At 42.5% G+C, this 144179-nt stretch overlaps 1 protein-coding gene across 2 annotated transcripts; it reads left to right on the top strand.

The window, feature by feature from the left end:
• Nucleotides 1–50945: 50945 nt before the first annotated feature.
• LOC124612374 (nascent polypeptide-associated complex subunit alpha, muscle-specific form-like) lies at nt 50946–112164 on the top strand. Of its 2 annotated transcripts, XM_047140543.1 has the most exons (3): nt 50946–51083; nt 107405–110338; nt 110369–112164. In XM_047140543.1, the coding sequence occupies exons 2-3, from the start codon at nt 107407–107409 to the stop codon at nt 112015–112017; spliced, it is 4581 nt and encodes a 1526-aa protein (XP_046996499.1). In that variant the 5' UTR covers nt 50946–51083; nt 107405–107406; the 3' UTR covers nt 112018–112164. The 2 variants fall into 2 exon arrangements, with proteins under 2 accessions (XP_046996499.1, XP_046996498.1); XM_047140542.1 differs by having other exon boundaries at nt 107405–112164.
• The last annotated feature ends 32015 nt before the right edge of the window (nt 112165–144179 follow it).

Here is a 144179-nt window from a genome sequence, read left to right as displayed (position 1 = left end):
ACATCCACCCTCTGGCTCTGTGTTGGCGCGATCCGACGAACCTATGCGTAGACGCGGTGCGTTCACCACCTCTGGCTCTGCGTTGGCGCGATGCGACGACCCTCTGCTTGGACGCGGTACGTCCATCCTCTGGTTCTGCGTTGGCGCGATCCGTCGTCCCTCTGCATAGACGCGATACGTCCACCCTCTGGCTCTGCGTTGGCGCGATCCGACGATCCTCTGCGTAGACGGGGTGCGTTTCTGTGTAGACGTGATACGTCCAACCTCTGGCTCTGTGTTGGCGCGATCCGACGATCCTGTGCGTAGACAGGGTGCGTTTCATCCTCTTGCTCTGCGCTGTCGCGATGCGACGACCCTCTGTGTGGCCGCGGTACGTCCATCCTCTGGTTCTGCGTTGGCGCGATCCGACGACCCTCTGCGTAGACGCGGTACGTCCACCCTCTGGCTCTGTGTTGGCGCGATCCGACGATCCTCTGCGTAGACGGGGTGCGTTTCTGTGTAGACGTGATACGTCCAACCTCTGGCTCTGTGTTGGCGCGATCCGACGATCCTGTGCGTAGACAGGGTGCGTTTCATCCTCTTGCTCTGCGCTGTCGCGATGCGACGACCCTCTGCGTGGACGCGGTACGTCCATCCTCTGGTTCTGCGTTGGCGCGATCCGACGACCCTCTGCGTAGACGCGGTACGTCCACCCTCTGGCTCTGTGTTGGCGCGATCCGACGATCCTCTGCGTAGACGGGGTGCGTTTCTGTGTAGACGTGATACGTCCAACCTCTGGCTCTGTGTTGGCGCGATCCGACGATCCTGTGCGTAGACAGGGTGCGTTTCATCCTCTTGCTCTGCGCTGTCGCGATGCGACGACCCTCTGTGTGGACGCGGTACGTCCATCCTCTGGTTCTGCGTTGGCGCGATCCGACGACCCTCTGCGTAGACGCGGTACGTCCACCCTCTGGCTCTGTGTTGGCGCGATCCGACGATCCTCTGCGTAGACGGGGTGCGTTTCTGTGTAGACGTGATACGTCCAACCTCTGGCTCTGTGTTGGCGCGATCCGACGATCCTGTGCGTAGACAGGGTGCGTTTCATCCTCTTGCTCTGCGCTGTCGCGATGCGACGACCCTCTGTGTGGACGCGGTACGTCCATCCTCTGGTTCTGCGTTGGCGCGATCCGACGACCCTCTGCGTAGACGCGGTACGTCCACCCTCTGGCTCTGTGTTGGCGCGATCCGACGATCCTCTGCGTAGACGGGGTGCGTTTCTGTGTAGACGTGATACGTCCAACCTCTGGCTCTGTGTTGGCGCGATCCGACGATCCTGTGCGTAGACAGGGTGCGTTTCATCCTCTTGCTCTGCGCTGTCGCGATGCGACGACCCTCTGTGTGGACGCGGTACGTCCATCCTCTGGTTCTGCGTTGGCGCGATCCGACGACCCTCTGCGTAGACGCGGTACGTCCACCCTCTGGCTCTGTGTTGGCGTGATGCGACGACCCTCAGCGTAGACGCGGTACATCCACCCTACGGCTCTGAGTTGGCGAGATGCACCGACCCTCTGCGTAGACGCGGTACGTCCACCCTCTGCATTGGCGCGATGGGACGACCCTCCGCGTAGACGTGGTACGTCCACCCTCTGGCTCTGTGTTGGCGCGATCCGACGAACCTATACGTAGACGCGGTGCGTTCACCACCTCTGGCTCTGCGTTGGCGCGATGCGACGACCCTCTGCTTGGACGCGGTACGTCCATCCTCTGGTTCTGCGTTGGCGCGATCCGACGACGCTCTGCATAGATGCGATATGTCCACCCTCTGGCTCTGTGTTGGCGTCATGTGACGACCCTCTGCATAGATGACTACATCCACCCTCCAGCTCTGCGTTGACGCGATGCACCGACCCTCTGCGTAGACATGGTACGTCCACCCTCTGCATTGGCGCTTTGGGACGACCGTCTGCGTAGACGTGGTACGTCCACCCTCTGGCTCTGCGTTGGCGCCATCCGACGACCCTCTGCGTAGACGTGGTACGTCCACCCTCTGGCTCTGCGTTGGCGCGATGCGACGACCCTCTGCGTGGACGCGGTACGTCCATCCTCTGGTTCTGCGTTGGCGCGATCCGTCGTCCCTCTGCATAGACGCGATACGTCCACCCTCTGGCTCTGCGTTGGCGCGATCCGACGATCCTCTGCGTAGACGGGGTGCGTTTCTGTGTAGACGTGATACGTCCAACCTCTGGCTCTGTGTTGGCGCGATCCGACGATCCTGTGCGTAGACAGGGTGCGTTTCATCCTCTTGCTCTGCGCTGTCGCGATGCGACGACCCTCTGTGTGGACGCGGTACGTCCATCCTCTGGTTCTGCGTTGGCGCGATCCGACGACCCTCTGCGTAGACGCGGTACGTCCACCCTCTGGCTCTGTGTTGGCGTGATGCGACGACCCTCAGCGTAGACGCGGTACATCCACCCTACGGCTCTGAGTTGGCGAGATGCACCGACCCTCTGCGTAGACGCGGTACGTCCACCCTCTGCATTGGCGCGATGGGACGACCCTCCGCGTAGACGTGGTACGTCCACCCTCTGGCTCTGTGTTGGCGCGATCCGACGATCCTATGCATAGACGCGGTGCGTTCACCACCTCTGGCTCTGCGTTGGCGCGATGCGACGACCCTCTGCTTGGACGCGGTACGTCCATCCTCTGGTTCTGGGTTGGCGCGATCCGACGACGCTCTGCATAGATGCGGTATGTCCACCCTCTGGGTCTGTGTTGGCGTCATGCGACGACCCTCTGCGTAGATGCACTACATCCACCCCCCAGCTCTGCGTTGACGCGATGCACCGACCCTCTGCGTAGACATGGTACGTCCACCCTCTGCATTGGCGCTTTGGGACGACCCTCTGCGTAGACGTGGTACGTCCACCCTCTGGCTCTGCGTTAGCGCGATCCGTCGACCCTCTGCGTCGACGCGATACGTCCACCCTCTGGCTCTGCGTTGGCGCGATCCGTCGACCCTCTGCATAGACGCGATACGTCCACCCTCTGGCTCTGCGTTGGCGCGATCCGACGATCCTCTGCGTAGACGGGGTTCGTTTCACCCTCTTGCTCTGCGTTGGCGCGATGCGTCGACCCTCTGTGTAGTCGTGGTTCGTTCACCCTCTGGGTCTGCGTTGGCACGATGCGACGCCCCTCTGCGTAGACATGTTGCGTCCACCCTCTGTCTCTGCAGTGGCGCGATGCGACGCCCCTTTTCCTATTCCTGTACTCAATTTCTGCTGTTTCTCCACCCTTACCCAACATCTGATACCAAATTTGTTTCTCAACCTCTCGTGTCCCACTGACGAGTCCTGAGATGGACAGAAGGACTGGAAGATTGCGCATCGTTGTAGGTAGCCGTGCTTCGGTCAGGGGGTTGTGTGTGGGGCAGGGTGATGCTGCTACATTTTAGACAAGCAAAGAAGATGCACTTGGAGTGGCGATTTGAAAAATCGATCTGGAGAGTTCTTCGGAATTTCGTTGTTGTTCGAGGGGGGTCCAGTCTTTCTGAGCAATACATTTAACAGATTGCATGAAGTGTCCTGTTCTGGTATTTTGTATATCTGCTACTGATTTTCGCAGACCAGAGACAGTATATCAATGCCACCAAAAGGATCTCTTTGTGGACCATCAGCGACAAGATAGAACAGGCCTCTCTGTATCCCAATATGCAGCGGGGAGTGGGAAGAGTGATGGGTGCTAGGGGGAAGGGTAAATCTGCCTCTAAGATGGGTAATTCATAAGAGCCCATTGGGGAGGACACAGTTGCAACTGCCGCCCCTCTCTCCTGACGCATTCTTTTGAGCCGTTGTTTTTCCCCATATATGTGTAGCATTATGACCAGTCGATTACGAGCGCTGGTTTTTTTTCACGACAATTTTGATTTGTAATTAGAACAGTGAAGCATTTTCCATCAGTTGTGATAGCATTTATTGGCTTCGATTACCTGGGCTGGAGGGTGATTGTCGAGCAGGCATCTCAAGTTAAGTCTGATGTCAAACAGCGATAGATAAAATTCTCAGCTGTACGTTTACAGATATTAAACTCCTTTTTTTCTGTCCAACACTAGCATCTTGGCAGTTGAACATATTTCCCACCAAATAAATAAAGATAATACTTTCCACTACCTGTTGTATGGTATCGTCAATTTTTACGCTGTATTGCGATTTTAGTCACTCCTTGTGTAGCGCTATGCATATAGTTGTGTAAATAGGACCAGTCTTTACTTTGGTTTCCCAACAAAATAAATAAATTACACTAACCTAACCGTCCTCTCCTGCATCTGGACAGTTTCCATGTGCTGGGGGTGCACTTGGGCTTTCTGTCCAGAAGAACCAGGGTTCGAGTCGCATAAAGTGCACCGCTAACTTTAATTTCCCACCAATTTCCTTGTGGGGTGGGACGTCAGCACAGCCCTGGAATAAAGTAATTCCCGCCAATATTCGAAATTTCCGCCAAAATTTGAAGTTCCTGCCAAAATTCGAAATTCCTGCCAATAGATTAGGCGGGGAGGGGGGGGGGAGTAGGGGAGTGGTGGGGAGGGTATTGGGGCAGGGATCTGCGTGCTGGCTGAGGAAAACACATGACATCTGGGAGTCGGGTGGGGGTGGGTGGATAATTGATTGAGCAATGTAATTAATTTGCATATCAGTTTAATATAAAAAGTGTCTTAGCGTCGTCATCTCCCAACTACTCCTAGCTAGATCTGCACAACGTCTGGGAAGGCATTTACAAACTTCCTGGCAATTGTGTGAAGCAAGTGACATACATATTTGAGAATAGTCAGTCCAGAACATTTTCCAGTTAATCGAGTAGGAACAGAATTTCTTGACCCCATCATAGAATTACAACCATGAGAAGCAAATCCTATAATACTGTTTTCAGAAACACTGTACACAGAAAATTAAAGCATTAGATTAGAATAAAGTTTTTTTTACTTGTTGCACCTTCGTTTACAGTATCATGTACACCCTACTTAAAAAATTTCACAAAGATTCCAAAATTTACTTTCACTTTTATTTGTCTTTATCAAAATACCGAAAAACGTCACACGACGTTTTAACAGATCCTACGTCTGTTGACTCATCAGTGAGAACAATGGATTTTGTATGTCTCAGTTTTTCTGCAAGTTCGTTCTTATATCTCTCTCTTATTACGTTCTTCACGATCAGGGAACGTTAAGTTCAACGCAGATCTATAGCGTCAGCGATTTTAGAATCAGGAAGCAACTCTTAACTACGCCCTCCAGGTGATCTACAACACTGAAAGGAAGATTGTGTTCTGCAACGAATTCTGCCAATTTAATTTCAGAATTGTGAGTTTTATTATTTAAAGACGTACCAGCTGTAGCTGATTTCACAAATTACTTGAAATTGTCTAGTTTTGAGATGACACCACCTCCACTTTTTTGACATGATTTTCACTTTTAGAATTTTTTAACACGTCCAAATTCAGGTACAAAAGTTGCATTACTGGTTCTACATCTAGGCCTTTCTGAGTTCGATTCATCAGCACACAACCAACCTTTAAATTCAGGATTAGTTTCCCAGACTTTTCTGTATCTTTGTTTTCGTCTTTTACGTTAAACACGCTAGCTGTAGATTTCTTGGGCGTACTAGGACCACTATCACTATCTACTGTTTCCATTGAAACTCTTTCGCACTAATTAACACCTTACAAATCGCTTACTGTCCTCACCTTAGCTAACAAGCTAACTGTAAACGTTTTCACTGATGTATGAACGCCACACAGGATGCAAAGCAGTCAAAACGGTGAATTTCCCCAGAGGGAAATAACCTAAGTTGACTTATGCGGCTACAGCGCAATGAAATTGGGAAATATCACGGTAGAACAGACTTGCATGTGGCATGTGGGCTGCTCAGAATCGCATATGTGAAATAAACTGGCAAAAATTAAATAAATCATAAAAATTAAAATAGTAAAAAGATGAAATCTCAATGATAGTAAGCGTTTCAAAACACAGTACAACAGACGTGCGATCCGAAGGGTGAATCACATGTTCGTGCTCGATCTTAAGTTATCGTACATATACACTCAATATCGTACGGTTGGCAAAGCTGGAAAGAACTGACAATGAGATAACAGAAAACACACAAGAAGAAATAGCTTAATGTTTACATCAATATTACTGTCACGAGGAACAAAGAACAGTCAAACCACGCTTAACAAGCAACAAGAGTGACTCGCATAAAGAGCAATACACATTGTAATTTTGTAAATGTTGAATCGCTTAACAAGCAATATTTTGCATAATGAATCTGTTCAGAGCCTTTATTTTTTAGTCTTCGGCAACCATTTCAAAAACCACATTCTGATCTAGATAGATCTCTCCAGCTGCTATTGTCGGATTCCGGAAGAAAAGTTAGCCATTATACCACAAATGTACCTTTCATCAATTGGAGGACCTCAAGTGGTGGGTATAACGCATGAGCATATAAAGCAGTACTGTAACTGCTCGGGGATGAAGGCAGACATTGCGAAGTTCATTCGGGAGTGTAAAAGCTGTCAGAAAATCAAAATTACATAAGCTAAGACCAAACAAGCGCTATAATTAACACCCAATCCAGAGCTCATATTTGAGAGATGCAGTGTGGAAATTGTCGGTCCCCTTTCCCAATCAAATACAGGCAATCGATATACCTTGGCAAGATTTTTCGTGGAAGAAGCCATAGCCAGACAGGAAACGAGTAACATCGCGTGAATGCTAGGCGAGATCATTGTTCTGAAATACGGGATACCAACGTCATTGTTGAGTGATATAGGCATCAATTTTTGACGACTGAGTGTTAATCGTTGCGACTGACTCATCAGAGTCGAAAATACAGTCTTCACAGGGTTATAGCGTAGCGCGGTGGTTAGCGTATAAACCTCATATGTGGAAGGTCGTAGGTCCGAATCTCGCCAATTGCATTGAAATTTTTTGTGTTTCTAAATCCAGTGAAAAGACTTTGATTATTATTTTTATTCCATTAATTGGTTTAAACATTATTTTTAACTTCTAATACTTTGCTGCATCATTTTCATCATCATATTGATTTCTTTATTTGCTCATATTTTCCTTCCTTTTATTCCTTTTCATGTGGAATCTGTTTGTGTTGTCTATAATCTGCAACCAAGTGCCAACCATGAATGCTCATTGATTGGTAGTGCAGCAGCTCATGCAGCCAGTGTGAGGATAGTTTCAGGTAACTAATGACAGCGAGAAATTATAGTTTTCTCTTAGCGCTGAAACTAAAATTTTTCTGTTTTAAGTTTGCTCTTAGAGGTTAGCTTTAAATGGCGTGAACAAAGCAATCGTGATTTTTGTTCTGCCACTGATTGTTGACCGCCGTTTTCTCGGAGACATTTCACATTACGGGTTTGTGGTTAAGTTAGGACGTCAGTTTAAATTCAGGGTTACAAAATACGTCGTCTGCTGAATCTCAGTCATTGATCACTTAAAATAAGCTGTCGACAGAGCATTCCCCATTTTTGTCATACCACACAGCAGCCGCTTCCAACATCGCTATGAATAAATGTAGCAATGATGATTCTACCTATTATGTTGGAGAACTGTTCGTCAGAAATAAAAGTTATTAATTATAGAGCACAGCAATTAGTCGTCTTTTTTGGCTGGTTTTATTACGCAAATCCAGTTTCTGCTAGTGCCTAGCCATTATCAATGCACTATTTTCTAATCTCGATGGATGTTAGTTCCCTGTTGTTCGGGCGTCAGTCACAGTATTCAAAGGACTGTGGCCGATGCCCGAACAACAGAGCCCGTTCTATGCAGTATTCAAAGGACTGTGACTGACTCCCGTACAACAGAACTTGTTCTACTCGCGAATGGTGCATGGGAAAAATGATTGTTGGGAAATCCACGTATTAGCTCTAAATTATCGGTTTTTCTCGTTATGGTCATTTCTTGAGACTATGTGGGAGTAATACTTTGCCCGACTCTTCCCAGAAGACACTGTCTCCGTGATGCACAGCGCCTCTCTTGTAGCGCCTGCCACTGGAGTATGTTGAGAATCTCCGTGATGCCTCGCGCCCAATAAACGATCCCGCAACGAGACGTGTCGCTCTTCGTTGGATCTTTTCTATCTCTTCTATCAACCCAACCTGGTAAAGGTCCCAGATTGATAAGCACTATTCAGGAATCGGCCGAATAAGTGTAAGCCACTTCTTTCGTGGATGAATTGTTTGTTTTTAATAACCTCCAAATGAATCTTAGCTTAGCATTTGCTTACCCAACGATTTGTGTTATATGATGTGTGGTTATGCTACGTTAGATCGCTCCTACGTATTTTTTGACAGTCGCTGTTTCCACTATTTATCACCAATAATGTACACTACTGGCCATTAAAATTGCTACACCAAGAAGAAATGTTGATGATAAACAGATATTAATTGGACAGATATACTAGAACTGGCACGTGATTACATTTTCACGCAATTTGGGTGCATAGATCCTGAGAAATCAGTACCCAGAACAACCACCTCTGGCCGTAATAACGGCCTTGATACGTCTGGGCATTGAGTCAAACAGAGCTTAAACGGCGTGTACCGGTACAGCTGCCCATGCAGCTTCAACACGATACCACAGTTCATCAAGAGTAGTGACTGGCGTATTGTGATGAGGCAGTAGCTCGGTCACCATTGACCAGACGTTCTCAATTGGTGACAAATCTGGAGAATGTGCTGGCCAGGGCAGCAGTCAAACATTTTCTGTATCCAGAAAGGCTCGTACAGGACCTGCAACATGCGGTCGTGAATTATCCTGCTGAAATGTAGGGTTTCGCAGGGATCGAATCAAGGGTAGAGCCAAGGGTCGTAACACATCCGAAATGTAACGACCACTGTTCAAAGTGCCGTCAATGCGAAACAAGAGGTGACCGAGACGTGTAACCAATGGCACCCCATACCATCACGCCGGGTAACACGCCAATATGGCGATGACGAATACACGCTTCCAATGTGCGTTCACCGCGATGTCGCCAAACACAGATGCGACCATCATAATGCTGTAAACAGAAACTGGATTCATCCGAAAAAATGACGTTTTGCCATTCGTGCAACCAGGTTCGTCGTTGAGTAAACCATCGCAGGCGCTCCTGTCTGTGGTGCAGCGTCAAGGGTAACCGCAGCCATGGTCTCCGAGTGCTGCAAGCGTCGTCGAGCTGTTCGTGCAGATGGTTGTTGTCTTGCAAACGTCCCCATCTGTTGACTCAGGGATCTAGACGTGGCTGCACGATCCGTTACAGCCATGCGGATAAGATGCCTGTCATCTCGACTGCTAGTGATACGAGGCCGTTGGGATCCAGCCCGGCGTTCCGTATTACCCTTCTGAACCCACCGATTCCATATTCTGCTAACAGTCATTGGATCTCGACCAACACGAGCAGCAATGTCGAGGTACGACAAACCGCAGTCGCTATAGGCTACAATCCAACCTTTATCAAAGTCGGAAACGTGATGGTACGCATTTCTCCTTCTTACACGAGGCATCACAACAACGTTTCACGAGGCAACGCCAGTCAACTGCTGTTTGTGTATGAGAAATCGGTTGGAAAGTTTCCTCATGTCAGCCCGTTGTAGGTGTTGCCACCGGCGCCAACCTTGTGTGAACGCTCTGAAAAGCTAGTCATTTGCGTATCACAGCATCTTCTTCCTGTCGGTTAAATTTCGCCTCTGTAGCACGTCATCTTCGTAGTGTAGTAATTTTAATGGCCAGTAGTGTAATTGTCCAGAAACTGATTTCTTCGCCTACTTGTCCGCAATATACTACATTTATTTACGTTCGAGGTATCAAGTCGATTCCACCTACTTTCGAATGATCACACTGAATTCCATCTGATGGAATAAACGCTGTGTAAAAGTTACGTCGAACGAAGTGTCGCCTCAATCGCCATTTATCTACTGAATTTTTTAGTAATTCCAGCTAGAGGTTTCTATTTTCGGAACAGATAATTATGACGGTGAAGAATTTAATCGTGCACTCGAGAAACTCTCACAGCTTTTACATCTTCAAAATTTACGTAATATCAAATCAAAGCATTATCAATATTTTACTTAGCACTGCGACTGTGAACACAGGTGTGATGACTTAGGCTGTATGAGCGAGTAAATGAAGGGAAATGCTGTTTCCTTCCATCGGTTACGCCTGAGTGCGGGAAGTCATTCTCTCTGCTATTTTGGAGGAGTGGAGGAAACTACGATATCATCATAGCGACGATGGTTAATAAAGTTAATAAATCCATCAAGACGTCTGGGAGAGTTTTTGAGTTGAACGGACCAGATAAGTAGTTGTGATGTTGCGATCTGTCTATCTGTATATCACTTTCAATTAGAACACTCAAACAGAACATAGAACTCTAGTATAATTTAACAAAAATCACAAATAGCACTTGTATGTCCGCCCAGGTAGCAATCATGGACCGCATTTTTCTATCAATTCCACTCCGACCTTGATTGAAACAAAACATGTGTAAGTTTGTTACTTTAATTTGCTATGAAAGCGGTACTGCTTGACAATAAAAGCGGGTTAAAAGCTGTGAGCTGTCTGGGGAAGTTAATCTTGCATTACTAAGCAACTGTTTCACCAGGTATCCTGTCTAGCTTACCAAATTCCCAACCAGACGAACATTAATTATAATCTTTTAATAGTCATACGACAACCGGTGATATATATATATATATATATATATATATATAAGTGAATTTAAATAAAAAGAAATAAATCAGTTTATATTTGGAAATTTATTTTAACATTGATCATTGAAATTTCAGCATATTAAACGTGAGTTATAACTGAGCTGGTGCCTTATTTAGGACTGTGAAAATGTGAGTTTGTAATCTTACGGAACACATCAAATATGGAGCCAAGATCGGGAGACTGCATACAACACTGCATTCATAAAACAACACACAAAGAACGTTGAAACATATGCAAGAGGAAATTAACCACAACAAACCGATTCAATTTTCACCCAAAGAAATTACGTTCGTAGCACAATCCTGTCCGTCATGTAATTACCACACACTGGTATACTAAATTCATACTAACTCTCTGTGAAATCTTCGCAAAAAGAATAGCTGAGGGCTACTTTGATGATTACACCACATGCTTCACGTGGTCAACTTGGTTTACACAAAGAGTGTAACTCCACAATAATTTTGATAATTAAAATAAATTAGATCGAAAAGAAGAAAAACCTCGAACTGGTTACTGACATCTTACAATTAACCTGACGTGTCAAACAGTTATATAAGCACGTGGTACTGGTCTCGCAAAGTACACCCCACGTGGGTTGAACATAAAGAAAAGTTGCTATATTGAAAAATATTGTCAAGACGAGACGTTATAATCACACAAGCATTCGCATTAAAATTGATCTTAGTTAGAGTTACTGATCAACACGTGGTTCCACTTTACTCACAAAGTAGTGACAAAGCAACTAGCGGAAAATAATCTGAACTTCACACGAGAATTACACTGCGCTGCAATTTAAGATAACATTAGATATTTTAGAACTAAACCTGAAATAAAGGTGATTAAATTTTCAGTTAGGCTGAACTTAAGAAATCCATTATCCTATGGACTTAGCAGACACGCGCTTAGCCGGAGATCTTACCACTTCAGACGCTCGCCACGGACAGACTGACCTGCGCTCCTCTCGAGCGTGCTTCCTGAGGGTGGCTCACAAATACAAACGGAAGTGGCCAAAGGGGCAGCTTCCTATACCAACATGACAACGGACGGACAGGACCATACTGAAGATAGAAACCTCTTTGCTTTTAGAAAGCGTAGCTACCTGTTCCGACGTTGGTCCTACTGTTCTCTAGCAGACAGCCTTGTCTGCTACCCTCAAGCATGCAACTAGAAATACATTTGCTCATTCATCCTCTCACACAGAAGGGAAGGTGGATGACAGTATCTTATCATATACAGTACATAAAAGAAAGCGGATGTAGGTTCCGTATGATACTGTGTGACATGAATTACATATAAACTGTGTTTTAAAGTGTAGTAGTGTGACAGATCGTTCTTGTTTATGTGTAAAAGTAACACGTTCCACTACTCAGTCTTCTCCCAGATAGTCAGAAACGCCACAGGAAATTTAGAAGAGGAATTTATGCCGTAAATGACAACAGATTTAAGAAATCAAACATGAAAGGAATCCAACAGAGACCTTTCATAACCCCAACGCTCCGGGAAAAGACTGTGCAGGGAATTTTCTGGCCATGCTAGGACGTTCCCAAGCAGGCTTCTCACACCCTACTTAAACCAAAAGTGTAAAGAAAAGGCAAAAGGTCACCAGCTACTTGCTAAAACACAATAATTTCAACAAATCTTTAAAATCTACTAATTTCAAACAGAAAAAAAGAACACAATCTGTGACACCTATTTAAGAGATAGTGTAGACCTAATTCGGTCAGCAAGTAAAAACAATGGTTCCTGTGTCATTAATATGAAAACAATTTCTGGTTGTTACCCTTATAGAGTTCACCAGTATTTGCTCATTGCAAGAGCCAACTGATCACAGGAAAATTTATGACTGTTTATTAACAAGTATAATTTATGAAAATAGCAAAGGTGCCACAGCAATAAAAAAAAACATGAAATAACATCAGTATTATATAGCAGAACATTACAATGCACAATCCGCAAAAGCAAAAAAATGATAAGAGAAAAAACATGTTTTACAAAGTGGTTATCGCAAAAAAAATTCTATATCTTATAAAACTAATAATTTGTAGAATTAAAATAACTATGTGGCACTAATTTAATCACTCTACTATATTTCAATTAGTTAGCAAACAATGAGCACTGTGTCATTATACTGAAACTACAATAGTTATGTGATTGTTACCCTTAAGGGGTTCCTCACAATAAATATGCCCCATGCAAAGGCTAATCGATCACAGTCCAATGAGAATGAATAGCAATCTGACTGATAAACGAAGCAATGCCACTTGAATGAATTTACGAAACAAAATATCATAAATCTAATACATCACACAAGAACAAACATTGATCAATAAAACAGTACAATAGTCAACATCTAAAAAAAAAAAAACACCAATAAATAAAACACCTGCAAAATACAAGAGTCAAAGTCTAAAAAAAAAACAATAAATAGAACACCTGCAAAATACAAGAGTCAAAGTTTCTGTGACAGCAACACACGTATATGAATTAAACTAAGAACCGTATAATCACTGTTCACTGACACACTCAGTAGTTCCACTGTTCCGAGGCACAATATAAGGGGAAGGGGGGAGGGTTCGTCGCCGCAGCTGTCAGTAGGGATTTTTGTCCATCTGTTGCGTGCAATCCCGCCGTCTCTGCCCTCTCATGAAGTTTCTCTTGGTGGCCCGTGTCACGTACATCTCGATTTGGTTCCATGTTTGTGTTGTCAAATTCGTGCGGTATCCTCGATTGACACGCCAGGTTGATATTCCTGGGCAAGGATGACACTTAATGGCTCTTCTTTGTGTCACCCTTAGCGACCAGAGAACATCGAACCATGATTTACTGTCGCTTGACAGTGGGCATCCGTCAGGAAATGTTGATAGGCGTCGTTGAAGTCTGCCAACTTCTCTGGACAGTACGTGTCAAAAGGCTCCACGCCCTTTGTGTTGTTACATTCTTGGGTTATCCTCAATTGGCTCGCCGGTTTGATATTCCTGGGCAAGGATGACACTTAATAGCTCTTCTTTTGTGCCACCCTTAGCGACCAGAGAACATCGAACCATGATTTACTGTCGCTTGACAGTAGGCATCCGTCAGGAAATGTCGATAGGCGTCGTTGACGTCTGCAAGTTTCTCTGGACAGTACCTGTCAAAAGGCTCCACGCCCCTTGTGTTGTTTCACCGCGGCCGTCTCGTCATGGTCGCGTGCGTGTGGTGCGTTGCCAGCAGATGGATTTCCGCGCGATGGACCGCTCGCCCATCTCAGGTCATCGCCTCCAGGAAGGGTCGCACGGGGCGGCCGCCCATTTGCTCCAGGTGCAAGGGAAAGTGTTTGTCGCGTGCCCTTCTTTTGTTGTCGACCGCGCTGCCGAAGTGGCCCGGTTGACAGCGTGTCCTGCTGGGAAACCCGCCAGTTTACAACTAGTCCGGCTGCTCCCGCTGTCTCGTAAGAGTTTAGCCGGTTCGCTTTCACGGTCTCAACTGCATTCACAGAAATTTTTTATCATAGTTATGTGATTACACAATGTCATACATAATACCACTTAGTATTGTCTGTCACAATTTTTAAGAACAAAAGTGAGACTTAATTTTTTTTAAAATAAAAAATTATATGAATCGACAATATAAAAGTTAAATGACTTGACAATGTAAAAAAATAAAAGTGAAATGACTTGACAATGTAAAAAAATAAAAATTAAATGAACTGACAATATAATATTTAAATCCACATCACTAATGTGGTTCACTTACGTTTTAATAAATCAAATGCTACTTATTAATTCACTAAAAATGAATAGGATTATGCCTTGTGCAAGTATAGGTCAGGACAGCATAGGGTTCACATGTTATTTACACACACACACACACATGCACACCCGTTGTCTATTCTACAAACTAACTACCCATAAACATGCATTACTCAAAATTCTACTTCTATTCACTACTAGTTAATCCAACAAGCTACTTCAATGCTACTTCAACAAAGTGTTTACACCACTACAACATTGTTCTAATTCGTCCTCTTCTTGACGCTCGCGGCATATGTCTTGTCACATGATAAATATGGAGAACTTTCCTTAAACATAAACAGAACAATGGTTATTTACACGCCAAAACATTTATACCAGTTGACGCACCTGATAAGAGACTCGCAATAATACATTTATCATACTCATACATTCACACATGAAACAGTAAGAAAATTTCATCTAAAATTACGTTATCACAAGAATTAATCACCCAGATGACTCTGAGAACGGTAAAAATATCTGCATTATATAGGTTATACTACATTTTCTTACCCATTTTGCTGCGATTTCGTTCCTTCTTTAAGTTACCTTTCGCTTCCAAATCAGTTATTTCGCCTGTGGTGGTTATTCTGGACTCATTTCTCATGAATGGCAAAATTGTGGTCACCTCTATTCTGTAAAACAGTTTCATCTTAACATGTTGAACTCACAACAGACACAAAAGATCCGAATCCTCCTGTAGTTTAAATGACAAATGTTTTGCTTCATCCTTATTACCTTAAACCAAGCTTTCCTTCGGTCCCATAATCAAAATTATTTAATCTTCCTCTACCTTGAAGAGGGAAATTTCCTCAGTACAAATCATATAGGCTGCAGTGCATCCCGCACCAGCGAAAATAGTAAGCTGTAATGCTCACAGCATCAGCAAAACACATAAACGTCGCTTTTCTGGGACAAGTATTAACGCAGAATAAGTTTTCCAGGCTTTGGCTCAACATCAATCAAGACTACAGAAAGGATCCATATTTCTGTACCATTATCCATTTGCTGAAAAACTGCTCGTATTTGACTACCACAATAATATTTCAGGGCCACGTAAATTACACAAACCACAATTCTTCTTTCACTTTGAAGGGAATCAATAAACTTACGAAATCCACAGACAGCACTTTACGTACTCAGCTATAAAGAACAAAAAAGACATATATCATCAATATTAACATATCATCGCATATTGGCAAGCCAATGGTTAAACAATCGTATTATCGCATCCTGTTTTCAAGATTCCAAACTTACTCATTCCTTTCTCAGAGTTCTCCTATCTTAAAATATTCATACAGCACGCATACTATAGTAAGAGATCCTCATTTATACTGACAGATATAGAATAGTAATAGATAGATAGTAGCACTGAAAGCAGAAAATCGGAAACAAGGCTACTAACAGCTGGGGACCTGGGTTTGCCAGACCCATAATACCCACAGATCGGATATTCCCCTGAGTTTTGCATTAATTCAACACAGATCTTGCGTCTCTCAGGAGCGACTCTTCACAATTTACACACAAAAAAAAACATAAACAGCATTTCACTCGTTCACAAAGAAACCTTTTATCTTCACATTTGAACCAACCTAAATCCTAATTGCACAAGGAAAGAAAAAAATTAAAAACATCATTTCAATCAATCAAATAGAAACATCTTTATCATTATTTTTACCAACATATTATTCAAAATGCATATATCACAAATGTAAACTAATCAATTGTTTCTCTTCACCGTTCTCTCTACTCCTCACTGTCCTTTCTACTCAATGTATGGTTTTACGTTTGACACATGGTGTAGCCCTTTTGATTTCTTCGATCGAAGAGTTTCCACTTCTATGGCGTTTTCATGGGGAATCTTCCTTATCCGATACGGGCCGTTAAAGAGATTAAAAAATTTCTTGCAGACACCTGACCGTTTGTTAGACAGCTTGTGTGATCTGATAAGAACTTTTTGTCCTACATGAAACACTGTTTTTCTCATGTTTTTCTTATACGCCTTGACTCTGGCTTCTGCTGCACGCTTGATGTTGCGTAAAGCTAAGTCAACAATTGCGTTCCGGCGTAGTCTCGGGTCTAGTGATTTTGCTTGGGGGCTCCTTGTCTTTTAGCACAGTGATTGGCGGAAGCTTTGTTGACGTATTAGGCAACTCATTAATTATGTTCTGAAATCCTTTTAGGTGTATGTCCCACGATCGGTGATCACGACTGCATAATTTTCCTAATTCACGCATAATACGCTCACTGGGGTTCGAGCTGGGGTGAAAGAGAGATATATATATTGGTTTAATTCTTCTTCATCGAAGCATCCGCTGCCAGTATTGCGATCTAAATTGTGGTCCATTATCCGAGATAACCCTTTTCACGCTCCCAACTTCATGCAGAAACTGCTTTGCAAATGCAGTTGCCACTGACCTTCCTGTGGCTCGCTTCAACGGAGTCAGACACACAAACTTGGAGGTTAGCTCCACCGCTACGAAAACATATGCAAAACCTGCTTTAGATCGTATTAGTGGCCCAAATAGATCCACGGCCGCGAGGTCACAAAGTTTGCTTGGTATTATCGAGTGCAATGATGCAGCATAAGTCACTGTGACCGCCTTTGCTCGCTGACAAGGTCCGCACACTCTAAGTACACCACGAATACGCCGTAGCATGTTATTAAAATAGCATGTCTCTTTCAGTTTTCACAACATTTCTGCGCTCCGAAGTGACCATAACTCAAATGTATGTACCATATAATTTTGTTTACGAGTTCCTCCGGAATCACCAACACCCATCTGGAGTCGTCCGGGGCTCGTTTCTTGAATAGTATTCTATTGCGCACTAAGTAGTACTGGCGTATTTCTACATTCTCCTTGTCCTCCCACTTCTTCTTTATATCTTTCAATACTGCGTCCTTATCCTGTTCGTCCGCTATACTCCCGAAAGAGGTGGTAACAAAATTCTCGAACGCTACATTCTGTAAGTATAGGATGCTAAAATTATTTTCACCGAGTTCCCCTTCTTCTGTGTGAACCAAACCTATAGGAATGCGCGATAAAGCGTCAGCAATTACATTTTTCTGTCCAGGAATGTATTCTACAGTGAAGTTATATATCTGTAGGTATAGTGCCCAGCGTCCTAGTCTCCCATGCGTGATTTTTGTGCTCATAAGAAATTGGAGTGCACGATGGTCAGTGTACACCTTGGTAGTCCTCCCAAATAAGAAATACCTAAATTTTGAGAATGCCCAAACTATCGCGAGTGCTTCGAGTTCCGTCACGGAATAATTTTTTTCACATCGAGAGAGCACCCTGCTCCCAAACGAGATTGTTTTCCAAGTTGTAATATCATCATTTCCTTCCGTTTGAAACAGTACCGCACCTAATCCTGACAAGGAACTGTCCGTCATTAAACAGAATTCTTGTGTCAGGTCGGGATGCACGAGGATGGGAGCCTCTACCAATGCCTTTTTCAATTTATAAAATTCATCCTGTGCCTCTTGATCCCAGACCCACAAAACGTTCTTCCCTGTTAGTCCACATAGACGGGGTGTACCAAGTGCACTAAAATTTATAAATCGCTTATAAAAATTACACAGGCCTAAGAATGCTCGCAACTGTTTTTTATTTGTCGGCATTGCACACTCCGCTATCGCCGCAATTTTCTCCGGGTCAGGTTGTATTCCATTTGCTGAGACAATATGGCCTAAGAATTTTATATTCTCTCGTCCGAACTGTGACTTATCTAAGTTGACTGTTACACCTGCCTTCTCAAAAACATCCAGTAGTCTGTTCAGAACGTCATTATGGTCCTCCCACGACTTTTCCGCAATTAATATGTCATCCACGTAAATTGTCACTCGCTGTTTCAAATCATCAGGTAAAATGCTATTTAATCCCCTTATAAAAGCAGCTGATGAGACGTTTAGTCCGAACGGGAGACGCCGGAATTGGAAACAATTTCCGTAACACAGGAACGCTGTATATAATCTGCAAGATGGGTGTAGCACGATTTGCCAAAAACTCGAACGGAGGTCGACAGATGATAGTACCTTTACCCCGTGGAAACGTTGTAAGAGTTCCTCAAGGCTCTCAGGCTTGTCCGTTTCCGACATAATAATTGTGTTTATCTGTCTCGAGTCTAGCACCAAACGAACTGAGTTGTCGCGTTTTGGCACGACAAGCAAGGGTGAGTTGTACGAGCTTATTGCCCGCTCAATTATTCCTTGTTCTAACATCTTGTTTATTTCCTTCTCCACCTGAGCTTTATACGCCACGGGAATAGGGTATGGTCTAACAGAAAACTTCTGATGGTCACGTACTCCGAATTGGTAAGTAAAACCCTTAATCGCCCCCGGAGTCTCAGAAAATACCCGTTCATGATTCCTAAATAGGCAATACAATTTCTCCTTTTCCCTGTCCATGGTTCTGACACCCGCGATGCTCTTTCTCAGTGCATCAGCAAAAGCAACATCTTTCCCCTGCTCACCAGACGTAGAGCACGACTCACTTACATAGTTCACGAGTAGCTCCAGTCTGGGTTGCGACTCGGTTTGAGCTTGAAATTTTAGGCAACTAATTTCTGATTCGGCACGTAATATGCATTCATCAAATACTAAATTAATTGGCTGATCCCCAACTTGAACTGTCATTACTCCTCCACCCATGTCAATTACTGCGTGGTGGGTATTCATGAAGTCATTTCCTAAAATCCTTGCCACATTCAGCATTGGGAGCACAAAGAAATTGTACTCAAACTCTCTTCCCTGGCAGGTAAAATTAAGCCGAGTCTGCCTTCGGATTTCTATGCTCTTACCGTAGATTGCGCCCTTCACCTTTATTCCTCGCACTTGAAAAACGGACCAAGTCCCAGTCCCTTCGCATTTTTGAAATGCTGCCTCACTCACTATCGAGAAAGGGCTTCCAGTGTCAATGACACACTTAAAACATATTTCGTTTACTGCAACTGTCACGACTGGATTTATTCCCGAAATTTTAGCACTCGTAGTTTCTTGCAACAAGTCCTCTCTAATATCCTCCCTCTCTATATACCGTATGCACTCCTTTGCCATGTCGTTCATTTGTTCCGATTGGGCGCCTTCTGCGCTGATCGTTTGTCATTGCCGGTTTTGTTCATTTCCATTTGCTGGATTATGTCTAGGGTTAGCTGGCCGAATTTCAACATCATGAGGTGCTCCGCCTATAGTCCTATTCCCACCGTGTTCACCGTAGTATCGATTCTGGTTGCCGTAACTGTTCCGTTCACGATTCTGTCCACGTCCTCGATCATTTCCGTTGTTCCACCTGTGTTCGCGACTGTTACCCCAGTTTCTATACGGCCTGTCCCGATTATTGTTCCGTTCGCGTCGCGACGACCAGTCACGCCGTTGATTAGTACTACGGCCACGACTGCGATCGCGCTGCTGTGCCCCGTAATAACTTTGTGCCTGATTAGGCGGGCATTCTGCTGTATTATATTGCAACTCTTGGAGAAGTGTTTTAAACGTTTCCACGTCCTCTTTGCATCGTCCCGCAAGAATGACGTGCCGCAAGTGCATAGGCAATTTGGTGATGCATATCCTAATTAGTTCCGCAGGCCCGTATGGGTCGTATAAAAATTGATTTGCCTGCAGCATGTGGTCGAATAGGCGTGCAGGGCTGTCGAAACCAGACTGGTTCAAATTTGGCAGCATAATTATGCCATGTTTGACCCTATCTTGTGCCGCTTCCGACCAATAGGCGGACAGAAAGGCTTGTCGAAACTCCCGAGTGGAGTTGCAGTGACGCGCTGCTGACCTCATGCGAATCGCCGGTTCGCCTTCCAAATAGCCACACATATATTCTATCTTATGTGAACTTGCCCAGTCGGGGGGAAGACAAAACTCAAATTGCTCGAGCCATGCTCGTGGATGTATTCCTTTTTGCGAATTTCGGAATATCTCAAACTTTCTCACCGTAAGGAAATGTTTGAAATGAAATCCCCGCATTTCCTCCCGGCGAGGCCCTTGAATGTTTCTATTTTTCTCATGTCTGCCCCTCAAAATACATTCTTCCCTGTCGTCAAAATCTCCCTCGTAGCCGGAGTCCCTCTCTGCACTGTCCGCACGGTTATTTTTAGTGCTATTGGCGAGTTCGGAATCACACGCCATGCGGTTTTCCAGATGCGCCACGTGTTCTTGTAATTCGCCTGTTGCAGCTTTGTGCTGCCTGTTCACTTCGAACTGCCCCTTCTGAAATCTAAGAAGCGAACGCACTTCTTCGGTCTCTGCGGCTGCTACTGGTGTAGTATTGTTCTCGCTTTCCGTCAGCATCATGGTGCCTACAATGTCCGCTAATGCCGCAATCTTATCATGTATTTGTCTCTTGTCCTCCGCCCCAGTCTGCTTCAATTGTTCTACTTGCTGTTCCAGCGCGTGAATCGCTAGACTGTTGTCCGCTATTGTGTTGCTAACGGACGTGGGACAATGCGTTTCCGCCTCCTGGTCCCTCGAGAGTACCTGCTGGTGTTCTCTTTGGCATTCTTCTCTCAGCGCTTGGAAATTCCTAAGTAGCTGTTCTTCGCTCTCTTTAGATTTCGCATCGCGACTCCGCTTGCCCTGTTCTAAGGCTTGCAGATGATCGTCGATTTGTTCAAATGTGCGGCCTAATTCTTTCATAATATCGCTTTTTATTTCACTTGCCAAATTGTTTATTCTTTGTGAGATATCATCGGACACTCTCTGCATCGACTTGTCGACTTTATTTGTCTGCTGGATTAGTTTTTCGTCTATTTGTTCGCCTAGCTCGCGGATCGATTTTTCAGATTTCTGCGTCATTTGTTCGCCTAGCTCGCGGATCGATTTTTCAGATTTCTGCGTCATTTGTTCGCCTAGCTCTCGGATCGATTTTTCTGATTTCTGCGTCATTTGTTCGCCTAGGTCTCGGATCGATTTTTCAGATTTCTCTGCGTTTTCTTTATTTTGTTGCAATAAGGCTTTCATGAGTTCTGCCAAATCAATTTGGTTAGTTGGAGGCAAACTAATTTCTGGCTCTGCTATGAGCCCGTTCGTCTTGTTTTGCATTTCGTCTGAAGTATTCCACATTGCATTTTCGGAACCGCCCGACGCGTTAATATTGGAAATCAAATTGTCCCCTTGGTCCATGTTGCTTAAGTTGTTGGACCGCCTACTTTTAGCTTGGTTACGAGTCTGCATTAGTTCAATTTATGCCCGGTACGCAACACACTAATCAAAATAAATGTATCCCGCAAAAATTACGACAGTCACTCGAAAGATACCCAACCTAGTACGCACTTTTTCACACGCAAAACAAATTTTTATCTTTGATCGAAACAGTGGAATTTACAAGCGAGAAAAAAAACCACACACACATACAAAACACACAAATATAGAAAACAAAACAAGACAAACAACACAACGCCGCTCAACAACGCCGTGAATCTTTTGAAAGTCTACTCAGAAACAACGCAGAAGTTGTTTGAGCGCTGCAGGGGAAAAAAATTAAGATTATAACACGCTCACAATCTAACGTTTCAGAGATTCCAGAGTCTAGCGGAATCACAGAACAGGGTCGCCATGTGTAAGTTTGTTACTTTAATTTGCTATGAAAGCGGTACTGCTTGACAATAAAAGCGGGTTAAAAGCTGTGAGCTGTCTGGGGAAGTTAATCTTGCATTACTAAGCAACTGTTTCACCAGGTATCCTGTCTAGCTTACCAAATTCCCAACCAGACGAACATTAATTATAATCTTTTAATAGTCATACGACAAATGGGGATATATATATATATATATATATATATATATATATATATATATATATATATAAGTGAATTTAAATAAAAAGAAATAAATCAGTTTATATTTGGAAATTTATTTTAACATTGATCATTGAAATTTCAGCATATTAAATGTGAGTTATAACTGAGCTGATGCCTTATTTAGGACTGTGAAAATGTGAGTTTGTAATCTTACGGAACACATCAAATATGGAGCCAAGATTGGGAGACTGCATACAACACTGCATTCATAAAACAACACACAAAGAACGTTGAAACATATGCAAGAGGAAATTAACTACAACAAACCGATTCAATTTTCACCCAAAGAAATTACGTTTGTAGCACAATCCTGTCCGTCATGTAATTACCACACACTGGTATACTAAATTCATACTAACTCTCTGTGAAATCTTCGCGAAAAGAATAGCTGAGGGCTACTTTGATGATTACACCACATGATTCACGTGGTCAACTTGGTTTACACAAAGAGTGTAACTCCACAATAATTTTGATAATTAAAATAAATTAGATCGAAAAGAAGAAAAACCTCGAACTGGTTACTGACATCTTACTTTTAACCTGACGTGTCAAACAGTTATATAAGCACGTGGTACTGGTCTCGCAAAGTACACCCCACGTGGGTTGAACATAGAGAAAAGTTGCTATATTGAAAAATATTGTCAAGATGAGACGTTATAATCACACAAGCATTCGCATTTAAGATTGATCTTAGTTAGAGTTACTGATCAACACGTGGTTCCACTTTACTCACAAAGTAGTGACAAAGCAACTAGCGGAAAATAATCTGAACTTCACACGAGAATTACACTGCGCTGCAATTTAAGATAACATTAGATATTTTAGAACTAAACCTGAAATAAAGTTGATTAAATTTTCAGTTAGGCTGAACTTAAGAAATCCATTATCCTACGGACTTAGCAGACACGCGCTTAGCCGGAGATCTTACCACTTCAGATGCTCGCCACGGACAGACTGACCTGCGCTCCTCTCGAGCGTGCTTCCTGAGGGTGGCTCACAAATACAAACGGAAGTGGCCAGAGGGGCAGCTTCCTATACCGACATGACAACGGACGGACAGGACCATACTGAGGATAGAAACCTCTTTGCTTTTAGAAAGCGTAGCTACCTGTTCCGACGTTGGTCCTACTGTTCTCTAGCAGACAGCCTTGTCTGCTACCCTCAAGCATGCAACTAGAAATACATTTGCTCATTCATCCTCTCACACAGAAGGGAAGGGGGATGACAGTATCTTATCATATACAGTATATAAAAGAAAGCGGATGTAGGTTCCGTATGAGACTGTGTGACATGAATTACATATAAACTGTGTTTTAAAGTGTAGTAGTGTGACAGATCGTTCTTGTTTATGTGTAAAAGTAACACGTTCTACTACTCAGTCTCCTCCCAGATAGTCAGAAACGCCACAGTAAATTTAGAAGTGGAATTTATTCCATAAATGACAACAGATTTAAGAAATCAAACATGAAAGGAATCCAGCAGAGACCTTTCACATGTAGTAAGTTACTTCTGGAAATAGAAGAAAAATACTTCTGGCAACTAAAGACCGGTAGGATTGTCACTGATTCCAAGTTTATTAAACACACAATTTATAAAAATAAAAATCCTGTAGGGGTAAAATCGTCTTAGTCTAGCGTGTAGTCACTTCAAGTTAAATGGGAATAAATTTTGGAGCCAACAAGTCTCCCACGACGACACAGTCCCTGACGTCTTTGGCAAGGAGGCCTAGAACACCCAAGGTCCACAGCTGGTAGCTACCAGGATTGCGGAGTCAGATGTAAATGGCAACGATGTTGTGGAGGCATTCGCCTGGCCTAGGAAACTCATTCGGAGTGAACTGGTCTGGTCTGGCCCGAGCCCTGCCCTAAGTACCACTCGGCACTAGGATGCAGCCGGGCCAATTTCGATCACGTGTCTTGCGGAAGAAATAAGGCTGGTGCAGCCCGTGGCCTTGAGTGGTGCTTGGGCCACCTCCTGGTGGACAGTCGGGACGTTGCCGTCTATCTTCCGGAAAACTGTCACCTGTGTGTTAGGCATCTTCGAAGCACTGATGTGATGTTGGTTGCTGACACCACAGGCGTCGGGCCTCAGTATAACAAGTACTTCCTGAAACAGGTAACTTCCAAGGACAAAGTTCGCAACTTGACATGTAGTACAAGTCTGATAGTTCCTCTCAGAAGACCTTATCTTATGGTATATTCTGAGATGTCTTCCTGGAGGTCCACTCTACTGGAAATGGCACCATCCTCTGACGATTGCCGTAAACGGTAGTTTGCTGCCTTCTTAATGTAGACTCCAACTGTGGACTGGTCGCACCCTGAATTCACTGTGATCTCATTCTGGACTGAGTGTAGATTGACTACAGAGGCCGGCAGCAGTAGTTATATTACCTTGTCAATCCAAGTTACTGGCTGCCGCCGGCCGGGATGACAGGCTACTTGATCATTGGCCCTCAGCATTATATGTCATAAGATGGGATACTGGCGTCTGTGGAAGGCATCGTATTGTAGTTCCGTCAGCTTCAGTGACTTCATGGGCCAGCCGCGACTGCTGATTGGGCGACCAGTGAAACAATGTTGTAGAAAGGGATGTCGTCCGGCGAAGTTCGCAGTATATAACAGCTATTGTTAGCACTTAAGGTAGACGATGTATGGACATCATATATATCCAGTATGATGGGCGTAGAGGAATTATGTGTAAAGTTTAGACTGACTGTAAATTGTGCTGCGCAGAAGTATGTGTCGAGTAAGTGGATTAAGTACAGAAAAGGCTAAAATGCCCGGCTTTGAAGTATCCCCTAGAATTGCTGATGGAGCTCTGTTGTCCACTAAGGATTTTTTTGCATTTAAATTTTTTTCAAAATACAACAGCATTTCGGATATACTGTTTTTAAACCTGCTTTTATTATTTTTTTCACGAAAAATAACTACGTGGGCACATTTTTGTCTGAATCTGTTAGATTTTATTTTTATGTTACACCACACAAAAACAAGTGACAGTGTATTAGAGGTACATAAAATTGCTTACATTTTCAGTGTTTGTATATTACATCATATAACGAAAGGTATCAAATGTTTTCATCACAGAACTTATTACCTATTCACTAACTATACTTTTATCCTGTAACAAATAAGTAACGTTTTATTAGACAACTCTGGAAAACTCTGCATTCGGAGAAGCACAATTACACTTTTTCTACGTCCTTCTGCTTAGATGTGAACTGCATGCAAGCTTTTATATGTAAAACAATTATCTCTAGTATTATTTTTAATACACAATCCAGCTTGGCAAGTTTCTCGTTTAGCACCAAATGTTCCTTCTTTCTGTTGTCAATCAAAATGGATGGAGCTTGGAACTGTTGAGGGCGAGAGTTCCTGACTAGTACCACTAATTCTTCCACAACTTTCGTTACAACAGACCGTTTAGAGATGGTACAGCCAGTTATCAAGTTCTACAAGGCGTGGAAAGTGACTGTAACGAGATCAAGAACGTCACAGATACAAGTACGGGCTAGGACTTCGCCATGGCTTTTACGCTATATTTGCGTGACGTTTGATCTACCGCATCTATGCCCCATTTAGTCATGCCATCAACATTGAAAGAAACACTTGAATAAAGTACATTTTGTCCTTTTCTCACACATGTGGCACTTCCCTTCGATTGCAGTTCAAAATTACATCAGTACTTGTATCCCATTTTCTGAGCACTTTTTCCGGCTTGAGAGAAGTCAAGAAGCTGTCTGTTGTAACATTTCTACCCCTTTCGTAAGAAAGGTTCCATGAACGTAGCGTTATATGTTGTCCAAAGCTAATATCCGCGTGTGTCGTTTCATCTTCTCCCAAGCAAGGAAAACGAGACAGAACGTATCTAGCGTCTGTGAGCAGCCAATACTTTAGTTTCAGCTTCAGAAAGGCCAAGAATGCGACAGCGATCCATTACAGTTACCAGTGGAAACGTCAGCAACAACAAACAGAGGCAAAAATGCACGCAACACTGTATGACATTCATCATTTTTGGCTAACAAAGGAGCCAAATAAAACAGGTAAAACACATTTCTGTGAGAAGCTGTCAATTGACCGCCATCGGGAACCAATAGCAACTGTGTTTTATAATGGATCAAATCAGACAAATGTATTTTATACACCGAAGAAATTCGCATCTAAAAATAAAAAAATGATCAATTGACCTTCACCGGGCGTTCCAGTGTTAATAACAAAACTCGGAAAATGCTGAGGATGCAGAGATTGTTGCACTCTCCGTTCAAAAATGGAGTCATAGAACCTAATAGGTTGTACTCGTCGCCTAGATTTTATCAGAGACAACGTATCGCTAGAAGTGCTCTATGGAAGTGTGACAGACCATTCTTGTTCTCTATGTACATAGATGATTTGAAGGATAGGGTGAGCAGCAATATAGGGTGAACAGCAATTCGAGATGTTTGCTGATGATGCTGTAATATACCGGAAAGTATCATCGTTGAGTAACTGTAGGAGTACACAGGATGACTTAGAATTTATATTTTGTATGATGAATGGCAGCAGGAAAATGTAAATTAATGCGTATGAGTAGGAAAAACAATCCTGTAATGTTCTAACACCGTGTAAGAGGTACGCTTTTTGCCACAGCTAAGCCCAATTAAATAACTAGGTGTAATGTTGCAAAGCTATATGAAATGTAATAAGAATGTGAGGTCGGTTGTAAGGAAGAAAAATGGTCGGATTCGATTTATTGGATGAATTTTAGGAAAGTGTAGCTCATCTACAAAGGTGACCGCTTTCAGAACACTAGCATGGCACACTGTTTGGTACTGTTCAGGTGTTTGTAATTCACAGCAGGTCAGTTAAAGGAAGACATCGAAGCAATTCAGAGCCGTGGTGTCTGCTAGATTTGTTGTGTTACACTCCCCCTCCCCCGAGCTCAGGGGTTGTAATATGTCAGAAAGGCCGAGAAGTATGTCTTAGGAGAGAGGGGTGACTCACGCTGAAGCGTGCAGAGAAACACCGAGAAGCGTGTCATTAACTTTCTTGTATCGAAAGTACACAGCCGGCCTTTCGCTGATCCCGGTGAAGGCGCCGCACGGCGTGCCTGCGTGGGTCAGCGCCACTACCAATGCCGGAATCTGCCGCCCCGGCGTCCGATCGCTCAGCCTTGCAGACGTAGCGCCCCTACTCAATCCCAAGGGTAAGTGGCTGCCGCATGTGTTAGCTGCGCCGGTAGCCCGTGACACAGGCATGGTTGACCTACAGACAACACGCGCAGTGTACCTCCTTCCTGGTGGAATGACTGAAACTGATCGGCTGTCGGACCCCCTCCGTCTAATAGGCGCTGCTCATGCACGGTTGTTTACTTCTTTGGGAGGGTTTACTGACATCTCTAAAAAGTCAAAGGGACTGTGTCTGTGATACAATATCCACAGTCAACGTCTGTCTTCAGGAGTTCTGGGAACTGGGGTGATGCAAAACTTTTTTTGATATGTGTATTACTCACTCAACAGTTTTCCGCTCAATTTTTCGCTCTTTCGTAATGTTTGGCAGTGTTCTGTGCTTTTGGGGCATATTGCTTCCACACATAGATCAATGTAAGGGCGTTGTTCTGTGTAGCTGAGTGGGAAACAATGAAAATGAGGTGGTCGCCAGAAACGCCGATATTAAGAAACTTAGTAATGAGAGTACATTACTTGTTTATTTTAATAATGCATCATTTAGTGTCTTACACAGAATGTAACTTTGTAAATTGTTTTCATTTAAAAGTCTTCTGTGTTATTTGTATGTTTACCTACCTTTCGTGCCAGCTGGAGTGGCCGAGCGGTTCTTGGCACTTCAGTCTGGAACCGCGTGACCGCCACGGTCGCAGGTTCGAATCCTGCCTCGGGCATGGATGTGTGTGATGTCCTTAGGTTAGTTAGGTTTAAGCAGTTCTAAGTTCTAGGAGACTGATGACCCCAGATGTTAAGTCCCATAGTGCTCAGAGCCATTTGAACCATCTGAACCTAACTTTCGTAAATGATGTAACTATGAGACTATGCTGTACGAGTTTATTCTGGTTATGTGTCACTTTCTGCCATGCAAATAATGTAATTTTGTAACTTATATCCATTTAAATACATAATTTTTATATTATTTAAAAGACTTAAATTTTATTTCAGTAAATAAAATATTTAAATTACCTAATTACTAGGGGCAGGCGCGGATGGAGGTTTTCGGGATGGGAAAGGTTACCATCCAGGCTTTCGGTTTTGAGATGGTCATGATACGGAATAGTCATTTTGTGTGAAAACAATACAACTATAACAACAGCAATAATAATAATAACAATAATAAAGGAGGGGCGGCATTTTAACTTTTTCGTCTGGGGTGGCCTTAATGCTAGAGTGGGCACTGCTTCTACCGCAACAAGTTCCATGTAATTGTGTTTCAAATAAAAAGTATTTATATTACATAAATTACTGTTTGACTGTGTTTTAGAAAAGATTGTAAGGATCTGGAATTTGGAGCTAAAAAATCACAAAATTGAACCAGTAACTCTGGGAAGGAAAACAAATGGAATTAAGGTAAACTGCTTGGCTTTTGTGGATGATTTCGCAATACTTTCAGAAAACCTGACAGAAGCAGTTACTCAAATAAACATTCTGGAAAAATTTCAGCTGAAAAAACAAAATTAATGACAAACATAAAAAATGCACCAAAATACATAGAAACACAAATAGGTAAAATAGAGCTAGTAAATAAATTTAAATATCTTGGAGAAACTATACAACAGAATGGACTAGAAAAATCTGCAATAGATGTAAGAATTAACAAAATGGAATGAGCATATGGTTTGACCAAACATATTTACAACAAGAAATGTACATCTAGAAAAACAAAACTAAAACACTACGCCACAGTGGTACGACCAGAATGTTTATATGGATCTGAATGCCTAACGATGAACTATAAGATGGACAAACTAGAGGTACTGGAAAGAAGGATTATTAGAAAAATAATGGGTGCAATGACAACTGCAGATGGTTGGAAAATAATAAGTAATGAGGAGAGCTACAAAAATATAGAGAAAATATCTGAAGTAATGGCCAAACGAAGATTAACCTTTTTTGGACATCTCTACCGAATAGATGGAAACACACTAACAAAACAAATACTCCTATATTTCTGGAAGAAGAAATCGAAAATAGCATGGCTTACAGAAGTAAGAAAAGATCTTAAAAGAAACAACATCAAAGAATTAGAAATAGCCGAAAGAAACCGTTTTAAAAACAAAATACTGAATTTGGAAGGCTTTCAAAGCAGAAGAAATAAAAATCGGGAACAACATGGACAGAAGAAAGGAAGAGACTTCATGGGGAGAAAATGAGGGAATACTGGAAAAATAGGAAACAACAACAAAGGAAGCAGAGGAACTGAAGTTGTTAACGTGATCCTAGTTGGTCAATACGATTGTAAAAAAAAAAAAAAAAAAATAAAATAAATTTTTTACTTCATTTCCACGCTTCTATATCAAAGTGTCTCGACGAGGTCCCAGCTAGATATTGGAACCCTACACATGATGCCAGGTGTTCCTTGAGTAGCAGTGATGTAATGCACAACTGAAAACAAACATAATAGCGTACGGCGCTGGAGAGACACCTTGTGGCCAGCTAGTCAGAGGTAAAACTGACGTGAGCTGGAAGGTAATGCTCTATGTATCGAAGAAATTTAAATGATCTTTGCTTGTCTACGTTAGTGGCACAGCATACGAATAAATAGCAGGATCGTAGGGAATAATTTTCATTCCTTTGTTCTGTGAGCAGTATTTATAGAGAAGTCATTTTTGTGTTCCACTTCTGTAGCTAATTCGTCGGCGTGTCTAACTGATGTGCCGAGGACATGGGTTCAATTCCCGGCACTGTCAGGGATTTTTCAATGGTGGAAGACCTAGTGGTTACGTTGCCCGACAAGAATACAAACTGCAGCTCCTTAATGCATATACAAATATATTACTTTTTTATTTCCAATAAAAATGAATTAATTTTACTTAAATTTTAATAGAAGACTGTTTTTAGATAGAAACGTACAGCATAACACTTACAGTCAAGCAGCACAAAATAATAGAAATTAACTAAGAAATAGCTGTACCGAGCTGCAAATTGTTAACCACGTAACTTTTCCATTTTTAAATCCCATGTTTTGAAAATAAAACAAGACGACAACTACGCTACAGTACCGAAAAATGTCTTTTTCCTTACTTTCAGTTCTGTAAACTTTTTTTATTGTATCTTCTAAATTCACTTGATCAGCAGTTTCACGCTCAATTGCCAAAATGGCCAAACCATAAAGACGATTTTCTGCAGTCGAACGTAAAAAGTTTTCAATCAATTTTAACTTAGAGAAGCTCATTTTGCCACTTGCTACAGTTATTGGTGTCGCTAGCAATATTCTTAAAGGATTACTAAGATTTGGACTAAAATTTAACTTTGTAACTAAACTCCAGTACATTGCTTAGGCTTTCTTTTTTGCCCAAAAGTGCGGATAGTGCTAAAATTTTCTCTGCTAATTTTACACCATTTATGTCAACAGAATCGCTATCACTTAAAATACATTCTAAATGTTTACAGTGTTTTAGTAGCATTTTTTTTGACATGGCATTAATTCGTATATATTACATATGAAGCGAAAATAGTTACTATGATTACCAAGTTGTTCAGATTTATCATCTAGTTTATTAACCCTTTCACTGCTCCAGACGTAAATATATGCTAATCGTTTCAGTGCTCCAGACGTATATATACTATTTGCTATAAAAAATACTTACAGCGGTTCCCTGCTACAGTCGTAGTTACGTATAACCAGTGTTGCCAACTCTAAAAAACCCGAGTCGCTAGATTCAATATCAAAGGTCGCTAGAAAGTCGCTAAAACTGATTTTACTAGGGGTGTACCGGAAATTTCGTGCTGTGAATGGTGCAATAAGCCAGTGGGAGGGGGGGGGGGTTATAAAATATTAATAAAAATTGTCTCATACGTAATTGCTATATTGTATTTAAATGACGCATCGCTTGCAACAACATACATATAAATACGCTAACGTTTAATTAAACATGTTATCGTAATTGATGCAACACATAAATTGTTGTTCCAATCACAGTAGTCAAATATACTAGAAATATACAACCATATTTGTAACAAAAGAAAGCAAGAACTCAAATTAGGTTACAAAATATATTGATACTGGTATGTGAGCTATTCATCGGCGTCACTCAGAAGATCGAATAACTCTTCTGTTTCATGCTCTGAGAGAACTGTAGTTGATGTAGAGGGTTGAACGTCGTTCTAAAGATGATGTTGCAGTTCGACTGGTTTTGTCGCAAAAGAGTAATTTTTTTCGTTCCAATAAGCTCCAACACGTCTGACGGCATGTCAAAAGATGCTCAATCTGCATTTTGTTTCTTCAGCTGGTCTCTCAATATGATCAAAGCATTAATTGTGTTTAACGATAATCTGTTAAGTTGTTTGGTTTTTATAATGTTCATAGAACTGAATATTCTTTCCACTTCTGTATTTGAATGCGGTAGGCATAGAACAGTCATTGCTAGCTGTGAAATCAAAGAAAAAGGATTCTCCCCTGTGGCATTTTTATACTGCAAAACCTCACTCCAAAATCGAACAATGTTAGTAGTGTTATTCCACTTAATGAAGTTGATATTATGCCATTCTTGCAGCATACCATCTATGAAATCTCCACTAAAACCCAAATCTTTGGCTACATCCGCTACAGCAATATTTTTATTCACTTTTAGTGTTTCTTCAACATTCAGCATTGACATTTTTTTCAGGATCGTAACGTTGCTTAGCAGTCTTTGTTGAATTTCTTTTATGAGTTTCAGACTAAACTGAATGCATCTCTTCTTCAAATAAACTTTATTTTCTTCAGACAGACTTGACTCTAAAAAATGGCTCTGAGCACTATGGGACTTAACTTCTGAGGTCATCAGTCCCCTAGAACTTAGAACTACTTGAACCTAACTAACCTAAGGACATCACACACATCCAAGCCCGACGCAGGATTCGAACATGCGACTGTAACGGTTGCGCGGTCCCGGACTGTAGCGCCTAGAACCGCTCGGCCACCCCGGCCGGCAGACTTGACTCTGTTTCTGTTCAAACATAAAGGCAAGGTTCGGATTTGCGTACATACATTCGCTTGGAACTAGTGTTGTCAACAAATCAACAATTGGAAAAATTATGTTTTGTCTGAGTGACTGCATGAGAAATACAAGTGTATCTAGTAATTTAGTGGGGTCATTGTCTTCTCCTTCAAAAGCTTTTATTGCTATTTGTACGTTTTTTAAAACATGTTTGAGGTAAAACATGTAAAGATGATTTGAGTCGTCACAATACATCTTGTACAAAAGATCGGCAGTGTAACAATTGTCTTGAACCATCGCAAGTGAAAAATGTAGCTTCAGTTCTTCCCACTGCTCCAGAATTCTTCGTATTGCTGGTTCAATTGAGAGCCAACGTGTTGGACAGACCTTCAAAATTTTTAGTGGCTGTTTTCCACAGTTTACTGTCTCATAAACATTTTTATATTCCTCTTGTCTTTTGGGTGAAATGGAGAACCAATTGTAGGTTTCCCGCACAAGAAACTCTATGTTTCTAGGTATGGTATTCACTGAGGCGTGCGAAACTGCAAGCTGAAGAGAGTGACAAATGCAACGGATCAATACCAAATGCTTCAAACCATATTCTCTCTTGAGTTGTTCGAAAAGCCCATTGTTTATTCCAACCATTGCAGAAGCATTATCTGTGCCAATCCCTACCATATTAGCGATTGGAAGTTTGAGATCTTTCAAAGAATTCACAAGAGCAGCAGCCAGATTTCTTGCGTCAGCAGTTTCTACTACAGCAATTTTGAGAAATGCTGATCTAATGGTTTGGTTGTTTACACTACAGTACCGTATAACGATACCTAGCATTTTAGATATTGATACATCTGTGTATTCATCTATTAGTACACTGTATTTTTGGTTACCTATATCTTCAACCAATGATTGTGTAAAATAGGGAGCCAAAACTTCAGTTATAATATTAGTGCACTTTGTATGATATAATTGCATGCTTTTAGCGCCCTCATCACCGGAAAACACCTTCTTGCACAGTATTCCTAAATCATCTACAGCTAAAATAGAACAATGTTCAGCAATAAATAAAGAAAGGGTGCCTTCCGCTCTGCTTGCTATTCTAACTGTAGTTTTCGGGGCAATTTTCACAGGTAAGGTGGTTTGTGTTCTTTTTAATCAATTTTTTGATTATGCTTAATAGTTTTCGAATGCTTTCTAATATCACACAATTTTGCATAAAACTCTGTCGCACATACTTGACCTCTTGCCTTGGATAAGTCTCCAACGGCTGGTTTCAGCCACCCATTGAATTCATGTTCTGCTTCCCACGCATCCCGATATTTTTGAGCGTACTGCTTCTTCTTCTGCGGTAAATCCATTATGTAAGCCACCACAACATAAGTTTCACCAATTTATAGTCACTGAAAATACATTAAAATTCAGGCGAACTAGAGGTCATGAAACAATCTACTCACTCGGTAACTTGATATCAGTCCTATTGTTCATTGTTTAAAACGTAATGTCTGAGATACCCATACCGAATTGTTCTTGCGCTACCACTGTGCATGTGGTAATAATTTGACTGCGAGTTAACATTTCGAAAAATTAGAGGTTGCTGGACAGAAATGTATTTTATTATACTTAATATTACGTATGTTTTTCGTCAATTCAAAAAATAAAGGTAGTTCAAAAATTGAGGAATTATAAATCGACACGCTATCGACAATAACAGGCTAGGGAGTAATGAATAATGAATTGTTCTATAGTCAAGGTTTTCTTACTCTGTAATTCCTGCATTCAGGTTTACTAAATGCTGAACAATGCTACATGATCTGCTAAGAGCTTAATTTAACTTAGTAAATCTAGAACAAAGTCAGTGTAGTACCCATTCTATAGTTAAAATCTTAGTTTTGATAATGAAAATACTGGCCCAAAATAGTTTTGATTTGTACTTCAAAAGTCGTCAGTACTCCAAAAGTCGGCAGATAAGTCTCTAAATAATTTTTGTCGCTAAAAAGTTTTTTTTGTCGCTAAGACGAAGGCAAAAGTCGCCATTTCTAGCGACAAAGTCGCTAAATTGGCAACACTGCGTATAACGCCGACAATCGGGCCACCGAGTCGGAGGTAATTGTTGCGCAAGTAAGCAGTTTAATTGTTGAAATACTAGAAATACCTGAACGACTATTGAATGCTGAATTCTCTTTCTGCTGAGTTCATTCGTATCGGTATATTACCAAGTTTGTGTGCGGCCGTTTCTGCGTTACCGAATAAAATGACGCGACGCTACCGTCCGTTTACAGACGATGAGCTGCTGAGTATTCTAAACCAAAGTGACGACGAGGACATCACCAGCTGATTATGGGTGGACAGATAATGACGACGACGAGCTGGCAGATAAATCTGTCACCACAAATATAAAAAGCATTTGTGAATCAACTAACGTTGAACCAGTAAATGCAGATCCAGATTTTGATGTTATCGTCGATTCTTTCTCCTATTCTGAAGAAGAGGGATGTCGTGGAAGGAGATCGGCTGATTGTGACAATCCCTTACGCCTAACCGAGCGCCACTTTATCTCGCTAATCCCAGGAACTTCAAAGAAGAAGGCCGCCCAGATAAGGTGTATTGTATGTGCAAAACATGATAAACGAAGTGATACAAGATACATTTGTGTAAAAAGTAATGTGCCTTTATGTTTGAATTTTTGTTTCGAGAGATATCACACTAATGTAATATGTTTTGTATTTTTTTCTCCTAATAAAGTACCTTTTTTGAACAAAATAAGACTTTCTGAACAAAGATTTAAAACAAAGAAACAATACTGGATTTTGAGTCTCATTTTTATCTCAATAATAACGGTAGATTGCTACAGTCGTACATATACGCAACGGGTGAAAATAACGCGCACAGGGCGGGAGCCGCTGAGAGTAAATGGGCAGTGAAAGGGTTAAATGCGTGATCGGGAGCTAAATTTAAAAAAAAGTATCTTGTATTCTTCTTTTGGCTCTTTGATGGATTTATCTCGTGCTTCGTGTGAGAACTCCCTTTTTACTCCTACGTCGGTTCTTATGCGAATGGCACGCGGCTGCCACTTGGCTTAACGAAAGCAACTCACGTAACAATTAGTGACAACCGGGAAAATCGTGTCTCGGAGCGAATGGAACTTACGCCACCGCACGGAGTGGTGAAGATCAAACGGACGCTCTCGATCGCGCAGCAAAAGGCCGCGCAGCGAGAGGCGTCATCCTAACAATGAAAATTTAGGTAACCGACGCAACGGAAACCACCCCCATGACTACAAATTACATTTTATGTAATATAATATTTTTCTATTACTGGATATTTAACGTATTAATATATTTCGCACACTTGCAGCCAAAATGGCGCCCATAACTCTTGGTTCCCCGAACAAATATCTCGAGTTGCCTGCCCCTAGAGCGGGTCCTGGGGGGAGTACTCACGTATCGTCCTGAGACGCTCCGTTCGCTTGGAAAACGAAGACGATTTTTTTATCACGAATTTGTACATTTTATTGTTTGCTGTAATCTCTCTGTGTGATGGTCAGATTTAAATCGATGTTTATAGAAGCCCACGTAGATCCCAAGATTTCTGTGAAGTTAGAGAATTTCTCAGCTTCAGATTATCTCAGACTTATTAATATCACAAAATTCAGTTCTAGCGACTGATTTATATTTTTACAAGCTGTAAAAAGTAAGTTTTACAATATATTTTGACTGGAAGTGAAAACTGATTTTTGGTGAAGAGCTTGGTCAAATTTTCGCGTGAGAGAAAAATTTTACCATTGAGAATTTTCCGAAGTTTTTCACATACGAGGTCACTCCAAAAGAAATGTACGCTATTTTTTAAAAAATTCATCTTTTATTCTACATGTTTGAAAGTTTTGCAGTGTGTAGATGCACCCTTTAGGAACAATATTTTCATTTCTCCATATAATTTCCATCCCTCTCAACTGCCTTACGCCAGCGCCTGTATAACCGCACGGTAAAATTCTGGACCAACCTGTTGGAGCCACTGTTTGGCAGCGCGCACAAGGGAGTCATCATCTTAAAACCTTGTTCCACGAAGAGAGTCTTTCAGTTTCCCAAAGAGATGATAGTCACATGGAGCCAGGTCAGGACGGTAAGACGGGTGCTTCAGTGTTGTCCATCCGAGTTTTGTGATCGCTTCCATGGTTTTTTGACTGACATGTGGCCGTGCATTGTCGTGCAACAGCAAAACATCCTGCTTTTGCCGATGTGGTCGAATACGACTCAGTCGAGCTTGAAGTTTCTTCAGTGTCGTCACATATGCATCAGAATTTATGGTGGTTCCACTTGGCATGATGTCCTCAAGCAAGAGTCCTTCGGAATCGAAAAACACCGTAGCCATAACTTTTCCCGTAGAAGCTGTGGTTTTGAATTTCTTTTTCTTGGGTGAATTTGCATGATGCCACTCCATTGATTGCCTCTTCATCTCTGGCGAAAAATGATGGAGCCATGTTTCATCACCTGTCACAATTCTTTCAAGAAATTCATCTCCACCATTCTCGTACTGTCCCAAAAGTTCGCTACATACCGTTTTTCTTGTTTCTTTGTGAGCCACTGTCAACATCCTGGGATCCCACCTGGCACAAACCTTTTTTAACGCCAACACTTTCAGTATTCTGCAAACACTTCCTTCCACTATGCCAACATAGCGTGACAATTCGTTCACTGTGATGCGTCTGTCAGCAGTCACCAATTCGTCAACTCTCTGCACGTTGTCTGGAGAGTGTGCAGTACGAGGCGTGCCGGTGCGAGGACAGTCCTCAATATTGGCGTGCCCGCTTTCATCACGTACCCTGCTTGCCCACCGACTAACTGTACTGTGATCGACAGCAGCATCTCCATACTACTTTTTCAACCTCTTGTGGATGTTTCCCACTGTCTCGTTTTCACAGCACAGGAATTCTATGACAGCACGTTGCTTCTGACGAATGTCAAGTGTAGCAGCCATCTTGAAGACATGCTGTGACGGCCCCACTCACGGGAACAGATTGAACTAAGTTTGAAAACAAGCGGGAAGGATGTATCTACACACTGTAAAACTTTCACACGTGCAGAATGAAAATTGTACTTTTACAAAAATAGTATGTATTTCTTTTGGAGTGACCCTCGTACATACGTTTTTGCTATCTGAGGCACATTTTTGGGTCAAGTGACGGCAACATGTACTGAAAAGGCTGTGTGGCCATGGTCAAAGAAACTTTTCGCTTCCTGACGTTTCGTCCAGAGCTGCACTGGACATCTGTAGACGTACTTTTGGCAACGCTGAGACTTGCTGACTGACGAGTTGGACGTTGGAGAGTGACATAAATACTGCGTATTGTGGGCGTGGTCGAGTTCATATGTGATCAGCAGTGATATTGTTTGTCAGAGGTAAAACTTAATAACCGATTGTCGCTCGTCAAGGATAAAAACTTATCTATCGATTCTGCAGAGCCACTACCCATATGCAAGAGTCTAGAAAAATGTAGACATTATTTGATAATTAATATCTTTGCAACAAAATGACATATCGTTGCAATTTTGCGTGGTAGCGTCCCAGATCACGTAAGAAACAGATTGACCGTCCTTACGGCAGAACAGGCAACCGAAAAAATAGTTTTCCTGTCGGTCAACAGATGTCGCAGGCGACGCTACAATGCTAGCTGACCTGTCCATGTCGCGGAATTGGCAGCGCTGTATCTTCGGTGACGTGAATGACGCTGATATGCGTTCGGCTAGAGCGCTGCGCGCGAAATGCATTCGTCACACTGCTGACTGTAGATCATGATCGGCTGTGATTTTTCCCGAGTTTTCAATCTAAGAATGTAGATTAGCTACTGTAATTCTACAAGCCAAGTTTATTTCTCACAATCATACGCGAAATGAAATAAATGAAAAGTAACACACAAACATTTCTCGCGAGTTACTGTTTAAATGCAGACTGTATTGCAGTCACATAGGTTTTACACTCGCCTTCCATGCCGTCTATTTCCTCTTTGCTATACAGCTCTTCTCATACGGATTATGGTGGTAAAAAAGATCTCCACGTGCAGGTCAACACTAGAAAGTTTTCAAAATCCGCACTCCGTTATGACGCGAATTAATGCTGGACGTATTTCAGTGACAGTCATTTCAAATTTAAGTTCTTTTACTTTGCATGTAACTGATCGTAAATGATATAAGAGTGGCACAAAACGATGAATTTTGGATTGTTGTCGAAAGGGGGCTGCAAACGAGGTAATATACAAGTGAAAGCGTGTTTTTGGAGCATATTTTGGCGGTGCCAACTTTGAAGAGCCACAGATGGCAAACCATAATTATGTTAAAAATTTACTTTGTACAGTTTAAAGATAACCCGCAAATATTCGCAACAGACGTACGCTTTTATCTGCAACACAGTTATTACAGCATCTATAGTTTGCATGTTATGCTCGGTCTCTTCTATTCTCCTCCCTTCATTCCAGTATAAACGTTTGTTCACAAGTGTAAACGAATGGCAGTGAACATTTGCGAATTATCTATGAATACTCGTTTGCTGCAGTGTAAACGAGGTTTCACAGTCGTTCACTTCGTTCGCTCTAGTATATACCAGGATTTAGAGGGACCGATGACCTAGCAGTTAGATGACGGCTATTATTCATTTATTTCACTGTAGCGATTTCAGCTCTAGAGCCATTTTCAAGTACAAAGGGAAAGGTCTTGTAAGGTAATGCTTCTTAAATTGTTTACCAAATGTTACCACACTATGCTTTGCATTTTGTTATCCATATCCTATTATTATTATTATTATTCGTTACAGTCAACTTTGGACTACGCTAAGCATCAGTCATTTCTTGTGCTTTTTCTTGCGTTCTTCCCAGTACTTCTTCATTTTTTCTGAGTGGGCTTCTTTACGTTCTTGCGACCAGGTTGTTCCCGTCTTCTTTGATTGCGTTCGGTCTTTGAATCCCTGTATTTTGTTGATGGCATTCCTATATTCCATTCTGTTGTAAACTGTCTCTGGTATAATGTTCATTTCTGCAATGTCTTCTTTTACTTCTTTCAGCCAGTTAATTTGTGTCTTTCTGCTTTCCATGTATTCCAGGATTTTCTTTGCCGTTCTTTCTGGTGCCATTCTTTTGACATGCCCATAGAAACTCAGTCTTCTCTTTTTAAAGGATGTTGTCAGTTTTTCAATTTTCTCGTATAACTCTTTATTGGATCGCAATTTATAATCCTGTCCATCCTTTTTAGGTCCTAAGATCTTTCTCAGTATTTTTCTCTCTTTTATTTCCAATTTCTCCAACAGACGTTTTCTGTTCAGTGGGATGCATTCAATCGCATACAAACTTTCTGGTTTTATTACCGCATTGTAGTGCCTGAGCTTGGCATTGATGGAGATCGACTTTTTATTGTATACATTTCGGCATAGCTGGTATGCCGTTTCCATCTTTATTGCTCTTTCCTGTAGTGAAACATTTGGTAACCCTGTCGGTGTAATCCATTCCCCTAGATACTTAAATTTATGAACTCTCTTAATTATTCCATATTTAGTTTGCAATGTCTGTGTTGGGTCTGTTTTGTCCTGTATCATCAGTTCTGTCTTTTCATACGATATTTGTAGACCTGTCTTCTCAGCGATCTCATGCAGCATTTCTATCTGAATCTTTGCTGTTTCGATGTCATCTGCCAATATTGCCATGTCATCAGCAAATGCCAGACATTCAATTTTTGTTTTATTTCTTCCTAACGTTATCCCATTTTTCACTCCAGCTTCTTCCATCTTCTTTCTCCATTCCCTGACCACTTTTTCAAGGACAATGTTAAACAACAGCGGGGAGAGCCCATCCCCTTGTCTAACACCTGTTCCAATTACAAACGGCTGTGACAATCTACCCAAAAACTTCACTTGCGATTTTGTTCCCGTAAGGGTTTCCTGGATTAGACTTCTGCTTTTATCATCAATCCCAAATTCTTCTAATGTGTTAATCAGAGTTGGTCTATCAATAGAGTCATATGCTTTTTTGAAGTCTATGAATGTAATTACTAGATTTTTCGATGTGCGTGCGCGAAGTTGTATTATGGAGAGTAGACTGAATATCTGTTCACTGCATGATCTTCCTTTTCTAAACCCAGCCTGATATTCACCCAGTTCTTTCTCTACCTGATTTTCAATCCTGTTTTGTAGTGCCTTGGATAGGATCTTATAGGCCACTGATAACAATGAGATACCTCTGTAGTTATTTGCATTTGTCTTGGCACCCTTCTTATGTAACGGATGAATCAATGCTGTCTTCCATTCCTCCGGAATCTTCTCTGTATTCCAAATCTCTTCAAACAGCGCCTCGAAATTATTTATTAAGTTTTCTCCTGCGTATTTCAGTAGTTCCGCGACTAACGAATCTTTACCAGATGCTTTATTGTTTTTCAATCCTTTCAAGATCTCTTTAATTTCTTCTTTATTAGGTGGTTCAGAGTCTGGTAGCTTATTCTTAGGCTTCTCAAATGTCAAGGTTTCATCAGGTCTTTTGCAGCTTAGCAGCGTTTCAAAGTAGTTCGCTAGGTGTTGGCAATTTTGTTCCACGCTGGTGATCAGATTTCCTTTTTCATCTTTGAAGCAGAGTGTCGGTGGTTTATATCTTGTTATTGTAGTTCTGAATGTTTGAAAGAAATTGCGTGTATTATTCTTAGAAAATTCATCTTGTATTTTCTGTATTTGTTGTGTGTCATATTTCCTTCGTTCACTTTTAATGATTTTCGTCGTTTCACGTCTTTGCGTTTTGAACTGCTCCCAGTCAGTTGGCCTTTTGGTTGAGTTGTATTTCTCCCAAGTTCTGGCTCTTTTCTGTAGTGCTTTCTCACAGACCTCATTCCACCAGGGATGCTTTTTCTTTTTGGTTAGTAAAATTGTTTGTTCTGCTGCGTCTCGTATTGAGGTTGCAATTTCTTCCCATTTGTGACTTTTGATTTTATCTGTCTTTTCCTTGTAGTCGTCTAAGACTTGCTGATTGAGCATTAAGTCCTGTACTCTGTATTTGGCTATTTTTGTTTCGTCACTCTTGTGACTTCTTTCTGGTGTTAATTTCATCTTAATTTTGGTCAGATAATGGTCAGAATCAAAGTTGGCCCCTTTCACCACCTGTACATCTTGAATGTCCCTTGAATTATCATAACTTATTGCCACGTGATCAATCTGGAACTCGCCAAGTAATTTGTTCGGTGATTTCCATGTTGTTTGTTTTTTGGGATTCTTCTGGAATTTAGTTGTCATAATGTTCAATTTGAATTTCTCACAAAACTCTACTAATCTCTGGCCATTCATGTTAGTTTTAGTGTGTGCTGTAAACCTCCCTGTGCTTTTTGATAATTCGTTTCTTCCAATTTGTGCATTAAAGTCTCCTAACAGAATTGTAGTGTGTTGCTCAGGGATCTTCCCTATTGTTTCTTCCAGTTCCTCCCAAAATGTCTGCACTTTCTCTGGATTTTGTTGGTTGTCTTTATTTATTGGTGCATGGGCATTTATAAGTGTGTACTTTTTATTTTTATTTCTGAATGTTATCAATGATATTCTTGGTGATTTAGATTTAAATTCTAGTACCTTAGTAGAAAATGAGTTATGTATCACAAATGCTGTGCCATATACCCGAAGACCTTTTGTATTCTTTACTATCTGTGCTGGTTTCCCTTTATAAATCCTGTACTGGTCTGCCTGTACTGTATCCTCATCTGGGTATCTTGTTTCTTGTATAGCCAGAACTTTTAGTTTGTGTTCATCCATTAGTTTTGTCAGTTCTTTTTGTTTACCTGTTCTCAGCATTGAGTTCACGTTCAGTGTTCCTATGAACGTTTGATGTCTGTTCCTATGTTTAGCGTTAGGGATCCTAGGACCCTCCGACTGGTCTGTTGCGCAATGATGCTGGGCCCCCGGATCCGAATGCCCAGCTTCGGCGGTATTACCACCACGGGGAGGAAACTTTCTCATTGCACCTTCCATTTCTGATACTTGGTTAAAGCTGTTGTTTCCAGAGGTATACACCTCCTTCCACTAAGACTTAGTTCGCTACACTAAGAAGTTAATTCAGGCCGCTCCTCTGGAGTACAGACGCCTTTCGCAGCCGCTTCTCTGAAGTACAGACGCTGCTGATTGAAGATAACTCTTCCGCTCCAAAAGCCGTTGGGACATATAGTGTCTTCTTCCGCCTTCTGGACCGTTGGTTAATCTTCACCTCTTCCGCCAGTTCCGCCGTTCCGATGATCTTCATCTCCGCCTTCACTGCCGTTGAGGTCTTCACCGTTACCCTGGCAAGGGACCCTTACGAGGTACTATCACCCGGGCCGGGTGAACCAAGGTTTTTTAACGAGGTTGTTACTCCTCCCCCTCCTCCTTTTTCAACCGGGCTTGGGACCGGCTTTGGCGGAGTTCCATATCCTACATTGGTTTCAGTTTTCACATTGCACACAAAAATGGCTCTACAGCCAAAATTACAATAGTGAAGTGAATAAACAGTTTAAAAAAGTCCAAATCGCAGCAAAGATTTCATTTAAAAATTGTGTGATATGATTCTTGTACAGGAAGGGCTGCAACGTTATATCAGAATATAAGATCGACAAAATTTAGATAGAATCGAATGCTTAGGGCTCTTTATTAATTCTTACTCGTAACTAATTTATTGATTTACCTGAATTTAAAATCCACTCCCGTAACCTTTCTTTATCTTTGACGGGAAATCTGAAAATTTTTAGTTCAGGATTTGTCGGTCTACTCCTTCCACAGTTGATATACTCGCAGGCCCTCGGCATGACGACTCGATCCACTACCACCGGTATGACAGAAACAGCTGTACCTCACAGACGCCAAATGGAAAGCTGCATGCGTTCGGACGTTGTTGCCACATATTTCACAGAACGGAGTGCCATCTAGTGGTTGGTGCCACAAGTAAGGGTGTGACGCTGTTGCCGCCTGGTGGCTGTTCCCTGACAAGGGTTGCCTGCTAGACCAAGCGATTGGGCAATCTGTTTCTTACGTGATCTGGGGTAGCGTAATTATTGTTTTCTCATCAGATCATGGCGCGCGTTTTGCAGCAAATGACAATGCAGCAATGAACGAAGTAAGACAGTCGTTTGAGCAACGCAAGGTCTTGTTGAAGTGGTACTGGAAGTACAAAAATATGGTGGAGGTACAATGGCATTGGCGTAATGCGTACTGGTACGCATCTCAGCCGCCAAAACGTACTACAATTTATTGTATTCGGGATAAATTTGACGCTGACAGTACTATTTAGGACGTGCATAAGGAAAGGTCTGTTCGACCAAAAACATCAACAACTCCATCTTCCAGCGTTTCTGTGTTGCAACATCTTACTAGGTCACATCAAAAATTTGTGAAGCAGGGTGCACGTGAAACCGGGGAAGCCAATTAAGCGTACGACGAATTCAAGGCTGCAAAGTGAAAAGTATACATTCCAAGATCGCTGCATGCTATGAACGAGGACGATCAGTATAGAAGGATGCGAGTGGGCTGAAAGAATGCTTCGCGAGGATGAACGGATTGCAGGGATGGTAACCTGGTCTGACGAGGCGCAATACAAACTAAACGGTACTGTAAACCTCCGCAACTGCGTTTACTGGGCTCCTGAAAATCCTAATGTTCACGTAGACAAACATGTTAATTTACCGTGTGTTAATGTGTGGCGTGGTCTGTCTTTGTGCGGTTTGATTGGCCCATTCTTTTTTGAAGGTACCGTAACTGGTTAAGTGTATCTTCATAAGCCGCAAACATCGATTTTACCTGTCATCCAATAGGTATTTGGAAATGGAACATTTTATCTACAACAAAATGGCGCTCCGCCTACTACCACGGAGATGTCCAGCCTACTTGGATGAAAATCTACCTGTGCGATGGATAGGTCGAGGTGGAACTGTTGAGTACCCAACACGGCCTCGAGACCTTACACTTCTTGACTTCTATCTTTGACGGACTTTGGAAAATGGAGTTGATCGACAGAAGCCAGCTGCGCTGAACAAGCTACGAGAAACCGTCGAGGTGTCTTGTGCGGCTATCAATCCGGCAACACTGACAGCCATAGTTCGGACCTAGTAGACAGTGTCGGAAGTTCCAAGCGGCTTTTCGCGGATGATGCTGTAGTATACAGAGAAGTTACAGCATTATAAAATTGCAGCGAAATGCAGGAAGATCTGCAGCGGATAGGCACTTGGTGCAGGAAGTGGCAACTGACCCTTAACATAGACAAATGTAATGGATTGCGAATACATAGAAAGAAGGATCCTTTATTGTATGATTATACGATAGCGGAACAAACACTGGTAGCAGTTACTTCTGTGAAATATCTGGGGGTATGAGAACGGAACGATTTGAAGTGGAATGACCATATAAAATTAATTGTTGGTAAGGCGGGTGTCAGGTTGAGATTCATTGGGAGAAACCTTAGAAAATGTAGTCCATCAACAAAGGAGGTGGCTTACAAAACACTCGTTCGACCTTTACTTGAGTATTGCTCATCAGTATGGGATCCGTACCAGGTCGGGTTGACAGAGGAGATAGAGAAGATCCAAAGAAGAGCGGCGCGTTTCGTCACAGGGTTATTTGGTAAGCGTGATAGCGTTACGGAGATGTTTAGCAAAGTCAAGTGGCAGACTCTGCAAGAGAGGCGCTCCGCATCGCGGTGTAGCTTGCTGTCAGGTTTCGAGAGGGTGCGTTTCTGGATGAGGTATCGAATATATTGATTCCTCCTACTTATACCTCCCGAGGAGATCACGAATGTAAAATTAGAGAGATTCGAGCGCGCACGGAGGCTTTCCGGCAGTCGTTCTTCCCGCGAACCATACGCGACTGGAACAGGAAAGGGAGGTAATGACAGTGGCACGTAAAGTGCCCTCCGCCATACGCCGTTCGGTGGCTTCTACATATACATCTACATTTATACTCCGCAAGCCACCCAACGATGTGTGGCGGAGGGCACTTTACGTGCCACTGTCATTACCTCCCTTTCCTGTTCCAGTCGCGTATGGTTCGCGGGAAGAACGACTGTCTGAAAGCCTCCGTGCGCGCTCTAATCTTTCTAATTTTACATTCGTGATCTCCTCGGGAGGTATAAGTAGGGGGAAGCAATATATTCGATACCTCATCCAGAAACGCACCCTCTCGAAACCTGGCGAGCAATCTACACCGCGATGCGGAGCGCCTCTCTTGCAGAGTCTGCCACTTGAGTTTATTAAACATCTCCGTAACGCTATCACGGTTACCAAATAACCCTGTGACGAAACGCGCCGCTCTTCTTTGGATCTTCTCTATCTCCTCCGTCAAACCGATCTGGTACGGATCCTACACTGATGAGCAATACTCAAGTATAGGTCGAACGAGTGTTTTGTAAGCCACCTCCTTTGTTAATGGACTACATTTTCTAAGCACTCTCCCAATGAATCTCACCCTGGTACCCGCCTTACCAACAACTAATTTTATATGATCATTCCACTTCAAATCGTTCCGCACGCATACTCCCAGATATTTTACGGAAGTAACTGCTACCAGTGTTTGTTCCGCTATCATATAATCATACAATAAAGGATCCTTCTTTCTATGTATTCGCAATACATGCGGAGTATAAATGTAGATGTAGATGTAGTTCAGTGTCATCGATGTTGTTTGGCTGCTAATGGGGGTTACTTTGAACACATAAAATTACCTACCTCCCTCCGCCGCGTGCAAGAATTGAAACGGTACGTCATTTTGTTCCATTAAAACTATCAACGACTGACTACATTTTTCTGGACCACTCTCTATATCATTGAATTTCATAGCTTCTTCTTTTGTTTATATATTTCGATGGATTCTCTATGTAGTCGTGGATGATAGTTTGTCGTAGTAGATGAAATTTTGGTTTCGAAAAACTTCACTTTATGGTTTCCTGTCTGAAGTGCCTACTTTGCTACAGCCGATTTTTCTTGTTTTCCCCTAGTCAGCAAAGATTTTTAAGTACTTACAAAGTTTTATTCACACTTCTATTGGTAGTTCCAAAGCAGACCTTTCCACAAGTACGCGAAATCTTATACACAGTGATTTTTTCCACCGTGTACAAACTCTAGGGATTGATCGATGAGAGGATATGGAAAAAAAAGGTCTAATGAACTTATGTCCGGAAATACATGGTTCCATACATTGTTACAAAGACTGTGGTGTAACTCGTGCTGTACTATGCAGCCACGGTTATAGTATGTGTTGAAAATGGTTTCCATGTTCCTCAACACATGCGTGTCCACGCCGTAGCACGTTCTCACACGTTCACATCGGCCAGGCTGCATCCGGACAAAATGGTTCAAACGACTCTGAGCACTAAGGGACTTAACTTCTGAGGTCATCAGTCACCTAGAACTTAGAACTACTTAAGCCTAACTAACCTAAGGACATCACACACATCCATGCCCGAGGCAGGATTCGAACCTGCGCCGTAGCGGTCGCGCGGTTGCAGACTGTAGCGCCTAGAACGCAACCGGACAGTTTCAAAGGCAGCATGAATGCGCTGCTCCAGTGTCTCCACATCTGGAATGGGCTCTGTATACACGATACTTTTGACATGGTCCCATAACCAGAAATCGCACAGTTTGAGCTCAGGCAAATGAGCCGGTCACGCAATTGGAACCCCTCGTTCGAACCATCGACCAGGGAGGACACGATTGAGATGCGTCCGGACGTTAACGGCGAAGTGGGCTGGAGCAGCCACATAACCCTTCGAGTCATCAATGGCACTCCTTCCAGCAGTGGAGGCAAAGTTACCCGCAAGAAATTACGGTAGTTCCTGCCTGTCAGGTGACGTGGAAGGAAGACTGGTCCCAGAATTCGGTCGCCCATTATCCCGGTTCGCACATTCCGGCTGCACCGATGCTTATGATTCACTATCACCATACTATAGGAGTTCTGCATACGATCCACAGATGACTGTTATGAAAGTTGAAGATACCACTCCACGTAAAGGTGGCCTCGTCTGGGAATAGAATGGATGACACAAATCCCCGAATCGTGGTTGCCCGGTGAAGAAGCCAGTGACAAAACTGCTCCCGATGTGGAAAGTCTGTCGTTAGTAAGCTCAGCACACGCTGTAAGTGATAAGGGTAGTAATAATTGTCATGGAGAATGTTCCACGAAGTCGTCTGACTTACGCTATACTGGCGGGCCAACTGTCTGGTACTGACACGGCGGTCGCCTTCCACAGTGTTAAATCACATTTTCCTCCCAGTCTGGTGTCCGAACATTTCGGGTACATCCTTCACGATTTCGTACTTAGGAAACGACCCTGTCTCAGCCAAACAGCGAAACACTGTTGCAAACACTGATTGCTGTGATTGTTGTTCGCGGGAATACGTCTTCTGATACAACGTTGCTGCCCGCCGCCCGTAGCCATTTACCTTTCGGTAAGTAAACATCGTGTCGGCAAGCTCTCGATTCGAAAACGGAATCATTGTGTGCAACGCTGTATCACATCCACTACAAGGTGAATCAGCAAGAGAAGTGAATCGGACACAATATTACCAATTACTATAGCAGGAGAGGGCGCTAGAGCATGACGTATGAGGAACAGTACCACCATCTAGGAGGAAACCATGCATCCTGTAACTGGACTGCACGGTGCAGCACTTATTAGACTGCAGTATCCGTAACAAATTATGATTGAATAAATGGTCTCTAGCACGGAAACCATGCATTTCCAAGCGTAAGTTTATTAGACCTTTTTTGTTCCGTGTCCTCTCATCGATCAACCCCTAGAGTTTGTATAAGGTGGAAAAATTCACTCTGTGTACTCCACTTGCTGACAGAGCAGGTAGTTTGTCCTTTAAAGATCGGAGGACTTGACATATTTTTTTAATTGGTCTAAAAACCGGTCTGATGTCATGTTTCCGTAAAATCTTACCGACCTGGTCTGTTATCCTTTTGATTAAAGGGTGACAAACCGCGTTCTTCCATCACTGTGTTCTATCGTTGTTCTTTTTACTGCCGTTATTCTGTCGCAGAACCCTATTTACTTCTTTGCCTGAAAAGCCATTCTTCTCGAAAGCCTGCTTCAGATGTTCGGTGTCCAGGTTTTCCGGCGCACAAATTCTTTTGGCTCTGTCAACAAGTCTTTTAATGACACCTCTCTTTTGTTGGGAATGGTGCCTGGAGTTAGACTCAGCGTCCTGCCATGTCCAGCGCAGCTGTGGGCGAAACGTCAGGAACCGAAAAGTTTCTCCGGCCACGCTCATACAGCCAGGAAGCCGGCCGGAGTGGCCGAGCGGCTCTAGGCGCTACAGTCTGGAACCGCGCGACTGCTACGGTCGCAGGCTCGAATCCTGCCTCGGGCATGGATGTGTGTGATGTCCTTGGGTTAAGTTCGGTTTAAGTAGTTCTAAGTTCTAGGGGACTGATGATCTCAGAAGTTAAGTCCCATAGTGCTCAGAGCCATTTGAACCATACAGCCAGGAATATTCAACAGCAACTATGACATCCGGCCGAGAAAGCTTTTACTGTATGATATAATGAAGAATTTGAACAATCTCTTCATCCCTGCTAACTTTCCTTGCGACTTTCTCTCTCTCGTGTTTATAAAGGAACCAGCAAAAACATTTATTAAAAGAAAGCATTGAGAGAAATTATTTAGTTTCCGTGACGACGAAGATGGTATTTTGCTGGGTGTTTTTACGCTCATAACGTCAGTAGACAACGTAGGACCGACGTTCATTGTGAGTGCAACACAACGTTTCGTCTGTATTTGACGGGTTATACAGGGCGATCAACAGGAAATAGATGCAGTGTCGAAAATTATATTCAGTACAATGAGCGCCACTTGGATGAAATTTTTTGGTGTAATTTTGGCATAAATTACAGTTTTTTCTTAACAATCAGCATACTACTGTTCATTTGAAACACCATGCCCGTCATCTTTTATTTCGTTTTAATTTTATTCTGTCAACTAGATCGCCTCTGACTGATTTATATTTCGTGATATATTTTTATGTGTTTCAGTCTCCTGAAATGCCAAAAATGTGCAGTAGTAAAAAGGACAACATAAAACAATATTTTGGTCCAAGCCACCACAGCCAGTGAAGCAGATTATTGTTGCCCAAAAATTTATTTCTTGCAACTTGAATAGTTGTCCGTATTCGTCACAAAAAAGTACAGCATAAACATCCGAAATTTAAGTTGAATTTCATTTGTTCTCTAACTAAAGACGTGTTGTATATTTGCAGTTCTGATTCCAAATCCGAGAAGTCTGACATAGTACGCTATTTTCATTCCTTAATGTCGTATGGATTATTTTTTGAGGTAATTCATCAAGCCAAGCTAAAGCTTTCCGGGTACAAAAACGCGTAATAAGAATTATTCGTAGTGCAAACATCCTACAGAGGCCTGTATATGGAACTAGGGATATTAACTACCACTGCACAGTATATTTATTCCTTAATAAAATTTGACATTAAAATATTTATCTCTTTTTCAACCGAACAGCTCAGTTCATGGAATCAATACTACAAAAAAGAATAATCTGCACAAAGATTTGAGGTCACTTTCTTTGGTCCAAAAAGCTCTCCATTATTCAGGAACACACGTTTTCAATAACTTGTCAGCAGCCATAAAAAAGTTTAACTATCAATACAGTTCAGTTTAAGAGGAACTGAAAGGATTTATCGGTGGTCAATTCCTACGCCACTCATGAATTTCTTAGTAGAAATAACTGATCTGTGTGTGCGTTTGTTGCTACTAATAGAAAATAATGGTTCAAATGGCTCTGAGCACTATGGGACTTAACTTCTGAGGTCATCAGACCCTAGAACTTAGAACTAATTAAACCTAACTAACCTAAGGACATCACACACATCCATGCCCGAGGCAGGATTCGAACCTGCCACCGTAGCGGTCGCGCGGTTCCAGACTGTAGCGCCTAGAACCGCTCGGCCACTTCGGCCGGCAACACAAAATAACGTGAATATTTGTACACACTGACTTCTGCACAAAATCAGAGCGGTAATGCGATCATTGTAAATAAGTGTTGTAAAATGATTCTTTATTCAGTATTTATTATCTCATAAATCAAAATCTGCTTAAAATTTTTGTGACTCATTCCACATCCATGACGATCATTCCACTTGGGATCTGTGGAAGGCACATTAGCATACTCGCATTTGTTTCTCACTGTAAATATTTGTTGTGTATTATTATTCTTGTCCTTTTGACACGTTCTGCAGCCTGGAGGTTCTACTGACTATGGACCATTTGGAACGAAAAGTACATGTAACCTAATTTAGTCTCACAGCGGGCATTTTGTAGAGGAAGAAGAACCGCCAAACAGCTGCGGACCCAGTCGAAGCATCCGCCACGTGCAAATGTGTGAAGATTACTGCAGACAGTGTAAAGCACTATGAGGCACTCAGTTGTGTCGCAAAGCGGGACCGGCGTCGTTGGTGGCGGCGGTCCAGCTCTGGCGCTCTCCGGCCACCAATCAAGCGCAGGCGGACAATAGCATCTGGGCGCGCTCTATTCGCGTCTAGATTGTTGGCATCGCGGCCCACGCACCATCATAGGCGCCCGCGCTGCGCGCATGCGCACTGGGTGCGCCAGTCGCGTGCCACCCCGCTCCTCATTGTTCACGACGACGCCGAAGGACGAGCAGCCGCAACGCCGCAAGTAAGTCTCTGGCGACAGAAGGCCTCCGGCAGCTGCACACCTCGTGTGTTATTTTCGTACATCGTTTACAACGAGAGTATCTGTTCCACACCTTTCGACGCAGACTAAACACCGGCGATGGCCGAGTTTACACTTTTCCACATTCGAGAGTCTCTCCGTAGATCCGATAGATAAATTGACCACTTTCGAGATTCGACGTCGTATATCCAAATCAAACCGAGAACCATTGACACTCACCAGAGATACGCTAAAAATACGCAACGTAGAATGCTCATCCCATATTTGAATTTTTGCTCTTGGTGCAACAATTGGTCCATCTTACGCCAACCATTAGCAAAGAGATTCATCTGTCTTTGCTTAACGTCGAAGGACACCCGGTTTTGCAGTTCGGAGGTGTAGAGTTGAAGCAAACATTCACGTGTCCGCCATCGAGGCCCATCGAGTTGTGGCTGTTATTCTGAACTTAGGTACACTGTGATCACTTGGTTATGCCATAGAAATGAGTTCCGTATCATTCGTTTGCTATAAACGAGTCCATCCAGTTACAGGGGCTTTGCTTCTTTATCGCCACTTTTCCTGACTGTTATTTCGAACTATAGTCATGTTTCTGTTTCCTGCGCTACATTCTGGTTTATGTTTCCTACGACATATCGCGATGTCGGATATCTCGCAAAATTTTCTTTTCAAGATGCTTGTTGTGGAGTGGCTTTCGTTTGCAGACTGTTCAGTGTTTCGAAAAGTCATCAACATCTGCGCTCCTACACGGAGTCTCATTTGCATCCGTGTGCAGTGCCTTGCACAGGAAGTGCAGCTACTTACGTCTTGATTGTGCGTGTGTCTGCCAAGAAGTTAGTTGGATCTTTTCGAATTCGAATACGCACATCTCTACGCTACTATGAAACGTTACATTACAGACTCAGCGATCCATGAGCTTCTAAAAATAGCATCTTTGCAGTTTAAATCTAAGACTGAACAGTTTTTATGTGGCTCAAAATACTTAGGGATATCTTCGATTACGTATTTATCATCTTTAAACTGAAGAACAAATCTAGTTTCAAATTCAGTGTGGGGCGTGATACTTTTCGTCTGAATGGATGTATTCTCGAGCTATCGATAGACATCCTGCAGAAAAATTTGCAACATGTCACTCTCCTCCATCATGCTCCCTCACCAATGTTTTTCCTGTGTTAACCTGGCAGTGCACGCGCCTTGAAACGGGACGCACGAACGTCAAGCACGTAGCTGTTCTTTCAGACCCTTACAGATTACATCGATTTTTAATTACCATCAGACGACTATTATTGTTATCTTTTATATGTTACGACAAGATGGCTTCTTTTAACCAATTTTCAGACATTGTATTAATGTGAAGATTTCTCCGCGGTCTGACAGACCAGCTGAGTTTACTGCCGGGCTAACAAAGGAAGCAAGGTCATGGCTTAACATGCTGTCGAAGGAACACACGCTCGGACTGAAGAAACTGCTTGTCTTGGATACTTTAAATTTATTTTTCTGTGAGTATTCCCCCTGACTGCCTCGGATGATTATTGTCTAAACCTAGGCATCGATACACTTGAAGGACAGAATGGCTGTTTGTGTAACGTAAACTGCATTTTCACGTTTTCGAGTGAATGTATAACGCGGAAATTGAACACAGGCAAATCTTCCCATGACTAACATGTAAAGCCACACCGAAACCAATCTCGAGCTAGTCAGCCGCATTCCAATCTAGAAGTCCGCAGTGGCGAATGATCAAAGTTTGGAACACACGTACGTGGCTGTGCTAGCAAGGCAAGCCCAGTGTCAGCTGTTTCCTACCCACATTCATTCTAAGGAACCGTTTAAAAATCTATATACGGAACTCAACTATTGTTTTCGCAAGGTCTAACATATTCCCGCCCTTTTCGTTTGATTTGGGAGGTCTCTTGTTTGCAGATGAACCTATCTAAGTACAGCCGTAGATAACAGACTGTTTTGATTCTGAGACAAACTGTAATGTTGTCTTTAGCCCAAGATCTACATTTTTTAGTGGATCCCAATATTTCTCAGTGCTAATAACAGAATTTCGATGTCAGAACAGACTGAATCCTCCAAAGAACTTGAGCAGAAATTTTTTTCGGAATTGTTGATGTTGTGCAACTTGATATACATTCGTAATGGGGCAGTTCATGAGTGCATGTAAGGAGGAATGTGTTTACCGCGTAAGTATTTGTGATCTTGGAATGGTTGAGTCTTTCCCGCTCTTCGTACATTCCCCTCCTCTCTGTCTCCATCTACTGGGCGTGCACCAACCACCCGAGCTTCCTCACAATTACATTACAGTCCTTAAAACAACGTGCACTGACGTCATTTTTTTTAAAAAATCGGTCTTCTGGCTGGCTCGATGCGGCCCGCAACGAATTCCTCCGTTGTGCCAACTTCTTCATCTCTGAGTAACACTTGCACCATACGCCTTCATTTATTTGTTGGATATATTCCAGCCTCTGTCTTCCCCTGTAGTTTTTACCCTTTACAGTCCCTTCTTATACCGTGGAGTTATTTCCTGATGACTTCAAACGTGTCCTGTCGTCCTGCCCCTCCTTGTCAGTGTCTTTCATGTGTGTCCATAATTATAATACATCAGATTTTCTTGAGCTAATCATATTTTGATCAACGGTCGAAATAAAAGGTAATCATGCAAGTCGGGCAAACCTACAGCAAGAGGTTGCTGTAGCCATGAATGTGCTTGTTCCTTCGTCAGTCAGATGACGAATGCGACACGGTGTAAGGCAAGAATTCGAGCAACTACGTAAAAGATGCACCTTTACAAAAGCTACACGAACCTCCGTCGTCGCAAGCTATCTGGAGAGACCCTCACGTGAGGGAGTCTAACCGTTTAGTCATCCACTTGTCCTGAGATTCGTATCGATCAGACTGAAACTCTAAGGGCGCAAAGCTTACAGAGCTGCTAATCGAGCTTGATATCGCTTATAAGCGAAGACTTTGAACACTTTTGCACTGGAATACAGCAACCCCCTTCTCCCCCTTGAAATCCTAGATAAGGAGGAAAAACCTGTACAGAAATTATTTTTGTGTCTTGTATTGTGGTTGGTGTTTTATCACAGTTTGTTCAAATGTGTGTGAAATCTTATGGGACTTAACTGCTAAGGCCATCAGTCCCTAAGCTTACACACTACTTAACCTAAATTATCCTAAGGACAAACACACACACTCATGCCCCAGGGAGGATTCGAACCTCCGCCGACAGTTTGTTCAACGAAGATTTTTACTGATAGCGGCAAATACAATTAAGGAGTAAATGTACTGTGAAATGATTTTTTTATATTGCTCAGTGACGGCAGCAAACAGTTTCGCGTCGCTTTCGTCAGTTGTATGGCTAGAAAGAGACACGGTGGATGGCCTCACTCAAGGTCACTCAATAAAATTTTGTTGACAGATTGTCGCATTGTAATTTGTACCTATAGGTGGTAAAGAACTTGACCCGTGGTTATTTTACTGTCGCTTATAATATACTTGTGATTATTCCGGCTGAGATATGGAGAATGCTGTTATAACGAAATTAGCTGTTTGCTTAGTTTAAAATCTGAGTGTCGCAGGGCGCCAAGTTTTATACCTACTGCTAAATGCTTTAGATCGCTTTCTATGTAATTAGAAGACCACTTGCTGTGTGATCATACCAGGCGAAAACTTACTTAAGGTTTCTACAGGGTGTTTCAAAAATGACCGGTATATTTGAAACGGCAATAAAAACTAAACGAGCAGCGATAGAAATACACCGTTTGTTGCAATATGCTTGGGACAACAGTACATTTTCAGGCGGACAAACTTTCGAAATTACAGTAGTTACAATTTTCAACAACAGATGGCGCTGCAAGTGATGTGAAAGATATAGAAGACAACGCAGTCTGTGGGTGCGCCATTCTGTACGTCGTCTTTCTGCTGTAAGCGTGTGCTGTTCACAACGTGCAAGTGTGCTGTAGACAACATGGTTTATTCCTTAGAACAGAGGATTTTTCTGGTGTTGGAATTCCACCGCCTAGAACACAGTGTTGTTGCAACAAGACGAAGTTTTCAACGGAGGTTTAATGTAACCAAAGGACCGAAAAGCGATACAATAAAGGATCTGTTTGAAAAATTTCAACGGACTGGGAACGTGACGGATGAACGTGCTGGAAAGGTAGGGCGACCGCGTACGGCAACCACAGAGGGCAACGTGCAGCTAGTGCAGCAGGTGATCCAACAGCGGCCTCGGGTTTCCGTTCGCCGTGTTGCAGCTGCGGTCCAAATGACGCCAACGTCCACGTATCGTCTCATGCGCCAGAGTTTACACCTCTATCCATACAAAATTCAAACGCGGCAACCCCTCAGCGCCGCTACCATTGCTGCACGAGAGACATTCGCTAACGATACAGTGCACAGGATTGATGACGGTGATATGCATGTGGGCAGCATTTGGTTTACTGACGAAGCTTATTTTTACCTGGACGGCTTCGTCAATAAACAGAACTGGCGCATATGGGGAACCGAAAAGCCCCATGTTGCAGTCCCATCGTCCTTGCATCCTCAAAAAGTACTGGCCTGGGCCGCCATTTCGTCCAAAGGAATCATTGGCCCATTTTTCAGATCCGAAACGATTACTGCATCACGCTATCTGGACATTCTTCGTGAATTTGTGGCGGTACAAACTGCCTTAGACGACACTGCGAACACCTCGTGGTTTATGCAAGATGGTGCCCGGCCACATCGCACGGCCGACGTCTTTAATTTCCTGAATGAATATTTCGATGATCGTGTGATTGCTTTGGGCTATCCGAAACATACAGGAGGCGGCGTGGATTGGCCTCCCTATTCGCCAGACATGAACCCCTGTGACTTCTTTCTGTGGGGACACTTGAAAGACCAGGTGTACCGCCAGAATCCAGAAACAATTGAACAGCTGAAGCAGTACATCTCATCTGCATGTGAAGCCATTCCGCCAGACACGTTGTCAAAGGTTTCGGGTAATTTCATTCAGAGACTACGCCATATTATTGCTACGCATGGTGGATATGTGGAAAATATCGTACTATAAGAGTTTCCCAGACCGCAGCGCCATCTGTTGTTGAAAATTGTAACTACTGTAATTTTGAAAGTTTGTCTGCCTGAAAATGTACTGTTGTCCCAAGCATATTGCAACAAACGGTGTATTTCTATCGCTGCTCGTTTAGTTTTTATTGCCGTTTCAAATATACCGGTCATCTTTGAAACACCCTGTACATGACATGTAAAGAAAAATCAGCGATGAAAGTGATAATAATTTAACAGTGATGTACAACAACGTTGTCGTGAATTTAAATACAACGCTTTCGTTGCATGTATGTCGTGCTGAATTACCGCCACAATAAATGCAGGGTGTACACAAAGTCCGGGAACACTTAATTATTTACTGCACAAGAACTAAACATTGTACAGATGTCATACATATTGCATTTTCAAGAGAAACTCTGAAAGTTTTTTTCTTTTTTCTTTTTTTACAAACATTCGGTATGCGAACTCCGAGTGACCCGGCATACGTCAGTACGGTAATCTAATTCTTGCCATACCAGTCCCAGTCGTCGGCTGTGGCAGTCGCTTCCCGTATTCTCTCCCGGAGCTCTGCTACATCACGTGATAGAGGTGGTACATGCACCAGATCTTTAATGTGTTCCACAGAAAAAAGTCACACGGAGTGACACCTGGTGATCGCGGAGGCCATTTCATGAAACAGCTGTCCCCTTCTGTAGCACGGCCGATCCATCGATGCGGCAGCTCCGTGTTCAGGTACCCACGAACTTCACGATGAAAATGGAGTGGAGCCCCATCCTCATCAAAGATGAACGGAGAGTCCGATTGCATTTGAAACATCAGCTGTAGCAAACATTTTATGTCGAACTCCAACAACAGAAAGCTCGCTCCGCACCTGAACTCGCCATATTTGCGACTAGCCCTGACTATCGGCAAATTACCAAACTAAACTGTGGCGGTATACGTGAAGAAAACTTTCAAGTTTCTCTTCAAAATGACATACGTTTGATATCTGTACGATTTTTGGTTCTTGTGCAATAAATAATTTAAAGTGTTCCCGGACTTTATGTACACCCTGTATAAGTGAACAGACTCTATAGGCCAGAAGTAACAGGAGCATTCAAACAAAAATGTTCTTTAATTCACTCTTCAAGATACTGGAAGCTGTAGAAAGTGGATACTACACAGTCAAGGGATTTCTTACGTTTCAAGTCTTGTGCTTACATGCCATTACCAGTGGTTTGGTCTCCTGTCTGTTAGATACGAACAAAATATAGTGTCGCTCACCGTGACTTATTCAGTGGGCAGTTGTTTCTGTGTTGTAGATGATAGACATTCGGAGAGAGAGGAGGTGCACGTGCCGTTGGAATGTAATTTACCATTTGCGAGAAGCACCGTTAGTGTTTGGAGGGTGGAGGGGATCTGTTCAAATGGTTCAAATGGCTCTAAGCACTATGGGACTTAACAGCTGAGGTCATCAGTCTCCTAGAACTACTTAAACCTAACTAACATAATGACATCATTCACACCCATGCCCGAGGCAGGATTCGAACCTGCGACCGTAGCAGCAGCGCGGTTCCGGACTGAAGCGCCTAGGACCGCTCGGCCACATCGGCCGGTGGAGGGGATCTGCCCTTCACATTCCAATGCAACTGGCAGATTGCCATTAATATTACTGTGGGAAGAATCAGATTAAATATTAATAAGATAAGGCAGTTTTACGTCAATGGTAATTTTTTCTAGCATCTAACATACGGCAACAGAGTAGGACCTATTTTTGCAACCTAAGGTTAAACATAGTGTGACACAGGTGTTTGTGAGGCAACATGTATGCCAAGTTTAAACACCTTAGTACACTCACGTCGTTTATGTGAACTGGTGGTTACTTAGCAAACTGTGTCTCGAAACGTGTAGGTATATGTATACAATACTGTTTTGTCACCCACAGTAGCTGTATCATTTTTACGTTGGTATTAACGCTAGGTTCTTTGGCGTTTTCCACGTCAGGTACACATTTCAGAAACGCATAAACAAGAAAGCGTCTCTGAAACATTACTGAACTGACGTTGCATTGCAGGAATAGGAAGCTTATGGACAGTGAACTTTCCCTTTGCCCCCACTCCCGGATTTTCGATTAAGACATGAAAATCAGATTTAGAGATTCAGTGGAGGGCGTAAAGCAAAGAAGTGAATGTAATGATGCAACACGACGAGGAGAAATAAGTGGTCTAACCATTACAAACTACGGGTGCTTGAGATCGAAGAATGGAGGAAGGTTAGAACTCAACCGTTTGTTTACAGCGAACGCATAGCATTAACCGGTGGAGGAAATCGAGCGAAGAGTTCTCGAAGGTACAACCTAAAATTATCTGGGTAAACACGGAAAACCTAATTCGGGATGGGCGGACAACAATACGAACGTCACTCTTCGTTCCGCTCGCGTACGAGTCAATCACTAAATCACAGTAATTCCCCGATCGTCCAAGTGACATGCTAATATTTTAAAGGCGTTTGTAGAATATTAAACTCTTATGGTGACTTCAACGCTCGAATGGAAAGTAACTCCTCTTACTCTTCTTCGCATGTTATCACAATTCTGTGTGGATCTTGGAATTTTCAACAATTTCTCTGAATTTTCCTTCTCCAGAGCCGTTCTTCGCCATCGTGTAACTCTAAAAGTGACCCATGTTCAGACAAAATGACTTGAGATTGTTCGGCTGTTTACGTTTCCCTTACGCTTTCTGTGACAATCACCGTAGAAATAATGAAAAGTTTAATGCGGAAGATTCTTCCCATTTCATACATAGAGCGTACAGAAGGCTGACTCCCTACGTAATTTTGTACTTCATGCAGTTAAGTGTCCCCTTATGTTACCGTTGTTTTGGCACATCACACACCAAACCATAGTGTCAAAAAAAACCGTGTACAATGTATCATGCATTTTTATGTTTATGTAATTTGCAACGACGACATTGGTGTCACTTAAATCGTTGACGAGTATGGAACGTTGTTCGTATCTAATACTTTAGTAATTATAAATTTCAATGATATCCGTATGTTAAATACACCACACAGGACGATGTTGTAAAATGACGAGAATAAGAATAAGCATTTGGAAATGGCACATCACCGAAATCAGCTAGGATCATAATACAGCGAAAGTGCAAAATGAATTTTCTTTTAATAAATCTGTGGTTGTGGCACTCAATATGAAAATCTTGTTGAGATTCTACAATCTAAAAAATATTCGTCTACAGCTGTCATAACATCTGCACTGATATGCACAAATATGGAAATAAATGGAAATCAGAAGTTGATAAATTAGAATGCTCCAGCTACTTACACTTAAATGGTTCAAATGGCTCTGAGCACTATGAGACTTAACATCTGTGGTCATCAGTCCCCTAGAACTTAGAACTACTTAAACCTAACTAACCTAAGGACATCACACACATCCATTCCCGAGGCAGGATTCGAACCTGCGTCCGTAGCGGTCGCGCGGTTCCAGACTGAAGCTCCTAGAACCGCTCGGCCACATCGGCCGGCCTTACACTTAAAATTCTTTCATTATGCTGCTATCAAAGTATTGTAGAAAAGTTCATTGTCGTGAAGAAACAAGATATTAATTGTTCTTTAAATGCGAACATTTTAGGTTAGACTTTACCGTGACTATTATTGACATTAAATGAAACAACAAGTTTACTGTTACCAGTCACTGATAACGACAGGGAACAGTAAACTTGTTTCATTTAATTGTTCGTATTTTGTAATTGACGCATTATTTCATTTAGCTGGCCCGTAAGACTTGCATAATCCTTGCCAGTTTTCCTTCACCCTCCTTAACGCAATCAGTGAGAAGGGTAGTTAGGTATTTTTTAGTTAGTTACATGTTCCATAAAGCATCCGAACGATTCTTTCATCGAAATGATGTGGAACGAGTAATTTTACAGGATATGTATACGTGGCTAGTGTTAACATTAAGGAATATTTTTTTATAGATTACCAGCTTTTAAACAAAAATTCGTCCTTGGAACAGAAGGAGTTGTTCAGAATAAATGATTTTACGTTAGACTTAAAACTTGCTTTGCTACGTGTCAAAACATTTTATGTTACTGGACAAATATTCACAAATATTTGTTGTTGCATATTGAACTCCTTTCCGAGCCACTGACATTTTAATAACAGGTAATCAAGGTCATTTTTTCCTCCAGTGTTGTAGGGATGGGTATCACTGGTCGTCTCAGATTGAGGTGGATTATTATTTATGACGATTTTTATTAGCGAATATACAAACTGTAATCGTGAAGTTAAAATGGTTTACTTCTTGCTTGGGTATCTACATGACGACAGCAGGTTAACAACACGCATTACTTTTATTGCTCGCATTTGTACACTCGATACTTTCTTTCTAAAGTGATGAGTTACCCCAGAAAATCAATCTGTTAGACGATACGCCTGTTCACATTATTTTCATTCCATACCCAAGCAGACAGAACGATTTTGGTTGTTTTCTTCCACATCCGAACCAGTGGGGAGTGGAACAATTACCATATTGGGAATGCATATCTACAGGCAGGACAATATTCGAAGGAATCACTCCGGACACTCTGTGAGAGTGATTATGCCAGCAGTTTTGCCGTTATAAGTGTGTTAGACATTAAATACGAAATTGTCTTCCCATAGTTCTTATCGAAGGGATGCAGGGAGTCCAGTCGCTGTAGTTCACTTGGATGAGAATCGTCTGAAGCTGCCACTCCTGTGCAACCATTCCGAGTTTCACCTGATGTTATCGAGGTCTCGCAGAAGTGTGCTGAGGATGGCATCACCTCATGTTCATCATCAGCTGTTTCAGTCACTGGGGGCCTTCGACTATTTCCGATCCTGGACAAGTTCCAGAGAATTTCAAAAGACAGAGCGCTATTGTTACAGTGTTTCACCGCCGTGTTCGTTGGGATAAATATTTCCCTACCTCTGAAAACATTGCCTAATGTTTTATATATGTGGTTGAAATGTATGTCAGACGTCAAGGGAAAAGTCGCTTCTGTTTCGGACTGGTAGTATTTTCTTCTGTACTTGAACCTAAAGAGAAGCGCCTAAATAGCGGCAATATCGAAGTATTATTTTCATAACAACAGTGTTCATTGTTATCGGCCAGTGTGGAGTCCTCATCCAGCGGAACGATTTCATCAAAATGCGTAATGTTTTACTGAGGGTTGAAGTAAATCGGAATGAAATTCTAGGATGATGTTGCACAATTATTGGGCCTCAAATCATCACTTTCTTGAAGTCTGCCGGCAGTTTATTACAAACGCCTGTACGGCAATACAGAACCCCACTTTCACCCCTAGAAAAAGGTAAATGCAATACGGAAGTTATTCTTTTGCTTGGTGTTGTGGCGATCCAAATCAAGGTTCATCTGTAAATTATTTTTATTTCGAAAATCACTGGTAATATGCCATGTTTCACAAGTATTAATACGATTCGAACAGAAACATGAACAAATTAAACGTAATTGCCAGAGAAAGCTACTCTTACGAAAATTTGGTACACGGAAGGGATCTGTTTGTAACTTAGGAAAGCAAGAGTCCTGTGCTTCGAAAAGGATTCATAGCTGATGGGACCAAAAGAGCTACTGAACATATACAAATTTAGTTAATGTTTGTGTAATCTGAATCCCACTTGAGCAGGTATTAAGTAAAATACGATTTAACTTGTAGCGACAGCTGTCACAAATAACAACTGAGAAAGTGGCTTGTTATAGGCAGTACTATATCTTACCGATGAATGTGTCACTTACTGCAATTAATTATTGAGCCTTGCTCGTCAGTGCGATTTTGGATATAACATCTTAGGGAACCCTGTAATGCTAGGAAATATTTGCTATAGCAATAAGTAGCTACTGTTTTGAATGTTTCGTTTTATATTTTACTCTTCTTCGGCAATAGGTTTTCGATGTGAATGGAATTATGGTGTGGAATGTGCCCTGCTTAATTTTATTTTTTGTAAATAATTGGTTTTCGAACTATATAGAAACGTCGACGTGAATAGGGTGCACTGAGCAGATGAGCGACGCCAAGTAACACAGCGATTCTAAGTTACATTTTCATCCTGTTGGCAGTGCTTATTAGTGAATGGCCTTTCTTGCCATTTCGTCCGCGCAGAATGCGAACTCCACCATGAGCATTACTTCACTCTTCTCGCAGATTTCCCTGAGGTAATGCCGTGTCTGTCGCGTAATATCAGTCTGCATTGTGTTGTTGTTGGTTATAATAACATTTATTCTTTTTTTTCTTTAATTTATTCCGTGGGGACTTGTCTTTCCATACCATCAGGCTTCCCCTATCCGAACTTGCTCCGTCTATAGTGGCCTCGGCGTAGATGGGTTCTATTCGCTAGTCTCTCTTGCTTCCTTCAATTGAACTAGAAGTTAGATGTCGATGGGATCATATTCTCCATTGGTCCTTCATGACGTCGGAAAAAATACTGAAAAATTATGGTCCCCTGAATGCAGCGCTTAATTTCTAAGCTTTTAGGTGCCGGAAAGCACCTCTTTCACCACACAACGCCCCTTACCCTCTCCCTCCCCCCTCACAAACGGCCATAAAAATCAAACATTTAGAGTTTTAAAACTTGTGATGAAACTTACAATGAATAATCAGTTTTTACAAAATAATGTTCTGAAATAGAGGTTTGTGAAAGATAAATTTATTATAATCAAAACAATAAAACCACATGATTTGATATAAACTACAGGTGCCATCGTTGGCCCCCATAGCAGTGTCACTTTGCTCTCTAGTTCTGCTCCTGTTTTCAACTGCTACCAGCCAGAACGTTCAATCAGTTGCGTCATTGTAGCTGCTCGGTTAACCTAGGTGTCCACAGGGACGGAGGGTGTGGGAGGTTGGGGGGGGGGGGGAATCAGGAGGGTGTACTCGCCTCCTCTTGGAATCTCGGGCAAGCTTTTTATTCATTACGGAATTCTCACACTTTCTAGGAATGCTTATCAGCAACTCTACCGAACTGTAGATTTAGCACTGCTAGCCTGACAGGAAGTACTGTGACTTTAGCAATCACTATAGATATTGGATCTTTTTGTTTGCAACATTGTGAGATAAGAATATTTGAGAAATTAAGAGCTAATACAGGGGCTTACCTACAACCATTCTTCCCATTCGGCAGTGAACAGGGAAGTGGAGATCAGTTAGTGGTATCAGAATTGCCCTGCGCTACACACCGTCAGATCACTTGCGGAGTGTCCGCCTCCGTAGCGCAGCCGTAGCGTTACCGCCTGCCACGCAAGGGGGCCCGGGTTCGATTCCCGGCAGGGGACTGATTGTTGTGTGTCCTTCATCATCATTGATACGCAAGTCGCCGAAGTGGCGTCAACTAAAAAGACTTGCAACGCGCGGCCGAATCCCGAAGGGGATATCCCGCCAATAAACGCCATACTTTCATTTCACTTGCGGAGTAGTGATGTCAAAGTAGATGTAGACGTTCATGGGAAATTATGCCGGTCATAGGCTTCCTCGGTGAGCGGGCTGGGCAAGAGGGGCATTATTCACTACAGAATTGTCATTTCTGTGCTTTCACGAAACCTCTTCTTTAGCCAGCTATAGCGTTATGTGACTGGCTGATCGCTGTGCTATGGCAATTAACACCTTCTCTTTGTAAAATATAACACCAAACATTCGATATGGAGCTGTGTCTCTTACTCTTGTAGGTCACTCTCTGCTCTGCTTTCCATAACAATGAGCACTACGCTGTTGGGCAGATCAAAGGAAGGCCGTAAGAGCCGCTGTTGTGTGGCGTTCCGACTTCTTTTATTGCCTTTTTCGAAGTATTGTTGTCAAGAAGACTGCGAACCGTTTCCAAACTGTTGTGGAATCACAGTCTTCTTCTAACGTGATCAACAACGACTAAATTCAGAGATTCCTGGAGCACTGTTTAGTTTCACAGAATGCCATGTGCGGTACCGCGACTGCATTCCGCTGTTAATTAACGTGTGTTCTTTACGCATTACCATTTTTTCGAGGAAGATTAGTCAAAGTCTCTTTATAATTGGTTATTTCTGCTTATAACCAACAGTATTCTCACTCCTGATTATTTCCCACTCCAGACTTTACACATTCTTTATTAATAAACATTATTGCAATAGGAATAATATAGGTTTTGTAAATATTTGGCTGCTTTATCTCCTACTTATTGTCCGTTTTGTTGGATCCATGTTAAATATAATCGTAAAAGGATGTAATTTTAGATCATCAACTTCAAAAATGCGTCACATCTATAATCACATTATTTACCTCTCAAGTCAAAATCTCAACATATACTAATCGCACAGGAATGAATGTGGTATCGTTAGAAAGGTTAACTAGCTTTTGACATTTTATAACATATACCATTTTGTTTGTTTTAAAGTACTTAATAACATGATAAACTGCATAGTGTACACAGCATTGTCATCGATAATAACCGTGACCACAAACTCTATCCCTTGGAGAAAATGAAGAACAAAAAGTACACGAATATCTCATTCTTACGTCAAGTATCGTTTATACAGATGTATTGCAGTCCCCTGTAAAGAATTTTGTTCAACATTATATGCATGGAAATGTATACACAAGCATGTATCATAAATTAATGATTATTATTTCACATTGTTCGGTTCATTTTTAAAAATTCTTCCTCTTCATTACCGCAACTACCGTTATCCGAACGGCTACACTTGTTCCAAATACGAGCGTTATTTACGACTATAAAATTGTGAAAGTTTCGCGCGTGTCCCCTTTATACAATTAATGCTTATCTGATTGACACGGGAAAACGTAATACCATCTGACCAAGCATGCCTTTTCAATTGACAGGAAGACAGTTGCCTATTAAAACTGCATTTGCGATCACTATAAACGAAAAGCAAGCGGGAGGGCAAAACATTCTGACGCCAAATATCGTTTACACGAAGGTATTGTAATGCTCTGTAAAGAATTTTGTTCAGCATTGTGTGCATGGAAATGTATATACAATCACAGACCTCTCTGTTGGTAGTGCTGACACATTGGTTCACCAGTTTGGTACTCAAAAGTATGTGCCCGCTGGGTACTTCGCAGCCTAATAGAAGACCATAAAGAGCTACCAAAGACCGTCTGTGCGGAACTGCTTGCGCGTTACAAGGCTAATAGTGACAGTTTTTTGTTGTAACATCGCCACACGCGGTGAAACACGGGCTCAACGCTTCAAACCGGAAACAAAATGGCAATCCATGGAGTGGCGCCACACACCTCTTCTCCGGAGAAAAAGTTCAAAGCCGCAGTAATGTCATGTCGATGGTCTTCTGGGACTCTGAAGAGTTTTATGTCCTCCCTTGGTGCAACGATCAACTGTGTTTGTGAATTCCTAAGCGACCAAACTGCTGAGGAGGTCATCGGTCCTTAGACTTACACACTACTTAAACTAACTAACGTACGCTAAGAACAACACACACACCCATGCCCGAGGAAGGACTCTAACCTTCGGAGGGAGGGGCCGCCAGTGAACGGTGATATGTTGAAAAATAGGGTTTTGTAGCCAAAAGAGTGGAGAATACTATGATGTATAGGAATACCGAATAAAACCAACCTCCTTTCAGAATGAAAATGTGTTGTGTTACTTATTGAACGCCACTGGTTGTAGTTACAATGGTGATCAGACGTAACTCCGCCTTATGAACAAACAGGACAAGAAATTGGTGACTTCTGAGAGACATCACGCTAATCGTGTGACACCGACTCCAGCGACGTGCAAGTCGCAGAAGTGGCGTCTAATAGAAAGACTTGGACGGGGCGCCCGAAACCCAAAACGGGGTCTTCCGACCAATAATTTCATACGATCATTTTATTTAACCGCCTACAGCCTTGGTAATGATCACAATTCTTCGAGGAGCAGCGTCCAAAATTTTTTTCAGGGATGCCAGATTCAGCTGAACCATTCGTTGATGATTAGGTCCCCTTAGAACTACCATTCGCTGTTCCAAACAGGCTCGGACAGTTTCTGGGGGATTAAGATCGGGTGATTTAGCGAGGAGCGATAGGTTGGCTCAGTGCACTGGGTCAATGAGAGTGTTGGAATAAATACTCTGGGTCATGTTTGCTCTAACCGCAATTATTAGGACCAGGTCATGGAACGACAATATCCCAGAAGCATCAAAGAACCACCCCCAGCCATAAGTGAGCGCTGCTTGTTAAACGCCTCAATGGGCTACCGTGGTACTCGACGCCTCGCATCATTTGAGAAGAGGTAAAATCTCGACACGTCGGAGCGCGCTACACACCTCGAGTTTTCCATTGCCCAGCTTCTGTGTTGTTTGGCCTATCGAAGGCGTACTGCTTCATGTGCTGCTGTCAACAAGTGCCTTTTGGGAGGTACCCGACTACAAACTCACATTGCATTCACAATATTCGCTCGGAAACTGCAGGAGATGGCCCTTTATTCACTGCACTGACAGCTGCGATTCTTGTCGAATGTGAAACCGGTTACTGAAAAGGCTCGACTCCGGTTACTGAATCTCTTTACGACCACTGTTCTTGTTACTGCGATTAGTACTCCACCACTTCGAAGCACGTTGGATAATTGGGCAACTTCACACACGGTGTGGTCATCAAAACACGATCGCTCTTTTCTGCCATCGTGCTGTGTGTCCACGTCGATCGATTTCCCTGTACTGATTCCATCCCACCGACTGCCACAAACATGGGGTGATAAAAATGTAACGGCATTTTTTAAAGAATCTTTATTTAATCATCAATATCAACTCTGTCCCCTTTAATCCACCACAGATATAACATACCTGTGCGAGCGCTTTTTCCAGTCTTGGAAGCATTTCTGGGACTCACTTTTCGTTGTGGCGTTTAGCTCCTTCAGTGATTCTGTTTTTAATTTTTTTGCCAGAACATCACGAACTAGCATTGCGGTGTGACCGGGAGCATTATCGTGATGCAGTCTCCACGAGTGATTTTGACACAATTCTGATCGTTTTCTTTGGATTCCTTCACGAAAACGGCGCATCACTTCCAGGTAGTATTCATTATTAACCGTACGACCATAAGACAGGAATTCATGATGCACTATCCCATTGTAATCGAGAAAAACAATGAGAAGAACCTTCACATGTGATCGAAATTGTCGAATTTTTTTCTGTCTTGGCTGTTCAGGTATTTTCCATTGGGATGAGTGGACCTTGGTTGCGATTTCATACTCGTATACCCTTGTTCCTTCACCTCTTATAACCTTCTTTAGAAGTCCTGGATCAATGCCGACTTCATTCAGCAATTCCTGAGCGGTGTCTAGGCGACGTCCTTTTTGGTCAAAATTCAATAATTTGGGAACAAACTTTGCTGCTACAGTTTCATGCCAAAAACATCCATAAAAAAACTGCTTGGCATGAGGCAAAGGATAGGCCAACATCACAGCAATCTCTCTGATAGTGATTCGGCAATTTTCCAGCACCGTTTTCTTTGGTTCGTCCACCTTGTCGTCAGTAAGTGATGTGCTAGGCCATTCAGGGCGGCCGTCGTCTTCAACGTCTTCTCGACCCTCTTTTAAAAGTTTATACCACTGGTAAACTCTTGTCTTATTTGTAGTAGATCCTCCAAAAGACACAGTCAACGTTCCGAATATGGTGATGCACTTTATTCCATTTTTCAAGCAAATTTTTTGATCCATGTTCTTTGAAAGTAAAAATTCTCCGAGCCATCGAAAACACGTGTAACCTTTTCGACAGTCAACAATAAACTGATTATTAACAACACCGAAAAATGTACACATTACATCAGGAACATGTTTACCAAGGAGATTTTTTTTTTTTCAAAATAGGTTGTATAAACGCCTGCGAAATTAAAAACTTCCCGTTACTTTTTGATCACACCTCGTACATAACACTTCAATTCCATGACTTACGCCATCGATGGGAGTTCAGTGACCGCCTGGTACCATATCCGTACCATCTATCGCGCTCCAAATTGATCATTGTGGTTTTTTAATGGAATGACTAATACATTGTCCAGTGATTTTATATGTAACAAAGCCCACAACTTTACATTCAAGTCCAAGACTGCAATGTTATCAACATCCAACCGAATATTTTTCCTGTAACACTTTCCCTGAAACATGCTGCACATTGCGAATGTGAGGCTATAAGTAACATCATTTAACTCGCATTAGCGCAGAGGATGCAGTAGAGACATTATCGTAGTACCTCAATGTACACGAGAGGTTCACCACCATCCAGGTGGCATCTGAAAAGTCCCCAAGTCGATCAGTGTATGTCATGTAGCAGGCATCAGTGTCGTGTCTCTCTAACTACTCTACACTCGTAGAAATATTGTCTCCGGGTGGAAATAACTACGGAAAAAAATAATTCTCGCCATCATACGCATGGACCGTTGCCCGAAGCGGAAGGACTGAAATCCACGAACCTCGATAATCCTTCTATACAAATATAGTTCCGACATTATGAAGGATGCTTGACGAAATGGAGATTGAGTAGTAGGGCGCGGATATTTTGCTGCCCAGGGAAGTGATTAGAGCAACGTGCCTGTTGAGACTGCGGTTCACCGATCAGAATGAGGTGTGAGAATGACACGTTATAAGATCGGTTTCCGAAAGAGAGAGGTTTCTCCTACATCGTACGCCGTGTGTAACTAAGCTTTACCCAAGACAAGCAGGGTAAGCTCTGAGTCTCTTGCATGTACATGTAGCACGAAAGATACGTTTGGGGAAAAATATCTGACTGAAGTGTCGATTGGAAAACTGAGATACACAAAACCCCATTATATTTTATTTTTTTGGATGTAGTGCTTTACAAGTAATATTTTAGAATCATCCAGCACTGCTACTGAAGTAAATATTTGTTATTTGTTCATCACATACCACAATATTGCATACATCAGCCAATATCGCAACGAATCTCACAATGACGTGAAAAATAAAATAAAAAGTCATCGTGTGTCACTGAAACTGTCGTGAGTAGTAAAATGCGTTAGTACAGTCAACAGTAAAATAACGTGGTATAGTTAAGTAATTTTCGTACATTTCCTATATTCAGGTTCCATCCACCTGCGTTCAGTGCACTCTGCAGTCTGCACACTGAAGTTTTTATGGAATCTGAATGTGGCTATATAAGAAGATTACTTAACCATACTAATGCATTTTACTGTTGACTACACTAACGCATATTTTTTTACGCCACAGTGCCATTGTATATTGTATGTATCAAACAGGGGACCTAGAAACGACGGAGAGTCTTTGTCCCGCCGTAGCCCTCAGTGATTCACAACCACATAACAGTCCACAGCAGTCGACCCACATCACCGCTGCCCCACACCGAACCCAGGGTTATTGTTCGGTTCGGCCACCAGTGATTGTCGCACTTCAAGGAGACTACGTGTGAGCCCCCCTCTCCTCTTCCCCGTTCTTCCCCTCGCAGTCCGCTTCTGTTGCTCTCCCCTCCCCCTTCCATCCCCTTTTTCATCACCCCCCCCCCCCCTCCTGCTCTTCTCCTCAGGAAAGCTCCAAGGTTGCACACAGTCGACGCCTGGTAGAGAATAGTGGCGCTTCATTCATAGCACTCCTTCACGCCGCGAGGCGGGCAACTTCCCTAGACATTAAAACTATAGCTGTACCGCGACTCGACCCCACAATCCAGTCCTTCGCCGGAAATACTCTTACCGAGTGTACAATGCAGGCACGACCCTCGAACCTCTTTACAGCTGCAATAACCTTTTGGCTCAGCACTTATTCTCTGTGTACTGTCTCCAAGAGCTGCTATTGCAACGATGCAGGAAAGCATCTCCAGAGTTTGGTTCGTGTCTTGACAACTGTGTCGGCTAGAGCAATATTCGGAAAACCAGTACAAGGAATCGATTCCCATTCCGCCATGTGGTTTGCCACGAATGTTCTGTTTATGGGTTCTGGCCTCTGTTCTGCCCTGAGAACATGCACTATCTTTAGACTTGTGATTACCGATATAGTTGAACGCAAGAACGCCGTCGCATTGTGTGGTTCGACTAACACCGCTTCAATCGTGGTACACAAGGCACTCGCATTAAGTTTTCCGCCGTAACGTGCGTGAGCGTATTATGTGTTGACACGATTTATTATCGTTTGTGAATCAGATAGTACTCCTTATAAACTTTAATATTGTTCCTTGTAAGGAGAGAGTACAGACTTGGGTCCAGAATATTCTTCGGCCTACTTTTCGCCGTTTCTGTGTTGTATACTCAGTACCATTGTGCAGTTCTGTAACGCCCGTAACATCATAGTTCGTCACACCAACAAAACAGTACGGGGTGAATTCGATTTCATAGTGTAAGAGAACTACAGTTATGCCACCTAGTGAACAAATTTGTGACGTAGTAGGATGTCCTTGAACCGCAAGCCATCGTGAGATTTACGTGTCTAGTTGTAGAACGAATGCTGGAATGTGCTTTAGGATACTATTCATATTCTGAGCAGTGGAACGACTGATTGCTGCACATCGTCGACAACAGAGGGCCTTATTTATTTATTTAGCACATGGCGAATCCACAAAGTAAGACTGAGTACCACAGTGCTTCACTAGGCATCGTCCTCCTGTTGGAGGTGGTACGTCGTTTCCTTCGCCCAACCTTTAAAGTAACTTACCCCAGCCTGATTTTTTTTATTTAATTATTTCGGGCCTTCATACCACCTCTTCTAGTTCCTCCTTTCGCTTTCCAGTTATACCGTCATCGGCGAGCTTCATCGCTACATTTTATAAAAATATCCGGTATTATCTGTCAGTACTTTACAATTGTGTGTTCTCCTTTAGAAATTGGAGTAATAAAGAAAAAGGATACGTCCACTGATAAAATTATAATCCTTCTTCTGATTGCATTTAAGTTTCCGCTTCACAGGGAATAAATTTTAAAAAGTTCTATACCATAAAGGCAAATAATATTTTCTAAAGCGGAAAAAATTTAAAGGAAGGTAAATGTAAAATTAACTTCCCCTTGACGAGCTGAATTGTATATCTCCACTTTTTGTGAGAAACTTAGTGCAAATGATTAAAATATTTGAAGAATGATGACTGTAAATGATAACTTCGTATTCCAGCGTAAGTGTAAATCCCAATTAACACTCTTTTGTCGTTATGTTGTTAACCTAAAATGTCTTTTGCAGTTAGGTGTGCTTTACGTATGTATTGTATTTGATACTTCTCGTTATTCTTGGTTCCACATAACTGTGTAAAAGTGTGAGTTGTGTATTGTTCCTAGTTTCGGATTCTGTAGTATTTTCCATCGTTCTTTCCTTGGATAGTTATGAAAACTTTTAATTTTTGTTTCATTAAATTTGGCAGTTCCTTTCGTGAGACAGATTGTTTGTGTCATTTTCCGTCAGCTAATGCCGGTCGCTGTGGCCGAGAGATTCTAGGCGGTTCAGTCCGAAACCGCGCCGCTGCTACGGTCGCAGGTTCGACTCCTGCCTCGGGCGTGGATGCGTGTGGTGCCCTTAGGTTGGTTAGGTTTAAGTAGTTCTAAGTCTAGGGGGCTGATGACATTAGATGTTAAGTCCCATAGTGCTCAGAGCCATTTGAACCATCAGCTAATCATTACTTCCTATTGTACTGTCGAAGTTAGGCTTCGTTCTGTGGGTGCATTGGGTCATCTGCCCAGGATACAATGTTTTGCCCCCAAGCCTTTATTTGGAGCTCATGGAATTATTTGTCACGCAATATAGAGATAGGAGCGAATTCATTGGCCTTCTTTTCCCTTTTACGGTGTTTGATATTTGATACAGGAGTTTGGATTCTTGTCGGCTTCCTCGCTGCTTGCCGGATGTGTTATAAACAGGGTTCTGGTTAGTACTTTCGCAAAGAAGATAATTGAAGTCTGTCGCACTGTAGAAGCGGTCTTGTTAGTGGGCCCACTTTCCACGGATTTTTCCAGCATAGTGCCTTCATCTGCCATAGATACTTGGTAGCATTTGCGTTGTGCGTATTCAGTATAGCTATTTCCACCTTTTTTCAATTGTTCATTACTTTCACCTCTCTTGCACTTCCAAAGGTGCATTCTGATGTTTCTCATCTCGTATGTTATCAGTGACGATGATAGCATCTTCCATTGATTTATTTTTATAGTTTTCTATGGCTTTGAGCACTATGGGACTTAACATCTGAGGTCATCAGTCCCCTAGAACTTAGAACTACTTCAACCTAACTAACCTAAGGACATCACACACAGCCATGCCCGAAGCAGGATTCGAACCTGCGACCGTAGCGGTCGCGCGGTTCCAAACTGCAGCGCCTAGAACCGCATGGTCACTCCGGCCGGCTATACTTTTCTTTGATGCGCTCCATTCCGTTCCCATGCTGTGCAATGATAGCTTCATTAATACCTGCTTCCATTTCCATATGCTCTTCCAGTTCACACTTCTACTTCCAGGCCCCGACTTACCCATAGAGGGCCCTGCCCGCTCTAACGGAACAGTTACGGATCTCATTACTGCTGGTTGACTGTTTCCAATAGGAAATTGTCCAGGGCGTCTACGCTCACAATGATCAAGTGACCTGCATATGGAGCAGGTGCGGGGTTTGTTCCATACACAACGTATGCCCTGTGGTCGCATACAGCCACAAAAGAGGCTATGTGCCTTTATATTTTTACTTTTGCTATTCATTTGCCATTGAAATTGCCATGCCAAAAGTTTTCAGACCACACTAATTCCCTGATACCGTTGGTTGATCTTTTCGAGCGCCAATATGAACGGCAAATTACAGACTCTCCCAGATCGCAATCCAATACCTGTGTAAGTTACTGAAGCTGTACTGACTGATCTATCATTATGCTTCAGTTTTACGCTACCACCGGTGTTTCTGACTATTCTTTCACAATTTTCGTTATTTATTTATTTAGTACTCATACAATTCACAGCATTGTGTTAGTTTGAATAGCTATGGCTTGCTGATCAAGCAACTGCACATCATCATTCATCCATTTCCGAATACCGAGAGGCGGTAGATTTTTCGGTGTTCCTTATGGAACTAATATCAAGGTGTCTCTCCTCGAGAAAGATAACGTTACAGTTCTCTTGACACTTCCTCGAGCACAAACGACACACTGCCGTAAACATGGACTCCACACAGCAGAAGCGTTACTTTCGCACCTCATGACGTCTCAATTGTGCCAGACTTACGTGAAGATGTAAATCGATGGTACCTGGGAAAAACAGACAAAACAAAGAGTGAAAGCATCTTACATGTATGGTACTTAGTTTGTGATACTGAACATAATTTCTCAATCTAGTCAACAGCACACAATGTCAGTGTCGAAAAGTCCTTTGCATTTAATGTAAGTGACGTTAAAGTACACTTCTCCACGAAGTGTTGGATGCTGTGAGGTGTCTCACCGCAACTGCACAATGTGCCGGGAATACTTTGTTCCCATTTGTAAAGAAAGTCCTTGTACACTCCGCGATTTGTGCAGAATCTATCATCTGTCTTCCACGTTCATCGGGGAAATCAAAAACTGATTCTTTACTGCGGGTGTTTAGGTAGGTTTGCTCTGATGTTGTGCTTGCTTGATGTATATTTGTTCCCATTTAAGGTGTATATAAAAACCTTCTTCAAGGAGCTCTGCAGCAATTTTTATCGCTCGTTGAGTTTGAGCCTGTCATATGTAAACATTTGGATCATTGCCATTTGCGAAAAACGCTGAGTTATCCAGTATCTTTTTACACTCCTCTAACAAAGCTTCCTGTCTTCTTGAGTTCAGTGTACAGATATGGCTTAGTGTAGCTTTTAGAGGCCAGTACTGTAGGGTACATGCCTGCGCATTGCGGAAATGGCGGTTATCTGGAATAATATTGACTTTGCGGATACAAGCCTGGATCGATATGAATATCTGCGGATGCTCGCAATAATTATTACTTTGTGATCAGTGTTAAAGGACACTGCCCTCTTACGATTTTCACATAATTGAATTACAAGGACAATATATTAACGTTTCTCTTAAAAATATTGACACGGGACAGTGCTTATTACACTGTATGATTAACATTACTGTGAACTAACGTATGCAAGATGTGACGACAAGTTTTAAGAAGACTTCATCTGACTTTCCTGAATTGCGGACGTTTTTCAATAAAATTCATAAATTCCGTTTCAGTAATTGCCACAGGAAGTTGTAACTTATGTGTCGTGTCAAGAGCTTGATGGGGTATGTTATTTATTTTAGAATGTGGTCATATTTGGCCTCTAGTTTCTTAATCATGAAAAAACTCTACCCGAACGGGCCATGGAGGACCAACGGTACTGACCGGCCGCCGTGTCACCCTTAGCCCACAGGCATCACTGGATGCGGATATGGAGGGGTATGTGGTCAGCACACCGCTCTCCGGGTCGTATGTCAGTTTACGAGAGTGGTTTCTTAGTCGTGGAATGTAAATTACAAGGTCCACCTTCTTCGACTCCAGCAGACAAAAATTCTTTTGTTAGGGGCAAGTCTACCATCAGAGTGCCGGTGTACTGAACACGTTAAACTGTTTTATTTCGTCATCAGTGTCCTGACTGGTTTGATAGGCCCGCCACGAATTCCTTGCCTGTGCCAACCTCTTGCAATCTAGGTCCTCAATTCTTTGCTGGATGCATTCCAATCTCTCTCTTCCCGTACGGGTTTAACCCTCTACAGCTCCCTGTAGTACCAAGATTCGCTGATTCTGCGAAGAACCTCCTCATTCCTCACCTTATCAGTCCATCTAATTTTCAACATTCTTCTGTAGCAACACATCTCAAATGTTTCGATTCTCTTTTATTCCTGTTTTCCCACAGTCCATGTTTCACAACCATACAACGTTGTGCTCCAAATTTCATTCTCAGAAATTTCTTCTCCAAATTAAGATCTGTGTGTGATACTAGTAGACGTCTCTTGTCTAGGAATGCCCTTTTTGCCAGTGCTAGTCTGCTTTTGATGTCCTCCTTGTTCCGACCGTCATAGGTTATTTTGCTGCCTAGGTAGCAAAATTCCTTAACTGCATCTAATCGTTTACAAACAGTCAATATCTTCGATTCTGGATAAGTCTAGCAGTTGCGGTTCGGAGGTGGACAGTTTTCCTTTTTTTTCTTTTTTTATCGCGCAGCCTATTATCTATAGAATATGTAGGCTATTTGATTTCGCATCTCTGTTTCGCGCCTTATGCGTATGCAGCTACGACATTTCGCGTTTGGGATGGTGCGATTTGGTTAACGACGCGATGTGAATGAGGGCGTATGGGTTCTTGTTGGTTGAATAACGTCTAAGTCGATAGTTAGCCTCGTATTTCTCCAGGAAATGCGGGACTAGTGTTGTTTACACGATACATTGCAGTTAGTCTTGATAACTGTCCTCATCGGAATCGCATAATCGAAGGTATTATCTATTTGTAACGGCTTTAACCTGTTCAGTACACCGGAACTCTGACGGCAGTGTTGCCTCTGGCAAGAGAAGTTTGGTTTGCTGTGGTCAATGAAGAAAGCCCTGTGATTCACACGCCATTATTAAAAAAAGTAGAGGCCAAGCACGACCACATTTTATAATAACATACCGCGTCAAAATCTTGATACGATCTCTAAAATAAAACTATCTGTCGCAATTACTGAAACGGAATTTATGAAATTTCTTGAATAATCTCCACAATTTTGGAAAGTCAAATTAAGTCGTCTTAAAATTTGTGTCACATCTTGAGTACTGTTAAATACTAGTCATACGGTCGTTATTAAAATGCACGTTAATTCACAACAGTATTAAATCATTTAACGTGCTTTATTTGCCAGTGTAACAAGCGCTGTGCCGTGTGCTTGTAAATATAGGTAAGACAAACGTTGATAGATTCACTAATCATTTAAGTGCATGTCAAGCAATTAGGCGAAAATCGTAATATTCTAATGTCCTTTAAAACTGAACTACAAAGTAATCATTTTTGCGAACATTCGCAAATACACCCACATCGGCCTCGGATTTTATCCGCAAAATCAGTATTAAATTTGTTACATGGCGCTTTAGGAAACGTAAAGGCGTCAGAGAGGCAATTCTGCCGTTGCGGTTGATAATGGAAGCAAGACTAACGAAAAATCAAGACACATTCATAGGATTTGTCGAGCTAAAAAAGAAGGTACTGGATAACCCCGAGTTTTCCATTAATGGTAATGGTCCAGGACACTAAACAAAACATTGGTGCTAACATCGTTTACGGAGCTTCGGTCTGCACTGCAAGTAGCGATGTCTGGAACGGATAAGCGCTGGCGCTGCCAACCGACTGGTGTTGAAGCCGCGAGCATCAAAGCGCCAAGACTGCGAGTGTGTGCCAGCAGGCGGCATCTCGTGTGTTGGCTTTGGCTCCCGTCAATATATCACTACCAGCCGGCGACTCGTGTAGGAATTCGCACCCATGTTACGTTCCACATGTTATTCGCGTAGTGCTTTTGGCGCCGTAGTTATCCACACACTGCCACCGCACAATTTTAACACTGGCCGGAATCATGTCGAAGAATATTATCGGTGTACTTTAATCATCTTGAACAACATATAGATGTTAAGAAGAAGTTTTCAATGATTCTGAAAATACCGAATTCTTGGGCTCGAAAGAACCTGAAATTTTAGAGAAGTAACATTCTCAGTTTTATCTATATGCATTTCTATAAAATTGCTTAAACTCTTCCTTTTTATTCTCCAATTTTACCATTACAATGGTATCATGCATACACAGTCGGTCACTCAGATTACAACACCATGAAGGCAGGATGTTGGTATATCACTCCGCAATATTACTGTTCGGTTTATTTAAAAAAAAAAATAGACTTTCGGGACGTGCCCATTCAGCCATCTCGATAGTGGAATATCAATTATAGCGATACGAACGTAAGGATACTTTTTTTTCACCTGCTGCTGATTTTTACCGACGCACCACCTGATTGCTTGTGGTGGGTCATTTATTGGCTCTTGGCCACTATGACTGATGTATGGGACCCGAGTGGATCTGATTAGCAGTTCCAAGTGGCGCCCATATCCTGTCATAGGGTTGCTCGTGTCCCGCCACGAGGAAGTACAAGAAGTTTCAATCAAATCAGTGAAGTCATTTTATTTATACACACATCCAAAAAAGTTATACATCACCCCAGTTCCCAGAACTCCAGTAGATAAACGTTGACTGTGGATATTGCATCACAGACACAGTCCCTTTGACTGTTCAGAGATGTCACTAAACCCGCCCAAGGATGTAAACAACCATGCTTTAGCAACGACTATTAGATGGAGGGGGGCCGACAGCCGATCAGTTCCAGTCATTCCACCAGGAAGGAGGTACACGGCTCGTGTTGTCTGTAGTTCAACCATTGACATACCGCGGTTCGATTGCGTCTGCATTGTTACTTTGTGCCAGGAAGGGATCTCAACAAGGGAAGTGTCCAGAAGTCTCGGAGTGAAGAAAAGCGATGTTGTTCGAACATGGAGGAGATACAGAGAGATAGGAACTGTCGATGACATACCTCGCTCAAGCCGCCCAAGGGCTACTAATGCAGTGGATGACCGCCACCTACGGATTCTGGCTTGGAGGTACCCTGACAGCAACGCCAATCTTTTCGTGCAGCCACAGGACGTCGTGTTACGACCCAAACTGTGCGCAATAGGCTGCGTGATGCGCAACATCACTCCCGACGTCCATGGCGAGGTCCATCTTTGCAACCACGACACCAGGCAGCGCGGTACAGATGGGCTCAACATGCCGAATGGACCGCTCAGGATTGGTATCACGTTCTCTTCACCGATGAGTGTCGCATCTGCCTTCAACCAGACAATCGTCGGAGACGTGTTTGGAGGCAACCCGGTCAGGCTGAAGGCCATTCGTGTTCATGGACGACAATTCGCGCCCCCATCGTGCACATCTTGTGAATGATGTCCTTCAGGATAACGACATCGTTCGACTAGAGTGGTTAGCATGTTCTCCAGACATGAACCCTATCGAAGATGCCTATAATGTGTAACCTATGGCGCACTGTACGTATCAGGATGATACTGATCATAAAAGCTTGGGAGACAATGATTATTGCGACATACAGCACTTTTAGTTAATGCCGAATATCTGCTTGTGCATGGTACATTAGTAAGTGGTTCTCGATCATCGCACAATTTCGCTTCTTACCACGCAAATCTGTTGTTAGAATTATGTAGGAATAAAATATAAAAAACAGCGCCGGAAGCGAGATTCGAGCCACAGACCTCGCGCTTATGAAAGTAAGCGCTTCCTCGCCGGGCTGCGGAATCTTTGGTCATTAGCGACCATACGCAGTACACAGAAGCGCCAAAGAAACTGGTATAGGCATGCGTATTCAAATACAGAGATACGTTAACAGGCAGAATACGGCGCTGCGGTAGGTAACGCCTATATAAGACAACAAGTGTCTGGCGCCGTTGTTAGATCTGTTATTGCTGTTACAATAGCAGGTTATCAAGATTGAAGTGAGTTTGGACGTGGAGTTATAGTCGGCACACGAGCGATGGGACACAGCATGTCCGAAGCAGCGATGATGTGGGGATTTTCCCGTACGACCGTTTGACGAGTGTATCGTGAATATTAGGAATTCAGTAAAACATAAACTCTCCGACATCGCTACGGCCGGAAAAAGATCCTGCAAGAATGGGACCAATGACGACAGAAGGGAATCGTTCAACAACACAGAAGTGCAACCCTTCCGGTAACTGTTGCAGATTTCAATGTAGGGATATCAACAAGTGTCAGCATCACCGATATGGGCTTTCGGAACCGAAGGCCCACTCGTGTACCCTTGATGACTGCACGACACTAGGCTTTACGCTCGCCTGATGAAACATGTTGCACAGTCGAACGAGTCTCGTTTCAAATTGTATCGAGTGGATGGACGTATACGATATGGAGACAACTTCTTGAATCCGTGGACCCTGCATGTCAGCAGGGGACTGCTCAAGATGGCGGAGGCTCTGTAATGGTGTGGGGCGTGTGCGATTGGAGTGGTGTGGGGCGCTGATACGTCTAGATACGACTCTGACAGGTGACACGTACGTAAGCATGCTGTCAAAAAACCTGCATCCATTCATGTCCATTGTGCATTCCGACGGAGTTGGGCAATTCCAACAGGACAATGCGACATCCCACACATCCAGAATTGCTACTTAGTGGCTCCAGGAACAATCTTCTGAGTTTAAACACTTCCACTGGCTACCAAACCACTCAGACATGATCATTATTGAGCATATCTGGAATGTTCAGAAGAGCTCTCCACCCCCTCGTACACTCACGGATTTATGGACAGCCCGCAGGAATCATGGTGTCAATTCCCCCCAGAATTGCTTCAGACAGTAGCCGAGTCCATGCCACGTCATGTTGCGACACTCATGCTTGTTTGCGGGGGCTCTACACCATGTTAGGCAGGTGTACCTGTTTCTTTGGCTCTTCAGTTTATGTAAGCACATGTAAAATGTACAAACTCGATTTTCTGGAAAACGATTGAGAATTGCGTGTACCTATTTATATTCGTTGAAGCCCTAGTCGTGGCCTACAGATCCCGTAAATATGAATCAAATCGGTGAGGAGAAGTCCATACTTTCCCCTCGTAAGGCACCGAGCAAAGACACAGATCCTGTACGGTTTTCGGACTTCTTGCTGTAACGTACTGCGCACTACAGCTTTGGCCGCTCTTCAACCAGAAACCGCCCGCATTTGTCACTGCCCGGCTTAGGCATGTACGGTGTGTTTATTGTTGTGACGGAGGACCTGTGCACAGGGCGGAACGTGACTCAGCAGGTAGCTGGGGAGATCGCGAGCTGCGTCGCCTCGTTGTCAGCTTGGAGGGGCGCCAGCCGCTGTCACACGCTCAAAGCCCGTGTGGGCAATAAAGGCTGCGCTCTACAACACGCCCACTTTTTTACGAGCGGCTCTAAAATAACACGCGTCTCCCTGGCTCTGCTTGCTAGCTGCTTCTGGGTGTCTAGGAATACTGGCTAGTTCTCTCGAAGAGGAGAATTACACTGATATTCCAAGTAGTTTCATGCTTCGCCTATCGACTACACAAGCCACAAAATACATCTGATGGCCCTACTACGCGACACCTCATCCAGTAGTGAGATTTATTGAATGCAAATGCTGTCTCCAGCCTCACAACGGTAACTTCTAAACAAAGTATTAATCAGTTCATAAGGAAGTCTCTGCAGTATCAGAACTGTAGCTACACATTACTGAATGCATCTACTTTCGAGTGCTCACATAGTTTGAAAGAAAAGATAGATATTCAGGGTGTTCGAAAATTTATGATACAAACTTCTAGGACTTGTAGAGGGGAGTAAGTACATAATACAGGGTGTCCAAAAAAGAATGACCCGATTTTAAATAGAATTATTTATTAGGAAGAAGGGCTTAACACTAACAAATTGCATACTAAATTACTCAGAAAAGACAGAAGTTTATAAAAATCCATCATAAATCTATATGTCCTCCATTGGCTGCACGGACGACATCTAGCCGATAGCCAAATTCATTCCAAACTTAGTGTAAGGTGTCTTTTGTCACTGAAGCTGCAGCAGCTGATATTCTGGGTTTTAGTTCATCAATGTCACGAGGTAAGGGAAGAACGTAAACACATTGTTTAACATATCCCCACAGGAAGAAATCACATGGTGTTAAGTCAGGGGACCTAGGAGGCCAAGAGTGTTAAGCCTGGTCTCGCGGTCCTGTACGCTCTATCCAACGTTGAGGAAACTGCGCATGTTGTCGTGCCAGTGCAGTGGTGCTCCATTGATGAAATTGTCAGAGTCAAGTTGTGGGAATAACCAGTTCCGTAGCATTGCAAGATATGATTGTCCTGTTACGATTTCTTCCTCAAATAAGTAGGGTCCATAAGCCTTTCTTTGCGAAACAGTACAAAAAAATTCACTTTTGGTGAATCACATTCGTGTTCAATTGTTTCGTGGGGATTTTCGAGCCCCCATTTACGCACATTATGACGGTGAACCTTGCCGCTAACATGGAATGTTGCCTCATCGCTGAATATCAACCGTGACATAAAAGTGTCATTTTCCATGTCCTCTAGAATAGCATTGCTAATGTCCACTCGCTTCATTTTGTCAGTATCTCGAAGAGCTTGTACAAGTTGTAATCGGTATGATTTGAGGGCTAAACGACTCCATAACACACGCCACACTGTCCTGCACGGTAACGCAAGTTCTCGGCTGGCACGACGCGTAGACTTGCGGGGGCTCCGCTCAAATACTCGTCCGATTTGTTCCACTGTTTGTTCAGGAACGCGTGGCCGGCCAGGACTTCTGCGTTTACAGAGGCATCCTGTTTTTCAAACTGTTTGTACCACCGTCGAATGTTCTTTGGTGATGGTGGCTTAGCACGAAATCGAATATGAAACGCCCACTGAACTCCGATCACTGACTGAGTACGACTACATTCAATAACACAATACGCCTTCTGTTGGGCGGACGCCATATTGCGCGAGACTGTTTGCACGCTCCAGGTCATCTCTCAAAGCGACATCTAGCGGATTTTTTCTGAAACTCTAGACCATGCCAATTACATCTGGCGCTGTTTGTTACCTAGTGGCATTTGTCTCAATATAATTACAAGTTAAAATCGGGTCATTCTTTTTGGGACACCCTGTATTTTGACTAGGAACCCATACCCGTGCTACAGTCGTTTGAAAACATGTTTGCACCTGGGTGGTCACGGTGGGGGTAGCTTAAATCGGATTGGCTGATGTCATCTGACGTCTATCCTACCTCTCTCACCTGGTTCGTGCCTCATCGCGTGCCTTGAGACTGTTAGAGCTGGTATGGAGCATTAGAGGTGGTACGTATGTGATTATTGGTCATCCACAACATACCAGATGGTGCTCGGAGCAGCATCCACGCACGCACAAATGCTCGTATACTCGTTGACGGGTTCTCTTCGACATGATGCAGTATAGTCTCTTCCAGTTGGGATATGCGGCGTCTCGTTGAAGCGCCACAGTCACGCCGCTGAAGGTGAAGATGCCTCTTTCTTGAAGCCGTTGCATGATTTTGGCGAAATGGCTATGCGACGGATTAGGAAGTTTGACATACTTATCATTTCATATCTGGAAAAATAGTAAAGCAAAAACATATCTATCAGCTCTAGGTGTAGGGATTATTGTTTGGTGGTGGTAAGAGGGTGGTGACGAAAAATAATCGAAGATGACTGAAATTAATGTCGTATCCAAAGCCCTTTGGGATCGTTGGTGACCGTTTGGGTGACATTTCACTCTTACTGGCGGGAACGAGGGAATAGAATGAATTCAACATAAATAAATGGACAACAAGTTCCATGGAAAAATTCCTGTAGTGGTTGGTGTTAGAGCTGCACCTTTTTTAGATTGAAGTCAGCTGATAGGTATACCTGCTTAAAGGAAGTCCCTCTAACTAAGTGCTCACCTTCAGAGGATGTCATGTTTCCAAACAGAGAAGGAATTTGCATATTTCATCAAAATATAAGAGGTATTAGATATAAAGTTAGTGAACTGCTTATAGAGGTTGACACTGAAACTATTGGTATGTCGGAACCCCACTTAAATAATTCGACAATTCAGACGCTTCGTTTACCAGGATACTGATTAGCTGATTGTTCTTGAAGGAGTTCCTTGTGAGGTGGGGGAGTGGCTATGTACACAAAAAACAGTATTCCGTTTGAGTCCATAGACGTATCACAGCACTGCACTGAACGGATGTCTGAATGCTGTGCAGGGGCAGTTGAATTTAGTGAAACTAAACTTCTGCTTGTTGTTGTTTATAGGTCCCCTAACTCTGACTTCAGAGCATTTCTACTCAAGCTAGAGAGGGTTCTTCATTCACTTGTAGGAAGTACCAGAAATTAGTTATATGTGGTGACTTGAGTACAAATTTTGTATATGATGGTACAAGAAAAAGGATTTTGGTAGATCTCCTAAATTCATATGATCTGATGCAGACTGTGTTTTTTCAACTAGGGTGCAGGGGAACACTAGCACAGACATAGACAATATTTTTATTCATTCTTCATTACTAGATGGGCTTTCTGTCAGTAAAAGGGTGAATGGCCTTCTAGACCTAGATGAACAAATTTCAACACTAAAAGGCTTTTGCACGCCAACAAATGTCACATGTAATTACAAACTATGTAGTAATCCAACAGCGATATAGAGATTTTTTAACGTTGTCAAGGAACAAGAGTGGCAGGATGTTTGTAGTGCCGATAACATAGATGATAAATATAACGCTTTCCTTAACACATTTCTCATGCTCTTTGAGAGTTGCTTTCTAATACAACGTTCTAAACGGGGTACTAGCAGTATTAGAAGGCCTGGGTGGCTCACCAGTGGGATAAGGATATAATGTAAAACAAAGCGGGAATTATATCAGAATGTTATAAGTAGTCACAGTCAAGCTATAGTAGCTCATTACAAGCAGTATTATACGGTCCTTCAACATTATTAGGAAGGCAAAGAGGATGTAGTATGCAAATAGAATAGGTAATCCATAGGACAAAATTAAAACCATATGGTCAGTTGTGAAGGAAGTGTCTGGTCAGCAGCACAAGGTCGACGATATAAAAAGTCAGTTCGTAGTAAAAAATTTTTTGTTACTGATAAATCAGATATATGTAAAGTATTTAACAATCATATTCCGAGCATTGTTGATGAATTACATAAAAATTTAGTTTCTACAGTGAATCATATATCTTTCTTAGCAAATGCCTTTCTGAGATTGATGTCTGAAATACTCATCTGTGATACTGACAAGGGGGAGACTGTGTCAATAATTAAATCACTGAAGACAAAGGACTCTCATGGTTATGGAGTCCCTCGCAGAATATTAAAGTACTGTGCTGCACATGTTATCCCTTTGTAATTTTTCCTTTAGGAATGGTCAGTTTCCTGAGCGATTAAAGCACTCAGTATTAAAGCCTCTTTATAAAAAGGTAGAAAGGGATAATGTAGACAATTTTAGACCTATTGCTATGCCACCAGTGTTTGCTAAAGTTATTGAAAAGTCTGTGTATGTAAAAATAATTGATCATTTTATATCACACGATTTGCTTATAAATGTACAGTTCGGCTTAGAAGTCGTTTATCAACTGAAAATCTTATATTCTCTTTTATCTGTGAGGTACTGGACGGGTTAAACAAAAGGTTTCGAACGCTAGGCATATTTTTTTATTTAACTAAGGCGTTTGATTGTGATGGTAACAAATTATTGCTACAAAAGTTGGACCATTACGGAATATGGTGAGTAGCTCACAATTAGTTCACCTCTTACTTTAGCAACAGATAGCAGAAATCATTATTCACAATGTTGGGAATGGCTGTGATGTGGGGTCTGAGTAGGGTATGGTCAAGTGGGGGGTGCCCCAGGAATCAGTGTTGGGGCCATTCCTGTTGCCTATTTATATAAATGATATGCCCTCTAGTATTACGGATAACTCGAAAATATTTCTGTTTGCTGATGACACTAGCTTGGTAGTAAAGAATGTTGCGTGCAACATTGGCTCGGTTTCAAATAGTGGAGTGCATGACCTAAGTTCATGGCTTGTAGAAAATAAACTAACGCTAAATCACAGTAAGACTCAGTTGATACCAAAGTGAACTCGATATCCACGGTCGTAGGTGATCTGCGGGTTAACCTCACACCAATGGTGGGCATTGTACATATTGAAGACACCCTCATGAGTGAATGCTGCTTCATCCGACCTTATTACGGTGTTCATGAAGTCATCGTTGGCTTCCTGTTTTTGTTGGAACCATTCACAGAATTGCATCTGCTGATGGCGATCTGCAGAATGCAGGTGTTGTGTGAAAGCATAATGATAGGGGTCAGCCCATGCTCGTGCAGCACGTTAACGACCGTGCATTGCAAGACAAGCAGCTGCCTTGCTAGGCTACGTGTACATCACTGAGGTTTTTTGGTGTATGACCTGCAGAATAGCTTCCTCAGTAGCTGGAGTACGGCGGGCCCGTGGACGACCTCTGTCATGCAGTGGTGGAAGGAGAGAACCTGACTCCTGAAGGCGCAGCTCCAGACGACGAAACACATTTTTATCTGGATGGCATCGACGAGGATATCTAGAAGCATATTCACGAGTGGCAACACCAGCCTGGTATCAGATGCACCAAGGACCAGAAGCGTATTCACATATCCATCGTTTGTGTATGCCATACCTCTGCCACGCTGGTTTAGAGGTTTACAATGAGAAAATTCGATTCATGTATGCGTGTACATTGGAGTCTGTCACGGGCGCGGTACTCCGCTTGCAACTAGTCCCTGTCTGGTGGACAGCGCATACAGTATAAACACGCCGTCAGTCCTGCGCTCTGTTCAACCTAACGAACATTTTCCCTCTGACAGACATTTTTCTGCATGATTCATCCTGACACCGCTAATTGTGAAATGTTTGGTTCCGAATTACACTGTTTTCCTAACGGTAATAGATACAATGTTTCCACAGTCTAATCGATAGAATAATATTAATAATAATGATAATGCATTGAGATACGTACTAAACAGCATGCGGTTACCAGACTCTATGTTGAAAGGCATAATTAGTGGGATCATGGTGGCAACACACGCAAATAGCAACCGAGTTTGGACATTATTCGAAAAAATACATTGCTAGTCCTACTGGTAACGTAAGGCCCCAACGAAATGTAATGGACGTGAATGATGCAAGAATAATAGTTGGTACTACTCTATGGGACCACTGGAGGAGGGTACAAAGAAAACATGTTTCACATCTAGTAGATGAAGTGTTGCAAGTAAATTCGCGCTCATGACGTGGAAAGGACTTCTCTCAAAGCTGATCAATCTTCCATTTCTACAACTGTAATATATAAATGCAAATGTTTTCTAGAGGACCCACTGCAATGGCTGTTGACGATTAAGATGCCAGATACCGTACCAGATACCCTACCACCTGCGACTACATTTACCAAATAAAAAACATATGCCCCAACCCAAGATCTAAAGCTATATCCACTGCACCAGCTGTACAACAGCACTTACATCTGCTAACAGAGGTAGTTACAGTGGTTACAGTGTTGCCCGATTGCCACCCTTTAACTTCTTTTTTCTGTCAGATTTACCAGCTGGACGAAATTTTGCGACGGACATTTTTTTATCACTGGCATGTGAGGATTCACGCTGCGAAGCCCGAGTGCGCGAATCTCGCTTCACCCTGTGTATCAGGGAACTAAAGTAGACCCGAAAAATAAATCTTTAAACTTGGCCGTTTTAGTACGTTTTACTCCTAAGATACATCAGTTACTTATGTACCAGTACGTTTTAAAAAACGGCATAAATGGCCTGTTTCCTAGGGCCAAAATTCTAAGTGGCCGGTCTTCAAAGTGTTAATATTTCTCGTAAGAACACATCGCAGTAAGACTCACGAGCTCTAAATTACTCGAGTGCTACTTGAAAAATAGAGTTTTGTTACCCAGTACATATAAGTTTAAAAATAATTAATTCTTAACTGTTTCTATCTTCAACTTGCTACTTTTTTGTGGACAGTTTACTTCCCTGAAGTGGCTGTTACTACAGAAGTAAATTCATATTGTTATTTTCGTTGTCCTAAAAATGATTTGTTTCTCCGGCTGTCTACGTTTTCTCCCTAATGCGTGTGCTTATTTATTAAACATACAGCTTACTGATGTTTTGAAAGTCATTCTGTGGATAGTATTTTACTTAATTTCACGAAATCAAAGACATGATAAAAAATCAAAGTTTTCGCAATAATTTTGTGTTACTGCATTTTTTAGGTACAATGCGTTCGCTCAGAAACGACACGGATATGTGACTGTAGTTCTGCTGCTCCATCTCTACCGACCACAACGGCGACAACATGTTACGTTATATTGTTCTTTATTTTCTTCGTTGTCAAAGATCATGACTTTCCTGTTACTTAAGCATAATGTTAGGATTTTACTGAGACTTTCTTTATTTTGGATTTCAATGGTCAATGTACAACGAACAGACTAGTTACAAATCTAGCTGTGGCCAACAGCCGGCCGCTGTGGCCAAGCGGTTCTAGGCGCTTCAGTCCGGAACCGCGCTTCTTCTACGGTCGCAGGTTGGAATCCTGCCTCGGGCATGGATGTGTGTGATGTCCTTAGGTTAGTTAGGTTTAAGTAGTTCTAAGTCTAGGGGACTGATGACCTTAGATGTTAAGTCCCATAGTGCTTTGAACCATTTGATTTTTTGTGGCCATCATTCCTTAAAATTATCCACAGCAAGGATAGTTCTTTCGCGAAGGTGATCGTTTGCAGAAGGCTCCTGTAATCCGTTCTTAAGTATTGTTCCTTAGTTTAGGTACCCTACCAACTTGGGTTGCCGGAAGCGATTGCTGAGGCTAGAAACGATAAGGAACTGATTCCTCGAGTGTCTATTCTTCATGCCCCCCCCCCCCTTTCTCATCTCTCACGCACGCACACACGCGTGTTCTCTCCTCCCACAGGCCCTGGTGGACCTATCGGTAATGACCGATCGCCGCGCCATCCTCCGTCGATGGCGTCATTGGATGCGGTATGGAGTGGCATGGAGTCAGCACAACACTCTCCCGGCCGTTACCTGGTTTCGTGACGTGGAGCCACCATTGCTCAGCCAAGTAGCTCCTGAATAAGCATCATGAAGTTGAGTACATCCCGTTCCAGCATTCCCACCAGGAAAAAAATTCTTGGCAGTACCTGGAGTCGAACCCATGTCCTCTGCGTGGCAGTCAGCAGCTCTGACCACTCAGGAAGCCGGCGAGGATCACTGTAATGCTCAACAAAATCCATTGGATGACACTACACGATAGACCTTATGCTGACTGAAACATTTCTCTAAAAATAGTGACAGTCAATGAGTATTTTCGGGATAATATTTCACTCTGCAGCAAGTGTTTTGAAACTAACTGGCAGATTTAAATCGTCTGCCGGACATTGCCTTTCGCGGGAATTCTGTAACCGGATGAGCTGTCGAGACACAGAGGTAGTGCCGGAAGTAAAGCTGTGAGGACTGGCCGTGAGTCGTTACTGGTTTGCTCACTCATTAAGAAAGGCAAGATTCCAATTCGATCCACAGTTTGAATATTCCAAGAAGTTTCTTCTCACATACATTCTGCATAATGGCAGTGACGTCAAAATACAGGAGACCGGGGCTCACACTTAAAATTGATACTGATGCATAAGTTCGAGTATGTCCTTCACTACGTATCGTATGAAGGACCATGGCATAAAAATGTAGATCTGTTGCGCTATTCGAGAGGGACCAATTTTGATAGTCCGATGAACTAATTTAGAAAACTGTCTGTAGTCATATTTGCTGGTTTTCCGTACCAATAAGCCAAGGTGGCGGAGCATTTCAAAACTGACCTTTTAACTGATTCATGAAAGGAATTAAATTAGAAAATGAGACCCTGAAAATAGTAGATATGTTTTGTTATTTGGACAGCAAAATAACTAAGGATGGCTGAAGTGGCGAGAATTTAAAATGTTGACTGGGAACAGCAAGAAAGTTTAAGAAAAAGAGAAATTTAAATTTAGGAAGGCTTTTGTAGAGATATTTGTCTGGAGTGTAGCAGACAAGAAGAGAATAGAAGCTTTTGAAATATGGTACACGGAAGAATGCTGAAGACTATACGGGTAGATCTGGTAAATAATGAAGATTATTCGGGTAGATCTGGTAAATAATGAAGAGGAACTGAATCAAATTGGGAAGGAAAGAAATTTGTGGCACAACTTGACAAGAAGAAGAGCTCGATTGATAGAACCATTCTGAGGCATAAAGAAATCCTCAGTTTACGAATGCAGTGAAATGTGAGAGGTGAAAGTTGTACCGATCCCGGCGGAGGTTCGAGTCCTCCCTCGGGCATGGGTGTGTGTGTTTGTCCTTAGGATAATTTAAGTTAAGTAGTGTGTAAGCTTAGGGGCTGATGACCTTCGCAGTTAAGTCCCATAAGATTTCACACACATTTGAACATTGTTTTGTGAAAGTTGTACACCAAGCCTCGACTTTAATAAGCAGTTGCATTTGAATGTAGATTACAGTAGTTATGCATAGATGGAGAGACTTTCACAGAATAAAGTAGCTAGGAAAACTGCATCAAACTGGTATCTGGGGCGCAGAACACAGCAACGACAGCGAATCATGAACTAAATTGGAAACAGGTTTATTTCTAACATAAGTCCAGTATTTTGTAATGCATTTCCTCAGTAGTATTACGTAACTTCTACACACCATCACGTTAGAAATTTTTAGTCGTCCTTCATATATAATCAGGTACTGATGTCGCCAGTCGTGTGACGAACTGTCGTCAATCGTACCTAATCATATTAGTAGCCGGTGTAACTGATAAATTCCATCCAAATGCTGTGTGTTCTAAATGTTTACGTTATGTAGTAACTGAGGATGCGCTTTCAATAAAGTCTTACTTTTTTAGAAATAATCTTTTGTGGCAGTCAGAACAGTGAATTCCGAATGCATCCGGTAAACATTTACTCATGGTAAACATTCTTGTACAACAGCAAAGGACTGTAAGTATTCCTTGTCGAAAAATATGTGATTGGCCGAAATAAACAAAAAAAAAAATCACTTCATAGAACACAGAAGACTTAAATAATGGAGTAGTGGTCTGCATTGGAAAAGGTTGAGACACGGTTCGTGTGTACTGAGTCATATTTTTAGTCGCTCTTCTAAACCAATCCAGGCGACCCATTAGCCGATACTTTCAAGCTGCAACCGATTTCGTGGTCACAACTGAACTATATCAAAGTATTTGATGACATCACTATCAGCGGGTTGTCTATTAAAAAAATAAACCAGAGGAAACTTTTTACAGTGTTGAAATGCTCGAAGAGCCACGAGAGCTCCTTCAGTTCTGGCACATGTGGCGCGCTGCCAACGAACATGCTCGCCTCGTGTCGTCTGTAGGGACCAACTTTTCAAACGGAATGACGTAACCAAACCCATCTCGGACGTGAATGAGTACAGTCAGCTGTAGTGAGCCAACACTTAATCGTGAATTTAAGACAAACTGAGAGCCTTCCTTCAAGAAAGTTATTAGCTAGATCCACAGAAGTAACACAGGCGACTGTTTTTTAACGAGTGTAATTATTATCTTTTTTCTTTGAAGTTTGGGAATGTGAACTGGTTTGGAAATTTGCCTCGTTGGTTAACCTGACTGGTTAAAAGCGTATGCTGGACCAGGACATGGTCTAGGATAATTACCTTCGTGAAAAAGGTTTCGCCAGTCTCCGAGCATTCTTGTCTTCCCTACCCACAGCTGTAATACGGCAGCACCCTTACTCGTTTCATTCTAGGCGAACGGCTCAATTAATGTTGAATACCTGCAAAAGGCAAACATTTTGAGTCCCGGTTCATTCTCAGCTCGAACTGGTGAGAATGTATGTCAGAACTACGTGGATTTCTAGGCAATGAACTGTCGTGACACCCTAATTTTAAACTGAAGTAACAGTGCATTTTGATATGTAGATGTATAGTGCTCTCACTCGCAACACAAGAATATCACACAGATGGACATCGCCTCGGATAGTGTAGCCAAATTAAGTCCAAACTTTTCCGATGACGAAGAATGAAACCTTTAAAAGTTTCATTTGATATTAAGTAAAATAATTTATTGCTCGTTACGGATTTCCTTTTGTTTTCTAGTATCTTGTTTTGCGTAGTGACGTTAGCCGAGTTGTGATATGCTTGAGACATCTCTGTCGATTGTGGTTTCAACGAGTCCAGATGAAACACCAAATAGCCGTGAAATATGTGTTCAGTGCATTGGAAGATGGTATCTGTCGCACTACACACAATGCTGTAAATTTCTTTCACCCATACCATTAATGATAAAGAACTTAAATCATTAGGCCGCAACTTCATGGTTATAGATACATGTAAGTATTCAAAGAAATAGTTGTACACAATACTAATTTTTATTTAGCCCTCTATCATACATTAACGTTTGCTTAAGCTTCACTCATTTGCATCCGTAACCCTGAGTAAGGTGTTAATCAACAATGTATGCAGTCTTCATCCTCTCTCAATCTTGATCTTTTACTTTTTCTGCACTAGCCGCCAAGTGTGCTAATGATCGGCCTAAATTTTGGGTCAGCGTTGTCATTTCTGGATAGTTTTGTTTTATTAGTGTAAGACTCAACTGGTTCCTTGGCTGGACAGAACGAGGCCTTCTTCCCTTCCTGATTTTGTATCTCGGTTGTGTTAGCTGAACTGCCCAAGTTCCAAGGCTCCAGGAACTCACTTCTGTTGCTCGTCTCTTCGCTTCACTTCCTACCGAATTCACTCCTCAGCTACAACGCAGCTTTCGCACTCTTGGACGAGACAGAATATTTTCTGGGGTGGGAAAGATGCAAAACTGGGAGGAAAGATGAAGGAAAAATTACAGGCAGCTGAAATGGAGTTACCGAGGTTTCTTAAGGGCTGTAAACGGAGAAGCACGTTAGAAGTCAGAAGGTCCAAAATGAGCTGCATATACAACCGTTAACGAATTTGTACATGCAAATGATTTTGTCATGCTGCAGAATATCGAAAGCTAGCTTGGCATATAAGCCGAGTGACAGAAGTACTGCGTAGTCAGCCATGGGCGTCAGCACAGCTGGTCTTGAATAACCATTTTTTGAAAGACGCTGGATGGCTCAGCTCCTGTCCGAACAATAAGCAGCAAATTTTATTAGGCGCGATAATTATTTTTATTATAATTCATACATGGGCAAAGCGAAAGGCTCTTGACCAGACTGTGAAGAATATTTTTAGATCAATAATGCGTATATGAACAATAATAATAGCGAAAGTATAGTAGCGGGCATAATTATTAAAATAGTATCAGCTCACTTTTGTTCAACGACTTCGGAGTGAGGAGATTCCACTCCTGAATTACATTTCTACACAACCTTCAAAACGCCTATCTACGGCTATAACTTTGCTCTGGACTGAAAAGTTTTCCAGCCACAGTTGACTAGATGTGGGAATACTTGGAAGCCACTGTGTGCTCCGGTGCGTGTATCTGGTTGTTGTTCTAACAATTGGTACTTCAAATTCGTGAAGAAATTTCTTTGCGTATTATTATCTGGAGCTCTGCTCCGTACTTTTTCAATATTGGTTCTTAATATTCGTTAACGGTCGCCAGTTATTGCCTCACCCATTATAAAGTAACAGTTGGAGGAACGCCTTTTTCTCCCAGTAAACAATGCCCACACTCATTTCGGAAGATGAAATCGATGTCGCCTTTATTGTGTAGGTCCATGGCCTCTATTAACCTCTTTCATATCTGTTTCGTTTCTGAATCGCTCAGTCCATTTCTCACTCATAGTAACAAATTGGCGATTGATATCGGTTTACTTTCTTTTCAGACCATCCAGACTTGCAGGGATATTTGTTTTCGCATTTGGTGTCGGTCATCTTCCAACAAATTTGACACGCGCGTTGCGTAAAGTTTACTCACGATTAGTTATTCCTGTGAAATGAAACGTAGTCTTTCTTCTGATATGCCAGTGGTGTCATCTGTTTCATACAATTTCAACTGCCGAACGTCCAGTACTGTATTGCACACTTTCTGGCTTTTATTTTGCAGTCATCGTTGTTACGTGGATCACCTTCTAGAGATCCAATGAAGAAGTAGGCAAAAAAACTACTGAAAGCAGAAAAATTCAATTAATGATGCCTTCGTATCTAGTTAACTCATTTCGATGAAATTCGCACAATATGACTACTCTAAAAACGAAAGTTTTTCATAGATCGCTGTACCTTTCGACGTACGTTTTTTTATGCAAGATATAGAAATAAAACAAAATAAAATTTCTTTGGTTCCAACACCAACTCAGTGCCACCCAAGAACTTATCACTTTCGTCTACCTCCAAATAGTTTTTCCAACTTTGATAATAAGTTACACGCGCGGGATTAGCCGAGCGATCTGGCCGCTGCAGTCCTGGACTGAGCGGCTGGTCCCGGCGGAGGTTCGAGTCCTCCCTCGGGCATGTGTGTGTGTGTGTGTTTGTCCTTAGGATAATTTAGGTTAAGTAGTGCGTAAGCTTAGGGACTGATGACCTAAGCAGTTAAGTCCCATTCCCATAAGATTTCACTCACATTTGAATATTTTGAATAAGTTACAGCTGTCTGCCCTTTAATGGTCGCTATTGGACAAGGCTGTAAATTTTTAAATCTATTCTGTTCTTGGAGGAGAAGGATAAAAAAGAATGCGGTGATCAACCAGTTTTCGTTGAATCAGAGGAAAAATGGGAATTTCTGATGGAGAGGATCGTGAAGGTGAAAAAAGAGTATTTCAGGAAGGGAGAAGGTACAAAGTGATGCGAATCAACAAACATGAAAATTCCGTCAAAAAATCTTTGGAAAGCTTTGGGAACAAGTAATATCCTTTAGAAACTTAGGAAATGTGGTGACAGAAGAAGGAAATCATGTGGAGGAAACTAGAAGTAGGGTATCTATCTATGGGCAAATGATCTTTTGAAAAGCTGAAGAGTTTGTTAACAGCAGAAAAAGATAGAATTAAAAAACAAGTTCGCCAAATGTTTTATCTGGAGTGTGGTATTATACGGCAGCGAATCACGGACAGTCAAAATGAAACAGGAAAATTACTTAGCTATTTTTGAAATGTGATTGGAAGAAAGGTTGTTGTTGTTGTTGTGGTCTTCAGTCCTGAGACTGGTTTGATGCAGCTCTCCATGCTACTCTATCCTGTGCAGGCTTTTTCATCTCCCAGTACCTACTGCAACCTACATCCTTCTGAATCTGCTTAGTGTATTCATCTCTTGGTCTCCCTCTACGATTTTTACCCTCCACGCTGACCTCCAATACTAAATTGGTGATTCCTTGATGCCTCAGAACATGTCCTACCAACCGATCCCTTCTTCTGGTCAAGTTGTGCCACAAACTTCTCTTCTCCCCAATCCTATTCAATACTTCCTCATTAGTTATGTAATCTACCCATCTAATCTTCAGCATTCTTCTGTAGCACCACATTTCGAAAGCTTCTATTCTCTTCTTGTCCAAACTATTTATCGTCCATGTTTCACTTCCATACATGGCTACACTCCATACGAATACTTTCAGAAATGACTTCCTGACACTTAAATCAATACTAGATGTTAACAAATTTCTCTTCTTCAAAAACGCTTTCCTTGCCATTGCCAGTCTACATTTTATATCCTCTCTACTTCGACCATCATCAGTTATTTTGCTCCCCAAATAGCAAAACTCCTTTACTACTTTAAGTGCCTCATTTCCTAATCTAATTCCCTCAGCATCAACCGACTTAATTAGACTACATTCCATTATCCTTGTTTTGCTTTTGTTGATGTTCATCTTATATCCTCCTTTCAAGACACTGTCCATTCCATTCAACTGCTCTTCCAAGTCCTTTGCTGTCTCTGACAGAATTACATTGTCATCGGCGAACCTCAAAGTTTTTATTTCTTCTCCATGAATTGTAATACCTACTCCGAATTTTTCTTTTGTTTCCTTTACTGCTTGCTCAATATACAGATTGAACAACATCGGGGAGAGGCTACAACCCTGTCTTACTCCCTTCCCAACCACTGCTTCCCTTTCATGTCCCTCGACTCTTATAACTGCCATCTGGTTTCTGTACAAATTGTAAATAGCCTTTCGCTCCCTGTATTTTACCCCTGCCACCTTTAGAATTTGAAAGAGAGTATTCCAGTCAACATTGTCAAAAGCTTTCTCTAAGTCTACAAATGCTAGAAACGTAGGTTTGCCTTTCCTTAAGCTTTCTTCTAAGATAAGTCGTAAGGTCAGTATTGCCTCACGTGTTCCAGTGTTTCTAAGGAATCCAAACTGATCTTCCCCGAGGTTGGCTTCTACTAGTTTTCCCATTCGTCTGTAAAGAATTCGTGTTAGTATTTTGCAGCTGTGACTTATTAAACTGATAGTTCGGTAATTTTCACATCTGTCAACACCTGCTTTCTTTGGGATTGGAATTATTATATTCTTCTTGAAGTCTGAGAGTATTTCGCCTGTTTCATACATCTTGCTCACCAGATGGTAGAGTTTTGTCAGGACTGGCTCTCCCAAGGCCGTCAGTAGTTCCAATGGAATGTTGTCTACTCCGGGGGCCTTGTTTCGACTCAGGTCTTTCAGTGCTCTGTCAAACTCTTCACGCAGTATCATATCTCCCATTTCATCTTCATCTACATCCTCTTCCATTTCCATAATATTGTCCTCAAGTACATCGCCCTTGTATAGACGCTCCATATACTCCTTCCATCTTTCTGCCTTCCCTTCTTTGCTTAGAACTGGGTTTCCATCTGAGCTCTTGATATTCATACAAGTCGTTCACTTATCTCCAAAGGTCTCTTTAATTTTCATGTAGGCAGTATCTATCTTACCCCTAGTGAGATAGGCCTCTACATCCTTACATTTGTCCTCTAGCCATCCCTGCTTAGCCTTTTTGCACTTCCTGTCGATATCATTTTTGAGACGTTTGTATTCCTTTTTGCCTGCTTCATTTACGGCATTTTTATATTTTCTCCTTTCATCAATTAAATTCAATATTTCTTCTGTTACCCAAGGATTTCTACTAGCCCTCGTCTTTTTACCTACTTGCTCCTCTGCTGCCTTCGTTGCTTCATCCCTCAAAGCTACCCATTCTTCTTCTACTGTATTTCTTTCCCCCATTCCTGTCAATTGTTCCCTTATGCTCTCCCTGAAACTCTGTACAACCTCTGGTTCTTTCAGTTTATCCAGGTCCCATCTCCTTAAATTCCCACCTTTTTGCAGTTTCTTCAGTTTTAATCTACATGTCATAACCAATAGATTGTGGTCAGAGTCCACATTTCCCCGTGGAAATGTCTTACAATTTAAAACCTGGTTTCTAAATCTCTGTCTTACCATTATATAATGTATCTGATACCTTTTAGTATCTCCAGGGTTCTTCCATGTATACAACCTTATTTCATGATTCTTAAACCAAGTGTTAGTTATGATTATGTTGTGCTCTGTGCAAAATTCTACCAGGCGGCTTCCTCTTTCATTTCTTAGCCCCAATCCATATTCACCTACTATGTTTCCTTCTCTCCCTTTTCCTACACTCGAATTCCAGTCACCCATGACTACTAAATTTTCGTCTCCCTTCACAATCGGAATAATTTCTTTTATTTCATCATACATTTCTTCAATTTATTCGTCATCTGCAGAGCCAGTTGGCATATAAACTTGTACTACTGTAGTAGGTGTGGGCTTCGTATCTATCTTGGCCACAATAATGCGTTCACTATGCTGTTTGTAGTAGCTTACCCGCATTCCTATTTTCCTATTCGTTATTAAACCTACTCCTTCATTACCCCTATTTGATTTTGTGTTTATAACCCTGTAGTCACCTGACCAGAAGTCAAGAAAAGTATCAAAATAAAAATGAACTCTCGGAATGACGCACGCACACTATCCGGTCGAGAGTAACCTGACACCTGTATGTAATGAGGAATTGACCACAAGATGTCACAAAAGGTGAACCCGCCAGTATAAAATGAGGCAGGGAGTTTGAGTCTTCTGTTGTTAGTAGCAGCAGGATGGGTCAGCCAGTGGGTCGGCCAGATGAGGTAGGTGACTGCGAACGTGGAATAGTCATTGGAAGTCACCTGAGTAACAAATCCATGAGCGACATTTCAATCCTTCTACAACTGCCGTGCCGGCCGAAGTGGCCGTGCGGTTAAAGGCGCTGCAGTCTGGAACCGCAAGACCGCTACGGTCGCAGGTTCGAATCCTGCCTCGGGCATGGATGTTTGTGATGTCCTTAGGTTAGTTAGGTTTAACTAGGTCTAAGTTCTAAGGGACTAATGACCTCAGCAGTTGAGTCCCATAGTGCTCAGAGCCATTTGAACCATTTGAACAACTGCAGAAGTTGACTGTTGATGCGATTGTGAGGTGGAAATGCGGAAGAACAACCACAGCTAAACTAAGACCCAGCATTCCTCATTTACTGGCGTAAAAGGTCCGTCGAGCATTGCGGAGGGTGGTTGTAAAAAGAAGTGGAATAAATCACTCGTGAGTTGCAAAGCGCTACCTGCAGTCCAGGTAGCACAATGTCTGTGCGTAGCGAGCTAAGGAGAATGGGCTACAATGTTTGAGCAGCTCCTCATAAGCCACAAATTTTCCGTAGTCAATGCTAAGATACCTGAGAAGCTGCAAAAACGACGCAACTGGAAGTGGGTGACTGGTAACGAGGGATTTGGTATGATGAATCACGCTGTCTCCTGTAGAAATCCGATGGAAGGTTCCGGTTTAGCGAGAGAATGTTACTGGTCATCATGTGTAGCGCCAACAGCGAAATACGGAAGAGGTGGTGTTTTGGTATGGCGGTTGCTTTGCTTGGTTAGGGTATCTTCTCCTTATTGCGCTTAAGCCTTTGAAGGTAACAGTGCAGAGAAGTTGTAAGTATCAGGTTTATACTACACTACTGGCCATTAAATTTGCTACACCAAGAAGAAATGCAGATGATAAACGGGTATTCATTGGACAAATATATTATACTAAAACTGACATGTGATTACATTTTCACACAATTTGGGTGCATAGATCCTGAGAAATCAGTACCCAGAACAACCACTTCTGGCCGTAATAACGGCCTTGATACGCCTGGGCTTAAGTCAAACAGAGCTTGGATGGCGTGTACAGGTACAGCTGCCCATGCAGCTTCAACACGATACCACAGTTCGTCAAGAATAGTGACTGGCGTATTGTGACGAGCCAGTTGCTCGGCTACTATTGACCAGACTCTTTCAATTGGTGGGAGATCTGGAGAATGTGCTGTCCAGGGCTGCAGTCGAACATTTTCTGTATCCAGAAAGGCCCGTACAGGACCGCAACATGCGGTGGTGCATTATCCTGCTGAAATGTAGGGTTTCGCAGGGATCAAATGAAGGTTAGAGCCACGGGTCGTAACACATCTGAAATGTAGCGTCCACTGTTCAAAGTGCCGTCAATGTGAAGAGGAGGTGGCCGAGACGTGTAACCAATGGCACCTCATATCATCACGTCGGGTGATACGCCAGTATGGCGATGACGAATACACGCTTCCAGTGTGCGTTCACCGCGATGTCGCCAAACACGGATCCGACCATCATGATGCTGTAAACATAACCTGGATTCATCCGAAAAAGTGACGTTTTGCCATTCGTGCAACCAGGTTCGTTGTTGTGTACATCATCGCAGGCGCTCCTGTCTGTGATGCAGCGTCAAGGGTAACCGCAGCCATGGTCTCCGAGCTGATAGTCTATGCTGCTGCAAACGTCGTCGGACTGTTCGTGCAGATGGTTGTTGTCTTGCAAACGTCCCCATCTGTTGACTCAGGGTTCGAGACGTGGCTGCACGATCCGTTACAGCCATGCGGATGAGATGTCTGTCATCTCGACTGCTAGTGATACGAGGCCGTTGGGATCCAGCACGGCGTTCCGTATTACCCTTCTGAACCCACCGATTCCATATTCTGCTAACAGTCATTGGATCTCGACCAACGCGAGCAGCAATGTCGCGATACGATAAACCGCAACCGCGATAGGCTACAATCCGACCTTTATCGAAGTCGGAAACGTGATGGTACGCATTTCTCCGCCTTACACGAGGCATCACAACAACGTTTCACCAGGCAACGCCGGTCAACTGCTGATTGTGTATGAGAAATCGGTTGGAAACGTTCCTCATGTCAGCACCTTGTGTGAATGCCCTGAAAAGCTAATCATTTGCATATCACAACATCTTCTTCCTGTCTGTTAAATTTCGCGTCTGTAGCGCGTCGTCTTCGTGGTGTAGCAATTTTAATGGCCAGTAGTGTATAACTTTTGTCTGGTACAAACTGTTGGCATATCGGCAGACGCAGACAATTTCACTCAGGTTGCCAAGTAATCATGACTTACATAATTTCATAATCGAGAAAAGGTCCGTCACACAAATATGTCGATCGAAAATTGTAGCACTTTTGCAACCTCATTATGGGGCCGTGGAAACTCTACCTGAGGGAAGCAATGTCGATGACCTGAACAGTTTTAACGTAAACGGATTTGAAATTAAATTATCAATTACCTTGCTCGATAATTAGTTACCTCTGCATATCAACAGGAGCTCTTTCAACTGAAAGGTCGAACGCTCTCAAAACAGTCGTAAGATACTTTTTGAAAGAATGGTTTGGTTCAAATGGCTCTGAGCACTATGGGACTCAACTTCCGTGGTCATAAGTCCCCTAGAACTTAGAACTACTTAAACCTAACTAACCTAAGGACACCACACACACATCCATGCCCGAGGCAGGATTCGAACCTGCGACCGTTGCGGTCACACGGTTCCAAACTGAAGCGCGTAGAACCGCACGGCCACACCGGCCGGCTTTGAAAGAATAAACCGTCATTTGATTGTATGTTACAGGGAAGCGTGGATGGTAAAAATCTTCGAGGGAGACCAAGAGATGAATACACTAAACAGATTCAGAAGGATGTAGGTTGCAGTAGGTACTGGGAGATGAAGAATCTTGCACAGAATAGAGTAGAATGGAGAGCTGCATCAAACCAGTCTCAGGACTGAAGACCACAACAACAACATTACTGTTTCTCTTCTGTACTGTCTAGATATGCGCTTTTATGCCATTATCGCCACAGATGTAAAAGTTCTTCGATCACTAACACGTCTTAGCTGCTAAGGCAGTCCAAAGTAGAACTGCCGTAACAGATATGATATGTTAATGGTCTAAGAACTTTTGGTATTGTAATCGATTATGGCATAAGAGTTGAAATCTAGATAGCACAGAAGACAAATACGGTACTCCACAAAGGGCGGTTTATTCTTTCAAAAAATATGCGTGACTGTGGCTCAGCACCATCCAAAACTTTTTCGATGTAAGTTTGGCAGTGTGCTCAAAATGTTTAGGAAACGATCCTTGAAAGTCTTTCAAGGCCACAATGAGTTACTCAAACCTCATGTTTTCGTTAATGGCGGTGAGCTTAGGGAACAAGACTGCGTTTGTCGTAATGTGCCCCTTCTAAAACGAGATATTCTTTTTACATGCGTCTCCATCAAATGATAAAAAGGTTGTTTCTCACCTAGCAGGTGCAGTAATGTTCACATAAAATACGCCTGCACTGCATTTTCCTTCATGAATTCAACAATAGCGAGTTTTAAATAGAAAAATCTTTTCAGGCATGCCCCTTGACTTAAACAACGTACTTTGCAGTAATACACTGAAGAGCCAAAGAAACTAATACACCTGCCTAATATCGTGTAGGGCCCCCGCGAGCACGCACAAGTACCGCAATACGACGTGGCATGGACTCGACTAATGTTTAAAGTATTGCTGAAGCGAATTGACACCATGAATCCCGCAGGGCTATCCATAAATCCGTATGAGTACGAAGGGATGGAGATATCTTCTGAAGAGCACGTTGCAATGCATCCCAGATATGCTAAATAATGTTCATGTCTGGGGAGTCTGATGGCCAATGGAAGTGTTTAAATTCAGAAGGGTGTTTCTGGAGCCATTCTGTAGCAATTCTGGACGTGTGGAGTGTCGCATTGTCCTGCTGAATTGCCCAAGTCCGTCAGAATGCACAACGGACATGAATAGATGCAGGTGATCAGACGGGATGCTTAAGTACGTGTCACCTGTAAGAGCAGTATCTAGACGTATCAGGTGTCCGATATCACTCCAACTGCACACTCCTCACATCGTTACGCAGCCTTCACCAGCTTGAACAGTCCTCTGCTGACATCAGCGTCCATGGATTCATGAGGTTGTCTCCACAACCGTACACATCCATCGGCGGATACAATTCGAAACGAGTCTCGTCCGACGAGGCAACATGTTTCGAATCATCAACAGTCCATTGTCGGTGTTGACAGGCCCAGGCGAGGCGTAAAGCTTTGTGTCGTGCAGTCATCAAGGGTACACGAGTGGGCCTTCAGTCCCGGAAGCCTATATTGATGAAGTTTCGTTGAATGGTTCGCACGCTCACACTTGTTGATGGCCCAACACTGAAGTCTGCAGCAGTTAACGAAAGTGTTGCACTTCTGTCGCTTTGAACGATTCTCTTCAGTCGTTGTTGGTTCTGTTCTTGCAGTATCTTTTTCCAGCAGCAGTGATGTCGGAGATTTGATGTTTTACCGGATTCCTCACATTCGCAGTACACTCGTTAAATGGTCGCACGGGAAAATTCCCACTTCATCGCTACCTCGGTGATACTTTGTCCCATTGCTCGTGCGCCGACTATAACATCACGTTCAAACTCAGGTCTTGATAACGTGCCATTGCAGCAGCAGTAACCGATCTAACAACTGCTAAACACATATGTTTTACGTAGGCGTTGCTGACCTTAGTGCCGTATTCTGCCTGTTTATATATCTCTGTATTTGAATACACACGCCTACATCAGTTTCTTTTGTGCTTCAGTATATATGAAGTCTCCATGCCCTTGGTTTAGCTCCATGGAGAACTTCTTTTGCAACTGACACTGGAGTAATGTGTGTGGCTTCAGAAATTTTACTATTCATGTCATCAATTTCCTTCCATGCTACTTGCCTGCAAATTGAGCACGAAGTGCTTCTTGATGTACACAACAATGAACCCTCTGTGACAATCTTAGTAATTTTATGTTATTTCATAGTCAACTAAATCATTAAAAATTTTTTGCATGGTATTACAAGCTCGTTTCGTAGAAAATTTTCAGCTCCTGTCTATATATATATATAGATAGGTGTTGAAAATTTCCCCTCGGTTCCGAGAGTTCCATAACCTGTACAGAAAATTGGAATAGAGATCAACATAAACATCATTTCCGCCCTTTTTATTGCTCATGAAAACCACACATTGCATGTTGTACCACCATACAGCGAGACCTTCAGCAGTGGTGGTTGGTTGTTTGTTTGGGGAAGGAGACCAGACAGCGTGGTCATCGGTCTCATCGGATTAGGGAAGGATGGGGTAGGAAGTCGGCCGTGCCCTTTCAGAGGAACCATCCCGGCATTTGCCTGGAGTGATTTAGGGAAATCACGGAAAACCTAAATCAGGATGGCCGGACGCGGGATTGAACCGTCGTCCTCCCGAATGCGAGTCCAGTGTCTAACCACTGCGCCACCTCGCTCTCAGCAGTGGTGGTCCAGATTGTTGTACACACCGGTATGGTTGAACTACAGACAACGTGTAACTCCTTCCTGAAATGACTGAAACTGATCGGCTGTCGGACGCCTTCCGTCTAATAGGCGCTGCTCATGCATGATTGTTTACACCTTTGGGCGGGTTTAATGACGTCTCTGAACAGTCAAAGGGACTGTGTCTGTGATACATTATCCACAGTCAACGTCTATCTTCAGGAGTTCCGGGAACCGAGGCGATGCAAAATTTTTTTTGATGCATATATATTGACCTTCTCATTCCTCTTTTCTGTCATTCCATTCATTTTTAAAGGCTTGTAACGACAGATAGCTAGCCAGCCTCTTTTTGTGCAACAGTCAGTGGACCGTTGAACACCCTTCATATCATGAACATGTAGTGAAAGATAAGCAGTTCTGACACCTCGTTTCTGCCGAAGTGAAGCGAGATGTGGCGATCGAAAAGTGCCACACCGCAACACTGAATGAAATGTCGCTCTGTACGGAGTACTTCCGGAAAGGAGCGAATAAAGCCGACATAGGCCGATCCTTGGCCTGCACGCGGTCCGCACACTCGGCCCGCGTAAAGTTTGGCACACTGTGGCCCGCTCTGCTATAAAGGTCCGGTTTTTACCGATTGAGGCATGGAACCCTTAAAAGGACGAAGTTACCAGCAGATTAAGGAATAAGTCAGAAAAGAAGAGCGTGGACACTCCAGTCGTGACCTAGCAAAGAAGAAGGAGTTGCATTCTTTAAACGGTGTACTTTAAGCACTGTGTATGGTGCGTTATACACCGTAACAAAAGTCTATAACTTTTAGAGAAACATGTACATATGGTAAAACGTGTCGGAAGCGTGAAAGGCGCTGGTTGCAGTAGCTCGGACAGCGGCCCGCGCGACTCGGAGGTGAGATATAAAAAGCGGCCGTACGCGCGGGCCGCGGGGCCCGAGGCTGTGACGTCGCCGTATCTCGGCGAATCGAGCTCTGCGGGTTGCGCCACTGGTTGCGCCTGCTGCCAGCGCCGCTATTCTTGGGACGCTGACACCGGGGCTCGGGGCTGCTCGGCGCCAATAATGTCTCTCTCCTTAAACAGCTCGCGCTTAATTACGACGACCCCACACCGTGAACACTCGTCGAGGGAAACTGTCTCTCGGGTCTCGATGACGCCTCGGTGCCACTGAACTCTTATCAATGGAACCGGAAAGTCTCCGGGAACTAATATTGCGTTCCAGATGTCCCACGGTAAAAAAGTTTACAACAGGCGTGTTTACTTGGTAACTTCAGCCATCGGCAACACATATGACGAAGTATCAGAGAGAAACATTTGCTAAGGAAGCTGGTGTAATGGTTAGGCCGTTGGACTTGCCTTCGCCGCGCGGGATAAGCCGAGCGGTCTTGGGCGCTGCAGTCATGCACTGTGCGGCTGGTCCCGGCGGAGGTTCGAGTCCTCCCTCGGGCATGGGTGTGTGTGTTTGTCCTTAGGATAATTTAGATTAAGTAGTGTGTAAGCTTAGGGACTGATGATCTTAGCAGTTAAGTCCCATAAGATTTCACATACATATGAACATTTTTGGCTTGACTTCAAATCCGCACCAGATGATCTGATCCATGATGTGCTGGATCAACGCTTCTCAATGATCTTTCCTTGCTGGAATATTGTTTATTTTTTACTTCTCTCTTATGTCTAGATTATTTTGTGACCATGTATTGAGCTTCGAATTATATTCAATCCTCCATCTCGATTTGTGCGTCTGTCCATTACATTGCATTCAACGCTGGAACATTGCCAAACAGGAGTTGTCATATCATAGCCAAAATACACACATCAAAAAAGTTTTGCATCACCTCGTTTCCGAGAGTTCCGGAACCTGTACAGAAAACTGAAATAGAGATCAACATAAGTATCATTCCGCCCTTTTTATTGCTCGTAAAAACCACACATTGCATGTTGTACCACGATTCAGCGAGACCTTCAGAGGTGGTGGTCCCAGATTGCTGTACATACCGGTACCTCTAATAACCAGCAGTACGTCCTCTTGCATTGATGCATGCCTCTATTCGTCGTGGCGTACTATTCACAAGTTTATCAAGGCACTGTTGCTCCAAATTGTTCCACTCCTGAACGGCGATTCGGCGTAGATCCCTCAGATGGTTGGTGGGTCACGTCATCCATAAACAGCCCTTTTCAATCCCTCCCAGTCATGTTCGATAGGATGCATGTCTGGAGAAGATGCTGGCCACTTTAGTCGAGCGATGTCGTCTTCCTGAAAGAAGTCATTCACAAGATATGCGCGACGGGGCGCGAATTGTCGTCCATGAAGACGAATGCCTCGCCAATATACTGCCGATATGGTTGCACTATCGGTCAGAGCATGGCATTCACGTATCGTACAGCCGTTACGGCGCCTTCCATGACCACCAGCGGCGTACGTCGGCCCCACATAATGCCACCCCAAAATAGCAGGGAACCCCCACATTGCTGCACTCGCTGAACAATGTGTCAGAGGCGTGCATCCTGAGCGGGTTGCCTCCAAACATGTCGCGGACGATTGCCTGGTTGAAGGCATATGCAACACTCATCAGTGAAGGGAACGTGATACCAATCCTGAGCAGTCCATTTGGCATGTTCTTGGCTCATCTGTACCGCGCTGAATGGTGTCGTGGTTGCGATGAAGGGTCTCGCCATGGACGTCGGGAGTGAAGTTGCACATCATGCAGCCTGTTGTACACAGTTTGCGTCATAACTCGACGTCCTGTGGCTGCACGAAAAGCATTATTCAACATGGTGGCGTTGCTGTCAGCATTCCTCCGAGCCATAATCCGTAGGTAGTGGTCATCCACAGGAGTAGTAGCCCTTGGGCAGCCTGAGCGAAGCATGTCATCGACAGTTCTTGTCTCTCTGTATCTCCTCCATGTCCGAACAATATCGCTTTGGTTCACTCCGAGATGCCTGGACACTTCCCCTGTTGAGAGCTCTTCCTGGCACAAAGTAGCAACGCAGACGCGATCGAACCGTGATATTGACCGTCTAGGAGTGTTTGAACTACAGACAACACGAGCCGTGGAGCTCTTTCTTGGTGGAATGACTGGAACTGATCGGCTGTCGGACCCCTTCCGTCTAGTAGGCGCTGCGCATGCATGGTTGCTTACATCTTTGGGCGGGTTTAGTGACATCTCTGAACAGTCAGAGGGACTGTGTCTGTGATGCAATATCCACAGTCAACGTCTATCTTCAGGAGTTCTAGGAACCGCGGGGATGCAAAACTTTTTTGATATAATTCCATACTCAGGGAATGAGCGTTGGGGAGCAGATGCAGGAATCCTTCATCACTGTTCTAGACAAGGTACTAGTGGAGTTGGTTTGCCATGGCCTTCTTTTGTCATGTTACATATCAAGGGGTGTATCTGCAGGGTGAACTCGACAGCGTTTTTCCACACTACCAACATATCATTTGCCACCCCCTCCCTCCTCCACCCTCCGGCTAGTTAGTAACTTACATCATATTCCATCGATCATTTGAACGATTCTTTTATCGAAATGACGTGAAACGGGACAGTTTACGGTATATGTATACATGATTAGTGTCAACTTTAATGAACACAATATCATTTTATTCCTACTCATGAAACAACTTTTATTTTTTTATTTTTTTTACTGGGTACCAGTTTTTAAGTAGAACTTTATAGAGGGTGTGGATCTTTTACTGTAGGCATCGTTTAAGGAGAGAGTGCTCGAAATCCACTCCTAAGGGATTTAATAGTTGATGGAAGGCTTTTGGAAAATATGTCGCTATTAAGGCAGTTTTGAAACTAGAACTACGAAAATTGATATTTGGTTTCTCGGAGAGAAATTAAAAGAAAATACGTGCTTCAGCATTTTTATAAATTCAACCACGAAGAGGGCAAGATAGTAGGCGAAAGTTTTTTTGAAACGAAATCATTATTAAAGAAACAACTAAAGCATTTTTAAAGCTACATCTATAAAAAATGATACTTGACTTCTAGGTTAGAAATAAAAAACATGTGTTACACTGGTTTTGGAAATTCAACCCTCTAAGTGTGCGAAGTAGAGGATGAAAAGTTTTATGAAATGTTTTCATTATGAAAGCACTTTCGTAGGTTAATCTACGAAAATTTGTATTTGGCTTCTCTGTTAGCAATAAAACATTGTGAGTTTCACTGCTTTTGGAAATACTGTCCCTAAGGGGGTGAAATAGGGCATGGAAATTTGTAAGAAAATGTTTACATATATTAAAAAATCTCAAAGCTAAATTTATGGAAACGTATTTCACTTCTCGCTTAGATATAAAGAAATATGTGTTAGGAAGTGAAAGATTCTATGGAAATATCTTGAAAAGGACACAAAAGGCATGACGAACAAAAACTTCTTACTCCAGCTACCAGAATTGGTTTTTGGCCAGAAGTAAAATTGGAAATGACCATGCTTCTGTAGCTTCAGCTAGTGTAGGAAGCTTAGATGGTGTTGCAATTTGTGAACGACATAAAATTTCAATTGAAGAATAACAAAAAAATCTGTGCAGGCCATACAGTCTACACGAGAAAAGCAGTGGGCGCTAAGCTAATGTTAGCTAAAGATCCTACCTGCAACAATTACGTTCACCTATCACAAGGAAAGGAAACAGTACGAAGTAGATTGTCAGTTAGGTAACGTTGGCTGCAACCAAAAACAAATGATTATCGGCCAAAACATCGTCATTTCTACTGATTCATGTCTAGTGAGCTGATTGATTAACTTGCAAATGCCCACCGTTGATGTACATAAATTTTAATAGGAATTGAGAATATTCCATCACAAGGTTGAAAGGATACCCATGTATTAAAAGTTTCCTTTAATTTACGTCTATGGTCAGAAACTAGTGGCACTATGGCTGCAGTACATTAGGACTTTGTTTTTATAAAACATATCTGATGATGGTCATTATAGACCGAAACCAGTAATCTTTTAGCAAAAAGTTTCTGACCATAGACGTAAATTAAAGGAAACTTATTGTATATACGGGTCACTGTTGTATTCGCGACAATGTCGCAGCTTGTGAAACCAATGTATTAAATGTTCATTTTTAATAATATTTGAATAAGAGACTGACCGATACAAATTTCTCTTTTGCAGAAATGACGAAGAAGGCGAAGAGCAAGACAAAAAGTGATGAGGCGCCACCGAAATCGGCGCCTTCCGAGAAACAGACTACAGAGCCCGGCACAGGTCCTGGCAGTGGCCAAAAAGCAGGTGCTGCTGCGCCCCCGCAGCCGCCCACGTCAGCAGGAGCAGGGCCGGCGCCACAGCCACCAGAGGCGGCCAAGCCGAAGGACTCGCCAGCTGCAGCTGCAGCCATCCCCACACCAGCTCCACCTAACGCCAAGAGCGACGAGTCCAAAATCTCGGAGCAGCCTGAGATGGGATCCCAAGCACCTACTCAGTTGGTAGTTGTGGGCTCCCCACTAGAAAAGCCTCCTACAGATCAGTCACCTTCACAGTTGGGAGTAGTGGACTCTCCATCAAAAGAGCCTGTTACAGTTCAGGCATCTCCACAGTTGGGACTCGTGGGCTCCTCATTAGAAAAGCCTCTTAAAACACAGTCACCTCCACAGTTGGAAGTTATGGGCTCCCTACCAATAGTTCAGGCATCTCCTGAGACAGGAAACCTGGTCTCCCCACAAGAAAAGCCTCCTACAGCCCAGGCACCTCCACAGTTGGGAGTTATGGGCTCCCCACCAGAAAAGCCTCCTACTGCCGAGGAATCTCCACAGTTGGGAGTCATGGTCTCCCCACCAGGTAAGCCTCCTATAGCTCAGGCACCTCCGCGGTTGGGAGTCGTTGGTTCTCCAGCGGAAAAGCCTCCACCACCCAAGAAGGATGTTGCTTCAAACAATGAACCAAAGCCGAGTGTTCCAGTGCAAAGTGAACCTCCGAAGGAACAGCCCACAGTTCCTCAGCCTACCAGTCAGCCTTTACCACAACCACTGGTCGGTGACCCCTCCCTCAGTCCTGAACCCAGTGATAAAACGCGAGAGGTGCCCATAGAAAAATCTCAGACGGAAAAGAGCTCACAGCCTATTGCTCCACGAAAGGTACAAGATCCTGAAAGAGATCTTGCAGATAAGAATAAAAAGGTATCGTCAAATTCAGCAAAGGCAGCATCTAATGGACAGCCCTCTAAACAGCATGCAGAGAAACAGAACAAACGCCAAGTGGCTAAGGAAAGCGTCCAAACGAATTCTGTACTGAAAGGAGATCCTAATGCCAAAAAGCCGTCGGGAATAGATAACAAGCAAAGCACTCAGGACAAAGTAACAGAAAAACAAGAGTCTAGTAGTGAACCCAAAACAACGAAAGACAACACAGCAGCAAAAGCGAACGAAGTAAAAGACGAACCAAACAAAAATCAGCTTGCTGGAGCAACGTCGGAGACTCTCATTAAGCAAAATAGTGGGAACGAAGTCTCCGAAAAGGTAACGGATGCGGAGGCACCAAAACCGAAGGACTCTAACAAAAATACACCTGCCCCCGCGACAGAGAACATAAAATCGGCAGAGAAACGAGAAACATCGAAAGACCAAACAGCTGATGGAAAGACGTCAGAACAAAAATTTCCAACAGCACCAGGAAATCAGCAGAAGCCACCATCACCAAAAACCGAGCCCAATGAGAAAGTTAATAAAAATGCACCGTCAAAGAAAAGTAAACAGAAAAACGAGACGGGTGTGTCCCAGAGTGAAGGGGCTCCAAATTTGAAGGAAGTGAAGCCAGCAAGCAAAGGCGGAAAGAAGGATACCACTAAAACGGCTACCGGTGCTGAGATTTCGCCAGAAGTGAAAGAAGCACCTAATTTGTCCATAACAACGGAAAATTCGAAAAAATCTCCCTCTAACATACTCCTAGAGACTGAACTTCCAACTTTAGAAGCAGTTGCGTCTAATCACTCGGCCCAAGTCAAAGACGATGGCAGCAAAATGAATCAGCAAACTAAGATCGCAACGGATCCCAAAGACAGCAAAGAAGGTCCCAGTAAGGATGAGGCACAATCTAAATCGAGCGGCAAGAAGAAGAATCGTCAGCGGAAGAAATCGGTTTCAGAAGACGCTAAGCCGTCAGAGGCGAATGACAATAAGGGACCACAAGAGGTTGCCAAGCCCAAAAACAATGAAAAGAAAAAGCCGGCACCTGCTTCACCATCCAAGGAAAAGGAATCAAACCGCGACACTGCTTCAGCGCCTGGGGAGAAGAATCGAAAGAATGTGTCTGGTGAAAGTGCAGGTACAGGACCTAAAGTTTCACCAGAGAAGTCGCCCACGGTAGAGAAGTCTCCGGTAACTGCTGAGAAAGACTCGTCAGACAAAACACAAGTAATAAATGCTGAGTCACAACCCGAAGAACAAGAAGCTTCAAAGAAAAAGAAACGAAATCGTCATAAGAAGAAGAACAAAGTTGGAGATAATTCTACCGATGAAAACGTCGAGGGAGGAAAACAGCAAGATACGAATGTAACGGCTGTCGGCGGCGAACGCAAAGCAAAGGAGAAACAACAAACTACCGCGCCGCCAACAAATAAGTCGAAAGGTCAGCAAAAAGATTCCCAGCCGGGCCAAACAAAGGCGAGTAAGGGAACACAGCCAGTTCCTACAACGACGCAAGATGGTCAACCGTCGGATGAAACTCCAGCAAAACAAGCCTCTGGTACAACCACCCAAACAGCATCTGCTAAGAAACGGAACCGCCGCAAGAAGAAGGGGGCCTCAGGGATAGAGAAAGACGGTGATGCCAGCATACTGCCAGAGAGCAAGTCTGCAGAATCAAAAGAAACATCAGTTGCCAAACCAGAAGAACAAAAACCGAGAGTTAATATTCCATCAACGCAAACGAAAACGGACGAGACCAATAAAAAGAAAACTGATTCAAAGGCAACAACTAAGCCCGAGAAACCTCAGCAACAAGATGCTCAGTTCTCTGAGGGGACCGAAGACCAATCTGAAAATTTCGTAGAAGTTAAATCGAAGAATAAGAGAAACAAGAAAAAGAAACTAGATTCAGCAGAGGCAAAGGAGGATAGTGCTAGATCTCTCTCCTCGTCTAATAATGTGTCAAAAATTGGCCCAGAGAACATTGTAGACGCGAGCGTCAGTAGCAGTGAGGGCAACACGGGAACGGAAAATGCGGGTGGCGATTCTGTGAAAGAAGTGACGAACAAAGTGTCGCCACCGAAAATTAGCCAAGAAGCCAGAGAGCAGAAGATGCTAAATAAGAAATTGGCAGAACGAGCACAGCTTAAGATTAAGAAACAAATTGAATCTAATGCTCTGTCAGAAGTGGAGAAATCGGAGAAATACTTAGAAACCATAACAAAAAACCTCCGGGAACTGACTAAACTGCGTTCATCGAGACTGGAAGATGTCCTACAACAACCAGGCGATGAAGAATTCGATTACGAATACACACCGGTTCAGAGAAATACCTTTCTCGCAACAACGTGCCACGTTTGCAAAGAGTCAAAGCAGAGGGAGGTGATGAAGGTCTGCGAACAGTGCCACTTAATGAGCTACTGCTCTGAAGAGCATCAGAAATCTGACTGGTCAGCGCACAAAGATCTCTGTCAAGCTGTCAGCGAAATGTGCAAAGAAAGAGGCACAGATAATCTCTACGCTCCAGCTGTGGGTCTCTCCGCAGAAGAATATAGGGGATATAGAATGAACGCACTCCTCGAGTGTTCTGCTATTCTAAACCGTCAACTGGAGCCATACGAACAGGAAATTATTTTGTATCCTAATGTGTGCCATACTTGTCATTTGCCTTCTGCCGCCAATCTGCACACTTGTGAGTCGTGCAGTATGGTGAGCTACTGCTCGCCTGAACACAGGCCGCCAAACCACGACGTGTGGTGTCACGACCTACAACTGTACAAAAGTTTAATTATATACCAGAGCAGAAACGGCGTCATAAACCCACAGCTGCCAGTGTTTCTCCCCGAGAGCTTCCAGCCGCTCAGTGGTGACATGCAGTCGGATCTGCTGAAGCTTTCCGGCGGTGTGGAAGCCAGTCCCTTAGAGCGAGCAGTACTCTCCGAAATTGCCACCGGGCCGCTCACAGCTCTCTTCGCACTTCAAAAGTCGAATAAAGTCAGCGGAACTACGGAGAAGCTGGTAGTCCATTTCGTGGGCGCAGAGTGGTCGTTCGAAATGGAAAGAGCCGACAAGTGGGAGGCATTCCTGCTGCACCTAGTTCCCAGCCTGAAAGCTCTAGTCCTCGTCTTCGTCGGGCCTGAGGTGTGCAGTCTGCCACCGGAAGCGCGGGGTCTAATGCAGAAGCAGTCCACACTGTGCCCTCAGTGCCAGGAGAAATTCCGCACCGTGGAAATGGTAATCCCTCCACAGACCTTTTACCACGAGTACGTCGCTTCGCAGGACTACATCCCGCCCACCATCATCTGTGCCTACAACGCTGGACTGTACAGGCCGAATGGTCACAAGGATATAGACTCCTGGTCCGACACCGTGACAGCGCTGTTGAAAGATCCTAGTGTCCCAGTCGCGGTTACATCGTACACTGCGGAGGAAGTACTCAAGGATGCAGAAAGGCTGCAGCATCATAGGGCATTGAACTTTGTCTTGCCACCCTCGCAGAATCCGTACCGCAGTCTGAGGCCTAATAGAAACTTCGCCAGCGATGACGTCACGCCCGTCATCTTCAAGAACTACTACATAATGATAGCAACATCGCTTGCACAATGAAATCGTGTCAAGCAAGTTAAACAAACGTATTGACATTCCAGTCCATCAATCCAATGCTGTTTGTAATTACATTCATTTCTCGTTGCATTTGCCACATATAAACTTAGTATTTCCATGTTTCTGGAAAAATAAACTAGTTTGGTATCAGTCTGCTTTGTATATTATGCTCCTTTATGTCTTACACAGTAAAAGCTTGGTTAAGATTCGTATAAAGTATTAACTATTTTTCCACTTCCAGATCAATTTCCCACCCCACACTGCTTCATATACTAAAAGAACGTAGAAAACATTCCGCTTTAAGGTTTTGTATTTCTCTTAATTTTTGGCACTTACTACCAGACACTCATCGTGTACATATTCTCGAATAACGTAGCAGAATGCACACGATGCACAGATGTTTTTTTTTTATTTCAGCTTATTAGACCTTCTGGTTACTTACGACTACCAGATTGTGGAACGAGACAGACCTATGAACCAAGTGGCAGGATTAGCTATAAAGGATCACAAACACAATTTCGTCGAAGTGTTGGCTGTGTAGCACGGGATTTAGGTGGAGTGGCGTTTGGGCTGGGGGTTGTATTTTTAAATAATTTATTTACAACCATACATTATAACATGGATGCTTATGCAACACCAACAGAAATATCTTAAACACATAAAATCAGTAATAAGCAACATTCTGCCCAGGAAACATTCTTTCTTACGATGGGCACACAAAAGTAATAATAAAAAACTTGTTCTAACAGATTCATATATTCCAAATCAGTAATTTTACTCGGTCCAGGAGACATCACACGTGGGCGATAATCAAGAAATAGATATCATAAAATTAGTCCTTCACAGGGATACAAGTAGGCACTTCGAATCACGATAAGACTAGCAACGGCCACAGACAGAGATGCACTGTATCAGGATCAGCCTCCAGCTACTACCCAACTAACGTTAACAAACTAAATGACTACCTATTATACAGGGTGGTCCATTGATCGTGACCGGGCCAAACATCTCACGAAATAAGCGTCAAACGAAAAAACTACAAAGAACGAAACTTGTCTAGCTTAAGGGGGAAACCAGATGGCGCTATGATTGGTCCGCTAGATGGCGCTGCCATAGGTCAAACGGATATCAACTGCGTCTTTTTAAATAGGAACCCCCATTTTTATTACATATTCGTGTAGTACGTAAAGAAATATGAATGTTTTAATTGGACCACTTTTTTCGCTTTGTGACAGATGGCGCTGTAATAGTCACAAACATATAGCTCACAATTTTAGAATAACAGTTGGTAACAGGTACGTTTTTTAAATTAAAATACAGAACGTAGGTACGTTTGAACATTTTATTTCGGTTGTTCCAATGTGATACATGTACCTTTGTGAACTTATCATTTCTGAGAACGCATGCTGTTACAGCGTGATTACCTGTAGATACCACATTAATGCAATAAATGCTCAAAATGATGTCCGTCAACCTCAATGTATTTGACAATACATGTAACGACATTCCTCTCAACAGCGAGTAGTTCGCCTTCCGTAATGTTCGCACATGCATTGACAATGCGCTGACGCACGTTGTCAGGCGTTGTCGGTGGATCACGATAGCGAATACCCTTCAACTTTCCCCACAGAAAGAAATCCGGGGGTCAGATCCGGTAAAACGTGCAGGCCATGGTATGGTGGTTCGACAACCAATCCACCTGTCATGAAATATGCTATTCAGTATCGCTTCAACCGCACGCGACCTATGTGCCGGACATCCATCATGTTGGAAGTACATCGCCATTCTGTCATGCAGTGAAACATCTTGTAGTAACATCGGTAGAACATTACGTAGGAAATCAGCATACATTGCACCATTTAGATTGCCATCGATAAAATGGGGGCCAATTATCCTTCCTCCCATAATGCCGAACCAAAACATTAATCCGCCAAGGTCGCTGATGTTCCACTTGTCGCAGTCATCGTGGATTTTCCGTTGCCAAATAGTGCATATTATGCCGGTTTACGTTACCGCTGTTGGTGAATGACGCTTCGTCGCTAAATGGAACGCGTGCAAAAAATCTGTCATCGTCCCGTAATTTCTCTTGTGTCCAGTGGTAGAACTGTACACGACGTTCAAAGTCGTCGCCATGCAATTCCTGGTGCATAGAAATATGGTACGGGTGCAATCGATGTTGATGTAGCATTCTCAACACCGACGTTTCTGAGTTTCCCGATCCTCTCGCAATTTGTCTGCTACTGATGTGCGGATTAGCCGCGACAGCAGCTGAAACACCTACTTGGGCATCATCATTTGTTGTAGGTCGTGGTTGACGTTTCACATGTGGCCGAACACTTCCTGTTTCCTTAAATAACTTTTACTATCCGGCGAACACTTGGATGATGTCGTCCATTATACCGAGCAGCATACATTGCACACGCCCGTTGGGCATTTTGATCACAATAGCCATACATGAACACGATATCGACCTTCTCCGCAATTGGTAAACGGTCCATTTTAACACTGGTAATGTATCACGTAGCAATTACCGTCCGCACTGCGGAATGCTACGTGATGCCACGTAGTTATACGCTTGTGACTATTACAGTGCCATCTATCACAAAGCTAAAAAAGTGGTCCAACTAAAACATTTATATTTATTTACGTACTACGCGAATATGTAATAAAAATGGGGGTTCCTATTTAAAAAAAACGCAGTTGATATCCGTTTGACCTATGGCAGCGCCATCTAGCGGGCCAACCATAGCGTCATCTGGTTCCCCATTCAAGCTAGACGAGTTTCGTTCTTTGTAATTTTTTCGTTTGACGCTTATTTCGTGAGATTTTTGGCGTGGTCACTATCAATGGACCACCCTGTATAGGCAAAGGAAAGCAGCACACCTCAGAAAAATTTACAGCTGTATACAACACGAATTCTCCACTATTGCTCTAAATTCGCCACCATTCCTCGTCTCTGGCTGGGGGCTGCTGTATTCGTCTGGACACTAAGAAAAACACCATCCACTACCCAGAAGACACCGCCCACTCCCCTAGTAGACGATGGCCACGTACAGCTTGGTCAAGCGTCATTAAACTGTCGCGACTCTACAAACACGCTGCCTGGTTCCGGGCTCTCAACAAAGACGTATATAATCAACATTTTTACGTATCTCGTTGGCGCTCAACGTCCAATGTTTCTTGCTCGCTAGCTGGCTGTCAACGAATACCTCTCTCCACCACCTCTGCGGCCCCTGTGAGCTGTTGTCACAGTGATTGGCGGCTGTCGCCTGCTGCGCCCGGTACAGCAGACCGACATCTCGTGTGTTTCACCGTCCCAGGAATGTTCGGAGCGGTGCTGCTGCAGGTCACACACTACCAGACGTACCCTGTGCCTAGTCTGAGAGCCCCAGAGTACCGCTGTCGTGCCCAACTGAGCGTGTGGGTCGACAAACACGCCATGGAATTTAATTTCATGTGGTTTTCTGTCACGATTTCACCAAAACAATTACCTCGTCGATTCACATCAACTTTACAGCAAACATACTCGTTTTCAGCAGCAGATATAACAAGTTTTTAGCATTATAGTTTTGGAAGACACTGTAGATTTACTGACATGACTACTTGAAAGAAATTACTATTCTTCTTTATGAATTACAGTGGTAAATTGCTGTGAGGAATTCAGTGAAAATAAGTTGCATGTATCATATGCCATTCCAGCCGATATCGGAAAATAAAAGATCTCTTTATTTGTACTCTCGATTTCTCACTAAATTCTACTTAAAAAAGAATGCATTAAGACAATGCATCATGAGAACGATCCTGATGACCCAGCACATTGGATGAGGCCTGGATCAGAGTTACAGTAAAGACCTTTATTTATTAACTGGCAGAGGTGAACATGGATAGAAATAATCAGTGTGGAGCACCCCAATTCTCTAGGAGAGTATGCACTAGTGCGAGAGCTGCATTACCGGCCTGCCCTTTGGGTCTTGTTCCACACTTTTAAGACCACCAGCGACGCACCACTAAGGAATTACCCGAATTCGACAGACATCGGTAGATGTGATGTATATTTACAGAAAAATCTGGAAAAGCTGGATCATGTATTCCAGAGAAAGAGCTACACAAATTGAGCAAGTCAATGACCTTCTCGATGCTATATGTCTAATTCTTGACATAGGGATGAAGTAATTCATGGTTCAAACATATGTATAAGGGCGGCATAGCCAGAGTCTTCATGATTTTGTAGTTTTGATTCTTGTTTTTAATGGAGACTTAATATGTACCATAATATAGTATACTAAACCTCTCGGCTTTTTGCAAGATCAATGTGTAGCATTCATAGGGGGGAGCCCCCCCATATGCTACGCATAATGTACATGCAGTAGCGCGGTGCAGCTGGTGTGTACAGCTGATAACATCTCCATGTAAAACTCAATGTATTCTGCGCAGCCAGCCACCCATGGGTAATAAGTCGGTCAGTGCAAGTCATACTGTTATGTAAAAAGTAGTAGTGGAGTAATGGAAGTTCTGGCCCATGAGTATATCAGTATTTCATCTGATACCTTTCAGGATGCTATATGTCTAATTCTTGACATAGGGATGAAGTAATTCATGCTTCAAACATATGTATAAGGGTGGTATAGCCAGAGTCTTCTTGATTTTCTAATTTTGACTCTTGCTTTTAATGGGGACTTAATATGTTGCATAATATAGTATACTAAGCCTCTCTTTATGCAAGTATTTTTTCGGCTTGGCAATGGTTGATAGAGCTGCTGGATGTCCTGATGAAGGTTATCATGCCAAATTCTGTCCAACTGGTACGTTAGATCATCAAAATCCTGAACTGATTGGAGGGCCCTGTCCATAATGCTGCGAACGTTCTCAATTGGGGAGAGACCTGGCTACCTTGCTGGCCAAGGAAGGTTTTGGGAAGCACAAAGACAAGCAGTAAAAATTCTCACCATGTGCGGGCATGCTTTATTTTGCTGAAATGTGAGCCCAAGAAGGCTTGCTGTGAAGGGCAATGATATGGTGTGTACACTATCGTCAAAGTGCCGCTTTGCCTTAAGGGTGTCGCAGATTACAACCAAAGGAGTCCTGCGTGGGAAAGAAATGGCATCTCAGATCATCACTCCTGGTTGTCGAGCTATATGAGGGGCGAAAGGCAGACTGGTATCCCACCACTGTCCAGGGTATCTCCAGACACGTCTTTGGCCTGGGATCTCATTGACTGGAGTAGAATTGTCTTCAGTGATAAGTTTCACTTTGAACTGAGCCCCAATGTTCAGCGAAGATTTCTCTGGAGATGCCCCAGAAATCGGTGGGATAGCAATCCGAATTTCTAGTGTTTGTCTTTGTGTTTGCCAAACCCCACCTTGGACAGCAAGGTAGCCGAATCTCTCCCCAACTGAGAAAGTACGTAGCGTTATGAGCAGGGACCTCCTGCCAGCTTGGTATTTTGAAGATCTAACGCTCCAATTGGACAGAATTTGGAGTGATATCCCTCAAGAAGACATCCAATAACTCTGTCAACCAATGCAAGGTCGAATAACTGCTTGCTTAAGGGCCAGAGGAGGATCAATGCGTTTTTGCTTTGATGAGTTTGTGAAGCTCTTTCTTTTGAATAAATCATCCAATTTTTCTGAAATATTAATCATTCGTTTGTTTGTACATGTAAGAAGCATATCACATCTATCGATTTTCGTTCCATTCAGAAAATTCCTTCAAGATGCGTTGGTTTTATTTTTTATTTATTTCTTAGAACGTAAGGGTAACAATTATTGAACCACATGGAAAAAAAACATAAATTAGGAACAAACTACTTCGTGCACACACTTTATTCAACATGTGACGTCACTATAGATATTTGGATTTAGGTTATGCCATGTTCGATAAGCCTGCCGTATTGGCGGTGATGTGGCGCAGACGAATAGCGAAATTATACATGACCTGCTGAAGAGTCAGAACATCGATGCTGTCGATGACCTCCTGAATGGCTGTTTTCAACTCAGCAATGGTCTTGGGATTATTGCTGCACACTTTGTCTTTAATATAGCCCCACGAAAAGGAGTCTCATGTGTTCTGATCCGAAGAATATGGCGGGAAATCGAGGCCCATGCCAGTGGCCTCTGGGTACCCCAGAGCCAGAATGCAGTTCCCAAAGTGCTCCTCCTTGACATCAAACACTGTCCTGCTTCGATGGGGTAGAACTCCGTCTTGCATGAAACACATGTTGTCGAAATTAGGACACTTTGGATAACGGGGATGAAATCGTCTTCCAAGACCTTCAGGGTATTCACCGTGCCCTCAAAGAATATCGCACCAATTATTCCATGACCGACCACTGCACACCTCACAGTCACCCATTGAGCGTGAAGACATTTCTCGATCGTGAAATGCGGATTCTCAGTCCCCAAATGCAGCAATTTTGCTTATTTATGAACCAATCCAAATGAAAGTGGGCTTCATTGTTAAACCAAACCATGCTTGCGCATACTAATTCCCATTATCCCCGTGCCCAACCGTTTAGTTTGAACGTCCTAACGCAAACCGTTCAGAAGTTATGGCGATTTCATTTCATGTACTACCGTTATTGTAATCCTGTACATACTACACAGTGATTTTAGTGCTAAGACACTCCAGGAACTTATACCAAGTGTCCTTTTAATTTGTGGTAATTCTTCAACTGTTCATATTACAGAACATTTGTAACAGTTTTGCTTTCAGGAAATTATGCTTAACAGCGTTGTACAGTGTGGCAGCCAGTCAAGTAATATTTTAGGGAACTGGTTTAAAAAATTTATTTCTAAGGCCCAGTGAAAATTTTACAAGTTTTCTCCCAGAGCATCTTCGGCTGTGCCTATGTGACACAAATTGCCTGGCTTTCAGAACCAAGTCATTTCTGTACAGCTAAAGCTGCTTACAATAGACGCATTGGTCCTCTGCTGAAGCTGCTAGCAAATTCACGTCACTGGTTTTAGCCAACAGCGAACATGAGATACGGGTCATGGGTATGGACTCTGGAGGATTCTGCAGTGCCGAACACAGTTTCTTCACTCTCTTCTGATCCAGACTTTGGCTAGAACAGACATCTTTCTTGGGAGGCAGAGCCCTCGGCTCTCCACCTAATGACTGGTCACCAACATAACGTGACAGGAACCGCCCACTTATTTAGTTGTTCGTCCTCCTAGACTGGCCTACACCTGGTATCTGAATTAAATTCAATTTATTTTACCTAGTTTTCTGTTCTGTCATTTAACAGCAGCCCTGGATTCCCACTAACAACTCCTGACTGCTCGACCTCCTATATATTGTCGCCATAAGCAGAATCCAACAACCTTTTCCCCCTCTCCCTGCCCATGTACAGCTTGTTGGTCCTGCTTTGGACCAACATGCAATACGGCAGCGATTCTATGTGGCATGGATTCGACGAGTCCTTGGTAAGTTTCCTGAGATATGCGACATCAGATGTCTACACACAGATCACGAATTCCAGCGCCATTCACAATTTACGTCGATTTCAGATCAGACGAATTTGATGACCAAGACATCAACGTGAGTTCACTATCACGCTTTTCAAACCACTGTAGCACGAATCTGATCTTGTTACACAGACAGTTAATCTGCTCCAAGATGCTATTGCAGTCAGGGAAGACATCAAACATAAATGGATGCAGATGGTTGCAATGGCGTGTACACTGTCCACAGCTGTCATAGTATCTTGGACTACCACAGTCTAATGGAGGTCCAAGTGAATGTTGCCCCGAAGCATTATACTTCTCCTACTAGTTTGTGTTCATGGTGCAGTGAATGTTTTGAGAAGCTGTTCGCCTGGATGATGGCGTATCCAGACACGACCATCTACCTGATGAAACATCTGACCAGATAACACGCCTCCAATGACTCATGATCCAATCTCGATTAGCCTGTGCCCCGGCAATCATAATAGGCAACATCGTTGTATCCAGAAGGGAACACTGATAGGTCATCTGCTATGCAACTCTGTGTTCAACAATGTGAGCTGAACGACGTGCTCCGAGAAACTTGTGCCTGCAGTAGCATTGTTATGTAACGTCTGTTCTGTTTTACAGAGAGGGCAAAATCTGACCTCCACATTCTGTGATGAAGAGCGGACACTGTTGCGTGCTAGTCGGTTCACTGTCCCTCACCCGTTTTCCATTGATGTTCACTACAGTAGTATACGAACAGTCTACCAGCTTCTCCGTTTCCGTGGCACTACATCCCAGAAATTTGGACAGAAACGATTGGGAAGTCATTGAAAGTGGAATCTGAATATAGGTTTCCATCTTGACTGACACTGATCAAGGACACCTAAGGTTAATTACAGCTAACTTTGTTTCTATCCCTGTAGTAAATTCCTCCACAAAAAAGGGCTATACTGCAACTGCAACTAATAATTCATTTCTAACCCCAGTTCTTTCACGGAGCAGATGAGAATACAAAAATTAATGTTATTGCTTTTATGGTCAAATTATAGTATTAAAACATCCACAACAACCGGTTTGAGTAATAAGGTAAAAGAACACAATTACATAATCATAAAAATTGATTAAGACACGCTGTTCAGAAAGACTGCACTGGACGAACTATGGGAAGAAGTGTGTCATGGTCTCTCTTTGTGTGATGTTCATCTCCATGATGGCAGTAGTTGTAAGATGGACAATGTTGGATCCAAGTCATGTGCCACTAAATTCAATGAGGGCTATAAAACAGTTACAGAAAACAGAGAAACAGAATATGGGCTATAAAAAGCAGCAGACCCAGTCACATCTGTATCAAATGGTCTTCAATGTGTAACATAGTAGCTTAGTCTCATTGCCTATCACTGACAATGGCTAGTCCTCATTGTGGCTATGACTACTACTCTGCACATTTGAAACAAAATTCTAATTGTGATTGTCTCATGAAAATGTTGTTCAAGCCAGTGTTATAACTACGAGAATCTCTACACAATTAAAATATACTTCATAAAAACAGATTCATTACATTTGCTGAGACAAGCCGTGTATACTCCACCAGCAGAGATCAGTTTTCGTTTCTGCTCAACTTAGCTTACATCAGAAAGCTGAATCTCTGCTGACAATAACATTTTAATAACTCCCATGAAAGATTCCCTGGAAAAAAAGTGATAATATGATCTTGCAAACTCGGTTTTCGAAGAACGAAATAAGAAAAAATACCCTGTTAGTATTTTCTGAGACTATGTTAAGGCCAACGACTGTGTGGGTCATAAAATGTTAATATAAAAACTAAAATTTACAGCAGTTAAGGCAGGAATAGGGTCACATCTTAACTGTGCGTGTCATCTACGTAAATAAAAATGTAAGCGTTTGTTTGCTCAAAATCTTAAATCTCCGAAAGTTTGTCGTCGATTGCTTTGTAATTTTGCCACAATGTTGCATTCGAATACCTACGGGAGCGCCATATGTTATGCAAATATGCATATAATATAAAAACGGAGTAAGTTCTTAGCAAAAATCACATCTTCGTTTGTTCAAAGTCTTAAATCTCTGAAACTTCTTCACCAATTGCTTTGCAATTTTTACATAATGTTACATGCAAATATCCGCGTATTTTTATACACACACACACACACTTCGAAAAGTTCTTTTAAGGCGAACATTAATAAAACCGACAAACAGGAAGGAAGGGTTCCTGACTGGAAATGGAGGAAACAAGGTCCTATGAATATGTGTCCGGAAATGCATCATTGCCATGGTAGATGGCGTTAACGAATGAAAGTTCCTCTGACCACGTGACGTGTGTTCCTTGTGTGTTGTGGGCTGTCTGATAGACACAGCGTAGTGTAAGCAGCAGAATGGTCCAGTACTCACGTCGGGAACGAGCAGGGATGGTGTTTGTGTACGGCCAAGCAGGTGGAAACGGTCGAGAGGCAGCACGGCTATAACAAAACAAGTACCCTGACGGACGCCAACTACATCACACAACATTTCAAAATCTTTTGGGGAGTTTGTGAGATCGTGGGTCCTTTCAGACAGGCGCCCAAGAAGAGCTTGAAATGTTCTGTGATGTGGTTGGTGTCTGCCGACCGGTGTGGCCGAGCGGTTCTAGGCGTTTCAGTCTGGAACCGCGCGACCACTACGGTCGCGGGTTCGAATCCTGCCTGGGGCATGGATGTGTGTGATGTCCTTAGGTTAGTTAGGTTTAAGTAGTTCTAAGTTCTAGGGGACTGATGACCTCAGCTGTTAAGTCCCATAGTGCTCAGAGCCATTTGAACCATTTGGTTGATGTCTGTTAGCGTACTTGCTGCCGCTCGACCGTTCCATCTGATTGGCTGTACACAAACACCATCTCAGCATTATTCCCGACATGAATACCGGACCATTCTGTTGCTTACGGTATGCTGCATCAATCAGACAGCCTGCAACACACAAGGAACACACGTCACCTGGTCAGAGGAACTTCCATTTGATAACACCATCTACGGCGGCGGCGATATATTTCCGGACACATGTTCATAGGACCTTTTTTTCTCTGTTGTCAATCAGAAATCCGTCCCTTCAGTTTGCCAGTTTTATTAATGTTTACCCTGTACAAATGGAAACATTTTTACCAAAAATTTCAAAATATACTTGACCAGTTTTCTTCAGATTTTTACACGTTACTCTAATAAACACACACACACACACACACACACACACACACACACACATTATAGAAATTTTGCTAGCAAAAAGCTCGAAAAATTCTTGATCGATATACTTCAAATTTTAGACGATACTCTGTTAAACATTCATACAGACATAGACTAAATATTCGTTAAACAACATTGCACAGATTTTCTGTTAAACTGACTGTGAGAAAGAAAATGCTCTGCTGTAAAAATGAGCGGTCTAGGGCATCTTGTCACGGTCCCCACGGCTCCCTCCGTCGGAGCCCTCCCTCTGTCGAGTCCTCCCTCGGGTAAGGGTGTGTTTGTTGTCCTTACCGTAAGTTAGTTTGAGTTACATTAAGTAGACTGTAAGTTTAGGGATCGATGACCTCAGCGGTTCGGTCCCATAAGATCTTACCACCAATTTACAATTTTAACTACGATAGTGGATAATTCAAACCATTAGCCAAATTTTTTTTTCACGTATTTATTCTTTCGAATTACATATATTTTTATGTGATGGACAGCGAGAGCGGGAAGGAGGAAGGAGGATGAGATGGACTAAGAGAGGGCGAGGAGGAGATGGACGGAGACTGTGAAAAGAAGGAAATTAGTCTGGTATCCCGGCTCGAGAATTCTGAAAGACTGCCGGCAGGCATGGACCTCGATAAAGACCGCTAGATGAGACGTCTTTAATGTGCTACCGCCGCTGCAGCGCTTGTTACATACAATCCCTGTCCTGGTGGCCTATCAACGATCGCGGGTGCACTTTAAAGCCAGCAGCGGATCCGCTCAGTCACTCAGTTGTGATTCTATCGCACTGTTGTATTTTCCCATTTGGGCAGAGCTCAGATCTACACCTTCCACGCCCGCTTCCCAAGATATAATAACTATAAGCTCCAAGGAATGGAATGAAGTGCGGTATAGTAGCCGCCGTTTGGGTTCTCCCGCACGTGTGTCTGTCATTTGGGTGCTGCCATGGAGGACAAAAGCTGCCAAATGTCCTAACTACAGATCACGACACAAAATACCACCGAGCACGGATCAGATGTCGGCCTCCTGTAATCTTGCGGCCCCAGACAAAAGATCAAGTGGTGGCATTCTATTGAACGGGAAATTCCAGACTCGCTCCCTGTCTTTGTCCCCCTCAAGAGCTACTTCCTCTTTGTATGTGTGAATCAACATCTCCAAACACGTAGAGAGAGTTTATCATCCCTCCTCAAAATATTGCGTTCCTATTAGCTAATGATGGGGACAAAGGAAGAATTGACGCAATTTCAATAATAAAAAAAGGGAAATTGTTCAATTGCACTAACCTATCAAATTAGTTGTGTAAAATTTTACAGGAGTCTAATAGATTGCTTAAAACACTCACCACCACTTCAGAATGCTTCAACTTCATAAAAACTTATTTTCAACGTTAGACAATCAAAATGGTTCAAATGGCTCTGAGCACTATGGGACTTAACATCTGAGGTGATCAGTTCCCTAGAACTTAGAACTACTTAAACCTAACGAAACTAAGGACATTACACACATCCACGCCCGAGGTAGGATTCTAACCTGCAACCGTAGCGGTCGCGCGGTGCCAGACTGAAGCGCCTAGAACCGCTCGGCCACTCCAGCCAGCTTAGACAAACACACACAAACATTTTGCAAATCAAGTAATTAAATTTCTGCCACAAATACATCGTAGTGCTGAATATATCTGAGGACCTGAACGCACCTACATTTGGCAACACAAGCACCCTCCTCTACCACAACGTTTTCACTAAACGTGTCTGCTGAAGAAATGCTACCAATCTCACACACTCGTGATTGTGAAAAGCATACCGTCCGCTGACTCCCGAGAGCCATGGCCATGCTACCGGCTGGGACATCGTGTCATCATGTGGGTGCCTGTCAGGAAAGACCAGCACACACGTTGGCAGCTGCATGCTCATCCCCCAGTATCCACACCCCAGCCATAGTGAATGCTCAGAGGCTGGAGAGACTGTCTCCAAGCGGTCAACAGATCAAATTACATGGTGGCAAATACCGTCCAGCACAAACACCCGTCGTATTGAGTCTTTCCACACAACACACACGTCCGCTTCTGTAGCCGCTCGCCCTGCAGACATCACTTTGCTAATCAGTCTTCCAGAGAAAGCCGCCGCCCAGAATTGCGGCCGCGGGCGTGAGCCGACAGGAAGAGCATTCTTTGTAGCTAACCGCCCTTCTTAGGGTAAGCTAATCCGTGACTTCCGGTCCACAAAAACTTGGTGCCCACTTGTGCTGCTGGGCGCAGCGTTTTGTGCCACAGGCAGGCACGGGTTGAACATACAGTTATACGAGGGCTATCCACAAAGTACATTACGTTTTCGTTTGTGTCCGTTAGGGGCGGGGCTAGCGCGGCCATCTTGGTGTCATGGCATTCCGCCGCTCAGTCGGCATCCTGCCGTGCTAGTGAGAGGTTGGTACTGCACTCCGTTGAGTAACTGTGACAGTTTGAAATGTCAGTGTTAACTGAAAATGAGGTGCATGCTGTAATAAGGTTTCTGACTGCAAAAAACTGTACATCGATAGAAATCTATTGGCAGCTTTGTGAAGTGTATGGGGACAACATAATCGCTGAAGGTGGAGTGCGTCAATGGGTCATAAAATTTAAAAATGGCCGAACTAACGTTCACGAAGAAGAGCGAAGTGGAAGACCCAGCATAGTGACTGTCGAACTTGTCGAAAAAGTCGATGCCGTGGTCAGTGAAAACCGCAATTTCACAATAACGGAACTCTCTATGAGTTTTCCACAAATTTCACGAAGTTTGTTGCACGAAATCATTACCGAAAAGCTTGGTTACCACAAGTTTTGTGCAAGATGGATACCAAAAATCTTGACAGAGATTCACAAAAATCAACGAATGGCTGCAGCGTTTTTGGTCGCTTACGAGAAAGATGGCGACTCATTACTCAATCGCATCGTTACTGGTGACGAAACACGGATTAAGCATGTGAACTGCGAGACAAAATTGCAGTCAATGCAGTGGGGCCACACAAATTCCCCCCAAAAACCCAAGAAATGCATGCAGACAATGTCGGCAAGGAAGGTGATGGCGACTGTCTTTTGGGACAGAAAAGGTGTGATTTTTGTGGATTTCCTGGAAAGAGGCACTACAATAAACTCTCAAAGGTATTGCCAAACTCTGCACAACCTCAGAAGAGCAATACAAAACAAGCGCAGGGGAAAGTTGGGCTCAAAGATCTTGCTGATTCACGACAACGCCCAGGCCCACACGGCAAATGCCACTCGTGAAGTTCTCGAATCTTTTAAGTGGGAGTTGTTTCCTCATCCGCCGCACAGTCCCGACCTGGCACCGAGCGACTTCCACTTATTCCCAGCAATGAAGAAGTGGTTGGCTATGCAGCGTTTTGATGATGACGCACAGCTTCAAGAAGAGGTAACCACGTGGATGAAGGCGCAGGCGGCCGAATTTTACGAGGAAGGAATTTCCAAGCTCGTCCATCGCTACGTTAAGTGCCTTAATTTAAATGGCAACTATGTAGAAAAGTAATATTTAAGTGTGGCTTTCATCCGTATATAATAAAAAATTTTCCAATACTTTATTTATTTTTAATTCCAAAACGTAATGTACTTTGTGGATAGCCCTCGTAATTGTAATACCACCTCGACATAGACTTCCCCAGTTTTAAAGAAAATGCACTTTACTCAATCCGAGACAAGGATGTTGTTGACCACACGTCTCAAATTTCTCACGTTAAATGTAGATTTATCGTTTTTATACGAGTTATTTTCGAAGACAGAAGAAATCTGAGCACACACGCGTTTTCATGTCACTAAATTATCGTTACTTGTTGTAAAAATCCTGTAACTGTATGGCATACTCTACATTTCCTCAAAGTATCATCTCATCAGTTAAAAATCTGTTCTAATCAGTTTAATATCTTTTATGTACTGCATCACAGACTAGAATATTAAACTTAGTTTTAGTTCATGATGATATGCTAAGATCTAGCTCTGTCACAGGATGCTTCCTCGCTTTCCAACTCTCTTAAAGTAACTAAATGCTTTCTCACATACAAAGCCTTTGAAGGTAACAGTGCAGAGAAGTTGTAAGTATCAGGTTTATACTACACTACTGGCCATTAAATTTGCTACACCAAGAAGAAATGCAGATGATAAACGGGTATTCATTGGACAAATATATTATAGTAGAACTGACATGTGATTACATTTTCACGCAATTTGGGTGCATAGATCCTGAGAAATCAGTACCCAGAACAACCACCTTGGGCCGTAATAACGGCCTTGATACGCCTGGCCACTGAGTCAAACAGAGCTTGGATGGCGTGTACAGGTACAGCTGCCCATGCAGCTTCAACACGATACCACAGTTCATCAAGAATAGTGACTGGCGTACTGTGATGAGCCAGTTGCTCGGCCACCATTGACCAGACGTTATCAGTGGGTGAGAGATCTGGAGAATGTGCTGGCCAGGGCTGCAGTCGAACATTTTCTGTATCCAGAAAGGCCCGTACAGGACCTGCAACATGCGGTCGTGCATTATCCTGCTGAAATGTAGGGTTTCGCAGGGATCAAATGAAGGGTAGAGCCACTGGTCGTAACACATCTGAAATGTAACGTCCACTGTTCAAAGTGTCTTCAGTGCGAACAAGAGGTGACCGAGACGTGTAACCAGTGGCACCCCATACCATCACGCCCGGTGATACACCAGTATGGCGATGACGAATACATGCTTCCAATGTGCGTTCACCGCGTGTCGCCAAACACGGATGCGACCATCATGATGCTGTAAACAGAACCTGTATCCATCCGAAAAAATTACGTTTTGCCATTCGTGCACCCAGGTCCGTTGTTGAGTACACCATCGCAGGCGCTCCTGTCTGTGATGCAGCGTCAAGGGTAACCGCAGCCATGGTCTCCGAGCTGATAGTCTATGCTGCTGCAAAACGTCGTCGAAATGATCGTGCAGTTGGTTGTTGTCTTGCAAACGTCCCCATCTGTTGACTCAGGGATCGAGACGTGTCGGCACGATCCGTTACAGCCATGCGGATAAGATGCCTGTCATCTCGACTGCTATTGACACGAGGGCGTTGGGATCCAGCACGGTGTTCCGTATTACCCTCCTGAACCTACCGATTCCATATTCTGCTAACAGTCATTGGATCTCGTCCAACGCGAGCAGCAATGTCGCTATACGATAAACCGCAATCGCGATAGGCTACACTCCGACCTTTATCAAAGTCGGAAACGTGATGGTACGCATTTCTCTTCCTTACACGAGGCATCACAACAACATTTCACCAGGCAACGCCGGTCAACTGCTATTTGTGTATGAGAAATCGGTTGGAAACTTCCCTCATGTCAGCACGTTATAGGTGTCGCCACCGGCGTCAACCTTGTGTGAATGCTCTGAAAAGCTAATCATTTGCATATCATAGCATTTTCTTCCTGTCGGTTAAATTTCGCGTCTGCAGCATGTCATCTTCGTGGTGTAGCAATTTTAACGGCCAGTAGTGTATGTACACTATATAAATTCGGTAACATAGCTCATTTTATTACGATGGTCCTCTCTCCCTGTGTAGGTGGAAGATTGAAAATTCGTGAAACAATATCGCCGCAATAAAAAAAATGGCTGATTACCGCTCCAACTTCCGAAATATATCCGTGGTACTCTAACCCTCACTTCCACCCACCCAGCGGCATGTCACTGACATCAAACTGATATGCTAATTAATTAAATTAATCATGACAGTCACTTTGTATGGTGAGTAACTTTTTTTCAGCAGTCGGATTACTCTTGCCAGGTAGCTCAAATGGGAATCCCTGGAGAAAGACGTTGGTCTTTTTTTTTTTAAGGAACACTTCTGAGAACCGACATTTGAAGCTGATGGCAGGATGATTCTACCACCACCAACATCCATTACGCTTAAGGACCACGAAGACAAGAAAAGAGAAATTAGTGCTCATAAGGGGGCATATAGGCAGTCTTTTTCCCTCGCTCTATTTGTGAGTGGATAGAAAAGGGAATGGTTAAAAAATGGTTCAAATGGCTCTGATCACTATGGGACTTAACATCTGTTGTCATCAGTCCCCTACAACTTAGAACTACTTAAACCTAACTAACGTAAGGACATCACACTCATCCATGCTCGAGGCAGGATTCGAACCTGCGACCGTAGCGGTCACGCGGTTCCAGACTGAAGCGGCTAGAACCGCACGGCCATACCGGCCGGCGAAAAGGGAATGACTAGTAGTGGTACAGGGTACTGTCTGGCACACACTGTGAAGTAAGCATATATATGCAAATGTAATTTTAGTCTGTCTATTAAGATGTCACTCCACCCATTTATAGGCACGCAAAACTCACAGCAGAATGTTGCCTCTTATTTACTAAGAAAGCAAAAAACAGAACTTCTGCTACTGATAGTCCCTCAGTAAAAATCTTCATATTAGCTCCTAATTTTCTTATTGTACTTATTCCGCTAGACGAATATGAGAGTTTGTAACATGTTTGCCCACAACACTTAGAAGAAGTGGTACAGAGCTCACCTCTCAACCCTCCTTTCATGGCAGTCTCTTTTACTACCATAGTCGCACGAATCTTCCAGACCTCGATATATAGTATCTGAATTCGCATGAATTCCATGGATTCCCGGCGGGGTCAGGGTTTTTCTCTGCCTCGTGATGACTGGGTGTTGTGTGATGTCCTTAGGTTAGTTAGGTTTAAGTAGTTCTAAGTTCTCGGGGACTGATGACCATAGGTGTTAAGTCCCATAGTGCTCAGAGCCATTAGAACCATTTGAATTCCATGAGTAAGAGATGTCCCCTGCCAATTCACAGACCCCTGCTAATTCTCTCGAAATCCCATCACTTTCTGACAGCACTGTTCTATTCGTTAGAAGGCTGTCTAGTCCTCCACCCATCACTGACTAGGAAGAGGACGGTCACAAATGGTACCCTAATGTACAAGAGGACAATATGCGGGCTACAGAAAGAAATTCAGAGCCATAGCATATAATTCATGACTATCTATAATATCACCCTGTACCGGTCCTGATCTTCGTCATGAGACTCCTATGATCGCTATGTTAGAAATACCACAGTGTAATCGTGTCAGAGACTCACTGACAGCACAGTTGCTCTCTCTTTCTCTCTCTTCGTTATTTTTATAACACCCAACAGAGTAAAACTATGAACTATAAACTATGTCTATCATTTTTATGACTTACAGCTCATAATCACATGTGGAACTAGGGTATTCTGCAGGACTTAAACCCATAGAGCACAGGTAATATGCAACATCAGCTGTCAATCCTACTGGTGGAGGAATAGTTCATTTTCATACACCCAGGTAAACATAAAAGTAGCCTCATCCCTCCACATTTTTTATTGTATTTTCCTAAATTTTACGCGTTTTCCATCAATTTTATTAATTTTACCAGATTTTTCGTAATTTCAATGCATTTTACTCGAAGTTCAAACCACCACCATTGACGATTGTTACGTTAACGAAACGCCTCATTGCATAGATCTCGTAATACTGTCAGCCAGTGATGGTGCAGCATGGTTCTCAATTTCTGTATTATTGCTAAATCGCACCCTCCATTACTTGCGAGGATCATGTACATGTGGACGTATTGTGAATCCTGTTACACTGCCTACATCACATGACACAAATACTGCTTCTTAATGTAGGAAATATCCATGAGCTAAGAGGAGGTGCAAGAACTATTTTTCCTTAGTTGAAACACTTTTTTAAATTCGGTAGGATTTTATTAAGATTTGTCTCATTCCCTGTACGTATGTGAGGCACAAATTATTGTCACATTCGTAGGAGAAAGTGCAGATTCAAAGATCTAGCACTCTCCCCTCTATTTTGAAATGAGCTGCCCACTCGTTGAACCTTTCGGCTAAGGACCCCGAGCAAAACTCTAGATGGCCACTCTGTAGGCATATTGTAACTTTTCTTCTGTCTTTAACCAACCCTCCCTGCAGCATTGTCTTTGATTTCATTTGAAACTAACCAGAAGTAGGTGCATACTTTGCCCACTACATTTGACGTCTCAAGAACGAAAAGAACAAGCTCAGTTCCACGTAATCAATACACTTCAATAATTTGCTTTCACAAAGAGTATAAAACGTGTTCCAAACTTGTTCTGACCGATGCTAGTGATTTAGACTGGCATTCTCATTCCAATACTGTAACTGACATTCTGCGAGGTTAAAGTACTGTAACTGCCATTTTATGAAGACTGTTCTGTAACAATCTTACTCACATCACCTGTCCAATTACACATGATCTTCCATGCTTAGGAGTTTATCACTCCTTATTGGTGTATGGTAGATGTGAGCCTGAGACATTTGATAGTACTGATGGTTAAGATGAAGAAGAAGCTTATGATTTACGCATAATGGAGCTCCAGACAGAAGTAGTGTGAAACATTTTACTTAAATCACTTGGGCTATCAATTCTGTGGAATTGTTGTGGTGTTTGGATTCTATACTAAGAAGGTACCAAGCAGGGTGGCACAGTGATTAACACACTGGACTCGCATTCGGGAAGACGACGGTACAAACCTACATCCTGATTTAGGTTTTCCATGATTTCCCTAAATTGCTTCAGGCAAATGGTGGGATGATTCCTTTGAAAGGTCTCACTTGATATCCTTCCCCATCCTTTCGTTAACCAATGGGACCAATGACCTTGCTGTTTGGTCCCTTCCCCCAAATCAACCAATCCCAACCAACCAACAGGGAAGGTACTGGGAACAGAGAAATGATTGTAGAACATAGACACACACTCCTAAGGCTACATGGTTCTGCACTTAAGCATCCTATAATGTTAAAGCATTGTGGTTTCTGTTACATTAGTTGTGTGGAATGAAATACTGTTAATACTCCAATACAGGAAATATATTTTCGATACATGACATACATTCACCCTGCAAGTTTTCTATCTGTCTTCTATGATGAGAAATTTAAGATGATAAAACAACTACCTTCTACATCAAGGAAAAACAAAACATAGATTCTTTGTGAACTATGCACTATATAGCTTTCCAGAGGTATAGAGGTATACAGCGCCCAATGATCACATCTGATTACGGTTAGGAAATTGTACTATGCTCGCATCAATCCTGTAAAATGATTGTCAGCCTCAAAAAATGCATTACACAACGACACCTTATGAGGAGATAGACAAATGCATAGAAGCGACGCTTAACATGTGAAATCACATACCATGCTGCTTTAACTGCTTGAACAGAAGACTGTCTCTTCCACACACAACAGCTATGAAGCACATGTATCCACAGGGATTGCAGTACCTCACAAATCCCTGTCATTAACTTAGATTCACTGCAGCTATTAAACTGAAGACATGGCTTATATCCAAGATGTGGCAGGGGAATGGAGTAGTTCGCATACATCTTCGTTCGTCTAGAGGACAGTGCCAAAATAGGTTTCCATCGGTTTGGCAAGCAAGATTCATCACACATGCATTTGAAGTCCTCTGCTGACTGTGGTATGGAGAGATTTGCTGTTAACCATCGCAGGTAGATAACGCTCTAAGTCACACATGGAATACACAGCTGTGTACGAGTCAAATGCAGGTTATAATACCGGAGAGAACATTGGAAAAAGCGATGAAATGTGTGATGAAAGACCTGTTGCAACATCTCCATCTTTCTAGAATGCATCATCAGTCTACTATTAAATCATACCACGTTACTGTCCCTCTCAACCGATTGCTCCATCTACTTTCTATCATCCTTTACCAAAGATCCATGTCAATTTAGAGGCAGATGGTTCCATTTTCCAGGAAATCATCAAACACAGCAGTCAACTGGTATGTACTCAATAGATGTACAGCAGAATGTTGTTAAAACCATGCAGCAACTGTTCTGGAAGGTATTTGCTAGCTGACAGTTCGTGGCAGTGATTGGTAGAGTGTGCACAGAGGCACATTGTAAATACTGTTTGTACAAAATGCATATTTGAACCATCAGCTGCGTTTATTTTAAGCCCAAATATCAACTGGTTCCAGTTTTGGAACATCTTCATGGATGATGGTTAAAATGGTTTAAGCCACCATATTACATTAACCATTACAGTACATGCCATAAATGTCAATATACAGTACATTGTATATTGTATATACAGTTCCCCTGAGGGGAGGGGTTAATTAATTTATCGACTAAATTAGTCAGTTAATTTGATATTGAAAGTGTGCTGGTGTCAGTCAGGGGGAGGTGGTAGGGGTTGGGGATTTCCCAGAAGGGTGGAGGAGGAGGAGGGGGGGAATGTGGTGGGAGTTTCCCAGAAAGATTATCCTGAGGGGGTTATAAATTAATCTGCATGGAGACATAAATGAATTAGCATAACAATAGATTAAGGGAAGGGGAAGGGCTTGGGGTTTCTCAGAAGGACAGATTATTCCCAGCTGGTTGTAAAGCAATTAGTATAACATTATGTAAAAGGGTGGGGGAGGGTTACATGAAAAACCACTTAGCAGAACAATAGGTTAAGGTCATAAATCAATCGGCTATCACAATTAATTAATTTGCATATCAATTTGATATCAAAAGTGGGGCAGAATTCTCTTTACCCTACTACTAAAAATGATGCAGTATGCAAACTAAATTCAGAGTTTGGAAACCTTGAATATGGTGACCTGTAAGCTTCATGTCCTGGTCATATAAAAACGATTTCCTGAAGGTGAAATGGGCAGTATAGGAAAACAGTGATTTTGCTGTGGATAACAGTACAGGCTCAAACACATCCATGCCAGACACAAACAAACAAGTAAGGTGACAGGCTTACAATGAATTCCAGTGAACAGTTCCATACTTAATCTTACACAAACTCATAAATTTGGAATCCAGACAAACAAAAACGACTTGCAGGAGCCCAAAGTAGATATCAATTGGGCCATTCTAAAAACTCTATGCATCCATAACAAACTGAGGTAGCACCAGCACATGGATAAATTATCCAAACTGCTCAGAATGTCCATTGCTCACAGAATAGTCTCTGATTAAGTTGACCTGCAGAATGGATTGCTAACATACCTTGCATACTTTCACTAAAAATTGTAATATGGTATAATCTTATGGGACAAAGTATCTATGGTCCAAAACTAATTATTTCAAAGAAGTGTACACTAACAAAATCATGTGAAATCGAAAACCAAACATTTAACAAAAATTTTTTCAGGGACCTTAGGATTTTTGCGCTAAACTGTCAATACATTTACTCTTTCATAGTATTTTTGGCTAGTAATGAAAGTGAAAATAAGATGAAATGTGAAATTCATAACAATAGTACTGGAAGTAAAAATGATTTTTACATTCAATAGAGGTCCCTGTCAAGGGTTCAGAATTATTTTCTGAGGCAAAAGTCTTTGAAAGTTTGCCAGTAGACGCCAGTCAGGAAACTGGAAGCCCCCAAATATTCAAAAGCGAAACAGAACAGTACTTTGTAAGCAATACTTATTAGAATTAATCTAGATTAACACAAAAGCTCATTTTAAACAGGTTTCAAATAATCCAGCATGTAGGAAGCTGAGGTATTTTCTGAAACAGGTGAAGTTACATAGATTCTTAGTACGATCAAATAAGGAAGAGTAGTGATTTTTTCAATGGAGCTGCTATTATTTTGAAACACACACACACACACACACACACACACACACACACACACACACACACACACACACACAGAAATGGTACATAAAGAAAGAATGGATGTTTAACTTACAATCTATATAAAAATCAATATTGCAAACCAGAAGTAGTGTCTAAAATATTAGTTTGGGTCTGTCTTCAGAACTCAACAACTATAGTAGAGATATATCTGCATTAAACACGGAAACAATGTGAACTGAGCTCTATCACGATATGCATAATAATATATTGGATTTATTGCTTCGGCTCACACTTGCTTGCTCGCCAATGTAAGTTAGTTTAGGATATATTATCTAGTAGGATATCAAAACTGCAAATTAGAAAAAGCATCGGAAGTAGATTTCTACTCACTGGCTTACTTACAATGTTTGATGATTCGGCCACTGTTGCTGCTGTGCCTTGAGCACCTCATTCCATATGAATGCAGCAAAAGGTGTACAATTCTGTGCTCGTATCAAACTAACTAATTAATTTGATAAAGAGTGAGGGCTATGTGTAGGGAATTCATTTTGCAGTGACATGTAAAGATTGTATTCGGGAAAGAAAGCACTACACATTCATCAACAATACTACAGTACGGTATCAACAAAAAGTTTCTTGGAATTTGTTTTAGTCATTGTGTAAATGTTTATGTGGCGCAGTGACAGCTCTACAGACAAGGCACTTAAAATACAAAGACCTGTTGACAAAATGTAGCTCCCAGAATAATGCGAAATTTGAAGGCAGGAGCAATGTTCTTTGATTTTTGGAATACTTTATTGTAGGGATTGTAGCATCCTGTAAAGAATAAAGGGAAAGAGTCCTTCAAGTTCTTTCGTTACACTAAAGTGATTGTTATAATTTCAGGAACTGTTGCCAAGAAATTAATAGTTTAGACGCTGGTGTTTACAGTTTCGTAGTTACAAAGTTTTTATCTTAGTACATTTACAGCAAAAGCCATAGTAGTATATCCATACCTAGAAGATAATAGGTCGCAACATTATTGTATGACACAGATAAGTTTTTGTGTTCAGTTTTACGAATATTCAGTATATTTGAGTAATTACTATATTTGTATAACTTCAGCATTTCACAAAACAGTTAGCTGAAAATATTGTGACAGATACAACGATTTATGTCGATTGCGTAGTGGCTGTGAAGTAAACTAACTTCCGCTGGAGTGGCAGTGAACACTCTACGTCTATATTAGCACCTATTGTAAAAGCTTCAACAGTCGATACTTAAGATCAAATAAATTGTTCTTGCTTTCTAGTGTGACAGTACTATTTAGTAAATACTTTTGATTTATTTCGTAAATGATGTTATCTTTCGTGAAAAATTTTAATTTTCTTCGTAAATAAATTACATTACGAAAAGTATTTGAGCTTAAGAGATAGGCACATTCAAATTTTATACCGCAGTTGTTGCTCAGTAATTCTCACTCTTCAACATTTTGTCAGAAAACCCCTTTTGGAAATCAATTAGTTGTTATCTTCCTTTCGAGAAAGCTGTTGACTGACTCTATGGACAAGTGCACAAACTGTGGCAGAGTGATAAGAAATGGCAATTAATGTGAGGAATATCAGCTTATTTTCGTATGAGATATTGTAATACAACCTACATGAGGAATTATGCTGGTCACTTGTGTAGATAAAGTGACTGTCACTGTCGTTACACAGTACTAGAAAAAGATCAGCTTACCTTGGAAATTTGAGCTGACTTGGCTATGGTGTAACAAGAGTTAGGAATTGCACGTGCTGCAGTCTGCAGTAGAAATGACAAGTTACAACCCCGAAGACTGGATTGCAGTCAAGCTATGCAAATCAGTGAAAAGGTTCAGGATACTTTATAAGCCTGATTGCTTTAATCTATCTGTCTCCACATTCAAAACTTTGGAGCCCGAGAAAAAAAAAATCAGATATCCCAAGAAGTTTGAAAGCAGTCTGACAGTAAAGAGCGTAAGGTGCTAGCCAAATGCAGGAATAAAAGTTTTAAGAAGACCAAGAACATCTTATTGCTGGGTAGTAGTCACGGCAGGAGAAAGAACTGTTCCAGAACTATTTGAGAAGTAATTACCAGGTAATTAGTATTTTTAAGCCAAGTGCAGGGCTCAGTGATGTCACTTCTGAATTGGTTGGGGAAGGCTCTTGGGAAAGATCATGTAAAAATAGTAGGGGTGCAGGCAACAGTTTGGACCATCAATTATCCAACTGGGGATGATATCAGGTAAATTGCTGGGAATGCTCCTTGTACTAATGTGAAGATCGTGTCATTTTTGAACGATATGATAAGCCTAGGATGGATCTTTCTATGGAATGCATTAATGCAGGACTTGAAAAATCCCTCAGCAGAGAGGGATGCTGAAACTGGTGTGTGGTTCACGTATCGCCCCTCACTTGGTCGCATCATACACGGCTATGATTTGCATCTGAACACTTCCGGTAAGAGGCGACTTGCATGGCTAATTGCCAGGAACATCTAGTCTGACCAAAGCAGCATCCAATCCTGTGATAGTATTTTCCAGTGGATTCATTACGGCTTTCTAGGACAAATTCATCTGAAAGACAAAGCTACAGAATAAATGTTACTTCGGTTGAAACAGCTACTAGCACGACAAAATATTGCTGCTTGGGCAAAGCTATGGAGCCAATGACATTAAAGAGAATGTATTTATTGCCTGCCATCAAAACATCAGAAGCCTTGTAAATAAAAAATAAGTTTCTGATACCCATACAGGAAAAGGAAAATGTAGACGAAATTTCAGCGGACTAGTTTTGCATATCAGAATATCACAAGGAAACCAATGACATTCGACAGATTCATCTTGATGGATACCAGCTACAATCATACTGCTGTAGAACAAATAAAAATGGGAGTGGTTATATATGCACAAAACGAAACCAAGTCCTAGGTACTTCAGGTCAATGAATATTTTGTTGTATAGCTTTTTGTAGCTTTTGAAAAGTTGTGCCACCAAAGTGGATTAGGAAATATATAAGCTGGTAGTACTGACCAGCAGGAAGTATCTTAAGCTACATGAAGCAGATAGTAACAGTTTTAATAGGGTTATGTAGAGTTTATTGAATACTATTGTTTTTGAGACTTTAGCATTGATTTTTCTGTCATACACTATTAATGGGGGGCACCTACAGATGTTGATGTCCAGTGGTGGATTATTTTCCACAGCCGAATTTTCTTAGAGTAACAGCTACTGATACTTTGTTTTCAGAACCTACTTGTACAGATTTAGCTGTAACACCAATAGTCAATGGTTTATCTGACTGTGATGGTCAATAAAATTTACTGACTTACTAGGTATAGATCACAGAGGAAAAGTATTGTATCGCACATTTATAAACAGTGACTCAATCTTTAGTATTTAGAGAGAAATTATGGGACAAATACTAGGAACAAACTTATAAAGGAAATTTAACTATTTCTCAAACACCTTCCTACATTGCTTTGAGTCTTGATTTTCCCTAAAGTAAATTTGGGCAAAAATTGAACAGAAGCAAAGATAAATGGTGGATACCTCCAGGGATTACAGTAGAGTATCTTGTGCTACGTAATTCAGAAAGCAAGCAGTAATCAAAATTTGAACCTCCATTACAAGCGATATCGTCACTAAGAAATCAAAATTCATGTGTCATGCTCAATAAGAAACACTCCAAGAATAAGAGAACAACTTTCTGGGACATTATTAAGCAAGAAAAAACAAAACTGGCCCTTCAAATGAAATCGAGAGAATAGCTCCTGCAGGAACTGTGAAACTTTCAAATCATTGACAATCAATTTCAATGTTTACTTCCTCATAATGGTTGCAAACAACGTACCCAGTAATAAACAGATAAATATATATGTGTTTGATTTACTTGTGCAGACATTTGATTCACCACTAACAGACATTAGTTTCAAAAACACTCCCCAAAGAAGATTATAGAATTCATCAGGTCGCTATAAATCAGTAATTGAGGTGGCTATGATGGTGTTTTTAGAAGAACATTAAATTATTAAGCAGATTTAATAGGATTAACATTAAGCATCATTGTAAACAAACAAGACTCAGGGAAATTTCCTGATAGACTCAAATGTGCTGTTAATAGCACACATCTACAAAACTGGAGATAAGCAAACAACCTCCAATTAAAGGCCTGCATCACTCGTTCTACTCTTTTTAAATGTGTTTGAAAAACAGGCCTTGATAATATACTGACACTCTTAATTGAGCAGAACATATTAAGCATATGGCTTTGGTCAAGGTCTCTCCACACAGCATGCAATGTAAGAGTTTACAAATGAGGCCTCAGTAGGTCTAAACAAGAAAAAGTCTCCTGTTGATATATCATGTGACTTCATAAAAGTTTTTCATTGTGTGGATCACGAAATCTATGTAGCAAACTATAATATTGTGGCATCAATGGTGATGCTCTTGCATGAAAGGAATCTTCCCTCATGACAGAAAGTAAAGGTTCTCATAACAGACTGCATTTCAGGGATGAAAATAACCTCAGAATGTGGAACACAACATGTGACGTGACACAGGGATAGTTACTGGACTGCTCTTCTTTCTAACCCCTCATAAACGATGTTCCAGTGACTTTAAAAGGCAGTTCAAAAACTGTAATATCTTCCAGTGACTCAAGTATACTAACAGAGGTTCTAAACTCAACCCTACTGGACACAGATCAGATGATAGCTGAACAGTTCTATAAGTGGTTCACAGCTGTTTAAACCTTAATGACCTAGCAGCACAAGTAGACACAGAGGTCATACACTGAATGAAGCACAATGTGCAAAATTTCTTATGGTCCACCTGGAACACTAGATACAATAGGGTCAGCATTTGGCTAAAGTAATAAAAATTCTCAGCACAACATGTTATGCCTTTAGAAGCATCTGTTGCATGAAGACAATACTGTTGACTTACTCTGGATATACGCTTTCGCTGTGGTTTTATGGAATTATCTTCTGGTGCTGTGCACCTTGAGTAAATGATATGTTTGTTCAGCAGAAGCGAGTAGTCAGGATATTGTGTAAAGTAGATAACCGTGCATCTTGTACAAGCCTTTTTCAGCAAGTTGGAATTCTTAAGCTCACTTTCAATATATTTAATCCTTAATGGTTTCTGTTGCTGATAAAAAAAATCAGTTTCAGTTGAAGAACTGTGATATAGATGGTCATAATACAAGACACAAAAATAATTTTCTTCTAGGCTTTGCCTCCTTACCCAGGGTTCAGAACAGAGCTATATACTCTACTGGGAAGATGTTCAACAATCTCCTGTCTAATGTAAAGAAAGTAATTGGGAATTTATACCAATTTAGAAAATTCTTATCTTTTTATGAGACCTAGTTTCTATAAGATAGCCCATAATGCTTCCTAAAAATTCTTTGTAATTCTTTCTTTTCATTCTACCAAACCTCATGTGTATGTGCTGTTTTCTCCATAATGTCCATATCTATGTTTCCCTCCTTCTTGATTGCACTTCCATTAATTCTTTCTTTTCTGTGTTGGTGATTCTTATCCCAAAAAAAGGCCTATTCAGTATTTCAATATGCATACTTCCCTTTGGCACTACGCAGCCATCAAAATGTAGCCCTCCTATTTTCATTAACATCTTTAAACATCCATTCTCAAAGTCCCTTATGGCACTGCGTCCAGGTGATTCTTGAAATTTTCCCAGCATAGTGAGTATTTTATGGGGTTTCAGGATTGTAGCTGGATGATTTCGACATATTGCAACGATATGCTGGCTGAAAACCAACCAGCTCCATTCAGGTGAAGGTGGCTGGATGGTGGTTAGGCGAAAAATCGTAACAAGATGTCTATGTTGTCCAGCAGAAATCCCGAAAAACTCAGAGAATTAATACTTACTTTTTAATAGTTTAACATTTCTCCCTTATAGCTCCTGTGATTCACACAACTTGTATTGGTAATTCTGGGATTCTGTTGGCTTCCGTAACCTTTTTGTATATGCTTTCTACGATACCGATACTTTACATCCCTTGTCAATAATAATAATCACTTCTGATTCATACAATATCAAATGTAGTGTGTGTTGTTAAACGTATTTCTTTGAAATTCTCCATCATACCATATGTTCTCTCTCATGTTGGCCCTTGCCTCGTATCCAAAATAAATTAATGTCTAATGAATCATTCAGCTGTGTTCACAATTGGACAGATTTCAAATTTTTTGTAACTTTAACTACAAAGCAGATATCTTTCTTGTCAGTCCACAGCTTCTACTGATCTCGACCAGTTTACTTCGTTTCCGCTTTCTATCTGGAAATTTCAGTAGTTCATTTCACGATCCCCTACAATTCGACTTTATCTAGGCGTACTTCTACTACCTCTACACTGCTCAACTCCAGTAATTTCTCCCCTTATGCGACTGTCGTGGGCATTTCACAGCACAAATGATCCATTATTGTCTGTTCTGATGTCGTTGTGCTAATGAATCAATATGTAAAGCTGACAGTATACTGTCTACATTTTATTTTGTTATCCATATAAGTTTTTCCTGCACTGAAGAGAGTAACATTATTAAAACATTAAATACTTTTCTTTATCTGGGTCTTTCAAATACAGTGTTGTGCAAGACTTAAGGACGAAAATAAGTTTCGTATGCAGCGTCGCTGCCAAGTGACATAACGCGATGGAATTGGAGCATACATAGAGGAACTGCCACGCTGTAGTACAGAAGATAACTCAAAGAAATACGCAACGAGACGAACAGAAATTACACTTCTGGCCGCAAGTTTGGTAAGGAGTTCTTGTGGTAGGGTCTTCTATTCCTCCGTGGCTGCCGTTGACAGCTGCTGGGTGGTCGTCGGTACAAATGGACGTGGTTCAGAGCGTCTTGCCAACTCATCCTACATGTGCTCGTCACGGGATCTCAGTTCGAAGTGGGACTCACCACAGAAGACAACTCTATCATTTCTTTTTATAGCAGGAGGGCTTTGGTTGTCATCCCCGGCAGCCTTACAGCACAGCGGTACTTCGATGATATTCTACGCCCCTTTTTGTTGCTCTTCATAGCATGATAATGCCCGCTCGCACACAGCGAGAGTTTCTACTGTTTGTCTTCATGCTTGGCAAACCCTGCCTTGACCAGCAAGGTCGCCGGATCGCTCCCCAACAGAAAACGTTTGGAGCATTATGGGCAGGGCCCTCCAATCATCTGGGGATTTTGACGATCTAACGCGCCATTTGGACATTATTTGGCACGATATCCCTCCAACAACTTTATCAATCAGTGCTAAGCCAAATGGTCGCATAATGGCAGAGGTGAACCAACGAGTCTTGGCTTGCCCAAAACTTCCTCTTTATCTTGAATAAATCAATTTTTCTGTCCCATTCGGATAATTCCTTCGTTGTAAGTCGGTTTCTTTGGTCTTAGAATGCATAGAAATCCCCTTTACAGTAAATATTTTTCTCCCTACAGATAATAAGAAAAAATAAAATTAGACGGGGGTGTATAAACTTGTAAAATCTTGTTTTGGAGACAAAAGAAACAGAGGCAGAGTAGTTGCAGATGCAAGTGGCGTTTTGTTGGATAATGACGACGATGATGATGAAACTGCAAGATAATGGAAACAGTACGTAGAGAAACTGTATGACGTGGAAAAACTGTCTGTAAGTATCATTGAAAAAGAAAATAGAATTAGATGCATGCTTTATCCATCAATTTAAAAGAGGAACCCGAAGCATCTTTGAACGAACTGAGAAACTGCAGTTATAAACGAAACTCCTGCCGAATGTCTGAAAGTGGGAGCGAAGGAAATTAAAGATCAGTTATACACTCTTACGTTTAAAATATGTGAACAGATAAAAGTCCCTCTGGATTTTGCAAGAAACATTAGCATTCTCAGTCGAATACCTCAGAACCTAAAAATTACTGAATGCATAACCTAGATGCAAATGTATCGAAAATAATAACCAATATCGTACTCAACTAAATGCAACAAAAATCTGAAGTCACACTCTCAGATCAATGTGGTTGCCAAAAAAGCTTAGAACCCAGAGAAGGAACAATAACTTTAAAATTAAAGGAATTAATCAATGTACATGGATTTTGTAGATTACAGAACGTGATTGATGTTTGGGGTACCGAAGAAAATAAGAGTAGACTACAGAGACCGACATCAGATATGCAACGTTCACAAAAATGAGATGGCTGTTACCAGCGGGCGCTCAAGGCAGAAGTAGTGTATATGCAGATAGGAGTCTAGTAAGGATGAACTCCAGCACCAGCTATTTTTAATCTGCATACCGATGAGGTACATAAAAAAGTTAGAGGCAGATTTAATAATACAAGTCAGAGGAATAGAGATACAGAGATGTAGTAATGCCGTGACTTAGCAGTTTTGTCTGAAAGCGAAGACGACTTTTAAGCCAAGCGAATTATAATGCATAAAGTTGCGAGAAAGGAATATAACATATAAATAAATGACTCTGCCAGAAGGTTAGCGTTTCTGACAAACCCTGCGCCCCAATATATGTACAAGCTTAGATTGAACTGACCATGCGCTCATATCGATACCTGTGTTTGTGGAACCTCTATGTGTTTCGTTGGCTAACTACTGTTTCTCTGGCGTCTCGTGCGGTGGCACCTTTGTAGCGCCTCGAGAGGAATTTAAGCACATGCGCAGTTCACACTTGAAGCTGTTTTCTGAGTACTGATTGTCTCGGAAGGAGTCTCTCTAGATCGCAGCCTGGGCTTGCTAGCCACGGACAACCTCTTGCTGCATTTGGATGGCATATGTTAATTGTGGGGAGCATGCCCATGCCTTCTGGAGGGTCGCCACTTCCCTCTGTTTGTGCGGCGATGAGACATACTCTGGAGTTCGTCTAGTCCTACTTCGTGCTGCCTTACTTGGTGTATGTGCCCACGTGCACAATTCTCACGAAATTCCAATGACCAATTTTCTCCTCCGAATGCGAAAACATTTTGTTGACACCGACCTACATAGGGAGGAACGATCACCACGATAAAATAAGGGAAATCAGAGATCGTACGGAAAGGTATAGGTGTTCATTGTTTCCGCGCTCTATACGAGATTGGAATAAGAGAGACTTGTGAAGGTGGTTCGATGAACCCTCTGCCAGGGACTTAAATGTGATTTGCAGAGTATCCATGTAGATGTAGATGTAATTATCTTGGACCTGGCACGGGAATAACGGTGGACATGTGGCAACCTCTGGGTTTTTGCTGCTGAGTTTCATTTGGTTTTCCTGCTGTAGGCTATCTTGGTTTGTTCTACTGGCCATTATTTGGCTGATGCCCTTTACGTGAATTGGCCTCCCGGCCGCGGTGGCCGAGCGGTTCTTGGCGCTCAGTCCGGAGCCGCGCGACTGCTACGGTCGCAGGATCGAATGCTGCCTCGGGAATGGATGTGTGTGATGACCTTAGGTTAGTTAGGTTTAAGTAGTTCTAGGTTCTAGGGGACTGATGACCACAGATGTTAAGTCTCATAGTGCTCAAAGCCATTTGAACCATTTGAACTCTATTATAAGAGCTCTTTGTCAGGAATTTGTTTTAAGTATACTACTGGTGTGCATGTATTCTTAAATTCGGTATTTTTAAAACTTCTTATTGTCAGTTTACCTTAATCTGCAAATAATTGCCTTTACCTGCACTACTAGTGCCTGTGTTTTTTGTCATAAGCATTTATAATTTTTTTAAATCATTTTCTGTAAGATTTGATCCAAAGGGACTTGTATTCACCTGCGCTAATGGTGTGTGCACTTTCTAGGTTTAGATACGTTTAAAATTTTTCGTTGTCAGTTTATTTTTATCTAGAAAAATTAGCTCTACCTGCACTACCACTGCCAATATTTTCTATATTCCGTTATCTGTGGCT

Source organism: Schistocerca americana, chromosome 4, assembly GCF_021461395.2.
Source record: "Schistocerca americana isolate TAMUIC-IGC-003095 chromosome 4, iqSchAmer2.1, whole genome shotgun sequence".
NCBI lineage: Eukaryota > Metazoa > Arthropoda > Insecta > Orthoptera > Acrididae > Schistocerca > Schistocerca americana.
Note: the sequence above shows the minus strand (reverse complement) of the source record. Positions and strands in the feature narration are given on the sequence as shown.

Coding starts and splice junctions, on each gene's coding strand:
- LOC124612374 (XM_047140542.1), top strand. CDS start 107,407: ATGACGAAGAAGGCGAAGAGCAAGACAAAAAGTGATGAGGCGCCACCG.